Source organism: Canis lupus, chromosome 6 (genome assembly GCF_011100685.1).
Source record: "Canis lupus familiaris isolate Mischka breed German Shepherd chromosome 6, alternate assembly UU_Cfam_GSD_1.0, whole genome shotgun sequence".
In the NCBI taxonomy this organism is placed as follows: domain Eukaryota; kingdom Metazoa; phylum Chordata; class Mammalia; order Carnivora; family Canidae; genus Canis; species Canis lupus.
Window position 1 is genome coordinate 58,802,378 of NC_049227.1, and position 144,179 is coordinate 58,946,556.

General features: G+C 38.8%; 2 long non-coding RNA genes across 2 annotated transcripts; one reads left to right on the forward strand and one right to left on the reverse strand.

Annotated features, from left to right (window-relative positions):
- Nucleotides 1–33,752: 33,752 nt before the first annotated feature.
- On the reverse strand, nucleotides 33,753–68,617 carry LOC102156495. Its single transcript, XR_005361273.1, has 4 exons — nucleotides 68,363–68,617; nucleotides 51,746–51,873; nucleotides 35,187–35,392; nucleotides 33,753–34,081 (listed from the first exon to the last, which is right to left on the reverse strand). It is a non-coding gene; the product is annotated as an uncharacterized LOC102156495 (long non-coding RNA).
- An 18,562-nt stretch (nucleotides 68,618–87,179) lies between these two features.
- LOC106558968 lies at nucleotides 87,180–106,213 on the forward strand. The gene is made up of 4 exons (XR_005361274.1): nucleotides 87,180–87,622; nucleotides 92,423–92,630; nucleotides 94,499–94,655; nucleotides 105,323–106,213. It is a non-coding gene; the product is annotated as an uncharacterized LOC106558968 (long non-coding RNA).
- Nucleotides 106,214–144,179: the final 37,966 nt, after the last annotated feature.

A 144,179-nucleotide genomic window follows, 5' to 3' on the forward strand; every position in this document is an offset into this window, starting at 1 on the left:
ATAACTGGGGTAAATCCCACTTGCTTGTGATGTATAATTCTTTCTTATATGATTTACTAACATTTCTTGACTATTTTTGCATCTATGTTTATATATACTGATCTGATGTTTTCTTTTTTGTGTGATGTTTGTGTCTAGTTTCAGCATTAAGATAATGCTGGCCTCACAAACTGAGTTAGGATGTATTTCTCTGCCTTTCAAAACCAAAGGATATATCTTCTGGAAGAAATTATAGAGAATTGGTAGAGTATCTTCCTTAAATGTTTGGTAGAATTAATCAATGAACCTATGTAAACTTGGCACTTTCTGTTTTGGAAGGTTATTGATTTTTTATTAAATTTCCTTAATAGATACAGGTTTATTCAGATTGTCTATTTATTCTTATGTGAGTTTTGACAAGTTGTGTTTCATAGAATTGGTTCATTTCATCCAGCTTATGAAATTCTTGGGCATAGAGTTGTTCATAATTCTCCTTTATTATCCTTTTAATTTTCATGGGCTCTGTAGTGATGTCCACTCTTTCATTCCTGATATTAGTGATTTGTACCTTTTCTCTTGTTTTTCTTAGTTAACCTGGTAAATCAATCTTTTTCAAAAAGCCAACTTTTAATTTTTATTTTCTCTACTGACCTCCTGTTTTCAATTTCATTGATCTCTGCTCTAATTTCTATTGTTTCCTCTGCTTTCTTTGCATTTAATTTTCTCTTCTTTTTCTATTTTCCTAAAGTGGAAGCCTAGATTATTGATTGTAGATCTTTCTGCTTTTCTAGTGTTAGACATTCAATGCTATAAATTTCCCTCTATGCACTGCTTTCACTGCATCCCACAAAAAATTTGGTAAATTCTATTCTCATTTTCATTTAGTTCAAAATATTTTTAAACTTGAAGTTCCTTTTTTGACCTGTGCATTGTTTAATCCCCAAATATTTGGGGATTTCCTAGCTATCTTTTTTTTTGTTATTTATTTCTAGTTTAATCCCATTGTAGTCTTAGAGCAGACATAGTATGATTTCTGTTCTTTTAGATTTGTTAAGGTGTGTTTTACAGACCATGTGACCTGTCTTGGCGAATTTTCCATGAGAGCTTGAGAGGAATGTGTAATTGGCTATTGTTGAATGAAGTAGTCTACAGATGTCAATTACATCCAGTTGATTGATGTTACTGTTGAATTCATCTATATCCTTACTAATTTTCTGCTTGCTGGATCTGTCCAATTATAATGGAGGGATGTCAAATCTCCAACTGTAGTAGTTGATTCATCTATTTCTCCTTGCAATTCTATCAGTTTTTGCCTCATGTATTTTGATGTTCTATTGTTTGGTTCATACACATTAAAGATTGTTATGTCTTGGAGTATGTAGCCTTTCATCATTATATAATCACTCTTTTTATCCCTGATAACTTTCTTTGCTCTAGAGTCTATCCTAATTGACATTAATATAGCTAATTCCACTTTCTTTTGATTAAGGTTAGCATAATACATTTTTTCCCATTCTCTTACTTTTAATCTATGTGTCTTTATATTTAAAGTTGTCTTCTTGTAGGTAACATGTATTTGGGTCTTGTTTTTGATTTACTCTTGCAGTCTCTGTATTTGAATTGGTGTATTTAGATCATTGACATTAAAGATGTTTATTGATATACATGGATTAATATCTGCCATATTTTTTTATTGTTTTCTATTTGTTGCCCTTTTTCTTTGTTCCTATTTTTGTATTCTATACTTTTTCTGCCTTTTATGGTTCTAACTGAACATTTTATAGGATTCCATTTTCTTCCCTTTCTTAGTATATTGATTAAACCTTAAAAAAATGTTTCTTAGTGATGCCCTAGAGCAAAGCCATTCAGTAACCAAATGCTCTCTACTCTCCCTGTTGTGACATTAAGAGAAACAAAGAGAAGGCAGATTTTCAGAACATAGACATAGACATTGCCTTCCCTCCAACAGAGGAAATTGAGAAAAAAAGGGATAAAAGTCAAAACTAACAGTCTATACTCACCATCATTTAGGTGTAAGTTCATGCAATAAAAATGACTGCCTACATGGAATGGCCTTATTTAAAATGCTGACCATGGTATATACCTAATTGAAGTTCTCTTCGGAAGCCAGAACAGGGTACTTGGGGCACAAGGGAAGGTAGGGATATCTCCTAACCCTAAAGTACATGTCATACAAATTAAGCTATCATGGTCACAGAGCAATCATGTACCCAAATCAAAGTTAAAGGGAAGATATTTCAAGTAGAAGGATTGCTGAGTGGCTTTAAATAGAGATAGATCTTGATCCTGAGAATGCCATGCATTTGACCCAGGAAACTGGCATTTATAGGGCCCAGGCCACGAATTTATGAACATAAAGAGTTGGGGGCTAGAGGTATTTTCATTATAAATTCATGCAACTTTCATCTACCCAGTAGGGGTCAACTTTAGAAGTCTGAAATTAACTGATAAATTCAGATAAAGTTGTTAGTGAGAACTCTTTATGCCATGTAAAAAAAGCCCTTCAAAGGCTTGTTTCAGACTAGTGTTTCTCCTGATACTTAAATGTTTAATTAGATTGTAAACCAGTTCCATTCTGGGTATTGTCTTTTGAGCTCTTTTTTGCTAAGCAGACAAATAATGCAATGAAAGAAAATAATGTTTAGGAGTTTTCTGTACACCTGAACATAGTTAAAGTATTTTGGCAAGCATTAAGCAAGTTTAAATGAGAAATTATTAAACATTTTTTATTTGGATATATTTGACACACAATGTTACATTAGTTTCACATGTACAGCATGGTGATTGAACATCTATATTATGCTATTCTCACTACTAGTATAGCTACCATCTATCAGCATACAATGCTATTATAACACTATTGACTCTATCTCATGCGCTGTGTATAAAGGGATATTTTTAAAACATTGTATGCTACAGCAGTTATTATTAATTATTATTGTTATTATTGTGATGATGATACTTGTCAGATAATTTTTGTACTATTGTATTGTGGAGAATGGTTTATGAATATTTAGAAAAACTTGTCTTCAGGATTCATTTAAAAATATAAAATGAAGAAACTGCTTAGAACATTCCTCTGATAAGATTCTTCATACCATTTATTAATGGGATATTTAATTTCCTCATAGACTTCGGAAAGTATAAAAGGAGTAGTGTTACTGCTGGACTGATTTTTAACCAACTATCTCTAAAATCTTCTTGTAAGTAATAATTAGGATAATCTGGATATGGTTTATAAAGGTTTTAAAAGTTTGGAGACTGTTTCCAAGGCAGCAATTCATTAGAAAGGCTGAATTTGGTGCTAGGATGTTAAAATAGAATTATCTTGACATTAGAAACCACAGTTCAAATGTGACTTCTCCAGAATTGGGTCTTTTGTACTTAATGGTAACTGACCATTCTATCCAAATATTTCTCCAGGTGTGATCTACAGATCCCTAGTTATTTTAAATACTCCTTGAAAAAGGGATTATATGGTCAAACACATTTAAGAAATGCTGTGAACTATTGTCTCCTCTTACTGAGTTTCACTGTGTAAAATATATTAAGGGAGAGGTCTTGTATTAGAGAAACATGTTTAATTGTGTGTAGTTCAGTGGTTCCAAAATTAATTGTCCAAAGCAAATAATTTCATATCCCACAGCAGCAGCATTCCACAGAACAAATGTGTATATGTGAAAATTTATTATGTCTTATTGATTAACAAAAGCGAAGTTTTTTACTTTATGGCACACGAATTATATGACAAGAATGATGGTCATTATGTGACTTGCTTCTCCCCCCACCCCCAGGTTTTTTAGATAAAATTGCCATACAATAGGCTGCACTTATTTACGGTGTATAATCTGATAAGTTTTGACATGTTTATACACACCTGTGAAACCATACTGTCACTAGAATCAATGTAATATTTCTTTCACCCTTAAGAAGTTTCCTTGTGCTGCTTTTGCCATCTGTCCCTCCAACATAATGTTGAATACAAATGTTAAAGTAGACGACCTCATCTTGTTCCTGACTTTAGGAGGAAGGCATTTATTAATTATTTCACCATCAATTATGATGTTAACTACAGGATTTTTTGTAGGTGTTCCTTATCAGATTGAGGAGGTTCCTTTCTGTTCCCAGTGTACAAATTTTTTGTCAGAGTAAATGTTGGATTTTTGTCAAATATATTTTTCTTCATCTCTTGGGTTGATCTGTTAATATGGTAAATTCCATAGAACAATTTCCTAATGTTAGATGAACTGCCACTTGATCACGTTTTACCATTCATATGTGTATTATTGAATTCAATTTGCCAATATTTTGTTAAGACTGCTTGCATTTATAGTCATGTGGGTAATGTCTTTGTCTGATTTTGAGATCTGAGTAATGCTGACTTGGAATGAGTTGGGTTATACAACTTTTGATTTTTCTGGAAGAATTTGCATAGAATTGGTATTATTTCTTTCATAGTTGGTAGAATTCAATAGTAAGCATCTGAACTGTGTTTTCCTTGTGGGTTCATTTTTCACTATTAAGAGATAAAGGAATATTCTTCTTGGTACTTGGCACCTATTTGGTAGTTTATGTCTTTCAAGGAATTAGACCATTTTTTTTTTAAGTTGTAGAACATATTGGCAAAATGTTCATAATATTACTATTTCCTTATCTGTAGAATCTGTACTGGTGTCATCTCTCTTATTCTGCATACTGGTATCTGTATTGTTTCTCTTTTTTTCCCTGATCAGTCTGAATAGAAATGTATTACTTTTACTGGTCTTCTCAAAGAACAAACTTCTCGTTTTATTGTTATCTGTTTCTTATATCATTGATTTCTGCTCTGATATTTACCATTTTCTTTTGATTGCTTTAGGAATTAACTAAAATCTTTTTAGTCTCTTAAGGTGGAAGCTGAGATTATTTATTTAATACCTTCCTTATTTTCTACTATAGATGTTTTAGTGCTATAAATTTCACTTTAGATACTACTTTAGCTGCATCCCACAGATTTTAATATTGTTTTCATTCTCATGTAAATCAGAATACTTCCTAAGTTCCCTTTTGATTTCTTCTTGACTTATGAGTAATTTAGAACAGTGTTGTTTCATTTTCAAATATTTGGAAGATTTTCCAGGTGTTTTTAAATTATTGATTATTAACTTCATTTCAGTCAGAAATCATACTCTTTATTGCTTGAATTCCTTTGAATTTATCAAGACATTTTACAGCTCAGAATCTGGTCTATCCTGGTAAATGTTACATATGCACTTGAAAAAAAATATGTATTTAGTACATAAATATGTACTAAATTGTCCAGTGAAATGTGCTGTGAATGTCAAGTCAAATTAGTTTATAGCATTATTTAATCCTTTTGTATCATTGCTGATATTGTGTCTACTTGTTCTAATAATTATTGAAAGAAGGATGTTGAAACAGCTTGAATTGTGGATTTATCTATTTCTTCTTTCTGTTTTACCAGTTTTTCTTCTTTTTTTTAGGTGTATAAACATTTAAGATTTCATGAACTCCTCATTAACAGCTATTGCTGTTACACATTTTACTTTTCATATGTTATAAACCACAGAGTAGATTTTCATTATTTTTTATTTAAACAGTTGATTTTATTTTAAGGAGATTTAATAGTAAGACTTTATGCTTACCCACATTGTCCCTTTTCTGATGCTCATCATTCCTTTGTTTAGATAGAAATTTACATCTGGTGTCATTTTTGTTCTGCTTAAAGGATTTCTTTTAACAATTCTTGTAGTGCATGTCTACTGGTGATGAGTTTTTTTAGCTTTTACATGTCTTAAAAAGTTTTTCCACATTTTTTTCCTCTACCAAACTTTGTTTATTCATTATTCATCTCCATACAATTAAAATTCCCAGAAACACTAACAACTTTCACATTTGTATTTGAAAGATATTTTTAGTGAGTAAAGACTTTAAGGTTGAGGATTTTTTCTTTCATCACTTTAAAAATGTACCTGTGCTGTCTTCTATTTTGATTTCTGATGAGAAATGTTCTGTCATCATTATCTTTGTGTCTCCATACATAATGTCTTTTTTATTTGGTTGTTTTTAAGGTCTACGCTTTATCATTTGTTTTAAGCAATTTGATTATGATGTGCCTTTATGCTTCTCATACTTGGATTCACTGCGATTCTTGGAACTGTGAGTTTGAAGTTTTCATCAAATTTGGAACATTTTAGGCCATTTTGTCTTTTATTCTATCCCTCCTCTCCTCCCTTTTAGAAATTCAAATAAAATGCGGACCGTACCACAGTTCATTGATAATCCTGTTTATTTTAGTCTTTTTTCACATTTCAAAATGAATTGTGTTTCATTTTGGATACTTCCTATTGCTGTGTGTTCTAGTTTCTTAATCCTATGCAATATCTAATCCATAGTTAATTCCATCCACTGTACTTTTCATGTCAGACATGCTATTTTTTTCATTATTAAAAGTTTGATATGAGACTTTTCTGTAGCTTCCACATTTGAACTTATTATGTTCACATTCCTCTAGCTTCTTGAACATGTGGAATTGAGATACAGTCATTGTTTTAATCTCTTGTATACTGATATTTTTATTTGTGTCATTTCTGGATCATTTTCAGTTCACTACTTTTTTTTTGTTGTGTCTTCTTTTTTTGCTTTTTTCATGCCTGGTAATTTTTGATTGGGTGTCAGACATTGTGAATTTTATCTTGTTAGGTGCTATATATTTTGTATTCCTATAACATTCTTGAACTTTTTTAGGATATGGTTAAGTCACTTGCAGACAGTTTAATCTTATCTTACTAGAGGTAGAATCATTCTAGAGTTAATTTTCTTCTCTCCCACTAGTACAACACCACTCCCCTCCTGATGGTTCAGTCACATTCAAAATTATGGCTTTCCTTTCTGATTGCTGGCAACAGGCACTATTCCTGCATCTGTATGAACTACAGGCATTATTCCTTTTAATATTTTTGTGTGTGTTTTTTTTTTTAGTAGTTTCTTGGTAGTATTCATGACTACATGAATGGGTTATTACTCAGCTGAATGCTGAAGAAAGAGCCTCTAAAAATCTCTGGGGCTTGCTTTCTGCATAGTTCTCCTGCTACTCTGCCCTGCAAGCAGTAGCTGCCTTGGCCTCCCTGGACTCCTGACTTTGTATTTTCATCTCAAAAAAGATTATCAGGCTCTAGCTAGGATACCCCTCTTTCCCTGCTCTGCAGCCAGGAAACCCTTCCAAATTCTAATCTGGCCAATCATAGGGCTCACCTCGTTGAAGTATCACTCTGCTTCATTGTGTAATATCTTGTATCTTATTGTGTTATTTTTCTTGTTTTTATTTGTTTCAAGCAGGATTGTATACCCAGACTCTATTACTTCTCCGGCTGTTGAAGAATATATTACTGGTATGTCTGAGTCTCTTTATATGCAAGACACATGGTCACACACTGGGCACAGACTATCAATTAGATAAAAAAAAAATCCTTTAACCTATAGGTCTTGTTTTCATCATTTTATAGGGAAGTCATATAAGATGAATAATGCCTAGCCTTTCTTTTTATCCTATGAGCATTCAAGCCCACCCTGGTTTGATGCTGACTTATTTGCTTCTGACACATCAAAGTAAGTTTTAGCCCTGAAACCTGGGCAAAACTGACTTTCCTGAGCTGGGTAATGTTTTGCCTCTGCATTTCCTTGAATTTTCTAGGTCCTATTTTCCTGCTACACAGAACAGATCTCTGTAGGTAGCATAGAGTGAGGATTCTGAGTCTTTTGTTGTGCTAAGACATAGAAGCAGACACAAAAGAAATGTAATGGATTGGAGCAGATGCCTATGAGAAATGTAAAATAGCTTGGTTTCCTCCCACAAAGCCATATAAAGCCACAAGTTAAAAATCAATTTAAATTTGGGGAACTAGGGTGTTTGGCCAGTTTTAGGTTTAGCTATATTTAACTTTTGAGGATGCTGTTGGTTTTTAAATTTTTCTTTTTATTTAAATGAGTATACCTAAAGATTAGTCCAAACCATTCGGGGTGTTCTTTGCTCTCTCTTTTCAGTCTCCACCTCTGATTTGATTTCTGGATGAGCATATGCTTAGATCCCTCAAGCATAGTGATAATTTCTCTTGACCAGCAGAGCCAGTCATTATTTATTATACTTTGCTCTCACTCCTTCTCACTCTCCTAGTGGGAACATTGCAGTGGCTGCTGGCTAGAAAATTAGCCCAGGGAGCTCCTTCTGTTGGTCTCTTTCCTCATTATACTAGTAAAAAATTTAACAGTGACATTCTCAATCCCTTCGTGTGTGTGCACATGTGTGTATATATATTATATATACATATATGAAAATATATATATATAATCTCTATATAGGTTGGAAGCACACTGTAGGGGCTAATAGTGAGTAATTTAACTGTAGCTTTCTCACACATTTTACTTTCTTTCTTTCTCTAGAGTGACTGCAGAAGTACAGTGTGCTCATGTATTGTTGCTTCACATTATAAGCCGAGCTTGTGGGTTTATGTGTCATCTCACTGTTTCTGCTGGGTTGTTTTGTGCCTGGATGTGATATCGTTTCATCCATTGTCAGGGGGCTGCCCCAGATACCTGGGATGCTCAAGAGATACGACACTTACTTGCCATGTGATAGCAAAGGCTTCTGTTTATTTCTGTGGCTGCTCCTCCTGCAACCCTCTGCGGGATCCATGGATATCCAAGCTGATTGGGAAGCTGAAAACCACACAACCTCACTGAGGCTTTAAGGATTTTTGCTTATGGGTATCTTTAAGTAAACACAAGGCAGCCATGAACTACAATTTGCAGTGACTTCTTTCTTTCTTTTTTTCTTAAGTGTCTTATTATTTTAAGTCTCTTCTGGGTCACAGTTCCACAGTTCCATGAGCTTTTAACTAATAGGCCTGTTAGTATTGCACAGCTTAGCTTTGGAAGGGTGACTCGTAGTCACCCAACTAGACTGAAAGCAGGGGCCATGTGTCACATCTCCTGTGTATCCTCAGCATCTAGCTTGGTACAAGGCACTCTGAAAGTACTCACTGACTAAATGATTCATTTAGGACAAAATAGGCTATTTTCTTAGGATAGAGTTTTTGATCCAGACTGAAGACATGAGCCTTTGCCTTTTGTAATGGTTGACTTGCTTAACAGAATTAAGAGATTTTAGGTGGGGGTGATGAAAAAATGTTAATCCAAAATGGTCTGTCAATTTCTGCAAATGATACAATCTCACTGTTAGTTTCAATTAATAAGAGCTCCCTGTGTATGTGATGTTGGGTAAGAAAAAAGAAGAGAATGATAGAAGAAATGTATAAACTAATATTTTAATTTTCTAATTCATAGAGAAAACTATTCTCTATATGCCTTTGGTTCTGAAGAGGCACAAACTGGTTATTAGAAGCAGTGTTGTCAGTAGTGACCAAAGCATAAGAATGTGGGATTCATTCAGCTTTGGAGAGAAACAGATTACGTTTTCCATGTGCCTCAAAGCAATCCATTTAATTGACTATCTGACTCTTCAGCTTTCTATGGTTTTTATGTTGTTTTAACAAGCCTTTCTATAATTAGATACAAGTGGTATGAGACAGTAACTGGTAGAGAAGCTACAGTTATTTTATATTTGTATCTCATTAATGAGCCTTTAGATTACATCACCAATTCATTTACAGGGAGATGTCACTATGGCCCATAAAATCCTTGTTTTCCAGCTCTTCAAGCAAAGTATGTGTAACCCTTAACCTAAAGCAGTGTCTTCCATTGGAGGCATGTGTGAAAACTGGTCCTGTCTTTGGCTGGCCTTGTGCCTGTGAGTGGGAAGTAAACCTTTGTATGACCAGTTCCAGGCCATGTGATGGTAAACTTCTGGGAATGGGGAACATATAGCTGATCAAATGAGCATTTCTGATTGTATCTCCCCTATTCCAGCTACTCTGGAAGAAGTCATGTCACCCCATGATGTGTGATGCTGCTTCAAACTATTTGCAAGAAATAATCTAAATGTCAAATTGTGGGTATCATGGGGCACTGCACATGTTGAGACAAACCAGAGTGTCAGGAAGCTTAGAGTGACGCTGGTTTTGAAGGTTGTGCAAAAAAGAAACCCTAGTCATCAGGCACCAGGGAAATGCAAAGAGCTGGAAGAATCTTTGTTTCATATATTTCGCAACCCAGTCCATGAAGAGCAAAATCATTATTTTAGGTATTTATGTATTTGTTTAAAACAGTTCAGTACATTCATTCAACAAGCATTTTCTAAGTGTCTCCTATGTGCCAGACCCTGTTCTAGACATTAGGTATGTGGCAATGCACAAAACAAAGCTCCTACTTTAATGGGGGAATGAAGATCCTCTCAGGTGGTGATAGGTGCTATGAAGAAAAATAAAGCAGGGGAGAGGATCAAGAGTGCAAGAGGCAGTGTGCTATTTTATATAAGGGGTTAGGGAAGGTTTCTAAAAAGGTGACATTGAAGAATATGAGCTCCTTCAGGTCACAGTTCCCATTCATTCCCAAGCATCAGGTCACAGTTCCCATTCCTTCCCAAGCATAACAGCCTTCTTCTGAATTATCATCCTTGTTTTGCCTGTGTAGTCAAAGCTGTGGCAATTTGGACATTTATGTCAAACTCATAATTTACTACATGACCAAAGATCAGTTTCGCCAAAATTCTCATCAACAAAATGGGAAATTAAGTGGTGTTATGTCCTCTTCCTGTTCTCTCCAAGCAACAAAGCACAGGCTATAGTTGACTCAAATGACCTAGGAACCACGACAGAAAAGGAATTCTGACATCTTAGAGGGACATTATGGGAAGTAAGTTTTTGTGAAAGAAGACCCCTGGAAGGAACACAGGAGCCAGCCTTGGATTTTAATCTTGACTTCTCTCCTTACCAGCTGGGTGATTTTGAACAAACTTTTAAATTTCCCTATGCTTCAGTTTCCTCAGCTGCAGAGGATAATAGGGCTTACCTCAGTGGGATCTGCTAAGAATTAAATAGGATCTTTATGTAAAGTTCTTAGCATGGATTCTAGGAAGATATGCGCTCGGTGTTTAAAATGATTATCATTGTTGCTGTGGCTAGCACTGTCATTTATTGGCACAGTTATCTTCCTGTATAGCCAGTGCTCTATGAGTATATGTAAAGAATTTCTGGCCAGCATTATTCTTTACCTTGTTTCATTGATTCATTGAATCATTCATTTATTCAAGACATATATATTCTGTGGCTGGCATGTCGCTGAGCTCCCTGCTAGATCCTGTAGGGAGTAAAGGATATACATGCTTTTTGACTTGTAGAGAGGAGTGAAGCATCAAAGGGGACTTGTTCCAGATGACCTTTAAAGTCCCTTGCAAGTTGGATTTCCTGTGACTCTAAGGCACTTACTATCCAACAGACAGAGGAGTGGAAGCTCTGGTAGTGCTGAGATCTGTATAGAGCCCCAAGAACAGCACAAGCCAGGAAATGCATCTTGGGGGCTCAGCCAATAGAAGAAGTAGTAACTACTTTATGACAACCTCCATTCCCTTCCAGTTCCTCACATATTAAAAACATAATAAGAATCCTTTATGTTTGCACACTGATTTTTAGTTTGTCAGGCATTTTCACACATATCCTCTCAAATGATCCTTTTACTAAAACCAGATAGGACAAGTGCTGTTATCTTTTATCTTATGATGAGGACACTGAGGCTCAGAAGCTAAGTGAACCATCTCAGATCCCCTCGTGGCAGAGCCAGAATTCTTTTTTTTTTTTTTTTCAGAGCCAGAATTCTTACAAAGAACTAAGCTGGGTTAGGAGTTCCAGGATTATAAAGGACAAATGCTCCTGAACATCAGAGTGGTCCTCCTTGATTAGGAAAGTCCTTTTACAACAGTCCACCTCCTTGGGGAGGTGGTTACTGGCAGGACAAAGAAAGGGGCATGCATTTACCTGCCCAAAAACCAACCCTGGTGGGCCAGTATGAAGAGAGGCCTTCTATATGAGCTTTCATACTCTTGTCCCCACATACCTTGTTGACCATAGGAATATTGAATTTTCTTTTGGGGCCATCAGGTGCAGATGCCCCAGAAACTGTGCCACCCTCTCCCTTCTCCCTGCCCAGCTCATGGCCCGGAGTCTGTGTGAGTCGCTGGCAAGTAGGCTGTAACTGTGCGTGATCATCCAGCTAATAATGCGCACCTATCTTCCCAGATGTCAGATACTGCTGTTGCCCCAAGGGGAGGAGAGTAAACAGAGCCCTTGCCCTCCTCCATTTGGGGATGCCTCTCTGTTTGAATTGCAGTGGCAGCGCTCTGAGCTAGGAAAGGGGCTGGCTGGTTCCAGCAGCTCACAGAGGTGCTCCCCCACCTTCTGATGATCACTGGAATAATTCAAAGAGAAGGAGAGGAAACTTAGCCCAAGGTATGGAAAGTGAAAGAAGTCTATGTGTACGTTCCACAGTATGACAAACTTCCTGTCTCCACTACTTCACCGGTTTGCCTTCCCTGGCTCACGTGACACCAGAGGAGCCAGGCCCTCCTTCCAGAAGGGGCTTTGCCTGGGAACTCACACCGGAGCTTCTCTTATCATGTCACAAAATGGCACGCTGCAGTTTGTCCCACTATATCTTGCAAGAAGCCGATATTCCAATGATGTTATTAAAAAGTGGCACCTTTTGCCACACTGTGAGAAAATCTTTCTGGTGGGGGCAAGGAGATGGTGATACATTTTCCCCAAGGAGCTCACTTCAGCTACAGCATTTGATGTATGGTGACATCTCCCCCACACACTGATACACATATGCACACACGCACACACACACACACACACACAGAGAGACCCCACAAACACATTTCCTAGCTGAGATGGATAAGGAAGTTCAGGGACTTGTTCAAGGTCGCACAGAGGGACAAAGAGGTCAAGTCATTTACACAGGGGTACAAAGCATTCGGCCCAGTGTTTCTTGGCTCTTAGTCCTTGTCTCTGACCTCCGATCATCCACCACCTCACCTCCTTTTCAGCTGAACAAATGTGTAATGCACACTAGAAATGCCACTGCAATTCAGTATATCACTTATGAACAGTGGCTTTTAGCTAACAAGAATGCTGATAACTCTTACTCCCTATGGGCATTTCTCAATTCTGGATTGTGTGTTTTTATTTTTGCTTTCTTGGAACTCAAATCTGTGCTCAGCTCAGCATAATATCCAGGTTTGGTGTACTGAGGAAAGCCTTGAATGAGAAAGCATCAGGTCCTCATTCTAGTCTCATCTCCCTTTCGGACTGCCCCCAGGCCTTGAGGTCGTTGTTCAGCATCTCCAAGGCCCAGCTTCATGGGAAGTACATTGGAAATTGCGGTACCTTCCCTGCCAACCTCACAAGGATATTGTGAACACCAAATGAAGTTATAAGCTTGCAATGTTTTGAAATTAGCAGGAGGAAAAGGAACTTCTGTCCAGAGGGACCATGAAACTGAAGCTAGTGGGCAGGGAGTCAGGCGGTGCTAGGTTCAAATCCTGTTCCAGTTGTGTGCTCTTGGGAAAGTTATGCTCTCTGAGAGTGTGTAAAATAGTGAGGTAAACCCCACCTGGCAGAGTAATGGGGAGGGATTCAATGAGAGAGGATGTTGAAGGCTCCTAGCCAGAGCACCTGGCCCAAGGATGTTTCTTTCTTCCTCCTCCATGCCCCGTGCCCCATGCTTATGGAAAGAGACTCTGAGACTTGTAGGGCATTTCGTGTCCTTGAATACTCAGCCTCTGTAACTAAGTCTGCTGCATTACAGGAGCTCGACAAGTATCCAGGTGGCTATGAGTGAATGTATAGAGGAGGGATGGAACATTTCTTTAATTTCAAAAATTCATTGCAATGTTTGATACTGTCAGTGGACTTGTCTTCCCGATTGGGAACACGGCAGTGATTTTGTCAATTTGTTTTCAGACAAATTGACAATTAAGTGGCAATTTGTGCATTTAACTCCAAGATTGGCTTAGGATGATCCAAATCTAGCAGCAGTTTTCTTCACACAAAACAAATCTGACTTATTATCTGGCCCAAGTCAACAGTGCAACTAGTTTCACAGCAGGAATTCACATAGACAAGTAAACACTTGGGGAAAATTCCCCTGTGAAGTAACCACATGTCTAGGCAGAATTATCTCATAATTTAGGAGCCAATTTTTAAAATAACTGTCAAATTAAGCTGGCTAATTGCTCTAGTCTCCATCTCCTCCACCACAGGTGGAGGGGAAGGGACTGATCTCAAAGGCAAAAGGAAGATATGCATAAAAGAGACCCCACAATGCCCCGAATGAAAATAATATTTGGCAATGTGGCTGACAACATGTTTTTACCGAGTCCTCTTTCCTATCACTTTTCCTGGCATTTTTGGAAAGTGGTTATATTGGATTTATTTTTATTTGATTATACATGTATCACTCTTTTTAATATTACCCATAAAGTTGTCAAACATGATTCTTTCCATTAAATTTATCCCTAAACTAGCTTCAAATAATCTTGATTTAAAAATAAAAAAAAAGGAAACATTGTACCAGGCAAGACTGAAGCCAAAGAGTTGGGTATAGGATGTGGGAAAAAGCAAAGGGGGGGAAAATATCCTCAAGCTTTGAGAACTTAGGCTTGAATATTTTTTTTCTCCTGCTCCCTGAGAAATTAATGAACAGACAACCCTGAAACTTCAAAGCTATCACACCCTGCTTTGGGAATTATAGCCTCCATCTTGGTTGTTTAAAAATGAGCACACATGGAAATGATGTATCAGCATATCTTCTCAAGCTTGTTTTTTTTTTCTGTTGAAAATTAATCAACAACCCTCCAGTTATTTATGGCTTAGTAAATGTATACGGAAAAAAATTAGATCTAAAAAACCCTAAAACATGTTTAATCACAGTAGTGAAACATGGCCTTGTTAAAATTATAACTGGACAGATTAAGGTGAAAAGCCCACCCAGTACCCCTGCAACCCTTACCCAGTACTGCATTGCAAGGATTAAGAGTTTTTTTGTTTTTCCTTCCTGAAAATATGGTAAAATTTTATATATTTTTTACATATGTAAAAAATCCTATGTGTATATCCTTCCTATCCCCTTGTGATTAAGGGGTATATTCAAATGTGAGTGCTCAGGTCTGAGCTGCCCCTCTTCATCATTTTGTATATCAGACAGGATACGTGTGTGCTGGTAACATGACTGAGTAGCCGTTGAAGCCAGATGGCCCACGCCTATAAACTGTATGACCCCAGGTAAATTACCTAACTTAGTTATGTCACCTATAAGCAGAGTGACAATGCTGCCTACCCCATGTGCTCAGTTGGGACCATTCAGTGAGTGAATATAGCAGTGTCCAAACAGCACCCGGATCAGAGTAATTCCTCAGTAACGGTAGCTATGATCATAGCCAGACCTCTCTCCAGAGCTCCAAAGTATTGCCTTTATTCTGATCACATGTATTTTCAGTTTTATATTTCCTCCAACTTAACATACATATATATTTTAATGTGGCATAAGAAGTAGGGTTATACATTTCCTCCCTAGCTGCTCTTTCCTCTGAAGCACCGGTACTTCAAAGGCTGTAACCGCGCTCCTCGAAAGCTTTCCGAACTTGGAGTGAACTCAATCACTCTCTCACTTGGTATTGCTCACGTGCTCCAGATGTGTATGGCCTATTTCCAACAGATGAGCTTATATCTGAGTTGCGCTGCATTTTAGGAATCTTCCAGCACAAAAAGAAAGACTTGGCTTCAGAAGGGATCATGACTGGCCAGTTGATCTGTTAAATAATATGCCAAATACTGTGGAAATCACAAGGAGGAGAAAATTACATTCACACTTCTTTATTGGTGCCATTAACAGTGTTTTGTCATCCAGCTGATGAAGCGATGCCATCTCCCCAAAAGCATTGCACTGCAAGACTACCTGGAGCCTTGTCCAACCCTTCACCCTTGGTGTCCCAGCAGCTCCCGCAACTCCGGGGCTGGGGGAGGCTGTGTGAGGACGTGCTAGTTCAGAGGAAGCCAAAGGACCAAACCACTCTCCATAAGACTCTCCAAAAGTGTAAAAGCCATCTCTATATTGGTGTTATCAAAGCAGTGGTGAGCCCCCTCCTCCCCTCACCACTCTGAAGGTCAGGGAACCCCCTTTGAGCCAGGCTGTAGCTCAGCACAGTCTTCTGCCTCTCATTGTGCCTGCTGCTCCACTGCTGGAGACCTTAACAAGAACAGCAGCCCCCCCCCACCCTTCTGTCTTCTCCCCAGCTTATTAATACAAGTGCCTCTTTCTCATATCAGGCAGACTGGGGAGGAGGCCAGCTCTCTTCACCCATCTCTCACCTCTCTCCCAATTATCTTGACTAGTCTAAAGCTCATTTCTCTCTCCACCTCATCCCTACCCACCTCTGTCCATCCTTTCTCAGGATCTCTCTAGGATATCATTATGTTCCAACAACGGATAGTTGTCTTGGATGGAGATTATTTCCCTGGAATATTATAGGAAACTTCTATAAAGTATAAATTGAACCAAGTCACTCCCTAATTTAAAGTACATCCTAGGACTAAAATCCAAGTCTTACCAAGACTTTCAGAGCCTACTGATGTGGGCAGCCTTCAGCATCATTTCTTTTACTCTTTGGCTCACCACATTGGAGCCAGGTTTTCTTTCCATTAATAAAAATGACTATCATGAGCCAAGCATGCTCAGTCCCTACACATGAGAAAACCAAGGCACAGAGAGGTCAGTAATACATGGCTAGTCAGTAATACATGGCTCTAGTATAGACTTAGGATTGAAATCCAGGGTGCCTTCACTCTTGGCCAATACATGGTGCTGCCTCTCACCAACATTTCAAGCATGCCAAATTCTTCTCTGCCTTAGGACTTTTGCGCATGCTATTCCTCTGTTACTCTTCTCCCAGCCTTTCTACTGGATAGCTTCTCTTCATCCCTAGGGTTTGAGCTGAGGTGCTGCTTTCTCAGAGAAAAAGATGGCCCAGAGCGGCCAACACCACCACCATCAGTCTAAATCACCTCCATGGAGATGTTATTCTGATGTTATTCAAGCCCTCTCTTCCTGTCCCCAGAGTTTTTATTATCCTTAATTAACATTTTTACTTGTAATTTTCAATATACTTATTTTACTTGTCCAAAATTATTTGCTGTGCTTTCTACCAGCCCACCTCTGTTGGGGGGATTAAACTTCCCTACCCCATTGACCTCAAGTTTGGCCATGTGACTTGCTTGTGGGGAAAAAAAAAAAAAATTTCTCTGAGAAAAAAAAGGCTAAAGCTATTTTGTGTTTCTTTTCCTCTACCACAAGGGGGCATGTCTCAGAGAGGGATTGCTCCTTTAGCCTTGGTCCAAAATGAAGAGGACAGGAGGCAGAGCTACAGTGAACCTCATGTGAACAAGAAGAAAATCTTTGCTGAAATAAGTTACTAGGATATGGAAGTTATTTGTTACTGCAGCATTACTTAACCCAGGTTGACTGATACATGTGCTTATAAGACATTTTCTCCCCACTACGCTATCCGCTTCATGAACCAGGGACTGCATTTGTTTTATTTTATGCTCTTTACTCAGCATTTAGCAAAGGACTTGTCACATTTAAGGACTCAACAAATATCTGTTAAATGAATAAGGGAGCAATGCATTAATACAGGCATATGAAGGCTGCCTTTTGGTGCGTGTTGTTTATCATGCTGAGGAAGCAGTTTTGTTTTTTTGTTGTTGTTGTTGTTAACTAATCAACTCTCACTTTCTACCCCATTGTACACTACTCCTACACTACTTCTGCACCTCTTCCCTTATTCCATCTCCCAGCAGACAAATAATTTTGATACTGCTTTAAATACATATGCAGTTGCTATGTAAGGTTCCTGGGAAGAAAGTCCTAGGAAGAAATTCCCTTTATAACTATTTAGTTTCCACAGAAAAAAACAGAGAACTCTCTTAAAATGTCTTCTTTCCAATAAAGAACAGTTTGCCATCAAATGGACAAGGGACTTAAAAGACCTATCACAGCTTTGGGTCTGCTCTTCATCCAGGCAAGCTGATATAAAATACATATATTGCAGGAAGAGATTACTGAATTATATTTTGAAAATATAAGAAAATGCATGGGCCATCTCTGAAGCAGAAGATATTTTTCTGAGTTTAAACTTCTATAGGTGGGTTCATGAGCACTTTTTCCCCTACAGGGGACTGCTAAAGATTTTAAGTAGTAGAAGATATATGGCCTTTTCAGTTCCTCTGAAAATAGTCCAATCTGTCCATTTCACCATATACCGTGGAAGCCAGTTGTGTCAGCATCTTCCTGCCTGACCCCTGTCTTTGCAGATGAGAGTAGGGCTACATCTTATCTATGTTTGCATCTCTAGCACCTAGTCTAGTGCCTGGCACATAGTAGAGGTGTATAACAGAGGCTCAGTAAATGTTTGTTCGGAGCGTGAATGGTTTTGTTGAAAACAAGAGAAACTGGAAGTGTTAGGAAGACGTAGGCCCCTTCTCATTTACATCTTACGGAGAACTTGGAATCTAGTGGACAGGGTGGGTGGTGTACTGACATACAACCCATCCTTCTCCCTCAAAACTCTCGTGTCAGGGGGCACATGGGTGGCTAGTGGTTGAGCGTCGGCCTGTGGCTCAGGGTGTGATCCCAGGTCCGGGGATTGAGTCCCACATCAAGCTCCCTGCATGGAGCCTGCTTCTTCTCTGCCTGTATCTCTGCCTCTCTCTGTGTGTCTCTCATGAATAAATAAATAAAACCTTAAAAAAAAATCAAACACCTCTCGTGTCAGGACCTGGCTTCCAAACTCTAGTCAGTGTCACCGTCTCCAGTTATTTGGATCCTGTCAATCAGACAGTGCGGCTATCAGCCAACCAGTGGTGGGCTGAGAGATAGGAACTACATTCTAGTGCTTCTCTGCCGTGAACCTTCTGGGAGCCTGGGCCTCATTTGCAAAATGAGCCTGTTACTCAAATGATCCCTATAGTCTCTTCCAACCCTGACATTCTGTGCTCTTTCTGTGAAACACCCCAGACTTGGAAGGACTCTGTCTCTCACCACTGTTCCTTACCACCCAGTCCTCAGAGCTATATGTACACTAGACCAATTAGCTGGGTAATTGTTCCTGAGTACAAGCTTATTCCTAATTAGACACTGTCTGGGTTCACCCTACAGCAATTAACCCCCAAATGGAATAATAACTTTAGAATGAGCACAGCATAATTGTTTTGAAGCTCACCCCATTCTTCTTACTGATTCCCCTTGGGCTGCAACAGGAGAGGAACTGTTTGTGGTGGGTCGGCCACTTTGTCCTTGACCTCTGCATGGTTTTTGCTATGTGGTCCTTCGCGTATCTTCACCACTGGCTCCTAGCTGCCTGGGTGTTATCATAGCCTGCTGTCAGGCCACTCCCTGACCTATGACATTAAAGCTTCTGTGGATATAGTGACAATCCCCCTACTGTACCTACAACCATCCCATAGGCCACTCAGGGCCAAAACTCATGAATAAAAATGCCACTCAGAAACATGTAGAAAAGGGGACTGGGAAATTATGAGGTTTATTTTCAGTATTCACAAGATAGCAGCACGTGGGTTGCACAAAGTTAACTGCTTTTGCCTTTTTGCAGAACTTATGAATACATGGGTAAGAGAGAAAGCATTGCTAATATAACCCACAGCTACTCAGCCACAAGCTTCTCAAACAAGCTACATTTGATACAGCACAAATAGAGCAAGCAGTGAGAATGTTCTGTTACTAAATTTGTTAAAGTGATTCGTAGGTATTTAAACTTGAGTATGTTTTTACAGTTTGAGGTAATTGGCCTATTTTAAATAACTGGCAACACACATGCACTGTACTTTTATCCCCCTTCCTTTCGCCCTGCTAAATGTTTCCTGGCATGCTGACAGCTCCAACCACACTCAGGATCAGGGTATAAGACAATAGACCAGAGCTAACACGATGAGAGATTTGTCCTTCGCCGTAGAAAATCTGGTGTAGCAGCAAGAAAAGGGAACCACATCTGTGCTTGGCACCCAATTCGGGGATGAGTGAAAGATTTGTCAGCCAGCAAGCAAGGTAGGGAGAGTAGAGCCGAGTGTCTGACAGTTCCATGTCAGAGGTAGGGCCATTGCATGAAAACTCCTGCCCAGCCAGTAGCTAGAAGCTGTGTACCTAGTTCTATTAGCCTCAGTTTCTCGAGGTGTAAAATGGGGATATAACTATCCCACATTCTGTGAAACAACTGCAATAAAATGTGTAAAGCATTTCATATAGTCCCTGACACATGATAAGCATACAATAAATGCTGGCAATTATAAATAGTAAAATTAACAGCCTTGAATATGAATATGTTCAGTCCTGCCACCAGCTATACGTGCAAATTTGAAAAATGTGCTCATTTTTTTTTGAAAAATGTGCTCCTTAAAACAATTTACTTCTATAAAGAAAAAAAAAATCATGATAAACAGCAGTCAACCTTAGCGGCACCCCCTAGAGTTGGATAATACACAGGTGTACAATCCACCCACCTAGAAGCAGCAACCTCAAATAGACTTTTAGCAGTGGTTGGCCCTACGGTTTCATTATGTTATCCTGCACGACCCTCCTCTAGAAATGTTTAACAAGAATTGCTTCCTGCTATAGGGTGAATTCTTTCTCTTCCAAGCTTGTATGTTAAAGCCCTAGCCCTCAATGTGATGGTATTTGGAGATGGGGCCTTTGGGAGTTAGTTGGGGTTAGATGAGGTCATGAGGGTGGGGGCCTCATAATGGGATGAGTGCCCTTAAAAGAAGAGACCAGAGAGCTTTCTCTCTCTCTACATGAAAACATGGCAAGAAGGTAGCTGTCTGCAAGCTAGAAAAAGAGGCCTCACCAGGAGCCAAATCAGCCAGCACTTTGACTTGGACTTCCCAGCCTCCAAAACTCTGAGAAAGTTAATTTCTGTTGTTTAAGCCACCTGGTCTAAGGTATTTGTTGTAACAGCTGGAAAAAACTAAGACACTGCTCCTTCTGAAAGTTTACATAGTACTTCTGCTCCAACGTAGCAATAATTCCATTGAATTTGAATTGTGTGCTTATTACTGTTCTGTAGTGGACTGTGAGCCAATTAAGGGGCAAGGACTATATATTTTCACCCTATATACTTCCATATTTATCTAAGTAAATATTTTTCATAGACATTTGTTGAATGAAAAATGAGTCCTTCCCCTTCCAACCTAACACTAAACACTACTGGGTAAGGGGTCAAGTCTGTATTGCACAGCCCAGACTCAGACATCCATGCTCCTTGAGTCATTCTCAGGAACAGTGGATGATTCTTAGTGGCCCTGTAAAACACGAGGTCATTGAAATCACCTGTATATCCTACTAGGTAAGGCACAAGAAAGTGAATGAGTGGGAAAGGAAGAGTTTGATACTTAACAGAGTCTGGGTGATTCATAAGGGAATTGCTCTGTAGTTGATTTGAATGTTAAAGTAATTCCTAGTTCTCTGCTATAATAGAGAGCTGCTCTGTGGGGGAAGTGGAACAATACAAATATTATTTGGGGGCCAATATTCTGGTCTGTAAAAATAGATTCAGGAGAAAATACGATGTTGACACATTTGGTTATCTAACATCTATATAGTCCCAATTTGTAACAAGTTGGAATAATTGCTGTATTTTCAAAATATTTCACATGCATCATTTCAATTAACTTCAAAATTAGACTGGCAAATATAGGTGTGGTAAATATCAATTATATTGTCTGCTCTTTTGGGGGGAAAGTTTCTCTTATGTTAAAGAACACTCCTTGCACCTACTCTTAAGGTTCTAGGATGGTTTCTAAACTTAGAACCCTATACCCCTGGTCACAAAAGGGCACATGACCCAAGATAGGCCAATCAAAGCTCCTTTCCAGGACTGTTCCCATGGGAACTAAAGAAAGAGAGCAACTTTCTAAGTGGTGGTAGAGTTGGAGTAAGATAGGTAGGTAGGAGTTGCTTGTGACCATGGGTCTCATCCCACAGGGAACTCTACTTGAATGGAACAAGCCAACATATTGAGAGAAACAAAGGCAAATACATCTATTTTGGTTGGAAGTGACAGAAAGTTCAACTTGAAACAGCTGAGAAAAATAAGGCAATTCCCTGACATCAACTTGCTGGGCTGAAGTTTAACATAACAGTGTTATTTTAGTTTTGACCACACAAAATAATGATTCAGCAATTCTATACATTACTCATTGCTCAGCAATTAAGTGAGGCCACAGTCTGTCACCAAACAATGTTATTACAATATCATTAACTATATTCCCTATGCTTTACTTTTCATCTCCGTGACTCATTTTATAAGTGGCAGGGGTTTTTTTGATCTCTTGTTTCCTTGTTTGTTCAATTGTTTTGTCTTAGATTCTGTCTCTGTGTGAAATCATAAGGTATTTGTTTTTCTTTTATTTCACTTAGCATTATACTTTCTAGGTCCCTCATGTTATAACAAATGGCAAAATCTCATCCTTTCTTATGGATGAGTAATAGTCTATTGTGTATATATACATATATACACATATATATTTCACATCTTTTTAAGTTCCAGTGTATTTAATGTAATATTATATTAACAATAATTTCAGGTGTACAGTAGAGTGATTCAAATCCATATATCACCCAGTGTTCTTCATGACAGGTGCACTTCTTAATCCCCATCACCTATTTCATCCATTCTGGTAACCATCAGTGTGTTCTCTGTAGTTAACAGTCTGTTTCTCGGTTTGTCTCTCTCCTCCTTTTTTCTCTTTGCTGGTTTCTTTTGCTTCTTAGATTCCAGCTATGAGTGAAATCATATGGTATTTATCTTCCTCTCACTGACTTATTTTGCTTAGTTATAATACTCTAGCTCCATCTATGTCATTGAAAATGGCAAGATTTCATTCTTTTTTGTGGCTGAAAAATGTTCCATTGTGCATATATATCACATCTTCTTTATCCATTCATCTGTTAATGGACACTTGGGCTACTTCCATTAGTTGGCTAATGTACATAATGTTATTATAATGTAGGGGTGCATGTATCTCTTTTAATTAATGTTTTGCATTTTGGGGGTAAATACCCAGTAGTGTGATTACTGGGTTGTAGTGTAGTTCTATTTTTAACTTTTTGTGGAACCCTCATACTATTTTTCACAGTAGCTACAGTGGTTTGCATTCCCACCAATAGTACATAAGAGTTCCTTTTTCTTCACATCCTTGCCAGCACTCATTGTGTCTTGTGGTTTGGATTTTAGCCATTCTGACAGGTGTGAGGTGGTATCTTACTGTAGTTTTGATTTCCATTTTCCTGATGATGAATGATGTTGAACATCTTTTTATGTGTTTGTTGGCCATCTGGATGTCTTCTTTGGAGAAATGTCTGCTCATGTCTTCCACCCATTTTTAACTGGATTATTTGTATTTTGGGTGTTGAGTTGTATAAATTCTTTGTATATTGTGGATACTAACCTTATATCAGACACATAATTTGCAAATATCTTCTCCCATTCCATAAGGTTGCCTTTTAGTTTTGATCAAAATTTCTCTGGCTACTCACAATCCTTTGTGGTTTCATATAAATTTTAGGAGTTTTTGTTCTAGTTCTGTGAAAAATACTGTTGGTATTTTGATAGGGAATGCATTAAATGTGTAGACTTCTTTTGGTAGTATAGACATTTTAACAATATTTGTTCTTCCAATCCATGAACATGGAATATTTTTCCATTTCTTTGTGTTATCTTCAGTTTCTTGCAAGTACGTTTACTGTTTTCAGAGTATAAATCTTTCACCTCTTTGGTTTGGTTTATTCCTGGGTATCTTATTGGTTTCGGTGCCATTGTAAATGGATTTTTTTCTTAATTTCTCCTTCTGCTGCTTCATTATTAGTATACAGAAATGCAACACATTTCTATACATTGATTTTGTATTCTGCGACTTTACTGAATTCATTTATCAGTTCTAGTAGTTTTTTGATGAAGTCTTTAGGGTTTTCCAAATATGGTATCATGTCATTTGCAAATAGTGAAAGTTTTACTTCTTCCTTACCAATTTTCATGCCTTTATTTCTTTTTATTTTTTGATTGCTGTGCCTGGGACTTCTAGTACTATGTTAAATAAAAATAGTGAGAGTGGACATCCTTGTCTTGCTCTTGATCTTAGGTGGGAAGCTCTCAGTTTTTCACCATTGAGTTTGATGTTAGCAATGAGTTTTTCATATATGGCCTTTATTATGTTGAGGTATGTTCCCTTTAAACCTAATTTATTTAGAGTTCTTATGAATAGTTGTTGTATTTTGTGCTTTTTCTGCAACTATTGAGATGATTATATGGTTTTTATACTTTCTCTAATTGATGTATGTGTCGTGTTGAGTGACATGTGAATTTGAACCACATTTGCATTTCTGGAATAAATCCTCTGCTCATGGTGAATGATTTTTTTAATGTATAGTTGAAGTTGGTTCTACTTTAATATTACTAAATATTCAACTAAAATATTACCAAATATTTTGTTGAGGATTTTTACACCTATGTTCACCAGAGATATTGGCCTATAGTTTTCTCTCTTTTTTTTCTTTTGTAATGTCTTTGTCTGGTTTTGGTATTAGTGTAATGTTGGCTTCGTAGAATGGATTTGGAAGCATTCCTTCCTCTTCCATTTCTTGGAATAATTTGAGAAAACAGATATTAATTTATCTTTAAATGTTTGGTAGAATTCACCTTGAAGCCATCTGGTCCTGGGCTTTTATTCATTGGGAAGGTGGTGGTGGTTGTTTCGTTGTATCTTTGTTTTGTTTTGTTTTAATACTGATTCAATTCTATTGCTAGCAATTGATCAAATTTTCTATTTCTTTCTGATTCAGTTTTATGAATTCATATGTTTCTAAGAATTTATTTCTTCTAGATTATCTGGTTTGTTGGCATATAATTTTCCTAATATTCTCTTATAATCCTTTGTATTTCTGTGGGGAACATTGTTCCATTGTTAGTTCTCCTCCATGTTTCTGATTTTATTTATTTCAGTGCTCTCTTTTTTTCTTGATGAGTCTGGCTAAAGTTTATATCAGGTTTTTTATCCTTTCAAAGAACCAGCTCCTGGGGTCACCTGGGTGGCTCAATTAAATGTCTGCCTTTGACTCAGGTCATGATCTTGGGATCCTGGGAGTGATTCCTGCATCAGGCTCCCTGCTTGGCTGGGAGTCTGCTTCTCCCTCTGCCCCTCCACCTCACTTGTTCTCTCTCTCTGTGTCTTTCTCTCTCTCAAACAAATAAATAAAATCTTTTTTAAAAAGAAGAAGGAAAAAGAAGAAGAACCAGCTCCTGGTTTCATTGATCTTTCCTATTTTTTTAGTCTATCATTTGTTTCTGAGCTAATCTATATTATTTCCCTCTTCTACTGGCTTTGGGGTTTGTTCTTTTTCTAGCTCCTTTAGGTTTAAAATTAAGTTGTTTATTTTAGATGTTTCTTGAGGGTAGGCCTGTATTGCTATAACTTTCCTCTTACCTGCTTTCCCTGTGGCACAAAAATTTTGGACTGTTGTGTTTTCATTTTCATTTGTCTCCATGTTTTTTCTGTGGTGTTGGTTGTTATTTCTCTCTAATTTGCTATTTCATTTATTTGGATCCTTTCTCTTTTCTTTTTGATAAGTCTAGCTAGGGGGTTATAAATTTTTAAATTTTTTCAAAGAACTAGCTCCTGTTTTCATTGATCTGTTCTACTGGGTTTTTTTTCTATATCATTTATTTCTGCTCTAGTCTTTATTATTTCCTTCTCTTTCTGGCTTTAGGCTTCATTTGTTGTTCTTTTTCTAGCTCCTTTAGGTGTAAGTTTAGGTTGTATCTTTGAGACTTCCTTTATTTCTTGAGGTAGACCCCTACTGCAGTACACTTCCCTCTTGGGATCAGTTTTGCTGCATTCTAAAATATTCCATGTATTTTTTTTATTTCTTCTTTAATTTCTTTGTTGACCCACTCATTCTTTAGTAGGATGTTCTTTAACCTCCCTGTATTTGTGGTTTCCTTTCCAATTTTTTTTCAGTTTCATAGCATTGTGGTCTGAAAATATGCATGGTAGGATCTCATTCTTTCTGTACTTGTTGAGGGCTGAAATGTGACTCAGTATGTGATCTATTCTGGATAATGTTCCATGTGCACTTGAAAAGAATTTATGTTCTGTTTTATGGTAAAATGTTCTGTATGTATCTGTTAAGTCCATCTGGTCCAGTGTGTCCTTCAAAGACATTGTTTCTCTGTTGATTTTCTGCTTAGATGATCTATCGCTGTAAGTGGGGTGTTAAAGTCCCCTCTTATTATTATCAATGAGTTTCTTTATGTTTGTTATTAATTGATTTATACAGTTGGGGGTATGTTTACAATTGTTAGATCTTGTTGGATAGACCCCTTTGTTATGATACAGCGTCCTGCTTCATCTCTTGTTTCAGTCTTTGGTTTATGGTAGAGTTTGCCTGATATAAGTATTGCTACTCTGACTTTCCTTTGACAACCATTTGCATGGTAAGTGTTTTTTTTCGTTCCCCTCATTTTCAGTCTGCAGGTGTCTTTAGGTCTAAAGTGAGTCTCTTGTTGGCCACATGTAGATGGGTCTTTTTTTTAAATCCATTCCAATGATAATCTATATCTTTTGATTGGAGCATTTAGTTCATTTACAGTCAATGTAATTATTGATAGAATTTAGTGCCGTTTCATTACTTGTTTTTGTCATTATTTCTGGAGATTTTCTCTATTCTTTCTTTGTCTTTGTCTCTTTTGATCTTTTTCCCAAAGAGTTCCCTTTACTATTTCTTGAGTAGCTGGTTTAGTGGTCATGAACTCCTTTAGTTTTTGTTTGTCTGGGAAACTCTCTCTCCTTCTATTCTGAAAGATAGCCTTGTTGGATAGAGTATTCTTGGTTGCAGGTCTTTTTCTTTCAGCATTTTGCATATATCATGGCACTTCTTTGTCTACTGCTAACCTTATTTGTCTTCCCATGTAAGTTAGGGACTTCTTTTGTCTTGCTGCTTTTAGGGTTTTTCCTTATACTTTGCTAATTTAACCACACTGTGTAGTTGCTTTTGATGGGAGTTCTCTGTGCCTCCTGAATTTGGATGTCTGTTTCCTTCCCCAGATTAGGGAATTTTTCAGCTATAATTTCCTCAAGGAAACCTCTGCTCCCTTTTTTCTCTCTTCTTCTGGAATTCTTATAGTATGAATGTTGTTATATTTCATGGAGTCACTGGGTTCCCTAAGTCTACTTTTATAATCCAAGATTTTTCTTTCCTTCTTTCTATTGGGTTCATTATTTTCCATAATTCTATCTTTTGTATCACTTATTCATTCCTCTGCCTCTTCCATCGTCATGGTCATGACATCTAGTTGGTTTCAAATCTCAGCTACTGCATTTTTCATTTTGGCCTGATTTTAAGTTCTTTTATCTCTGTGGTAAGAGTATCCCTGGTGTCTTCTATGCTTTTCTCAAGCCCAACTAGTATCTTTATGATTGTTGCTTTAAATTCTGGATCAGGCATTTTACATCTGTTTTGATTAGATCCCTGGCCATGATCTTTTCTTTTTCTTTCTTTTGCGATAAATTCCTCTATCTTGGCATTTTGTCTAGGTATCTGTCTTCTGTGTGGTAGAAAAGCCTGTTATGGTTCCTACTCCTGAGAGTAATGACTTTATAAAGAAGAGGTCATATAATGTCCAGGGCCTGGCAAGAAGTGTCTCTGGTAGATGCTGTATGCACTGTGCTCCTATGTTATGGATGCTCTATCCCTCAGGTCAGTCCTCTGCAGAGTTTCTCCTTGCCTGCCTCAGGGAACATTTGGACCTTGGGCAGATTATGGTGAATTTTAACTAGGTGTGCTTCTTAAGAGAGACTTGATGCTATTTCCACAAGAGCTCATGTTTTGCAGTACTGTGGTCAGTAGATGTGGTGTGTGGACAGATTGAGGCTGGTCCTCTGAGGGAGGGGGGCCCCCTGGGCTTGTTCTGGGCCATACTTGCCTGAGAAAAGAATGCCAGCAGAGTGCAGGAGTGTAGGGCTTGGCATAAACAGATTAGGCAGCCAGTATTGACACTGCTATTTACTGAAGTTAGTTTATGCTGAGGGGTGGGGGGAGGAAAATGGTGCCAGCCATTTCCTTTGTCCCTGGAGAGGGGAGTTTGCACTTGTTGCTTTCAGGGAAGTCTTCTCAAAGAGTGAATAATTTCCCCTAGTGCATCCTAGGTGTTTTTCCGATTGCTGTTTTCACACTGTGTCTGGGTTGCTTGTCTTCCTGGAGCAATACAGTAAACTCAGCTCTATCCCAGCCAGGTGGGCTGATTTTTAAACTCCAAACTTTAGAGACCTGGTGTGGTAGGGACCTGTGTTGGTCTTCTGGGGGAGGATTTCATCACACGGGGATTGATACAGGTTTGACCTAGAAAAGCAGTTGCACCAGAGCACAGGAACATGGGTCTTGGTGCAAAGCACACTAAAGCGCCACTGTCCAGGTAGTCCTCAGTAGGCATCTCAGGCAACTATTCTGAGGGGCAGGAGAGGGAAATGGTGCCCAGCAGTTCCTTTGCCCCCAGAGAGGTAATGCTACCTCTCTCAGCACTCCAAGAAGGGGCAACCTCTCTCCCAGTGCATCTCAGGTGATCTTTAGAATGTGCTGTCTGCCCCTGGGTTACCTGTCTGCCTTCTCTACAGGAGTACTATAGTGCCCTCAAGGCTCTATTCCAGCCAGGCTGGAGACCTCTAAACTCTAGTTTTTGGGCCCACTAGTTGGAATAACTCAGGAAAATCAGCCCCTCTCGTTTTCTCAGACAATGCTTTGGGGAAGTGTTTTTCTTACGTGACTCCCTGTGCCCTCCTCTCTCACCTCTCTCCATGACCAGGACTCCCACAGCATCCATGATCCTTTTCTCCCCCAAACCATGTCTCTGCACATCCTACATTCCTCAATATGACCTCCTCTCTCCCTCTAGTTGTGTTTTTTTCTGTCAGCACTCCGATTTCTTGGGTATTCAGAATGATTTGATATAGATCCAAGCTGTGTTCTAGGGCCAGGGCAAGCCTAGGGTCCTTCTACTCTGCCATCTTAGCTCCCCCACACCTCCATGTATTTTTAAATTTCTTCTTTGATCTCTTGGTTCACTTGTTCATTGTGTAGTAGCATGTTGGTTAGCCTCCATGTATTTGTGTTCTTTCCAGATTTTTTCTTGTAATGGATTTCCAGTTTCATACCATTGTGGTTGAGAAGGATGCATGTTAGGATTCCAGTCTTCCTGAATAAGACTTGTTTTGTGGACTAACCTGTGATCTGTCCTAGAGAATATTTCACGTGCACTTGAAAAATGTATTCTGGCATTTATGGATGGAATATTCTATATATATCTGTTAGGTCCATATGGTCTAATGTGTCATTCAAAGAGGCTATTCCCCTTTTGATTTTCTGTCCAGACGATCAATCCATCGATGTAAGTGGGGTGTTAAAGTCCTATTCTTATTGTATTACTGTCAATTCCTCCCTTGATGTCTGTTAATATTTGGTGTATGTATTTAGGTGCTCCCATGTTGGGTGCATAGATATTTACAATTGTTTTATCTTCTTGGTGGATTGTTCCCTTTATCTTATATAACGCACTTCTTTGTCTCTTGCTACTGTCTGTTTTAAGGTCTATTTTGTCTGATGAGTATTGCTACCCCAGCTTTTTTTTTTTTTCTACTTGCATGGTTAATGTTTTTCCATCCCTCACTTTCAATCTGCATTTGGCATTAGGTCTGAAGTGAGTCTTTTGTAGACAGCAAATAAACAGGTCTTGCTTTTTTATTCATCCAATTACCCTTTGTCTTTTGATTATTTAGTCCATTTACATTCAAAATCATTATTGATAAGCATGTGCTTATTACCACTTTGTTAATTACTTATAGTTGTTTTTGTAGTTCTCTGTTCTTTCTACTCTTGCTCTCTTGTCCCTTGGTATTTGGTGGCTTTCTTTAGTAATATGCTTGAATTCCTTTCTCTTTTTTTGTGAGCGTATCTATTATAGGTTTCTGATTGGCATTGACTTATTTTACCAAACTGTGAAAAGAATTTTAGTATATTTGAATTCCAGAAATAACCCAAACTGTTAAGACTCAGATATAAGTACTGAGGCCCATAGAAGTTAGATGTGTCAGGCAAATTGGAAAAGAGGAAATAAAAATTAAATTTAAGGGACACGTGGGTGACTCAGTGGTTGAGTGCCTACCTTCGGCCCAGGGCGTGATCCTGGAGCCCTGGGATCAAGTCCCACATTGGGCTCCCTGCATGAAGCCTGCTCTTCTCTTTGCCTATGTCTCTGCCTCTCTGTGTCTCTCATGAATAAATAAAATCTTAAAAAAATTAAATTTAATGAAGTATATTGCCTGGCATATAGTAAGTACTCATATTTTATATACTTTCTCATAAGAAAGTATCATGTCTCCCATTTCACAGTTGAAAATGGAGGTTACAAAGCTAATATTGGTGATCTATCTTTATACTAAAAAGCCAGATATCCCAACCATTGGGCAAGTCCTCTTTCCAGTGCATGACCCTGCCTGTTCCCAAATCTTTGAGGAAATTTAAATAATAATTTTAAAAACATGATCCAAGGGTCCCCAAATAGTAAAACATGAAGAAAAAGTTTCTCTCCACAGAAGATACCTTAGAACCTTGAATCTATTCTCAGTACATCAACATGAAAAGTGAGAGATGGGGATTAAGATTTTTCCCCAAAGGAAATTCAGGGTACCACTATCAAAGCAAGGGGAAAACAGATGCTGGTGGCCAACAGTGATGCCATTCATTACACATTTGCAATAGTACCACATCTCTCTAGACAGATGCTTTTCTCTTTGAAATCACACTTTATTTATAAACATATACTAGTTCAGTCAAATAAGAATGGATAGGTTTTTTTTTTTTTAAGGTTTATTCTAGAGAGACAGTGTACAAGTGCAAGGAGGGGCAGAGAGAAAGAATCCTCAAGCTGACTTCCGGCTGAGCACAGAGCCTGACTGGGGCTCGATTCCAGGGCTCTGAGATCACAACCTGATGTGAAATCAAGAGTTGGCCACTTAATTGCTGAGCCACCCAGGTGCCTCTATAGCCAGACTATTTACCTCACAATAATATGAGGCTACTAAAGGTATTCAAAACTTTTTGATATTGTGAAACTATTTATAATTTGGTTCTGAGCAATTGATGAGATCCATAATTTTGTGATCTCTTTGTTACTCAAGGAAAGTAAAATCTTTGAAATGATTTTGGGGCATTATTTTATTCTTGAAGAGGAATAATTAAGTTATATGAATAAAACATATTTGATGCTTAAGATATTTGGCAGTTATAGTGTATATCTGACTCTGCAGGCAAAGAAGCTGAAAACTAAGTGTATGGTATATGGTAAAGCAGGAGGCCTGACTTAGATCACAGTCACATTGTTGATCACTTAAGCTATTGATTACTTACAGATTGTTGATTAGGTCCAACATATGCCTCCAGTACACAGGGGTAGCCATGCATGCTTCATGGGATCACATCTTACCCCTACCACTTACTAGCTATGTGGCCTAGAGCAAGTTATTCAACCTCTTCCTTATTTGTAACATGGGAATAATAGTAGGACTGCTTTACGTGGTAGGGTAAGATTTCAAGGATTAAATGAGTTAAAGTTTGTAACATGCTTAAAACAGTGCCTGGTACATAAGTGCTACATATGTATTTGCTCAAAGCATTTAAGAGTTTTTATAAGACCTTTCTGATTTCAGTTTACTTACCTTTGCAGGTAAGTAACAAATATAATAGTATCTGCAATTTCCCAGGATATTAAATAATTGTATGTAGAACTCCTAGCACAAAGCTTTGCATAAAGCACAATTCAGTAAATGTGGTTTTTCTTTCTCCCTTCTAAGACTGAAAGACTATCCAGGTTAATAAATATTGGAAGGGAACCTAATTCCACTCCTATCCAGTAATTTTCTCTTTCTGCATCTTTCAATATTTCTCTATAGCCCTTTCCAGCACACTCCCACTAGGCCATCAAGTTTACACTGCACACATACCCTGGCACACACTGATTGGCAAATAGAAGATGCTCAATAAATAGTTGCTAAATAAGTAACCCATTATTCAGCCATTCACTTCAGTGTACTTTGTCGACCCAGTGGTATCTTTAGATATTTTGAGATAGATTCAGCAAAATGAACAACTCATGATCCAGACGATTTTTTCTCTTTCCGTGTAAAAATTCCATTTATATAAAAATAACTGAGCAGGGCTGCAGCCAGCTGTCACTTCGTGTAGACATGTGCAAGCACACAGCCCTGTGTGACGAGCACAGTTCTTGAGTTGTGCCGTGTTACACTCTGTCAAATGGAATATGTTAGGAAAAGAAGTGTTAGCCCACAACTTTAAAGTTACAAGTAGGTATTTTGCAGATAGAAAAATAAGGGATGTGAAAGATATGTACTTAAAAAAAAAAAACCTTTTTGCTTTCAAAGTTTTAACAAGATAGGACTGATCTTAGTCTAAACCGTTGTACCAGAAGAAACTTTAGGATGTTTCTCATCTTCTCAATCCTCTTCCATTGTTTCTATTGTCCTGGGCAATAAATTTCAGTATTTGATCAAATAATGGCAGATTCCATGCTATCTCATTCAGGTATCCCCAGTTTATCTATAATGATTTTCCTCTTGTCAGCTCATTTCTTAAACCTTTGCTGAATCTGGTTTCAGTGGTACTATAAACAATCATCATTGCATTGTAAAACTGGAAACTCTCCACTAAAATAGTGTTTTGATCCAGGTTGCCATAGTAATAAGTGTATGCTCCCCTCTTTGGAGGCCTTGTTATATGAAGTATCTGTGATTTGCTCAGAATGGCCCCAGTTCATCTGTCAAAATGGGTTTTTCCTTTTTTAAAATAATGATCTAGAAAATCCCACAGCGGCCACAAATATTTTACAACCATAACGAGGAGCAATGGAGTAGTCAAGCTTTATAAATCTATGCCATTATTACATTAGAATAAATCATGTTTCTTAGGTATATTACATAGGCCTATGTAAGCCTAATTTCAGGTTTGCTATGCAACAAGGGTGCGGTTGTTTATAATGAAAAGAGAATTATTAAGTGTGACTTCAAAAATGCATCATATGTCAGTTCATGTAGAGAGACCCTGGAGCAAAAAAATGGAAATTACTTCTTATTTCTATCAAAATACTGCAAATAGCTATTCAGGTTCAAACTTAGTTACAATTAGAATGTGATGAGCAATGATTTTTTATAACAGCATGAAATTGTATATTCCCTTCACGTTTTGATTCAAATTATTCATTGGAAGGAGGGAGAAAAAAAATGAGAAATCCTGCAAATTTATCAGTGTCACCATGAAAAAAAAATATGATGGTACATTATTTGAAATAAAAAAGTTCCAGTCAGTTACAGTAATTTGATACAAGAACTATGGTATTTTTTTTTCCTGCAGGAATGAGAGTAAACAAACACTACATCAACAAACCAGCAATAGAATCCACAAAAAGGTGTAAGATCATTTTTCATCTAAGACAAATGGTTAAGTTGGTTACTTTCTGTAAGTCACTACCAGCTACAGGGTTATTTTATGCAATTCACTGCTGGCTACTGCCTCATAATATCTGATGTGGGAATATTAAAAACATCAGTGGGCGAAAGAACAGAAGAATCCATCTGTATTCAATGAATTCTAATTAAAAAGTAATTACAGCACAATGAGGTAGCTGCCAACTTTATTCCCTTTTCCTGACCACAAACCACACACATGGCGTATTAGTCTTCTGCTATTTGTATCCTGCTAAACAAGCAGAAAGCCAGCCAGGAACCAGACACACATTTCCTTGCATTTTTCAGGTGACTTAGTTTTAAACAACTGCAGCCCCAGAAGACGTTCAGGGGCAGAGGTGGTGCACATCTTCTGTTATAATTGACCTGGGCTTTGAGATTTCTCTGTCATGATGTATCCCAGAATGATGCATGATGGGAAGACCCTTGTTATTCCTCCACCAGCCGAGCCAAACGGACAAGATCAAGTAGGCCTGGGACTTGGGAAAAAAGGGAAGAAATATTGACAGATAAGTAACCACTCCAGGAAATGACAGGCAGCTGGAGCAGTGTCGGGACTCTCAGGATTCAGATGTAATCCTTTAACCTCATGCTCAAACTCTGTAATCTTTCAATGAGATGGAAGAGAGGAAGGAAAAAAGCAAATTGCTTAATCAAAGCCCTTAATATGTGACCAGGATTAGTAACTAAGTCAGAATGACAACCTGCAGATATAAAAAGGCTTCGTAAAATAGACTCAGGACTAATGAAGTTGTGTCTGTGGAGCTGAGAATAAGGAAAAGGTAACCTGGCATTTCAGTTGGCACAGATGCCTTTCTCTGTGAGAATCAGGCACTCAAAACTGTTTTCCTGACTACCACAATTTTCCTTTGGCTGCCAAGAGGAAGGGCTATAGCCCGCATTCCTTCTGGGTGGTGGAGCTCCCATTTCACCCATACTGTATAAAATCTTCTTTATCTAATAGACAACATAACAGGTGTCAGTAGGGTTTCCGTCTAAAGAAGAAGAATAGGCTTTGGCATAAGTCATTTGCTGCTGGGGGCACTAAAAGATGTCGAGGTTCTTCTTCAGAAAGGAAGTGCTAACAGGCTAAAGTGGCCCTTGTCAATTCACATTAAAAATGGAAAATAATAGCACGCTGGATTTATACAGCATCCTTGGAGGCAACCATCCATGTTATGAGTTTTTGTATTAACTTTCAGAAATGGTGGGAAGTGTACATCAATACCTCCGTTATATGACAGGGCATTTTTGTTATCACTATAATCATAGTTAAGTAGCAAGAGCATTTTTATTGAAAGCAATGTATTTCAGCCATTTTACCTTCTTCCTTCTCCCCAGTACATTAGCAATCTTCCATGAAGTAAGCAAACAAAAATGCCTTATATCACTCTGAAAGGCCGGTCCTGGATGACCTCCTAGAAGAATAGGATTTGGGGTTTACAATTGACCCCCCTACTGCCTCTCTTCTGGTTTTTTTATTAATTATCTATCACTGTATAATATATTTCCCCAAAATGTAAAAGCTTAAAATGAATTTATTATATTACAGTTCTGAATGTCAGGAATCTGAGACTGGCTTACCGGGATCATTTCTAAAACAGATCTCTCCTTCTGTCAGTCAGGGTTACATCACATGAAGGTTTCACTGGGGCTGGAAGATCTGCCTCCAAGAAGGAGGCTGGTGGTTCCAGCCTCTCATGGCTGGTGGTTCCATTCCTTAGTTCCTCAACCATACAACCTCTTTGTAAGGCTTAGGACATGGCAGCTGTTTTTTTTCTGGAGGTGATCTAAGAGAAAGAGAGTGGGGGGAGAGTGTCCTTTATAACCTAATCTTGGCAGAGCATATTATCACGTCCTCTGTATGTGCTTGCTCACACGGACTAACCCTGGCATAATGTGGCAGATGACTGCACAAAGGAGTGAACACTAGGGGACAAGACCCACTGGAGGCTGGAACAACAATGCATACTACTAAATAAGTATGAGGTCTTTGGTTATTTTGGCATAAGTTAGGAGGAATGATGTTGTTGGTATAGAAAAGTGTGTGTATATTTTGCTGAATTCAGAAAAAGCATTGTGATGTCTACTCTCAGTTCAGGCTCTATAGAGAGTCCATGGACCAAAGCAGAGAGGCCCTTCTCAAAGTGGACTTTGAATATGAACAGTGTTGATTCTGCATCCATATGATAAAGGGTTACTCAGAGGGGGAGAGACTTTGACTTCGCTTGCAACATGTGGCTGCAGTGCCTGCTGTGTCCACCAGGGGGTCAGGGAAGAGCGGTTCCCTCCAAGGATTGGGCCAGCCATGGTGAAGAGATGCATGTAGAGGCCTCTTCAAAAGGCCTCTACAGAGAGACCATGAGCAGTGGGATTCTCCTTAGATAATAAAAATATTTGGTAAGTCAAAATGCTGACATTATGTGGATGGATACTAATAAATTAGTGAAGTTCATCAACAGTTATGTGTTCTTGTTTGAACTTTCAACAGTGAAGTTAAAAACTATATAATTCTAGATCTGCAGTACATGCTCTGCATAGGCTAAGGTAACTCAAATGTCACAGACCTTGTCTCATCAGATTCCCAAGCCACACATGCAACAACTGAGCATACAATCTGAATTCTTTGTTGAACCAGCTTTCAACATATCCACCTCTTTTTTGTCTCTGATTTTCCCTTTTCTAATCCCTACAACATCTCTCTTTTCTTCTGCTCCATCCCAATAATGAGCAGACTTAATATTCTCCATCCAGATATAGCATCTCTTCAGACATCCCTGGAGCATTTTTCCTTGGAATCGCCTATTTGTGAGCTGCATGAATAGATCACTAATGGAGGAACCATATTACCTTTTTTTTTTTTTTTTAATTTCCAATACCTAGTATAGCATCTGGCATATGAAGGTCTTGACTCAGTGTTTAAATCCAAATGAATTATAGCTCTACTCCTGACTTGTTGTATACCTCCTTTAATGCCAAAGCAGTCTTAACTTTGAGGATATTCTTACTAACATCCTAATGTCATTTATTTTTCCATTTTTAGTTTGAATACTCAGTATATACGAGACTAGGTGCTGGCTTTGCAGTGATGGGCACACCTACAGGTTTGTTCCCTGGAAACCCATCTTAGTAGATGATATCATGGATATGTGATAGTTTTTTTATATATTTGAAGGTAACTATTTCATGAGAGAGATGCTAAACTGCTATCAAGAGGACAGAATTGGCTCTATGAGTGGCCATTACCAGGACATAGAGGACAATTTAGTATTGGGGTTGTTGAACACTGGGAAGGAATCACCTTGAGCTATAAAGTGCTTTCCAGCACTAAAAGTCTAGATGATCATTTATCAGGAATACTATATGAATACTAATAACAACAATAGTGGCTAACAATTATAAGGTTATTACTGTATACCAGGTGCTATACATACTATGAAGAGGGTACTAGTATCATTTTAGAGACAGCTGTAGTTCTTTAGGAGAGTTTCCATTCAAGATGGCAATGTAAGAGGACCCTGAACTCACCTCCTCCAGGGGCACACCTTCTGAAAGAACTGAGGGCTGACTAAATAGCTTCTAAGAGACATGGTGGAAGGGTCCTCCATCCTGATGCTGCAAACTGCAGTAGGGAGGTATAGTACTGAGAGACTAGGAGCAGATTTGCCTACCTGGGCATGGAAAAAAAGCCATGGCTTAAAAAGGCAACGAGAATTTAAAGGAACCAGCCCTAGAACTCCATGAAATGGCAGGGAAGTCACTGGAACTCTTTCCAGGTCAGAGAGTCTGGCAAGCACCATGGTTTATAATCCCCCTTTACCTCAAGTACAGATGGGAGCAGGGTCTGGATGCCATAGCTGGTGGGCAACCTCAGTGGTCCCCAGGCCCCTCCCACACCATCCCCAGAGGCCCTGAGGCACAGAAAAAAAGCCACAGTTTAAAAGAGCCAGCCCTAGAACTCTATCAAACAGGAAGCAGGTGGAGGGACTGCTGGAACTCTCTTTGCATAGGAGGGGCTGGGGACTGCTACAGTTTACATTCCTCCTCTACCTTGATGGCATGAACAGGAGCAGCTTCTGGGTGCCCTAGCCAACCTACCATGTTGGTAAGCTCCAACATAGCACACACTGAGCCACCCCAGTCAGCCCTAACTACAACTCCAGCTCTTGTACCAAGGTAACACAAGCACAAAGCACCCCCAGAACACTCCAGGCCTGTACCACTTTGCCTCAAGACAGCTTGCTCAGGTACTTCTGTCACAGAGTACTCTAGGACCTCCCAGCTCATACTTGCTTTAGCTTAAGTCACCCCACTAGGGTGCCCCGTGCATGGAGTACCCTGGGAACCCCTAACCCTTGCCCATCTTGGTTTAATCCATCCTATCATTGCACCTCCTATGCTTAGTATCTCAGCCTGAACCCCACTCAGCTGTCCTGCTATGACACCCTTTTTTCAGAGAGTCACTTTTTGTCCTGGACACTTCAGCTCCAGCCACTCTGCCGTGGCACATGCTAAGCAAACAGCCCAGGAACACCCCTGCTTAAATCCATTTCAGCTATCTTGCCAAAGTGCCCTCTGCATGTAGAGCCCTAAGACCCCCACAGCCTGCAAGCATACCCCCTCCTCAGAGAGCCCCAGACCGCCATAGACTATGCCCACTTCAGCTCCAGCTATACCACCAGGGCAGCCCCAGCACAGAGTGCCCCATGAATCTCTGTCCATACAAGCCACACCACTAACCACTAGCCAGTGAAAGTCACCAAGCACACAGTCTACATTGACAGCCACATCCAAGATCATCCCTGCAAGTTTAGGAGGAATAGCTGTTCTACCTAATTCATAGAAACACATACAGAAAGTCAAGGAAAGTGGAGAGCCTGAAGAATATACTCCAAAAGAAAGAATAAGACAAAACCTCAGAAAAAGAACTAAATGAAATGGAGATAAGCAGTATACCTGATAAAGAGTTGAGAGTAATGATCTTAAATGTGCTTGCTAGCTTGGGGAAAAGAGTGGAAAAACTCTGTGAAACCTTCAACAAAGACATAGAAAATATAAAAAAGAATCAATTAGAGTTGAATAATACAATAACCAAAATGAAAAATACATTAGAGGGAATCAACAGTAGATTAGTGGATGCAGAACAACAGATCTGTGATCTGGAAAATAGGATAATGGATAGCACCCAAACTGAACAGCAAAAAGAAAAAGAGATAATTTTAAAAAGTGAGGGTAAATTAAAGCATCTCTTGGACAACATTAAATTAACAAACAATTCACTATATAGATCCCAGAAGGAGAAGAGAGAGACAGGCAGAAAACTTCCCAACATCAGGAAGGAAATAGACATCCAGGTTCAGGAAGCACAGAATTCCAAACAAGATAAACTGAAGGAAGTCCATACGTGACACATAATTAAAATGTCAAAGGTAAAGACAAAGAGAGTATTTAAAAAGCTAGGAATAAAAAATAAAATGGTTACATACAAGGGAAACCCCATAAGGCTATCAGCTGATTTTTTAGCAGAAACTTTTCAAGCCAGAAGGGAGTGGCATGATGTTCTTGAAGTGCTGCAAGGAAAAAAACCTATAACAAACAATACCTAGCAAGTTTATTGTTCAGAATTTAAGGAGAAATGAAGAGCTTCCCAGGCAAATAAAAGTTAAGCACCACTAAACTAGGATATACTGTCCTTACTATACATAAAAAATGGAGGATGCAGTAAAGAATTTTAGAATATATTTGATCTTAAATGATCATCACTTAATATAGACCTCTATATACTTAGGATGTTATATATGAACTTTATGGTAACCACAAACCCAAAACCTGTAATAGATACACAGAAAAGAAAAAAAGCCAAACTTAACACTACAGAAAAGTCATCACAAAGAAAGTAAAAGAAGAAGAATGGAACAGAAGAACTACAAAAATAACCAGAAAACAATTAACAAAATGGTAAGAAGTATATGCCTATCAATAATTACTTTAAATGGAAACGGTCCAAACACTCCAACTGAAAGACACAGGGTAGGTAGCAGAATGTATTTAAAAACATGATCCAGCTACATTCTGCCAAAGGGGCCTCACCTTTTTAAAAAGATTTTATTTATAAATTTATTTTAGAGTGAGTATAAGCCAGGAGGAGAGACAAGTAGACTCCCCACTGAGCACAGAGCCTGAGGCAGGGCTCTCTCCCACTACTCTGAGATCATGACCTGAGCTGGAATCAAGAACTAGACACTCAACCAACGGAGCCACCTAGGTACCCCAAGGGACTCAATTTTATCTAAAGACACATATAGACTAAAAGTTAAGAACTGGAAAAGGATATTCCATGCTAATGGACATAGGGGGAAAAAAGCCAGGGGTGTTATGTTTATATCAGGCAAAGTAGATTTTAAAATAAAAACTGTAGCAAGAGTCAAAGAAGAGCATTATATAAAGATAAAGAAAGCACTCTAATAAGAGAACATAATAATTATAAATGTCTATGCATCCAACATGGGAGTACCTAAATACATATAGCAAATATTAACAGACACAAAGGGAGAAATTGACAGTAATACGATAATAGTAGGGGACTTTCACACCCCACTTACAGCAATGAATAGATCATCCAGACAGAAAATTAATAAGAAAACAGTGGCTTTGAACAACACATTAAACTAGATGGACTTAACACATATATAACAAAACATTCCATCAAAAAACAAAAAAAAAAAAACCCAGAATACACATTCTTTTCAAATGCACAAGGAACATTCTCCAGGATAGGTCACATGTTAGGCCACAAACCAAATATCAATAAATTTAAGATGATTGAAATTCTATTTTTTCAAACCAGAACAATATTAAATTAGAAATCAATTGCAAGGAAAAAACCACAAATATGTGGAGCGTAAACAACATGCTACTAAACAACTAATGGTTCAACCAAGAAGTCAAAGAAGAAATTAAAAAAAAAATACATAGAGACAAATAAAAATGAAAACACAACAGTCCGAAACCCTTGGGACATAGTGAAAGCAATTATAACAGGGAAATATATAGCAATATAGGCCTATTTTAAGAAACAAGAAAAAGTTAAAATAATCGAACCCTACATGTGAATGAACAAAACCCAAAGTAGAAGGAAGGAAATAATACCAGAGCAGATATAAATTGCATATGGTCTTAAAATAATAAAATCTGGAGCTGGCTCTTTGAAAATATAAACAAAATTGCTAAACTTTTAGCCAAATTCATCAAGAAAAGAGAAAGAGAACCTAAATAAATCATAAATGACAGAGGAGAAGTAACAACTGATACCAGAGAAATACAAAGGAATAGAAGAGAATTCCATGAAAAATCACACACCAACAAATTGGACAATGTAGAAGAAATGGATAAATTCACTGAAGCATACAACCTTGTAAAACAGATTCAAAAAGAAATAGAAAATCTAAACCAAGCAGTTATTAGTAATGAATTGAATTGTTAATCAAAAAAGCTACCAAAAAATAAGTAAATAGAAGTCCAGGACCAGGTGGCTTCATAGGTTAAATCTAACAACACATGAAAGAGAGTTGATATGTATTCTGCTCAAACTATCCCAAAATTGAAGAGGAAGGAAAGCTTTCAATTACATTCTACAAACCAATATTATCCTGATACCAAAATCAAACTAAGATATCACACACAAAAGAAAACTATTAGCAATTTGCATTAAACAATATTTTAAATGGATCCATTTACCACAATCAAGTGAGACATTCCACAGACACAAGGATGGTTCAATATTTACAAATCAACCAACATGATACACCGCATTAATGAAACAAAGGATAAAAATCATATGATCATCTCAGTAGATGCAGAAAAGGCTTGTGACAAAATCCAACATCCATTCATCATAAAACTTCTCAAAAAACAGGTTTAGAGGGAACATACCTCAACACAGTGAAGGCCATATATGAAAAACCCAATGCTAACATCATACTCAATGGTGCAAAACTGAGAGCTTATCCCATAAGATCAGGTACAAAACAAGGATGTCCTGTGTCACCCTTCTATTCAACATAATACTAGAAGTTCCAGCCATAGCAATCAGACAAGAAAAAGAAATAAAAGCCACCTAAATTGGTAAGGAAGAAGTAAAACTTCTACTATTTGCAGATGACATAATACTATATATAGGAAACCCTGAATGCTCCACCAAAAAAGCTATTAAAAGTAATAAAGTCAGTAACATTGCAAGATATAAAGTTAATACCCAGAAATTGGCTGTGTTTCAGTATACTAATAAAGTAACAGGAAGAGAAGTTCAGAAAACAATTTCATCAAAGAACAAAACACCTGGGAATAAACTTAAGCAAAGAAGTAAAAGACCTTCTGTACTCTGAAAACTATAACCAATTAATAATATATATTTCATGCTTGTGGATTGGGAGAACTAGTATTATTAAATTTCCCAAAGCAATCTACATATTTAGTGCAATCCCTAGCAAAATAACATTCTTCACAGCATTTGAACAAATAATCTAAAAAATGTGTATGGAACCACAAAAGACCCCAAATAGGTAAAGCAGTCTTGAAAAAGAACAAAGCTGAAGGCCTCACAATCCCAAATTTGAAGATATACTACAAAGCTACAATAATTGAAACAGCATGGTACTGGCACAGAAATAGACACATAGACCAATAGAACAGAATAGAGAATGCAAGAAATAAACATATGGTTTTATGATCAATTAATCCATCACAAAGAAGGCAAGAATATACAGTGAGAAAAAGGCAGTTTCCTCAATACATGGGTGTTGGGAAAACTGGAAAGCCACATACAAAAGAATGAAACTGGACCATTTTCTTACCACCACACACAAAAATGAACTCAAAATGGATTAAAGACCTATATGTGAGACCTGAAACTGTAAAACTCCTAGAATAAAACACAGTCAGTAATTTCTTTCTACAGCTGCTGCCAAACGCTTTTCTAGATATGTCTCCTAAGACAACTGAAACAAAAGCAAAAAGAAACTGTTGGAACTATACCAAAATATAATTATAACTTTTGCACAGTGAAGGAAGCTGTAGCCAAACAACAAGACAACCTTATGAATGGGAGAAGATATTTGCAAATGATATATCTGATAAGGGGTTAATATCTAAAACACATAAAGAACTTATAAAATTCAGCACCAGAATAATAGAAATAACAATAATCTGATCAAAATAATGGGCAGGGATGCCTGGGTGGCTCAGTGGTTGAGTGTCTGCCTCTGGCTTAGCATGTGATCCTGGGGTCCTGGGTTCGAGTCCCGTGTCATGGCCACCATGGAGAGCCTGCTTCTCCCTCTGCCTATGTCTCTGCCTCTCTCTGTCTCTCATGAATAAATAAAATCTTTTAAAAAAATAATGGGCAAAGGACCTGAATAATCATTTTTTTCAAAGACCTACAGATGACCAACAGACACATGAAAAGAGGCCCAATATCACTAATCATCAGGCAAATGAAAATCAAAAACATTGCATCTTATATCTATCAGAATGGCTAAAATTATAAAAATAAGAAATAACAAGTGTTGGCAAGGATGTAGAGAAAATGCAACCCTTGTGCTTTATTGGTGGAATGTAAATAGATGTGACCACTGTGGAAAAAGTATGGAGGTTCTTCCGAAAATTAGAAATACCATATCCAGTAATTCCACTCCTGAGTATTTACCTGAAGAAAATGAAAACACCAATTCTAAGGATACTTGCTCCCCGATGTTTATTGCAGCATTATTTACAATAGCCAAGGTATAGAAGCAACCCAAGTATTATGATGAATAGATAAGGAAAATGTGGTATATGTATATACACAATGGAATATTAGTCATTAAAGAAGAATGAGATCTTGTCATTTGCAGCAACATGGATGAATCTAGAGAGTATAATGCTAAGTGAAATAAGTCAGACAAATATCACATGATTTCACTTATATGTGGCATCTAAGGAACAGAGCAAATGATTCAACAAAGAGAAAGCAAAATGAGACCTACAGAGAACAAACTGAAGGTGGGGTGGGGGTGGGGGTAGAGATGAGCAAAATGGGTGAAGGAAGGTGGGAAAACATGCTTACAGTTATGGAATGAATGAGTCATGGAAATAAAAGACACAGCACAGGGATTATAGTCAGTGCTATTGTAATAGCATTGTCCAGTGACAGATGGTAGCTACACTTGTGAGCGTAGCATAGCATACAGAGGTGTTGAATCACTAAGTTGCACACCTGAAATTAATGTAACATTGTGTGTTACCTATAGTCACATAAAAGAAAAGCAACCAAAAATGTACTTTAAAATATTGAAAAACACAAAAAATCATCTATAATCCCGCCACTTAAAGACTAATCAAAGAAAGAAGAAGAAGGACTCAGCCCCTCCAATTCTGCCCTCCATTGTTCATAGCTAGGTTAAATTCATGAAAAGATAAAGGCAATTGATAATATTAATGAGAGTTAATAATGAAAAGAAATAGGTGACATGGTGTTGGTTGACATATTTGCGTGTATTTTTTCTTTCATAAATACACACACAAAAATACATATATAATTTTACAGTTGACTGATTAAAATCTTGACTTGAACTGCATCTTACCCAACATTAAGAATGGAAACTGTCTTTTAAAATAAAACCTCAGGGGAGGGAGGAGGGGTAAGATGGCCGAAGAGTAGGGTCCCCAAATCACCTGTCCCCACCAAATTACCTAGATAACCTTTTCAACCTAATAACCTAATTTCAATTATCCTGAAAATCTACGAATTTGGCCTGAGATTTAAAGAGAGAACACCTGGAATGCTACAGTGATAAGATTTCGTGCTTCTATCAAGATAGGAAGATGGGGAAAAAAGAAATAAAGAAACAAAAGGCATCCAAGGGGGAGGGGCCCCGCAAGGAGCCGGGCTAAGGCCGGGGCGAGTGTCCCCAGGACAGGGAAGCCCCGTCCCGTCCCGGAGAAGCAGGAGCTGCACCAACCTTCCCGGGCGGAAAGGCCTCACAGGGAGTTGGAGCAGGACCCAGGAGGGCGGGGATGCCCTCAGGCTCCCTGGGACACTAACAGACACCTGCCCGCCCAGGAGAGTGTGCAGAGCTCCCTAAGGGCTGCAGCGCGCACAGCGGGACCTGGAGCAGCTCGGGGGGGCTCAGGCGGCGGCTCTGTGGAGGGGGCTGCCCGGCAGGGAGCACGAATCCAACAGCGCAGGCCCCGGAGCACTGGGCGCCAGGACACAGCCCAGGATCTGGCCTCCTCCCCGGGACAGGCAGAGGCCGGGAGGCCCCAGGACCGCAAGGACGCTCGTGTCCAGAGCTGAGCAGATCAGCGGTCCCGCCCCAGAGCCTCCAGGCCCTGCAGACGGAGAGCTCTGCAGTTACTGCAGGAGCTGACTCCAGGGCTCCAGAGCTGGCCGCCGCCACTGCTGCTGTTCCCCCTGGGGCCTCACGGGGTAAACAACCCCCACTGAGCCCTGCAACAGGCAGGGGGCAGAGCAGCTCCCCCAAGTGCTAACACCTGAAAATCAGCACGACAGGCCCCTCCCCCAGAAGACCAGCTAGACGGACAAGTTCCAGGGGAAGTCAAGGGACTTAAAGTATACAGAATCAGAAGATACTCCCCCGATGGGGTTTTTTTTTTCTTTTTGATTTCTTTGCTTCCCCCACCCCCCCTTTTTTTTCCTTTTTCTTTCTCTTTTTCTTCTCTTTTTTTTTCTTCCTTTTTTCTTTTTTCTTTTTCTCTTTTCTTTCATTCTTTCTCTCCTTTTCCCAATACAACTTGCTTTTGGCCACTCTGCACTGAGCAAAATGACTAGAAGGAAAACCTCACCTCAAAAGAAAGAATCAGAAACAGTCCTCTCTCCCACAGAGTTACAAAATCTGGATTACAATTCAATGTCAGAAAGCCAATTCAGAAGCACTATTATACAGCTACTGGTGGCGCTAGAAAAAAGCATAAAGGACTCAAGAGACTTCATGACTGCAGAATTTAGATCCAATCAGGCAGAAATTAAAAATCAATTGAATGAGATGCAATCCAAACTAGAAGTCCTAATGATGAGGGTTAAGGAGGTGGAAGAACGAGTGAGTGACATAGAAGACAAGTTGATGGCAAAGAGGGAAACTGAGGAAAAAAGAGACAAACAATTAAAAGACCATGAAGATAGATTAAGGGAAATAAATGACAAGCCTGAGGAAGAAAAACCTACGTTTAATTGGGGTTCCTGAGGGCGCCGAAAGGGACAGAGGGCCAGAATATGTATTTGAACAAATCATAGCTGAAAACTTTCCTAATCTGGGAAGGGAAACAGGCATTCAGATCCAGGAAATAGAGAGATCCCCCCCTAAAATCAATAAAAACCGTTCAACACCTCAACATTTAATAGTGAAGCTTGCAAATTCCAAAGATAAAGAGAAGATCCTTAAAGCAGCAAGAGATAAGAAATCCCTGACTTTTATGGGGAGGAGTATTAGGGTAACAGCAGACCTCTCCACAGAGACCTGGCAGGCCAGAAAGGGCTGGCAGGATATATTCAGGGTCCTAAATGAGAAGAACATGCAACCAAGAATACTTTATCCAGCAAGGCTCTCATTCAAAATGGAAGGAGAGATAAAGAGCTTCCAAGACAGGCAGGAACTGAAAGAATATGTGACCTCCAAACCAGCTCTGCAAGAAGTTTTAAGGGGGACTCTTAAAATTCCCCTTTAAGAAGAAGTTCAGTGGAACAATCCACAAAAACAAGGACTGAATAGATATCATGATGACACTAAACTCATACCTTGCAATAGTAACTCTGAATGTGAATGGGCTTAATGACCCCATCAAAAGGCGCAGGGTTTCAGACTGGATAAAAAAGCAGGACCCATCTATTTGCTGTCTACAAGAGACTCATTTTAGACAGAAGGACACCTACAGCCTGAAAATAAAAGGCTGGAGAACCATTTACCATTCGAATGGTCCTCAAAAGAAAGCAGGGGTAGCCATCCTTATATCAGATAAACTAAAATTTACCCCGAACACTGTAGTGAGAGATGAAGAGGGACACTATATCATACTTAAAGGATCTATCCAACAAGAGGACTTAACAATCCTCAATATATATGCCCCGAATTTGGGAGCTGCCAAATATATCAATCAATTAATAGCCAAAGTGAAGAAATACTTAGATAATAATACACTTATACTTGGTGACTTCAATCTAGCTCTTTCTATACTCGATAGGTCTTCTAAGCACAACATCTCCAAAGAAACGAGAGCTTTATTTTTTTATTTTTATTTTTTTTAATTTTTATTTATTTATGATAGTCACAGAGAGAGAGAGAGAGGCAGAGACATAGGCAGAGGGAGAAGCAGGCTCCATGCACCGGGAGCCCGACGTGGGATTCGATCCTGGGTCTCCAGGATCGTGCCCTGGGCCAAAGGCAGGCGCCAAAGCGCTGCACCACCCAGGGATCCCAAAACGAGAGCTTTAAATGATACACTGGACCAGATGGATTTCACAGATATCTACAGAACTTTACATCCAAACTCAACTGAATACACATTCTTCTCAAGTGCACATGGAACTTTCTCCAGAATAGACCACATACTGGGTCACAAATCGGGTCTGAACCGATACCAAAAGATTGGGATCGTCCCTGCATATTCTCAGACCATAATGCCTTGAAATTAGAACTAAATCACAACAAGAAGTTTGGAAGGACCTCAAACACGTGGAGGTTAAGGACCATCCTGCTAAAAGATGAAAGGGTCAACCAGGAAATTAAGAAAGAATTAAAAAGATTCATGGAAACTAATGAGAATGAAGATACAACCATTCAAAATCTTTGGGATGCAGCAAAAGCAGTCCTAAGGGGGAAATACATCGCAATACAAGCATCCATTCAAAAACTGGAAAGAACTCAAATATAAAAGCTAACCTTACACATAAAGGAGCTAGAGAAAAAACAGCAGATGGACCCTACACCCAGCAGAAGAAGAGAGTTAATAAAGATTCGAGCAGAACTCAACGAAATCGAGACCAGAAGAACTGTGGAACAGAACCACAGAACCAGGAGTTGGTTCTTTGAAAGAATTAATAAGATAGATAAACCATTAGCCAGCCTTATTAAAAAGAAGAGAGAGAAGACTCAAATTAATAAAATCATGAATGAGAAAGGAGAGATCACTACCAACACCAAGGAAATACAAACGATTTTAAAAACATATTATGAACAGCTATACGCCAATAAATTAGGCAATTTAGAAGAAATGGACGCATTCCTGGAAAGCCACAAACTACCAAAACTGGGACAGGAAGAAATAGAAACCCTGAACAGGCCAATAACCAGGGAGGAAATTGAAGCAGTCATCAAAAACCTCCCAAGACACAAGAGTCCAGGGGCAGATGGTTTCCCAGGGGAATTCTATCAAACGTTTGAAGAAGAAACCATACCTATTCTACTAAAGCTGTTTGGAAAGATAGAAAGAGATGGAGTACTTCCAAATTCGTTCTATGAGGCCAGCATCACTTTAATTCCAAAACCAAAGACCCCACCAAAAAGGAGAATTACAGACCAATATCCCTGATGAACATGGATGCAAAAATTCTCAACAAGATACTAGCCAATAGGATCCAACAGTACGTTAAGAAAAGTATTCACCATGACCAAATAGGATTTATCCCCGGGACACAAGGCTGGTTCAACACCCGTAAAACAATCAATGTGTTTCATCATATCAGCAAGAGAAAAACCAAGAACCAAAACCAAGATCCAAGATCCTCTCATTAGATGCAGAGAAAGCATTTGACAAAATACAGCATCCATTCCTGATCAAAACTCTTCAGAGTGTAGGGATAGAGGGAACATTCCTCAACATCTTAAAAGCCATCTACGAAAAGCCCACAGCAAATATCATTCTCAATGGGGAAGCACTGGGAGCCTTTCCCCTAAGATCAGGAACAAGACAGGGATGTCCACTCTCACCACTGCTATTCAACATAGTACTGCAAGTCCTAGCCTCAGCAATCAGACAACAAAAAGACATTAAAGGCATTCAAATTGGCAAAGAAGAAGTCAAACTCTCCCTCTTCGCCGATGACATGATACTCTACATAGAAAACCCAAAAGCCTCCACCCCAAGATTGCTAGAACTCATACAGCAATTTGGTAGCATGGCAGGATACAAAATCAATGCCCAGAAATCAGTGGCATTTCTATACACTAACAATGAGACTGAAGAAAGAGAAATTAAGGAATCAGTCCCATTAATAATTATACCCAAAAGCATAAGATACCTAGGAATAAGCCTAACCAAAGAGGTAAAGGATCTATACCCTAAACACTACAGAACACTTCTGAAAGAAATTGAGGAAGACACAAAGAGATGGAAAAATATTCCATGCTCATGGATTGGCAGAATTAATATTGTGAAAATGTCAATGTGACTGTGACCCAGGGCAATTTACACATTTAATGCAATCCCTATCAAAATACCATGGACTTTCTTCAGAGAGTTAGAACAAATTTTTAAGATTTGTGTGGAATCAGAAAAGACCCCAAATAGCCAGGGGAATTTTTAAAAAGAAAACCATATCTGGGGGCATCACAATGCCAGAGTTCAGGTTGTACTACAAAGCTGTGGTCATCAAGACAGTGTGGTACTGGCACAAAAACAGACACATAGATCGATGGAACAGAATAGAGAACCCAGAAGTGGACCCTGAACTTTATGGTCAACTAATATTTGATAAAGGAGGAAAGACTATCCACTGGAAGAAAGACAGTCTCTTCAATAAATGGTTCTGGGAAAATTGGACATCCACATGCAGAACAATGAAACTAGACCACTCTCTTTCACCATACACAAAGATAAACTCAAAATGGATGAAAAATCTAAATGTGAGACAAGATTCTATCAAAATCCTAGAGGAGAACACAGGCAACACCCTTTTTGAACTCGGCCACAGTAACTTCTTGCAAGATACATCCACGAAGGCAAAAGAAACAAAAGCAAAAATGAACTATTGGGATTTCATCAAGATAAGAAGCTTTTGCACAGCAAAGGATACAATCAACAAGATTAAAAGACAACCTACAGGATGGGAGAAGATATTTGCAAATGACATATCAGATAAAGGGCTAGTTTCCAAGATCTATAAAGAACTTCTTAAACTCAACACCAAAGAAACAAACAATCCAATCATGAAATGGGCAAAAGACATGAACAGAAATCTCACAGAGGAAGATATAGACATGGCCAACATGCACATGAGAAAATGCTCTGCATCACTTGCCATCAGGGAAATACAAATCAAAACCACAAAGAGATACCACCTCACACCAGTGAGAATGGGGAAAATTAACAAGGCAGGAAACCACAAATGTTGGAGAGGATGTGGAGAAAAGGGAGCCCTCTTACACTGTTGGTGGGAATGTGAACTGGTGCAGCCACTCTGGAAAATTGTGGAGGTTCCTCAAAGAGTTAAAAATAGACCTGCCCTACGACCCAGCATTTGCACTGTTGGGATTTACCCCAAAGATACAGATGCAATGAAATGCCGGGACACCTGCACCCCAATGTTTCTAGCAGCAATGGCCACAATAGCCAAACTGTGGAAGGAGCCTCAGTGTCCATCGAAAGATGAATGGATAAAGAAGATGTGGTTTATGTATACAATGGAATATTACTCAACCATTAGAAATGACAAGTACCCACCATTTGCTTCAATGTGGATGGAACTGGAGGGTATTATGCTGAGTGAAGTAAGTCAATCGGAGAAGGACAAACATTATATGGTCTCATTCATTTGGGGAATATAAATAATAGTAAAAGGGAATATAAGGGAAGGGAGAAGAAATGTGTGGGAAATATCAGAAAGGGAGACAGAACATAAAGACTCCTAACTCTGGGAAACGAACTAGGGGTGGTGGAAGGGGAGGAGGGCGGGGGTGACTGGGTGACGGGCACTGAGGGGGGCACTTGACGGGATGAGCACTGGGTGTTATTCTGTATGTTGGTAAATTGAACACCAATAAAAAATAAATTTATTAAAAAAAATAAAAATAAAACCTCAGGGATGCCTGGGTGGCTCAGGGGTTGAGTGTATGCCTTTGGCTCAGGGAGTGATCCTGGGGTCCTAGGATCGAGTCCCTCATCGGGCTCCTTGCATGGAGCCTGATTCTCCCTCTGCCTGTGTCTCTGCCTCTCTCTCTCTCTCTGTATTTCATGAATAAGTAAATAAAATCTTTTTTTTAATCCTTAATTGTATGAATCTTTTCTTCAATTTCTCCTTTCACCTAAAGGCTAAATACAGGTGAGGGTTTTCAAATTTGGGGAGTGTCTTCTATTCATCTTGGCTTCAAGGTAGAGCAAGGCAGAGTGGGCCTGGAAGTGAGTACATACTCATGGAGAGGTGGCAATAGTGAGTTCCCCCCCAGGAAGCATGAATAATCTACAAGAGTGCTCTCAGAGCAGTTACTTGCTATTTCTTCTGTAAAGCCATTCCTCCTCCTGTCTCCCTCATCTCCGGAAATGGCACCTTCCATGCCGCTCCACAGGCCAAGTACATAGGAGTCCTCCTTGATTTCTCCCTTTTCCCATATTCTCCACATCCAGCCCATCCGCAAGTCCTCACGATGCTGCCTCCAGACAGATCCCAGAACCGACCACGTCCCTCCACCGTCTAGGCAACCAGCATCTCCTGCCAAGGATATTGCAATCGTTTCCCTGCTTCCTCTTATTATCTATAATCCTTTTGCACATAGCACTCAGAGTGGCTTACTTATTAAATATAAATCCAGTATTGTCATTCTCTGCTTAAAACCTTCTAGTGGCTTCCCATCACATTTAGCAAATACTCCAACCTTCTTACTTTGGCTACAAAGCCCCCACTGACCTGACCCTGACTGCCTCTTCTATACCTTTCTTGAACTCTCCCAGCCACCCTGGGCTTTGGTCTGGTCCTCACAGGTACCCTGCTGGTGCCCACCTGGGAGCTTCTGCATTAATGGTAGCCTCTGCCTCAGTGTCCCTCACACTCAATGCATGTCTCTGTCCTCCTTTTGATTCAGGGCTTAGCTTATATTTCCCCCCACAGAGAGACCTCCCTTGACTGCCTTGTCTGAAGTCATTATTCCACAACCACTCACCTTATTTTAATTCTCTGTGTAGCTCTTATATGCTGATTTATTCCTTTCTGTGTTTCCTCTCTTGCTTTCTTATCTGTCTCTCCCACCAGAATGAAAGATCCCTTTGTCAACCCGTGAATCTTCAGCTCCTAGAACAAAGCCTGTATATAGTCAATGTCCGATAAATATTTGTTGAAGAAATGAGAATGTGAATGATTAGTGGCACCAGATACTGAACATCCACTCCACTGATTTTTGCTTCTACCCAAGCTCTCCTGGTCCTGACTGGATAATGTCAGGCTTTGCATGTCGTGGTAATGAGCCCAGCTCTGAGATCTTGGAGCCACTGAATAAAAAGCCTAACTCTCGGGGCAGATTTGTGAACATGTGTGAAATCAAGCATGAAAAAGAAAGCAAGACTTTCTTACATGGGTCTAATTTGTGAAGATAACTGCTAAGAAACTAGAATAGGTTGGAAGGAAACATCAAGATCAGGCAATTCCCCATTTGCTCTCAACACCATTAGCTCTCGTCTGTTAAAATGCCCTCACTGAAAGAAGGAGCCAGAGCCAGAAAGCTTAAGCTCAACTTCTATAAATTAACACTGTGAGTGCCCTGTGTTCTTATGGTGGTGATGAATTGTATCAATGTTGGCCAAAATGAGAGGGATGAATGAACCTTTTATTATCAAAGTCACTGTCCTGAACAAAACTCCAAAATGATTCCTATTGAATCAAGTACCTATCATATTGCAACCATTTTCCTATGTATTTTTTTTCCAAAATATCATTTAATTCTCACTCTATCAGTTTATCCATTCTATAGATGGATTGACTTTGTCCCAGAGAAGTCAGATCACTTCTCAAGGCCACACAACAAGGCGTAGATGGAGTTGGAACCTTGACTTCTTAGCTATTTAATGCTCATTTCCCTTGCAGGCCTCAACCTTCTGGTTGTAATTTGGCACGTCGTTTAGACCTGCCAACAGGATTGCAATTCTTTTTTTTTTTTTTTAAGATTTTATTTATTCATTCATGAGAGAGAGAGAGAGAATGGCAGAGACACGGGCAGAGGGAGAATCAGGCTCCATGCAGGGAGACTGATGCGGGACTCAGTCCTGGGACCCCAGGATCACACCCTGAGCTGAAGGCAGATGCTCAACCACTGAGTCACCCAGACATCCCAGGATTTCAATTCTTGATGTAAACTACTTATTTTGCATTCCCCCATGGAGAGCAACTTCTAGAGCATCCAGCCATCAGGGAGCAGCCCCAAGAAACCAATTACCCCTAGGGACCATAATGCTTCAGAATTTTTGGACACACAAACCTAATGACCAGACCTCATGACCACCCCGCAAGCCAGTCCCAGGTGCCTGGTTCTAGTGGCCTCCTAGACTCCTGAGGTGACATTATTTCCACACCTGTACCACAGGTCAGGTTTCATTGCTAGTCTGCCCACACCACCTCCTTCCCTGGGGCAGTCAGTGAATCTCTGCTCATGCTCTGCTTCATTCATCTTTCCTACCTCAATCAGTCTCACAGTTTAAAAAAAAAAAAAGATATCTGAGGGAGTTTAATGAGTGGTTTAAAAAATAATGCTTTCAAAATGTTATTTTTTAATCTCTCTTTTGAGACTAACCTGTGTAACATCAGGCACTACTTCAGTGGCAGAGAAGGCGCAGAGTGAGCCCTTGGCTTAGGCAGCTGGCCCTGTCATAGGGACACCAGACAAGGACCTGAGTACTCATCAGACTCTACCTACCTTGGGCCCACCACACCCACAGACTCTCCCAGAGAGCTCCAGAAGAAAAAGAAGATTTGAGTGGTAAGCCTTTTTAAAGCTATTAATTTTACACTGTATCAACTCCTGTTCCACTTGGCCCTTTGGCAATTGGCAAAACTGCATTTTAAAAAGTATACTTTTCCCACAACTGCAGAAGAAAACCTCCGAGCACCCATCAGCTTACAAACTGCAGAGAAAACAATCTTCTGTTCACAATTGCGGGAAAATTATCTCAAAGGCAGTCTTAGAGTTCAAACACTGATAATAAATCATACTTTTAAAAAATAGAAACCATGTAGAGGGGATTTTAGTGATAGAAAATACCATTAAGCGAGAAGATTTTAGTTGAGCAATGCAAAACTGATTAAAATTTCTACGAGTCACCAAGTACTATATTCACTAAACTATTTTAATAGCAAAAAGTCATGTCTTTCACTCCTTTGCTAAAATTTTGATCTTTCATTCACCTAAAATGAAATGGAGGCATTCCATATAGAATTGTTTTTAAAAGGTAATTCAGTCAAATAAAAGTATATTATAGTTACTTGTGAGGCACTTAGATATGATATTTGATAATAATAGCATTTTTTTAAGTCAAGAATTTAACTGGCTCCATTTTCTCTTTTTAAGAATAGTTTTGGAGTAAAAATCAAGCCTGTGGATTCATGTGGCCCCAGAAAGGGGGCAAACTTAACTGTCAGTAGATAGAGCGCAGATACAGCACACTGAGCTCACCAACATTTCCCTCCAAAAACAAAATATTCATGTGAACTATATTTGTGAATGGAATCACTGTATTTTTAAATGGACTTGCTTACTGACTACCACAAAACCTATTTGCTGACCCCTCGTATTTCCTAGAGCATGTAGGGAACACCAAGACAGGACACAGGAAATTACCAAAGGCCTTGCTCCATCCTAGTTGGGGTCCAAGGTTGGGCTCCTTTTGGTGTTCCCCAAGCCAATTACAAAATCAAAGAATTATTTAAAATGAAGCAATGCAGAAAGAAATAATAAGCAAGTTACTGATTGAGTGGAGTGGAAATTAACAATACAAAATGGTTTCTAAACCGAGAGTAGGGGGGACACCTGGGTGGCTCAGTGGTTAAGTGTCTGCCTTCGGCCCAGGGCATGATCCTGGAGTCCTGGGATTGAGTCCCACATTGGGCTCTCTGCATGGCGCCTGCTTCTCCCTCTGCCTGGGCCTCTGACTCTCTCTTGATCTCTCTGTGTCTCTCATGAATAAATAAATTAAAATCTTAAAAAAAAAAATGAGAGTGGGAATAAGCTTCAAACAGGGTGTTTCTGTTGCAGACAAACTTGCTTAAGTGTTAGCATTTAAATGCTCACACCTTGGCTTTGAACTTAACACTCCATTAGGGGGCTGAGGGAGCTCACACCTCTGTCTGTGGTGCCTTTCACTCTTGTTGCAGCCCAAGGAAGAGACCGGGAGGAGAGGAAGAAGAGGCGGGGCACCCACAAAGGGAGCACTGGAAAAGGTGATGATCCTGGTTATGCCTGCTGTCCTGGTGCAGTTATTAACAGCATCTGCTTTCACTCCCCAAAGTGTCCTGATTTGGATAATAAATTGTATGGTCACCCAAATAGGGTATAGAATGTCCAAAACCAGAGTGGCAAGGCAAAAGTCTTTCATATTTGTCATAAAAACGGAAATCGCAGCGTTTGTTCCTTGGGTGGTATGCTTTGGTTCAAATATTTCTAATGTCATTTTTGCAAGCTTAGGCTAAGTGTTCCTGAATACATGAGTAGCATCAAAGAATTAAAGAATCCTGCAAAGGGATTCTAGAAGCTATGTGGTTGTCATTTCACAAACGAGAAACTGGGGCTTAAAAAGATTGACTTGCCTAAGGCCACACTGCTAGTTAATGGAGACGCTGGGAATAGGATTTCAGTCTCCTAACTGTAAATTATACATTTTCAGTGCATTAAATATTTTTAGGAATGTAAATAGTGTTCTCAAATGGAGGGATAAAATTGTGATAAATTATATAGACTCCCTTTTCTACTAGGTCCAAGGGTGCAAAGATCAGTAGGAGGGGTTGGGGGACATAGAAGACAAGCACTGGCTTGGGGGTAGGGGTAGTTTCTGATGTTCACTGTGATTTCAGCTGAGAAGCAAATGCAGCAAACCTTGAATGAGCAAAAGCCAGGGATCACTTTGGTTTCTGGTTTAGCAGTTTAATAGCTGATTGATCCTGGTCAAAGATATGGAATGTCTTTAAAATTCCCTTATCTTTATCTATAAAATGGATATAAAATCAACATTCATCTCAGATGACTCTTGTGAAGGTTAAATAAGACGGTATGTGTGTAGGGGTAGGCCAATGCCTGGCACATAGTTATATATTTAGAAATGTTCGCTATTGGCTTCCTCCATCCTCTCTGTCTTAATCATCAGTGCCAGCAGTAGCAGCAGCAGCAGCAGCAGCAGCAGCAGCAGCAGCAGCAGCATTTTCCCTCCTCCACCTAGCCTGGCCTGCTTTGAATTGTCTGCTGATTTCAGAATTCAACTCACCTCCTTTTCTCTTACGGAAAGTTCTATTTAGTTTCACCTCATTTAGTTTCATCGAGATAGATATTGTTCCTTTTTAACAGATCAGGCAATAGGCTAAGATTAAATCATTTGTTCACGACTACACAACCATTAAGGAGTGGAAGCAGAACTCAAACCTAACTTATCTTTTCAATCTGTCTGTCTCTGGTAAGAAACTATAGGGTGGAATGCTGAGATGAAAGAGTGAGGAGGAGGAAAGGCAGCTGCGATTTGGCTCTGCCTAAAGGGTATGTATTTGTCAGGCAGACTACTCTTTTCTCTGCCGTTTCACCCACACACACAATCAAGATTTTTTTTCCCTCTAGATAATCAAAGGATATGAGCTTAAAATCTGGAGAAACAGAAGAGATGCCATTTGTCTCAACAGAAAACCCTCTAATAAGACCCAGAAAAGAAAGTCAAGGTGAGACAGGAGCACCAGTGCCCCTGAGATGAGCCCCTACACCGAGCCATGACCCATCTAAGCAAGGAGACGTGGGTACTAAGAAGGTACTGGGCACTCTGCATGTTTCAGACCCTTTGCTTAGGAGGAAACCAGTGCAGGAACTCAACTTCTCTGTGGTTCATGCTTTCTTGTCTGTTCTTGGGATATTCAGCACTAATTTGGTCACCATTAGGACCCTTCCTGTGAAATGATCCTTTGTATCATCACAATTAGTTGATTTGGAGTGATTTCTAATCACACAATTAGGACTTCCAGTGAGGAACAGAGAAATTCTACTTATAAAAGCTAATTAGTAAAACACAAGCCAAACAGAGGCCAAATAGAGATCCTTCTCTATTCACACACCTCAGAACATGCACAATGAAGAGACCAAGGGTCCTCACATTCCCTGGGACTTCCCAGGGGTTCTCTGGTTCTATCGCCACATGACTAGACAATAACTTCCAATAGTTCAGCAATTATAACTGCATGTTTTGAAGTCAGACAAACTTGAGTTGGAATTTTGTCCCTACTCCTTCCACTAGGGGGGTGACAGGTGATTTCAACTCTCTAAGCCATCGTTTCCTTACATGTAAAGTGGTGGTGAGAACACTTAACTCATAATGTATACAATGTACTTAGCTCTATCCTGGCACATAATAAATGCCCAGGAAATACCTGGAAGCCATCCTCTTCTGCTTACATCCTTGCTGAGAAGTGTTTTATCTGTGGCAAAAGAACACACCTCTCCATGACTCTCCTACCCCCTTTAGTCACCTCCCTCTTTGGAGTATATCTATTGGATTAGCCTTTGGCCCTCTTGCAGCTTTAGGATTAGGTAAACGCGTAAGGTAACATTCTCTTCCTACTACCTTAAAGGTCCTTTCTTTGGCTATACCCTTATTATTAATTATATCATTTAACTCATTGAACTGTTCATCAAATCTGCAAATTACACTAAGCCAGGAGAAATGGCAAACACATTTAAAGAAAGAATTTGAACCAGAAAATCTCAATAGGTTTTCAGAATGAATAGAATCTAAAATGATAGAACATGATCAAGACAAGTAAGAGGTCCTTCATTTGAGTCCAAACAAATCCCAGATGCATGAAGATCAATGGAGGAAGAAAAGCAAACAAACAGGCTTTTTTTGAAACTAAATTTAGTTCATACTATAATATTTCTACCAAAAGAATGGACATAAATTTGCCCAACATAAAGACCCATGGCTTGTCCCAGAATGAGGGCCATGGTCCACCAGATATGGCACAAGTCAATAGATCTTAGCCTTTTATCCTCATTTCAAGTATAAAGAGTTCGTAAATTCTGTTACACTAGAGTAGTTCAAGTGCCAGATAAATGAAGACATGATTGAGGCATTCATTGCTAAGGAAATTTAAGTATCAGATGGATATTTGGACTAAATGCCATTAAGATCCTTTTCAACCAGAAAGCATCCTTCCGGTAATTTGCTGTCCCTTAAGGCCAAGAATCTTCTTATCAGAGCACACATTTGATCCCTTTATAACTACTTCAGGAAGTGAGCAAATAGATAAAAGAATCCAAGGTCACAGATGGAGGTTTCTTTGTTATTTTGAGTAACAAGCTTCCCTGGGTCTGACTATTCTCATTACCCCCAAGTTTGGGTCTTTCTCAAAGAAAATTGTTTTCCAAAAGGAGGTATGACCTGCTTTCTCCAGACCCTGCAGACATCTTAGTCATTTCCTCCCCTGGGCTTGTGTTTAGCTGCCCCTGCCCTTTTGAATGCCCCAACATCCTCTTGCTACTAGTCTACCACCTCTTTCAAAATCTGGCTTCATGCTGGCCTCCTCTAAGACAACTTCCTGGTTTCTTATATTCTTCTAAGCTTCTCAAGGGCTCTCTGTAGTACGCCCACACTTGCTTACATATCGCCTATGAATCACTCTTCAGTTGTTTTATGTTTCTGTGACTCTCCAACTGAACTCTTAACTCCTAAAGGGCAGTGAACCTCTGTTGATGGAGATAAAAAGGAGAAGAGCTCTGGATTTTCCTAATGATCACAAAACATTGGGCACAAAGCAACCACTGGGGGCCTAAGACCCATCAAACAGCAGTGAAATTCCACTAGGATTAAGGTTAGATGGGGGCAATTCAAGTTTTGAAAGATCAGAGACATGCACATTCTGTTCTGAGTAGTTCAACAGTCCTTCCAAATCACCAGGACTGCAGACATAAAAGTTTCATCTAGCCACTAGCTCCAGCTGAACATATCACAGGTTACTTAAAGTGCAATTTATTTTTAATAGAAAAATTGATTCTGGAATGAAACATGAAGTAGTACTTTTTTTTTTTTTTTTTTTTTTTTTTTTTTTTTTTTTTAGTAGTAGTACTAGTAGACTAACCTTTTAAAGAATAGCATTCTTGCCCTAGAGAGGGGCATAAAAGTTTAAAAGGTTATTTTCTACATTACACATAACCCATATGCTCACCTTTTCCTATTTCTTTGCTGGATCTGCGCTCAGGGTGCCTGTGGTGCTAACTCCCTGAAAATATTGGCTCCATTAATGCATGATTTACTTTTCTTTACTTGGCAAAGCACAGAGCCTATCTTTCAAAGGAAATTCAAGCTTTTGTAATTCATCACCTACTTCATGAAACATGATGACATGGAGTTTTCCCTTCAAAATGAGAATGAGCAAAGCAAGTGCTGTGCTGAAGACAGGTCTCTCCCGACCTACCCAGAGGAGTTGGTTGCTCCCTGATGGGGAGTTCCTATGGCATTTTTAACTTACTGCTCTCCTTAAACTTATCATGGCTGATCACAGTTATTTGTTTACAGGTCTGTTTCACCTATACCAACCATAAATTCTTAAGAGAACAAAAATTCTGTCCTATCCATCTATTTGTAACCTCTTGTGGGTGCCGTGGTGTGCCATCCAGATCCCACTCAGGACAAGGCTCCAGGTTCCCTGGCTTCTGGGATTGCTACCTGCTGTGAGCTCACAGCTGAGCCTCTTTTCTGGAATTGTACACAGCTGAACAAAGCTGCCTGCCCAAGCATTTGACCTCATCCAACAACTGGTCATTGTGGATGCCCAGCCTCACTACCTCAGTTTAGGATAACTCTGAAGTCTTTACTTGCCCCCAGTCTCTATGCTATCAGCCAAGTCCTCATTTGCAACTGCATCACCGCTCAAATTCTATCCAGCTCTCCTGCCTACCTCTGCTTTTGCTATTCCCTCATAGATAATACTGGAAATCCTCCCCGCAAATTTCAGGCACACAAGTCTCTATCTCAAAGTCTATTTCCCAGAGAACCAAACTTAAAGACACTCAGACCCTAGCCCAGTGTTTAGTGCACAGTGGGTATTCCATTAATACTTGATAAAAGAATGAGTGAATGAAGTACACAGAAAATTAACAAATAACAGTTATGCATTACAATATTCTACTCCCACTGCTGTCTCTGCCCCATCCTCTGTAAGACTGTGATCCTTAACAGTTAACGTAGACAGTATTAGCTGAGCTTCTATGTGCTAAGCGCTAGTGAGGCAGAGACAACTCAGGCTCTCCTTGACTATTAGCACCAGCATCCATGGATATTGCCCTACATGCAGCACAGCCAGGTTTTGTGTTCCTTGCAGATGAGGACACTGTAGTAGTGATTCCATTTACTTCTGTGATGTAGAATTACATCCCTAAGCATTTTATGTTTACTCCTAGCTTTTCCTAGGTAGCATCACATGGAGACTTTGAGAATGGAATGACTATGATTCCTTCACCTTCAAGATGGGTCATTGATTCTTAGTTTCCTTTTTAGAAGATGTTAACAAGGGGAGAGACCAGCAGAGTACCCTAAGAATGAAGACTGTATTTGGCATATAGAAGGGTAGAGTAAGCTATTCAAGAATTTCTGGGGATAACATAGCCTTATTAGAATTAAGATCTAGAAAAATCCAAAAATCCAAATGTTATAGTCAAGAATCCCTATATGCAGAGAACAGAATATTTTTGAGTCAAAGCAGGCTGTGCAGGTTCTAAAACTCTAACCAAGGCAACACTCAGCATGAAAGAAAGTAATAGCCCAGTCAGTGGTTTTAACGTATGTGAAACAAAAATATGGAAATAGGAGGGGGAAAGTCTGTGTTGAGACTAGAAAATCGGGAGCCATAAAAGAGGGATCAATGAAGGCCTACTGAGAAGCCAGAATTCTCACCCCACCTGGCAGAATTAAGAAGACCCTCCCCTGCCATAGGTGTTAATGGAGGCCAAATAAGAAGCCTGGACTTCCACCCCTACCTAGTAATAATGAGCTTCCCATGGTTCCATGAAGCCAACTTTTAAATTTGAATTACTTTCAGCACCTTAGACTTCTTTTAGTCTGTCAGAGTGGTATTAGGAGGAGACTAAAACAGTTTTAAGTAAGATCCACAATCTCATAACGATAATAGAAACACCTAGGCTTCATTTAGAAATCTCATATTAAGAACCAGAAAGACATGAAACTGAATGAAAAAGACAATTAATGGATGCCAACATCAGGTTGAAAGAGATGTTAGAATTACCAGACAAAGATTTTAAAGCACACATAATAAAAATCTTCAATAAACAATTATGAACACACTTGAAACAAATGAAAAAGTCTCAGCAAAAAAATAGAATGTTTCAGTAAAGAAATATAATATATATGAAGAAATCTAACACTCAATAATGGGCTTAACAGCAAGATAGAGGAGAAAGAGAAAAGAGTCCATGAACTGGAAGATAGAAAAATAGAGATTATTCAATCTCTACAACAGAGAGAAAATAGATGGAAAATAAATGAAGAGAGTCTCAAGGACATGTGAAACAATAACAGATAATCTAACATTTGTGTCATTAGAATTGCAGAAGCAGAAAAGAAAGCAGGGCTGAAAAAGTAATTAAACAATGACTGAAAACTTCCCAAATTTGTCAAAAGGCATAAACCTACAGATTCAAGAAGCTAAATAATTCCCAAACAAGATAAACCCAAAGAAATCTATAAGACACATCATAATCAACTTTCTGAAAACTAAAAACAAAGAAAACTCCGGGCACCTGGATGGCTCAGACCATTAACCATCTGCCTTTGGCTCAGGGCCTGATCCCATGATCCTGGGATGGAGCCCCACATCAGGCTCCCTCTCAGCAGAGAGCCTCCTTCTCCCTCTCCCAGTGCCCTTCCCGCCTCATGCTCTGTCTCTCTTGAGCACTCTTTCTCTCTCAAATAAATAAAATCTTTAAGAAAGACAAAACTCTTAAGGGTTTAGAAATGAATGCTTTGTGAGAGAATAGCAATGTGATAGCATATTCTCATTTGAACCAATGGAGGCCAGAAGGAAGTGGTGTGACATTTTTCAAATGTCTAAAGAAAAGAAACTAGAATCCTATACTCAGTAAAATATCCTTCAGGAATTAAAGGGAAATCAAGATATTCTCACAGAAAGGAAAATTAAGAGAATCTTTCTCTAGCAGATCTATCTTAAAAGAATGACTAAAGAAAGTTCTCTAAACAGAAAGAAAATGATAAAAGAAGGAATTTTGGACATCAGGAAGGAAGGAAGTCCACAATAAGCAAAAATAGGGGTAAATGCCTTTCCTTCCCCTCCTGAATTTTCTAAATCAGGTTATTGACTGAAGCAAAAATTACACTACTGTCCAATGCAGTTCTAAATGAACATAGAGGAAATATTTAAGATACTTATGTTATAAATAGGGACATAGTGTAGTTGAACAATTTTGGCATTTAATATTTGCACATGACATGATTTTCTTCATAGAAATCTCAAGGGAACTACAAAAAATAAATAAAAATTAAAAAACAAAAAAACAAAAAAAACAAGAGCTAACCAGTTCATCAGTTTCAGGATACAAAATAAGCCTTTGAAAATTAGTTGTGCTTCTTTGTACTAGCAAAGAACATGTGGACACAAAATTAAATATACAATACCATTTACAATCAGTCAAAAAATGCAATACTTAGGTATAAATTAAGCATTTAAAGGATTTGTATGCTGAAAACTACAGAATCTGGTGAAGAAAAATGAAGTATCTAAATAACTGGAGGGCTATATAATTTTCAGAATTAAAAGAAAACATAGTAAAGATGTCAATTCTTTCCAAATGAAAGACAAGTTTAACTCAATTCAGCCAAACTCCCAGCAAGGTTTTTACCATAGGTAAGATTATTCTAATGCATTTAGCAAGACAAACTAGAAGAATATCTAAAACAGTTTTGAAAAAGAACAAAGTGTAAGGAATTGGTCTACTGGATTACAAGACTTATATAGCTATAATAATCAGCTTTATGGTTTTGATATATATAGAGAGACACAGATTGAGGGAGCAGAAAAGGGAACTTAAAATAGACCAACCCAGAAAAATATGTGGTGAGGGTGAAAAAGTAATCCCGCGGAGGAGCACTCTGCTGAAGCACTCATCAGAAAATTGTCCTGGACAAAATAACAGCAACAACAACAAAAACACTTCAACCTGGATCTCATGTTATACAAAAATTAACTCAAAATGGATCATAGACTTTAATGTAAAATTTTAAACTCCAATACTTTTAGAAAAAAATGAAGAAAATTTTTAGGATCTAGATTTAGGCAAAGAATTCTTATATTTGACACCAAGAGCATGATCCATAAAAGGAAATGATAAATTTGACTTCATCAAAATTAAAAACATTTACTCTGTGGAAGATCCTATTAAAAGAATGAAAAGACAAACTACACACAAGGAGAAAATATTTGCAAACCACATATCCAACAGAAGACTAATATCTAGTATATATGAAATATAGATGGTCAACAGACACATGGAGAGATGCTCAACATCACAGTTCATCATTAGTGGGAATGTAAAATGGTACAGCCCTCTGGAAAATAGTTTGGCAGTTTCTAAAAAGCTAAACATGCAACTAGTATATGACTTAACAATCATATTCCTGGCATTTAACCCAGAAAAATAAAAATGTACGTTCACAAAAACCTATAGCCATATTGATAATTATATCACCCATTGTTATCATAGCCAAAAACTGGAAATAACTCAGATGTCTGTCAGTAGGTGAATGGTTCAACAAATCCTAGCACATCCATACTGTGGAATACTATTCAGCAGTAAAAGGGAGCAAACTAATTATACATAAGATAACCTGGATAGATGTTCAGAGAATTTTGCTGAGTGAAAAAAGCCAATCCCAAAAGTTATACACTATATGATTCCATGTATATAATATTCTTAAAAGGATAAAATCACTGAAATGGAGAACCAATTAGTGGTTGTCAAGAATTAAGAAGAAGTGGGAGACAGTGGAGGAAATGGATGTAGCTATAAAAGGACACCTGGGGAGATCTTTGTGGTGATGAAAATGTACTATATTTTTATTATAGCAATGTTAATATCCTGGTTCTGTGTTGTTCTAGAGTTTTGCCATGTGTTATCATTGAGGAAAAACACTAGATTTCTCTGTACTATAAGAAATTGGTCACAACTACTTGTGACCCTACAGTTATCTCAGAGTAAAATGTCCAGTTAATAAAGGGGAACAACCTTGGATTTATCAGTGATTGCTTGGATATGACACCAAAGGCAAAGGCAACAAAAGAATAGACAAAATAGACTTAATGAAAAATTTTAAATGTTGTTCATTAAAAGACACTGTCAAAAGAGTAAAAAGGCAACCCAAAAAATGGGAAAAGATAATACAAATCATATATCTGAAAGGGGAGGATTAATATCTAGAAAAATAGAGAACAAAATTTAACAAAAAACAGTAACTTAATTCAAAAATGGGCAAAAAGTTTGAACATTCTTTCAAAGAAGATATACAGATGGCCAACAAACACATGAAAAACTGTTTGATATCACTAGTCATTAGAGAAATACAAACCAAAACTATAAAAAAAAATCAAAACTATAATGAGACACTACCTCACATCCATTAGGATGAGTACTATCAAAACAAAACAAAACAAAAGAACAAAGATACGGAGTAATCAGGACCTAGATGCATTGTTGGTAGGAAATGTACAATAGTGTAGCTACTATGAAAAACAGTATGGTAGTTCCTCAAAAAATTGAAAATTATGGTCTAGCAATCCCACTTCTGGGTATGTACCCAAAAGAATTGAAAGGAATCTCAAAAAGGTATTTGTACACCCATGTTCATTGCAGCATTATTCAAAACAACCAAAAGGTGGAAGCAACCCGAGTGTCCATTAATAAATGAATGGATGAATAAAACGTGGAATATTTATAATACAATGGAATATTATTTAGCTCAAAAAAGGAAGGAAATTCTACATATGCTACAAAACACGGATAACTTGAGGACACTATGCTAAGTGAAATAAGCCCATCAAGAAAAGACAAATATTGAATGACTCCACTGATATGAAGTATCTAGAACAGTCAAATTCAGAGTGACAGAGGTAGAATGGTGATTTCCAGGAACTGGGAGTTGGGAGGAGAATGGTGTGTTATTATTTAATAAGAAAAGTGTTCTAGTTTTGCAAAGAGTTCTGAAGATAGATGTGGTGATGGTTGCACAATAAAATTATCCATAACACTACTTAACCATTCACTTACAAATAGTTAAAATGGTGAGGCGCCTGGGTGGCTCAGCGGTTGGGCACCTGCCTTTGGCTCAGGTCGTGATCCTGGGTCTGGGGATCAAGTCCCACATTGGGCTCCCTGCAAGGAGCCTGCTTCTCCCTCTGCTTATGTCTCTGCCTCTCTCTCAGTCTGTGTCTCTCATGAATAAATAATAATAAATCTTTTTTTAAAAAACCCAAATAGTTAAAATGGTAAGTTTTGCGTGTTTCTACCACAATCAAAAATTAAAAAATAAAAGGGGGAAATCACAGACCTTTTTAGTGTTTATTCATAGCCTTCTAGACATGGAGGAAAAGGTATACTTGAATGCACTTGGCTAAAACTGGGATACTTTAATAGGCTTTTCCAGAGGTGGGACGTCCTGCCCCTCCATACCATCCCATTCCCTTCTCCCAAACTATGCTCACCGCACAATTTTTTCCTCTCTACTCCTCCTTTATCTTTTTAAATTAAAATGGTATATTCTTCAAGTGTCCAACATGATTTACCATACATATATATTGTGAAATTATTACTATAAAGCTAATTAACATATCATCTCCTCACATAGTTACGATTTTTTGTATGTGATGAGAGCACCTGAAATTCTCATAGCAAATATTCAGTATTCAATATGGCATTATTAACTGTAGTTATCATGCTGTACCTTAGATTTGTAGACTTATTCATCCTAAATAACTGCAACTTTGTACCCTTTGACCAAAATCTCACCATTTCTCTATTTCCCCACCCCTAATAATTGCACTCCTCTTTTCTGTTCTATGTATTTGACTTTTTTAGATTCCACATATAATTGAGATCAGTATTTTTGTGTGTCTGGCTTACTTCATTTAACATAATGTCCTCCAGGTTCATCCATGTTGTCACAAGTGGTGGGATCTTCTTGTTTCCTAAAGCTGAGTAATATTCTACTATATCTAGAGATATTTCTTACAATTTCTTTGTCCATTCATCCATCAATGTACACTTGGGTTGTTTCCATACCATGGTATTGTGAATGATGCTGCAGTGCACATGAGGGTGCAGATATCTCTTTGACATCCTGATTTCATGTCCTTTGGTTGTATACTCAGAAGAGGGATTGCTGGATCATATGGTAGTTTGTTGTATTTTAGTTTTTTAAGAAAACAGTAGATGTTTTTGCTTTTGAGTTGTGTGTTCATATATATTTTAGATACTTATCAGGTATATGGTTTGCAAATATTTTCTCCCAATCACCAGGTTGCCTTTTCATTTTGCTAATAGTCTCCTTTGCTGTGCAGCAGCTTTTCCATTGCTGTAGTCCCACCTGTTTACTTTTACCACGCAGCTTTCTGATTTGAGTGGCTCCACAGATGAGCTTTCCACAGGGAGGACACTCTGCCTGTAGATCTAAGTGGCCCAGGCCCCATGGCAGTTATGAGTCTCACTGTAAATGAACATACTGACACATTCTGCACATATGCCGCAGCCTCTAGAGAGTAGAGCCTGAACCCCCACTGTGTCCACTCACTTCTGGGTGCCCCGAAGAGCCGGGGTCTGGACCTACCAGCTGAAGGCCACCACTCAGACTGCAGTGTCATCAGCCCAGTGCTGCTGCCCCTGCATTCTCCCTGTGGAGCCAGCTACCCTTACTCCCTGCCTTTCTGTCCTGGATTTTTTTTTTTACTTTAACTGATACAATAGTGTAGAATGTTGGCTTTGAGGGAGCACTGCAGCCTACATCTTTTATCTTAAAATCAGAGAAATCTGCCTTTGAGATGGTAACTCACAGCCTATGGCTTGCTTATTCACGATTGATTTGTGAATTCTTGGCTATAGTTATAATTCTTTTCTATTCTGGGTTACCTGGCAGCCAACATTATGTCTCACATAGACACATGCATCTATCATATAAAATATATTTCCTTGTTTCTATATCTTTTCCTTTTTCACCTATGTCCTAACACATAGAGACGCAAGAGTCTGCTAATGCTCAACACTGACCAATTAAGTAATTTGGCAATAATTCTTATTTTTCCAGGTCTACATATGTTATATTAAGTTCAAACCTGGCAACTCTCCTCCTTGATGCCTACTGATGTGTAAGTAATTCACAAAGAAACCAGAAAGAGAGGTGACACAGGCATTTAAACCTACCCTGCCCAGTAGCATGTGCTAAGCAGGCACTCCAATGTCTGGGGACTGACTCACAGACTGAGGCCTACTGGGGCTTCAGATTTTTCTTACTCAGAAAGCAGGATCAACACCACCGCCACCATGAATTATTCAACACCTGCCTGGGCTACTCCTTGGTGAACAACAAAATAATGGAAACTGACAAAATTGATTTGTGGTGAATTTTTAGTGAAGCCAAGTTCATGGCAAGTGAGCAAGGGCAAGCAGGGCTCGGAGGAACTTGACCACAAGAACAGTCAGCCCACAATTCCCCTGGAACATCACTACCTGACCAATAGCACAGCCAGGCCAGAGAACTTGAACAAGGCTCCTTTTCCTCTGAGGGTCTGAAAAAGATGAACGCTGTCTCCCACTGAAAAAGTACAGTCACTTGGGCTCACCAAACCAACTCCTCAGCCAGAAGGATGGGCAAGACTCGTAATGAATTTCAAGAAGCATTTGAATTACTAGGTAATTAGAAACTCAATAACCAAATCTCTAAACATAATTTCAGTTGCTTCTCAGAGTGCTAAGAAAGAAAGGCTTCAATTCAGCATATTTTGAATTTTGCATTAGGGCTTCACTAATTAAAGGGGGGGAAAAAGTATTGGCACTATGTCTAATCCTTCCATTAATCTTCCTCAACATATATTCTGCTGCCTGGTTATTATGTAATCATTAAATGTAAAATATTAAACTGGACATTTGACTTTATTGATCACTTTATGAGCTAAGGATACAGCAAGTAATTATCTGCCAAGACAGATTCATTGATTGGGCTGTCATTGAAAGAGCTGAAATTGACACATAGTTGATTATTCTAGTATACTGTTTTCATCAATTATTATGTCTCATTCTCTTTTTTATCAAGAGTTGTGTATTTATAGTTTGTTTCTATTTAAAAATTCAAAAAGCAGACTTTTTACCCTGAAACCAGATGGGTGGTCTTCTGTGTAAATCAGAAACTGCAATTTAAGTGTATAGACTTAGTTTTGTAGACTTGCACATTTTATCTATTTTAATACCAAGCAACTTTGGACTAGTATTTTATCTCTCTACATCTCAGTTTTTCTACTTGAGAAATAAGCTTACCTCTTCTGGATGTTTTTTCTTCCTTACTCTGCTTATTCCTTCCACATTTAAATTCAGTACAATTTTCTAAAGAGGTGTGGGGGCTTTTCCAATGTTCCAGGCACTTTATAAGATGCTGAGAATACCAAGACAGGTAAAACAGAGTCCCTACCCTCAGGGGAGCTTATAGCCTAGTGAAAGAGATTGGCCTGTACTCAAATAAAGGGCATGGAAGAGTCTACAAAGATGGAGGCTGAGTGTGAGAAATAATCGGAACTAAGCAGCCTTCTGGGTCATTGTGATGCAGGGTAAGATGTTCTTAAGCCCTGTGCTGGCAAGGCAACAGGGTCAAAGTCACCTACCATGTTCTGGGTGTAGAGAATGGGCAAGAAGTAGGGATTATTTTTAAATGCCCTTGTGGGACATGCAAAAAGGCTGTTCTTAGGGCTTACCTGTTTCAGAACTTAGCAGCTGACTTCATGGATAATCTCTAACATAGCTCAGAGTTTCAAGGAATTTCTTTCTTGAACTCATTTGTAGAGAAGTCCTAATGTAATGTTTTGCAGAACTCCCATTTGTTTAGGTCATGGATATACAGTTGAGCAATATAGCTTCTGACATATAGTTCTTTCCATTGTTAATTTCATACTCCATGTGGGCAGGCACCATGACTTCAATTTTTTTAACTCTTTCTTCCCACTTTTTTGTGTTTCTTCATTCAGTAGGTAGCCAATAAAAGATAATAAAGCTTCTTGTGGGGTAGAAGATTGTGGCCCACTTGAATAACCCAGCTTCCATGAAGCAGAGTTCTAAATTTCAGTTAGAACAGTTTCAGCACATGGTAGACATACTATTAAACTTCTCTCAGTTTACCTGGGACAAAGTATCTCAGGTCACCTTCAATAATGGGGGCTCGATGGCTGATGACAGGAATGAATGAAACTGAAATTAGTTTCTCTGAAGCATCTTTCCAGTGTTGACATGGAACACAGCATAGTGTCATGGAAACAGTATTGAACACAAGTTAGGTCTCAGTGGGCTTTGGTCTCAAGTGCCCTAGGAAGTAACCCATCTCTTTTCAATGAAGTGGTTGGACCAGATACCCAGAAAAGGCACTTCTCACTCTGGAATTATACCACTCTGTTTTGCCTTGAGTTAGGTAGACCAGTAGTTAGCATTCACAAGGGCAATTAAAAGATAAGGCAATGGAGTCCAATTGTATTTTTCAAGATTGCAATTTCAGGAATTCACAAACTACACAAGGGCTTAAATCTCTGTTCCTAGCCAGCCCTATTCAACAGACTTGGTGGCTTCTCACTTCATGTATTTGGCGAAGGAAAGAAAATGATTTGCTATTGATTTGTCATGTCTTTCGCTTTGGAAAGTACTTGTAAGTAGGAAACAATTCTTTTTTTCAATTTTCAAGTAAATAGGTAGTATGTTTTTCTGTATCATTACAGAAAATATGGAGAGGAATTTTTTTGGACTAAGACTCCAGTGTTTTTAAAGTAGAGGGTCTCAATCATTTTTTTCTTTTTTTTTTTAAGTCTACTTGAAATTGTTAACTATTTCCTAGAATAATGATGGACCTCAAAAACACAACATTTTGCCTATAATTTCAGGTTAGTGAGAGGGGTATAAGAGGCTGTTTCCAGGTTAGGAATCTCCTGCTAGGCCTATTGTAGGACCAGGTTTTGCTCAAATATGAATACTTCTATGCCACCTGCCAGTTGTGTCATGACAAACATGTTGCTTAATCTTTGTGACCCCCTTCAGAAATGAATAATAACATCTACTTGCAATTGGTTAAGAGCATTAGCATAATTGGCTAATGTAAGCAAACCACCTCGCACTATGCTTGTTTCCTCACCACATGTTTTCTTCCCCTTTCTCATTTCTTTCCTTAATCTCTGTCAAACTCACATAAATATGCTTACCTTTTGCACTTTGGAGTCCTAACCCTTTTTTGTATTTTCCATGCTCCTCTTTACTACCACTCTCAACTTTCTACTTTTACTATTTGTATTGTTCAATCTTATATAATACACTGGATTTCTTCCTTTTTGTTTTAAAAATTTCTACTATTTAGAAACAGCACCATTGTGCTTCTTTTGCCAAAACGGGGTTCATTTTTAATTCTCCAGATTTGCTACTTCTGAGGTAAAGCCTTAGTCACATTAGCATGGCCTGGAATTTCCCATTTTAAATCTTTCCTGGGGCTGAAAATTAATCTTTCCTTAGGCAGTACCTAAAGGGTATGCGTATTGAGTGATCTAACGATCAATTAAATACTAGCTGAGCTTCAGTAAAGAAACTATTTCTCTACACAAAAAGAGGCAATGGTGATACAGGTAGAATCAGAAATGTTGTGTTAAGTTGCCTAAGCTCCATAAAGAATGCTGGGATAACAAGTTGCTGGGAACTAAACTGAGTGGGTGACCTTGGTTCTCCAGAGTACAAGAGATAGAATGGAAAACTAACACTTACTGAGCAACAATTATGTGCCTGGTAGAAGCCAGAGGTTGCAGTATGAAGTCCTACAGCCCACAAATGTGCAATTTTCTCTGTGTTTTAATAAATCATAGATCTATATGTAAAAGCAGGAACATTGTATGAATATATCACACACACACAAGAATCTTGTGACCTCTGAAAAAATTAGAATATTTGGCAACACGGGCTCAAATTCTTACATGGCAACAAGTTAGAAGAAACTGGGAGGCACTGTCATTAAAGAGGTACAAGCTCTCAATAAACAATTCTTACCAATCTCTTAAGGTATGCGTGTGTACATTTTGCACCTGGTCCTCCTGCTTCCCATTTACTTACCTTTTGGTAAACCATTGAAAATCTGACTCTCTCTCTCTCTTCCTCTATATATTTTTGTGTGTGTGTATATATATATATATGTGTGTGTGTGTATAGTATGTGATATATATATGTATATGTGTGTATATATGTATGTAATAAGTAAGCCACTATATATATTTTTTGTTTTAATTTCTTTGATGCAGATGGTATTTGCTCCATTACAAATAAGCAAATGTGAAGATCCTCAACTGACTTAGGGCACAACTGAGAGGAAACAGTAAAGAGTGTTACACAGAACTACTCCTGAACCATGGACAATTTTGGTCTCCAGAGGATATTTGCCAATATGTGGAGACATTTTTGGTTATCCCACATGAAGCCATCTAGTACATGGAGGCCAAAGATGATGCTAAACATCTTACAATGTATAGATGTATAGAAAAGCCCACTCACTATAGCAAAGATCTATTTGTCCAACATGTAAAATCATCAGTAGTGCCAAAGCTGAGAAACCTGGCCCTAGAGTGTTTTGGTCAAACTTATAAAAGCATCTCCTTCAAGGGCCCTGTCACTGTCTTGGGAAAACAAAGGGGATCCTGTAACCATCTGTAGCAGTAAAGAAGTTTTGAGCTGTCAAAATTTCCTTTCATTGAGTCCCTCTCTTCCACCCCAGAGAATCCAATTAACATTTTAGGAGATGGGAGACAAACCAAAAGAATGTACTACAAACAGATCCTCACTTTAGGAATTCTCAAAGACTCCTGGAAGTTCTTTGGGAAGAAGGAAAGGGATTCCAAAAGGAAATTCTGAAAGACCAGAAGAATTGGTAGGGACATTATAAAGGTGAACAATACATAAAACAGTAACGATGATGTCCAATTTAGAGAGTTAAAGAAATAAGTTTGAACTAAATTTCTAGACAACAGTAGCATATAAATGGGGCATGAAAGTAGAATGTAAAAATTCTAATAACCTTACATTGTTTGAGATAAAGATAAAGCTACTGACTGAAATTATAAATTTAAGATGTATAAGCATACTAAAATTTTAGGTTAATAACAAAAAGAATAAAAATAAAATACATAACTTGCAAATTAAAGAAGAGAAAAATTCAATGGGGAGGAGATCTCAATCTGAAAGAATGGGAGGAAAAGGAAAATTTAAAACAATTAGAGCAAGACAAAACAAATCACAATACAAGGTGCTAAAATAAATCCAAATATATGAGTAATCATGATATATGTAAATAGACTGGAGTTGTAAGCTTAAAGTTAAATTATCAGACTAAATAAAACATACAAATCCAAACTGTATATAAGCTATATACAAGTAACATAAGGAAACAATTAGAAAATTTTTTTAAGTGAATAAAGATATAATATGCAGAAGAAAGTTAATGTAGCTATATTAATATCAGACAAAATAGACTTTAAGGTAGTAAGCATAGTATAGATAAGGATGATCACTATATATTGTTTAGATTTACCAGGAAGACACAACAATTCTAATTTTGTGTACCTGGCAAAGGTAGCTTCAAAATATTTAAAGAAAAAATTGATAGAGCAATAAAGAGAAACTGAAAAATCTATCATCTTGTTGCGATTTTGTCACTATTGATAACTCTGCCAAGAAATCAGTAATAATAGAGTATTTGAACAACATAAGCAACAAGTTTAATCATACATATAAAACACTGCTCCTAACAGGTGAACAATACATAGTCTTTTTGAGTACACAAGGAATATTTTAAAAGGTGGCCAGATCTAATGTGAGTCTCAACAAGTTAAAATAAAAACTGATATCAACTGGTATTACATAGCCTACAATAGAATTAGATCAGATATTGTTATAGCAATAATACAAATTCCTGAAAATTAAAAAATACACTGCTATTTACCTCATGAGTAAAAGAAGAAACTAAATGGAAATAACTGATACTTAACAGTTTTTAAAACGCTATATTTCAAAAGTAGTACAAGGCAGCTAACATGATATTTGGAGTAAACTTGTATCTTGAATGCTTATATTATGGTTTTGAAAATGGTCGAAAAAAATAAGCCATGAACATAAATGTTTGGAGAAAAAAAGCCAAAGTAAAATATTAAAAAGGCAATAATAAAGGTAAAAGCAGAGATTAGTAGAAGACAAAACAATAATTAAGAATATGAATTAAATCAAAAGTTGTTTCTCTAAAAGGAATAATAAACTATCAAGACTTAAGAAAAAAGACACAAAATAACACTAGGAAAGAAACAGGGCATAAGTACAGAGGCTGCAGAGATTTAAAAGGTAGCAAGGAATATTATGAACAAATTCAATAACACATTTGGTAAAATGTGCAAATTCCTGAAAAAATACAAACTACTGTAACTGTTTAAAAATTAAAGAGGAACTCCAAATTGTCTTATAAAAAAAAAATTGAATCAGTACCATTTTAGAGAGGTGGGAGGGGCTAAGGGAAAGAATCCTAAGCAGGCTCCACACCCAGCATGGAGCCCAATGCAGGGCTGGATCTCACAACCCTATGATCATGACCCGAGCCAAAATCAAGAGTTAGACACCCAATCAACTGTGTCAGCCCGGCACCACCCCCTAAACATTTTTCCTACCATAAAACCTCTAAGCTCAAGAGGTTTCCAGGTGAGTTCTAACAAATGTTCAAGGAACAGATGATTTCAATCTTATATGAATTATTCAGCAAATTGAAAAAGGAACCATTCCCAACTCATTTTATGAGGTGAATATGTGAGTGGGTCTGTGTGTGTGTGTTTCTCTATTTTCTTCTAAAAAATGCAAGGTTACAGTCTGATTATGTCCTTACTTTACCTGCAACGAATGACTTATGTATGTACAGACATGTGTATATATTTTATGTATTATACGAATACATTGTCTTAGCACCAATTTTTGAATATATGTGCACACACATATATAAGTTTACATGCATGTGTGTGCACACACGTGCATTTATGAGGTGCTGTGAATCCAGAGATAAAGAGTAGTAAGTCCTTTCACTGAGGGGCATCCAGTCTAGGGGGAATGCAAACAATAACAGCAATAACAGAAGAATGACACATAATCTCCCTGGGAAGGCTAGAGGAGGTAGCCTTCAACAAAGAGAAGATGATTCTTTAAGGACGAAAAGGAGTTTGTCAAATGAAAAAATGGAAGAAGGAATAAAAAATAGAGGAAACCTCTATTTATAGAGTACCTAATTGGAAAGATGTATCTCAAGAAAATGTTGCTAGGAAAAAAGTGATGGAGACCTTCATGTGAATTAGGTTTGCACTGTCTCTTTTTTCTGGGTCTTGGAAATGACTCATTGACTTAGCATTGAGAACAAGGGCAAGAATACTCCTTATGGTCAATGGGAGGCTCTTCCATAGACATGTGGAAATATTCCAAAGGTACTGGTAACCTACTTTGGCATGGATCATATTCATTTACTCTGTGTATCAGCCCATTTCACGCTGTCACCAATGTGTGTGCTTGCCTTTGGGGGTGGGGGGGGGAGGTGACTATCAGGTTTAAAGTTCTTAATTCCACCACCTGAGAGAAACAGTCCTATTTCTGAATGAGATTTTCTGTTTGGGCATCTCATTCGTAGAAAATAGGCACTTGTGAATTTAAAATCCTTTGATTTGCTAATTTTAGTCAAATTACAGCTTTTTTATGAGACTTCTTTATGAAATTCAAACCCTTGCTATCATTTACTGACAGGCTCGAATGACTTGTCAGAAGACAAAATGGTTTCTTGGTAAAACAGATTTGATAATGAAAGAATTTTTTAAGGTGCCAAATTAATTATTAATTTATTGATTATTCCAAGCTACGGAAAGCAGGAAACTCTATCTATAACCAAGAAATGTTTCTCTACCCAGATTGTATTTGCCATGATACATCAAATGGTCAATATAAACTGAGCATTTTAACATATTTCTATTGTCACTCATGTATTTGTTGCACATCAAAAATAAATGCTTGACGAGATAAGACATATTGTAAAGAGTCACTGTTTACAACTGACCACAGGTGTTAAATTTTTCTTTAACTGATGATTTTTTTTTCTTGTTAAAACATTTAGGAATCCAAGGAAGCGTCAATACTTCCTACATTCCTAACCCCAAATTCACAAGTACATTGCTAGTATTAGACTAGAGCTTGCATTTGTAGTATTTTGAAAAGGATTTGCTAAGTTGTTTTATAGTATAAATAGATAATTAGGCTGTAAATTAGTATGTTTTTAGAAAATCAATATAGATTATATGGAACTAATAATATTTAGACCAACAAATAATATGCTTGTTATATATATATGTCTCATCAATTTATGAATACAGAAGCAGAATTTAAATCCTTTCATTCATTCATTGAGGCACTCATTTTTTCATTCATTTATCAAAAGTGGATCAGAAACTTGACCAGGCACAAATTGACAAATTTGTACCAAATTTTCACTGTTACCTTAGACTATAGCAAATATTTTTCTCTTAAGTATTCTCGTGGCATCTTGCCCAAACATTAGGTCAAGATCAGTGTTTCCACAGTGGCTGTGGACCTCCTACAACAGAATTATTTGAGGTCTCTGTTAAAATGCAGATACCTGGGCCACCTCCTCTCTCTATTAAGAGAGCTTTATTAGCGGTCCATAGGAATTTAGTTTAATGGGTTCTCCAGATGATTCTTAAAGATCTCAAGTTTAAGACAATTTCTGGGAAAGATGGCAGAGTAGGAGGATCTTAGGATCACCATGTCCTACAGCAGTGTAGACAACCCAGAAAATGATGTGAGGACTGACAGAACAGACCCTCCACAGCTGAATGTAAAGAGGGCAGGAAGGGCAGAGATGCAGTCAGGAGCCAACCTGACCCATGGGACTGTCAGTGGAAAGGAAGCACGCCATGGATGCAGATAGGAGAGGAGCAGACTTCATACCAGGTACACCAGGTACAGGGCTTAACTTATCAACTACTTATAATCAGTGGAGTCTAACAGCTGGAGCTTTAAAAATCAGTGGGCTCAGCTCTGGGAAAGCCAGGGTAAAAGGAAACTGAGCCCCTGCCCTTGAAGACACAGCACGAAAAACAGCCTTACTGAGATACAGCACAGAAGCAGCAGTTTGAAAAATGCCTGGAGTATACAGGAAGGATGTATTTACTAATCTCAGCACTTGCTGGAGGGGCAGGAATCTTTGGGAGACTTCTCCAAGAACAAAAGAGCTGGAGGGTACCACTTCCTTCCCCACCCCCTAGCCTAGATACATGAACACTTTCAGTAACCAGTACAGCAAGAGCACTTTCCACCTAGCTTGCTAATCGCACCCCCACTCTAAGTGTTTCCCTGTGGACTACCCCCTCAAGCCTGACCCCGGCAGCTCTCCAGAGCAGCCCCAGGTCCCCTCCCACAGCAATCCAGTGCAAACTTTTCTAACACCATGCACCCCACCCCCATGTTCTCCTGCGGACCCCTGACCCTTACAACAGCTCTTGGTAGGAGTCCATCTAAGGTAGTGCCACAGCATGGCAGTGTGCAAGCAGCCACAACAGGGGGCAGCACCATCTCAAAGTGACTCCTATCCTGGGGCAAGAGGAGAAAGATCACATATATCAGTATGAGAATCCTAATAGTGGGCTAGAGACAGACATCTGGTCTGACTGCAGGCCCCGGCCACCAGTGAAAGCCTCTTAGGGGACAACACAGGGAGAGCACCCTGCAGTTCAGTGCTACCACAACTCTGACAAATAGCTGGTCTAACCCAACTCAAACCCAAGATGACTTAGACTATCCCACTAACAGCACAGGGACCAAACCCTGCCCACAACAGGCAAAGAGAGCCATTGCAGACCACTGGACTGAAGGCAAATGCCACTTAGCTGTAACTGTAGGTCCCATACATTGCACATAGGAGACACTCCTGAAGTGCCAGTTCCTGGCGAACAAGGGACATTGCATAGCAGAGCACTACAGACCTCTGCTTCATAAGAGAATGTACTTGAAGAAATAATAGCTGAAAACTTCCCAAATATGGGGAGGAAATAGAAATCCAGATCCAGGAGGCACAGAGAGCCCTCAACAAAATCAACCAAAAGAGGTCCACACCAAGACACATATGAATTATAATGGCAAAAAGTAGTGGTAAAGAGAGAATTTTAAAATAAACAAGAGAAAATAGTTACATACAGGAGAAAGTCCATAAAACGATCAGCTGATTTTTCAGCAGAAACTTTTCAGGCCAGAAGGGAGTACTATGATATATTCAAGTAATGAAAGAAAAACAACAACAACAAAAAACAACTTGTAACCAAGAATACTCTATCTAGCAAGGCTATAATTCAGAATATAGGAGAGATAGTTTCCTAGACAAACAAAAGTTAAAGAAATTAATCACCATAAACCCACCTTATAAGAGATGTTAAAGGAGACTGTGTGAGTGGAAAGGAATGACGATAAGCAAAAATAAGAAAAGTGGAAATAGAACAACAGTAAAATTAAGTATATAAAAATCAGTCAAGGGATTCACAAAATAAAAGGATATAAAGTAGAACACCATATATCTAAAATATTGGAGGGGAGAAGTAAAAATTGAAAGTGAAAGAATGGAAAAGCATTTATCAGGCAAATGAATGTCAGAGGAAAGTCGAGATGGCTATACATATATTGGACAAATGGACTTTAAAATAGACTGTAACAAGAGACAAAGAAGGCACGATATAATCATAAAGGGGAAAATCCAGCAAGAAAATATAACAAATGTAAATATTTATGTACCCAGCATGGTAGCACCTAATACATTAAACAGCCAATAACAAACATAAGAGAAATTATTGATAGTAATACAATAATAGTAAGAGACTGAACACCCATTTACATCCTTGAATAGATCATCCAAATAGAAAATTAACAAAGAAACAATGGCTTCCAATGACACATTGGACCAGAAGGATCTAACAGATATATTCAGAGTATTCCTTTCTAAAACAGCAGAATACACATTATTTCAAGTATACACAAAACATTTTCCAGGATAGATCACATGTTAGGTCACAAAACAAATCTCAACATATTCAAAAAAGCTGAATGCATCTTTTCCAATGCTATGAAACTAGAAATCAAACAGAAGAAACTCTGGAAAGAATACAAATACATGGAGGTTAAATAACACACAACTAAACAATGAATGGGTCAACCAAGAAATCAAAGAGGAAATACATGGAGACAAATGAAAATGAAAACACAACAGTTCAAGATCTTTGGGATGCAGCAAAAGCTGTTCTAAGATGGAAGTTCATAGCACTACAGGCTTACCTCGAGAAGCAAGGAAAATCTCAATAAACAACCTAATCTTACACATAAAGTAGCTAGAAAGAGAAGAACAAACAAAATAAAAAACCAGTAGAAGGAAGGAAATAATAAAAATTAGAGCAGAAATAAATGAAATAGAAACAAACAAACAAACAAAAACCCTCCACAATAGAACAGATCAATGAAACCAGGAGATGGTTTTTTGAAAATATCAACAAAATTGATAAACCTCTAGCCAGGCACATCAAAAGAGAGAGAGAGGACTCAAAATCAGAAATGAAAGAGGAGAAATAACATCTGACACCACAGAAATATAAAGGATTGTAAGAGAATATTGTGAAAAATTATATGCCAACGAATTAGACAAACTAGAAGAAATGGATAAATTCCTAGAAACATATAACCTCCAAAAACTAAATCAGGAAGAAATAGAATCTGAACAGAATGAAAACAAACAATGAAATTGAATCAGTAATCAAAAAATGTCCAACAAACAAAAGTCCAGGACCAGACAGCTTCACAGGCGAATTCTAACAAACACATGAAGGTGAGTTAGTACCTATTTTCCTCAAACTATTCCAAAAATAAGAAGAGAAAGGAAAACTTCCAAATCCATTCTTTGAGGCCAACATGACCCTGATATCAAAACCACTACAAAAAAAAAAAGAGTACAGGCCAATATCTCTAATGAACATAGACACAAAAATCCTCAAAAGAATATTAGCAATCCAAATCCAACAATACAATAAAAAATCATTCACCACATTAAGTGGAATTTATTCTTGGAATTTATTCAAAGATGGTTCAATATTCACAAATCAATGTGATACAACAATAAGAGAAAGGATAAAAAAAATGCATGATCATTTCAAGAGATGCAGAAAATGCATTTGACAAAGTATATACAACACTCATCCATGATATTAGCATTGTTGGCTTAGAGGGAACATTTCTCAGAATAATAATGGCCACATATGAAAAACCCATAGCTAACAATCATACTCAATGGTAAACAATCTGAGTTTTTCTCCTAAGGTCAGAAATAAGACAAGGATATCCAGTCTTGCCACTTTCCTTCAACGTAGTACTGAAAGTCCTAGCCACAGCAATCAGACAAGAGAAAGGAATAAAAGGCATCCAAATTGGTAAGGAAAAAGTAAAATTTTCACTATTTGCAGATGAGTAGAAATCCTAAAGACTCCACTAAAAAAACTACTGGAACTAGGAAATGAATTCAGTAAGGTTGCAGGATACAAAATCAATATACAAAAATCTATTTGAATAGATAACTGCACTTCTCCAAAGATATTTGGTTTGCAAATGGGCACATGGAAGAAGGTCAATATCATTAGTCACTAGAGAAATGTAGCTTAAAATCAGAAGATAACACTATACATCTCTTAGGATGACTAAAAAGACTGACCATACCAAGTCCTGGTGAGGAATGTGGAGGAACTAGAACCTTCACACACTGCTAATGGGAATATAAAATAGTACAATCATTTTGGAAAACAGTTTAGCAGTTTCTTAAAAAATTACATAGGCCTACCTTATGACTTATCCATTATGCTTCCAGATATGTACTCAAGAGATATAAAATATGTCCACAAAAAAGGATATACACAAATGTACATAACAGCTTCATTTGTAACAGTTAAAAAACTGGATACAAACCAAATTTCTATCAAAAGGTGAATGGACAAATGGTATTATATTCATATAATAACCACTACCTAGCTGTAAAAAGGAACGAACTACTGATATACACAACATGTATGAGTTTCCACACAATTATACTGAGTGAAAGAAGCCAGGGGAAAAAAAAAAGAATGCATTCTGTATGATTCCATTTATAGAAAATTCTAGAAAATACAACCTAATCCAAAGTGACAGAAAGCAGGTCAGTTGTTGCTTGAGGGACAAGAGCAGGGTGACGAGGAGCAGGAGGGAGGAAATACATGGGAAATAAGTAAACATTTGGAAGTGATGAACGTGTTCATTATCTTGATTCTGGTGATGGTTTTACAGGTATATACATATGTCAAAACATCAAATTACGCACTTTAAATATGTGAGGTTGTATGTCAATTATAACTCAGTAAAGCTGTTAAAATAATTTAAATGGTGGGAAGAGAGTAGTGATAAATCAGGCTAAGTGATTACTATTAATAACCCTGGAACCTGAAACAAAAGCTTAGAAGCGAACCATTTTGTTGCTAATGCCAAGTGGTGCTGTTTCATTTTTTTTAATAGTAATATTTTAAAAAATAGTAATATTTTTAAAAATAGTAATAAAGAGCTGAGGCTAAAATATGTTTATCCTCAGATTGTACTGCTCTCTGAACATTGGACATCTAGTACTTTGTAACAGTCAAAAGTGGTAAACCCTCTTTTTGTTGTGCGGATCAAATAAATAATCTAGAGGCCTTCCACCTCTTCTCTCTCAGGCTGGGTGTCTTCTGGCCACGTACGATAGGAGACTGCCCTTACGTGGGACGCTCAAGGAAAGCTATAATGTTCTCAAACATCTTCAGAGTCTTTAGTTAAGCTCTGAAAATAACCGAGGTCGTATGGAGCATTAAAACAAGCTATTTTACATACGATGACACCCATATGGATGGTTCTTGACTTCTAACCTCATGCACATACTCTACATGGGAGCAAGAGGTTTCTCTTAGTATGGCCTTCCACTCTTTGTGGCTCTTTCTGCCTTTAAACATATTCAGAAGGTTGGTTTGCCATCGAGCAATCCACCATGTCCCCAAAGTCCAGGGACACAGAACAAGCTCTCCAAGTGGCCTTCAACACTCTGGCATTCCGACTTTCTTCAGACAGACGTTTTCTCCTCATTTCTTCCACTTCAGACCTTTTATATTGTCAAGGTGTCAGTGAGCTAAGGTTTGTGAAGCTAGTGTTCTGGGAGGCTGCAGGCAATGCTCTAGCCCCTTGCTCTGATGTGACGACATTCTTGGCACCTATTGCTTTGTACTCAGCCTCCATCCCTGGGTCTTCAGCTGAAGCTGCATCAGACGGCATTCTTACGGACATTCTCTTAGAGAATTACAGATTGTTGACATTTTATAGCAGGGAAGAACCAAGAAGGTCATGTAATTCAGGTGGAAAACAGGTTTTATCTCTCATTCTAAATTCAGATGGTTGGTAATGACTGCCTGGAATGAGAATGAGTAATGAGGCTCAGGATACAGTCAAAAAACCCTGTCTGAGAACCTTGGCTGAGGTTGGCCAAGGCTGAGGGACAGAGCAACGATAGCTGTAAGCTGGCTGGCTGCCACATTCCAGTCGTTTTCAGGATGAGGAATGAATACATATGAGAGGACAATTAGAGGTTTCTGCTACACATTCTATGGCTTGTGATTACTTGCAAAATAAGGCTTATGCTTTTGAAAGATCAAGACTTATGAAATTTGGCTCCAGTATGTATGTCCAACTTATCTTGGACCTTGTGGTAAATGTGACCGTTACACTTCACCTCCTCCCCATTGCACCCCACTCTACACACTATGCCAGAAGCTCTTTGAAGAAGTCAATTCCAACAAGCATTTGCAAACCTGAAAATCTACAACAACCAAGCAGGTAGCATTAACGTGTGAATGGTTTGGGCCTGGGAAGGACCATGGAGCAGTGAACTTCATGACAAATGGAAATCTTTACAAACAAAATACAATATTCGGGTTGATGTTTTTTTAGTTGTTCAGTGAAGTAATAGCTTGTCTGGAAAGACTTGTTTTTTTTCTTGATACGATACTTTCTTCTTTGAACATCTGCAACACTATATTTTAATAGTATTTTAACCTCTCCCTACCGTTTACTATGTTGGCTTAAAAGCTCACCTCACACTCTTAATCTATTTTTTCAACTCCATGAAGTCAGGGGTCACTTTTTATAGATCTTTGTGGGGTGCCTCAGGTGTGGTTGGCATTGCTAGATTACTTCTGCACTGACAGAGGTAAGGGATGACTCAAAACACATGCTCAAGAAATGACTTCAAATCCATATTCATTTTCAGCCTCACCCTAAGTCAGAGCTGATCACTATTGGTGGTACTACCAAGTGTGTGTGGACAGTCATGTTGGGATACAGATGCTGCAGTTTGCCAGGCTGAGACATAGGGCTGACAGGGGTTAGCTCACTCAGGAGGGGCTTTGGTGCCAGCTCCATCCCGCAGAAACCCTGCTTGTTTCTTTAAGTTACTAAACAAAGTAAAAACCCACCTGCTCAGCCTGAGCAACTGTTTTCAATCAATAATTAAGTAACTTTAAGGTCCCGATCTATACAAACTTATCAATATTTTCACTGAAAAGGGATCAATATAGACAGAGGGAGGCATCCAAATAAACCCTTTTAATGGCCATGTTTGGGCTGTGAGAAGTAAATGAATTGATTGAGTGAGTGCCAGTATTGGCCTGCCAATGCAATTCTTTCTTCACTTTTATAAACATTCCTATTTAACGCTCATGTTGGTGTCATGTTACTTTTTTGAAGTTCTGTTCCAAATGTTCTACTCAAGAGGGGGCATTTGCTTATATTAAATGTAAGAGAGTTTCTGAGTTAATAATTATTGATAACTACGGTGCTGTGTTAGTGCTTTACACAAATCATTTAATACTGACAGAGCCCTATGAGGACCATATTAGCATCATTTTATAGATGATAGGACATAGGCTTTAGAAAAATGAAATACAGTTGACCCCCATGCAACATAGGTTTAAACACCACTGGTCCACTTACCTGTGGCTTCTTTTGAAAAAATATAGTACAGTACTGTAAATGTATTTTCCAATGTTTTTAAATAACATTTTGTTTTCTCTAGCTTTATTGTAAGAATACAGTATATAACATAGAAAATAAGTGTTCATCAACTGTTTATGTTATAGGTAAGGCCTCCCCAGTCAACACTGGGCTCTCTAGTGAAGTCTTTGGAGGTCAAAACTTACATGCAGATTTTTTGACTGCACTGGAAGTCAGTGACCCTAACCCCCAAGTTGTTCAAGGATCAATTGTAAATACTTGTCCCCAAATCATAATAGCTAGTAAGAGAGTCATTGCTTTCACCTTGTTCAAGTATCCCCTGTCCTCCTCAGCCCCTTGTCCCACCACATCAAGTACTACCACTATCTACCTTTCTCGCCACTGCCAGCCCTACTCATGGTCAACTCTGACACAAAGTGTAATGATGGGGTTTGGGCTCTTGGGAGGTCTGGCCATAATGTGAAACAAGTAACCCCTTTAGACTCCATTCACAACTTCCCAGTTGGGCCAACTGTTCCTTCAGAACGGTTCTAGAGATTTGTCCTCAGAGTCCCCAGTAGCCACCAGCTCTGTAAACTCAGTGAGTTCATGTTAAAATCCCAGCAACGTGACTCACCAGTTGTATAATCTTGGGCAAGTGATTTACTCTGAGCCTTAGTTTATGTGTTCTCACATTGAGGGTGTGTTGTAAGGATTAAATGAGATTATTCACACAGGGCATGGTGTGGTACATACTACTATTCACCTTTTCAGAGTAAATTCTACTCTACAAGGTACTTAGAAATAAATCTGATGAAGAAAAGAGGATGATCCAGTTTAGGGTGGAGCCATCCTGCCTCGCCTGCTGGCTATGAAGATTCTGGAGTCTCCAGACATCCTAAAGCATTGCCACAAACTCAGCATAAGTTTGCAGCCTCCCAGGATGACCATTTCAAAGGCAAATACACATTTGAATAATTAATGCAAGGGAGGTTTTTTTTTTTAAAAAATCACATCTTATAAGCAATAAAACAGGTGCATCTCATACACAAAGTTTAGAGTGAAAAAGCCAGAAAAATATGAATATATGAATACTACCCCATGGTGACAGAAATCAGGATAGTGGTTACTTCTGGGGAAGTAGTATTGAGTGAGAAAGGGTATGGGGGGAACTTTTGGGGTGCCTAAAATATTCTAGATCTTGAATTAGGTGGGGGTCATGAGCAGGTACACTTATGTGAAATTGCATTGAGCTGGACACTTAAGATTAGGCATTTCACTGTATTTACGCCATGACTTAAATTTTTTTTTAAGTCATACTTTGTGTTTTTCATCCCACTAAGTGGCTATGTGTGTCTCTCTCTCCACTCCCACTGCACTCCTGACATTGAGCCAGACTCCTCCCAGAACAACAGGGGAAGAAGCCCATGGAAGCCATGGAAAATACTGTTGAGACAAAACACTGAGTATGGGCCCTGCAATTGAGGCTGTTCACCTAGTTCACTAGTTTCTAAAACAGTGCCAACTTTCGCATTCAGAACTTTTTTGTAGATTAGATTTTGTGTTTGCAAAAAAGAAGTGAAGATTCTTTGTCAAGCCCCAATTTCAAGATCTTTAAGGGCATGTGTGTGTGTGCATCCATGTGTACCTGTGGCCACACAAACTGGCCTTCCTTTTGTACTCTGGAAGCTTTTCCTAGACGCATATGTTGTCAGCATTTACTAATTAGATCACATGTATGAAAGGATGGGTCTGCACCTTTATCACTTAACTAACCAAAAATCTGAGACCCCAGCATTGGAAGGGCCCTCAGCAGTGCAGGTCATTCAGCGCATCTTCCCACCCTGTCAGAAATCCATTCAGAGGCATCCTGGACTGAGGGCTGTCTTACTACCATGAAGCTTGACGAAGACACCCAGAGAGTTTCTGTCCTGTTGGCCATGGGTCATTTGAGGATGTGGGAGGCTGAAGGGTGGGCCTGGCCGAGAAAAGAGAAGAGCTAGCAAACAGCTTTTATGTGTAATCAATATAGAACAATTCAACAGCAATAAGCATTGCTACATCTCCCCTTGGGCTCTCCACCCTTGTCTTCGAAAGCAAGCCACATTAAGTTTAGAGCAATTCAGTGCTTGGATTGTTGGAAATAGGCATGTCAAAGAAATGCAAAAGTTGCACTGGCATTTTAGGTCCGCTCTGCCCTTCAGCGGCAATGGAGATCTTGCCTCCCATTACATCCGCCCCGTAGCTGCCCTCAGCTGTTGGGAGTCGCTGCCCATGCTTGCTTTCTTTGTAAATAGTTTTTTCAAAGGTTTACTTTTTTGAAAGAATAAATACACATCCTCATCCATAAAGGTTGAAACTCCCCCTTTCCATCTCTCTCTGCCCTTCTTGGAAATGCCTCTCCCCTACGGAGCGCAGCTGAGAAGTGCTCACTTAGGCTCTGCAGAAAAGGATTTCCATGTGACAGAATGGAAAATCTCCAACTACAAAAGTGACCTGAAAATTGCACAAAGCACTTACTAGCTGCTGATGGGTCCCAGGCATGAATAATTATTGATCTGAGGAGCCTGAAAGTTGGGTAATTAATGCTGAGAAGGGAGCAAAAGACACATTTTTCGAAGAAAGTAGATTATTTCTGTGTCTCCAATCTCTTCCGTCACATTTTAAGTACTTGCCACCGTACATTTCTTTTCAAGAGAAAACAACCTAGTTAATATTTATATAGCAAAAGGTAACAACCGATAATGTGCATCAGTTTTAAGCAAATCTCATACTTTGTCCTTGTTACAAAGCCAGCTAGAGGAGTCATTAGAAAATAAAAAGCTAACTAAATCTCTACAGAGAGCTGTCAGAGTTGAAGTATATGTTTAAGTAGAGAAGTCCCTTCCCCCCAAATTATATGTGAAGTATTTGCCCGGAACGCTTCATCACCCTGAAAATATTTAGTGCAATATTCAGTGTCCAAAAGCACCGACAATGTTATCAGTTATTGCTTCTGTATCTGGTGATGAATATAATAAAAAAAAATCCAAGCAATCATATGACACAAGACAAAGAGAAAAAACCAGCACTTCCCAGGTACCTACCTTGAGGGAGGAATCATGCCAGGATTAGAGGAATATCAACCTCTTAAGACATTGTAAGGATTAAATTAAATAAAGAGCACAAAGAGCACAACACCTAGCACTTAGAAGAAATTTAATAAATTGTAGCTCTTTATATCAGGTTGTACATATATATAGAGACACACACACACACACACACACACACTCATCCACAAATGTGTGTATGTATCTGTGTACATATTTTTTTCTTTTTTAAGGCTATAACATCCCTGCTATTTAAGGGTTCTCAGGACAATATAATAATTAGTATTCAAATGTTACAGGAAAATAGAAGGGAAAAAGCAAAATTCTCCCAAGGCCAGCTACCATGAATATTTGTGGAAAATTTGTCCACACTTTTCTCTTCCTATACACATGCGTACATGCATGTGCACACACATTTATATACGTGGCCTCATACTGCTTATGCATTTTGCAATCTGCCTCTTGAATTCAAGAACATATCCTGATGCCTGCAAGGAAGATATTAGTATTTCATTTCAGGGAGAGTTGAAAAATTCAAGGCTCAGAGAACTGGTACACTGTCCCAAGGTCAGTCATTTTGCTACTAAGGGAGCAGAGCTAAAACCTGAAACTTCATTTATCTAATCCAAACCCATGCTCTTCCCACACAAAGAAGAAACATACAGTTATGCCTCATAATTGCAAATTTCCCTTAAGAAAAATTCAATTGTACACAAATTTACTTCTATAAACCTTTTTAGCGACTTGGTTCCAGTAGACATGAATGGCAAGCCAGTCCTGTTGGGAGTAATTTTAAAAAGAGAGAGCTGGGGTTTGGGAATAGAAGGGGAGGTAAAGCAGATGGCAAAGAAAAAGGAGGAGATTTTGCACTGCAGCCTTGGGAAAGATAAGGGGAGATGAAGGGAAATCAGTCCAGCCTTAGAAGTGTACCTCTCTCTGAGGAGGGAGGAGGAAGGCCGGGCAGCAGCAGCCGAGCCTGGGAAAGAAGTGAGCATGTGCAGACATAAACCCTCTAGTCCCAGGGCCATCCTGGTAGGAAAGAGGGCTGAACACCTCCTCAGCAGAGCACCTTGAGGCTCTTCAATCCCTTTCTATTTCCCCAGCCGAGTTCCTCTGACTCCATTGCACAGACAGGAGGGGACGTCAGAAGAGAGCTCCCAGCCACAAAGTGAGAAAGGCGTGGAACACTTGGGTAGAGGATGAGAAGGACGCATACATTTGCTCACAGGCGCACACACATTACCTTTAACGAAGCAAGACAAATCGACAACCGTCCTAGTGAAATGGTGGCGAAGAAAGATCCTGCAAAGTTGCAGTCAAGCTAAATATGGTAAAGGGAAATGCATGTGCCATGAGTTGTTACTAATTTCGGGGGAGATCATTAATTGAGTCTATTTAGTATTTATTTTGATGCTTTCAGTTTCTTAATATAAAAACATCTATAAGAGCTTTTATATGGATATTTCTGATCTTTATCTTCATAATTCTGTTAAGGTCTTCAGTTCCTCAAAAGTGAATTCCCTCACCACAGAAGCTTTCCAAATCTGAAGCCCCACGGCTAAGGCGGTTCTCCTAAGCAGGAAAATATTTGTCCACACTACTCATTTGGAATTCAAAATAAGCGCATGAGTGTTTTGAAATTTACTTTTGTACTAACCAAACAATGAAGAAAATGTAAATGAACTTGTATTATAAATAAGCCTGGAGAAGGCACAAATCTGTTCCATCAAAGGCAGTCAATACATATTTATTGAATGAACCTTGTTGCTTAAACTATATTATCCTTAGAGTCTTTGGCAATGACTACTGCTAATTTCAAATGAGCTTCTGCTGTATATTAGAATGAGATGGATCATTCTCATGATCTCTAACTGGTGACTGCCCCCCCCCCCATTAGTTTGCAGAGCTGGCTTCATAGGTGGGCAATCCTGTGCAGCTGCACTGCACTTGGTCTACTTCACTACTGTTACTGTACTGAAATTCCTAATGATTTTATCTTAGGTCTTGTGTTTTGTAAGCCCAGTCCAGTGACACTACAAAGCAGGAGCGTGAGTAGAGGTGCGATGCCCTTCCATGAACCAAGGTGGTTCTCCCTTCCATGTCACTCCCAAACGATGCCCCATGAGCGCAGAATTCCAGTGGACACATGATGTGTGAGAGTTCAGTGAGATTCAAAGTGAGTAAGTGTTAAATCCATAGACCAGGTTAAACCAGAACTTGTTTCAAATGCAGAAAGAAGGCAACGGCATTTTAAGAGCACCCATGACCAACAAACTCTATCATATCCTTTCTTACTTCCTTGAATTAGCCAAATACTTGTGCTGAAAGTGGTGGCATAGAAGGAAAGGGAAGGCTGGCAACCCATAATTCCCTTTCTTTCAATCTTTTCTTACTCACCAGTAAGCCAAAGGTAGAAAATATGAGTAGAATGTACTCACATCACGAAGTGAAAAAAAAAGTGAATTTTGTGCAGGGTTCCCACTGTTCCAATATGAGCAAAATACATATGCATGTCTGAGCTGCAAAACACAAATTGAGTAATTTAGTTATTCTGCAAATATGTTAAGTGGTCTTATGTTTGTCTTTAAAATGGGCACTGCACAATATAATGAATAGTAAAATTCATATTCTTTTAATTTTTAATTTTTTCTTTACGTAGAATGACATTAAATAGCAAGTGAAAAAGGACCATGACAACAAACTGAGACAGATTGCACAAAAAAGAAAAAAGGCTTTATGTTTTAGTATCTTTAACGGTGTTTTTTATCCTGCATCTTGAACTGAGCCCCACAGCTTATGTAACCAACTCTTTCTATATTTATCTGACAGTAAAAACATTGTCTTATTACTTCTCACTGGCTCACTGTTCCATTCATTTGACCAGTATTTAGCATTCACTATGTATGAGGAATGTGCCAGGGGTGGGACCATGGTAATGAACAAAATAGGAGGTTCTCTACTCCATTGGACTTCAGTCTATTTTTCTTGCTGTGAATATCTCTGTGCTTTATGCTTTAGTGTTCTCTAATTCAGATGACATTTTTCCTGCTGGGTCTAAATTAGTGAAGTTTAGTTTCCTGTTAATTGCAGTGAGGAAGCTTTCTTATTAATATGTCTGAACTTCTGTGTGAGCAATTTTATCAACTCAGGGTGACTCAGCGGCCACACAGAGTATGGGATCTGGGATGTGAATCCAGTGAGACAGAACAGGCTGGGAGTCCAGGTGCCTGGGTTTCAACATAATCTACCTTTAGGTAGATGTGTGCCTTATTTGCAACCTGTTCTGATGTCTCCATCTGAGAAGTGAGAATGTGCTGATCCCACACTTATTGAGTGTACAGTGACATTGTAACCATTAAGGAGCTGCCTTCTTAGTGGGAAGAGTCCCTGTGTGCTTTCCCAGGGTCCACATTGGCTGTGTCTCACAAAGATGCCGAGAGGCGATGTGGCATCCAAAGGGAGAGCAGTGTGGCTTCCTGACCTTAAGATGTGTGGAGTGGTGCAGGAAGGCAGAGAAGCCTGGAGAGGGAAGGTATGCAGCACCACTGGGGAAATGGCTCTCTGGGGCCAGGCTCTGGCCATTTTTCCACAGCTCAGGGCTTCCCTGGAGAGGATGCAGGCTGGTCCTAACAGTAGTGCCAGCAGCCACCTCTCCAGTCTAAACTGTACTACGTGTGTGCAAAGTCCGATCACATACAGTGATAACTAGGGTTATCCAAGGCCTGTCTGGTCACTGGTCACAGTCCTCCCAAGCTTGGCCTCCCAAGCTTTCCTTTATGTAGGTAGCACTCAGGAAGGGATGAATATGCCACTTGGGGGAGGGCTGTAAATGCAGGGCACTCATCCTCACTCACAGGGAGAATGGGGCTGCAGGAAATAGCGCTCTACTTTGAAATGAGAAGCCAAAGTTCAGGGGTACGGACATAGATTTCCCCCTAATTAGCCTGTGTGTCCTCAGCAAGTCACTGAACTTTCTAGGCCTTGGCTTCCCCATCCCTTACATGAGAATTGAATAGCAGATTGCATCTATCAGCTAAATCTCAAACAGGATGTTTTGCTTTATCTTTTGTCTACCATCTTCTCCAGTCCATTCTTTCGAAAACCATACCCCGGCTCAGAGGTTACAGACCTCATCTCCTTTGTCCTTGATCCCCATTGCCTGGTGTGCTCATGGCACACAGTAGGTTACTCGAGAAATGTCTCCTGGATGAGTGCTTCTTTAAGTGATCTCTGTGAATGAATGTTGCTTCCTATTATCTGTTCCCAGAGAAAAGAGGCAGAAATCTATGGTAACATAATAAGAGGGGGAAAGCATTCTAATAGTTGATGACACAGAATACATTAAAGCAATGCTCAGTCACCATACATTAAGTCTTTTTAATGTAGCTTTTAAACAGCTTTTCTTATTAGCCAAATGAAATACAGTAATCCTTTAACTCTCCTGTGTCAGATTATCAGCTATTTCAAGTAAGTGTTAACATTTCTGTCACTGGCAAAAGTGAATTATGTTTTCCTTCCCAAGCTTGCATCAACATGCCCAACAAGCGGGCTGCACACGCCTCTCTAATGGGACAGTGTGAGGTGCCACTGCTTGGTGATTATGAAGTAGCTCGACATCAGGGGGAGGGGGTACGTCAGCCCCACCCGGCAGCCCAAGCAGGGCCAGGCAGCCTTTGCAAGGAGTGAATGAATGAATTGGGATGTCATCCTGGGTGAATAACGGGGCTCTTCAAACCTCTCTGGCTTTGTTCTGTAAATAGCCTGCACAGAAAATTCTAGATGCTGTTATCTCTTGTGTATTTCTGTGTCAGCGACTCTAACAATACAGGGGAGACCGGTTACTTTATGAGCAAACTCCCGATCTTTAGAAATGTGGAAAATATCCCTCCACCAGGAAAATTTACTTGGGTGACACAAGAGTTCTCATTTTGCAAACCAATTGATCACGGTATATCAGAGAGAGATTAAATTAAGAGAAAAACCGCAATATAAATTCAAATTTCTTAGCAGGTGTTAAATACAAGACAACAAGCCTCAAATGGAATTGTTTATACTAAGCCCTACATCTCTAAATCGAGACTTAATTACAGTTTCGGCTCTACCAGAAATGGAATCTTAAACCAGCAGATCAGGAATCGCCTGATCAGCATTACTTCTGTAAGCTGCTTGATAGGCCCCTGCCATCACCTGGGGGGAAAGCAACCTTGCAAAACCCAACCTGCTTTTTTGCCTGGTACACCTTGCTCCTGCTCCCTTCTCCTGAGAAAAGTCTTTGATTTTGTACAGCTCCTCGGAGCTCCTTCCTGTCTGCTAGACGATGCCATCTGATCTATGATCTATGAACCATTGTAGAGAGCCAGTAAGATCTTTAGAATTTACTTTGTTGAACTTTTTTTTTTTCTTTGTTTTTTAAACATGGGTAAATGTGATCTGGCCCTGGAGCACGTTTCTTGTCTCTCCTCCCACTGAGTCACCCTGGCCCACCTCCCCTAGCCCACCCAGGGAGCTGCAATACACCTGGTCCTTTGCTTCTCATCCTTCTGTTTGGAGAGACCTCCCTCATCTCATCTACCCGGAGGGCTCCCACTTGTCCCCAGAAGCAGCTGAAATGCAACCTCTTCTGTCCTCCCTAGCACTTGGTACCTACCTCTACTAGCACTTCCAAACCTCAATCTATTTGTGTATAATCTTGGGTCCTCCATCAGCTACTGGACTTCTTCAGCTCAGAATTCATACATTATGTTTTAAATTCCAAGTCCTCTGGCATATATTGGAAACCCAATAAAAGTTTGTAGAATCAATTATAACAAGACTAGTCATAGTACCTCCATTATTTACACCTCAACATTGGAAAGTGGGTATCACTACTTTGATTTTAAAAATAGGATACAGGAGAAGAGATTTCAAATAACTTGCCACAGTAATTACCTTGTCATAAAACACCTTCAATTCAAAACCAAACTAAGCATCTGTGACTCCCAAGTCTAAGCTCCTTCCCTGTACAATGCTCTGTCTTCTAACGCTAAGATTTTCTAACAGCTACGTCACTGTAGAAAGTCTTTTCACATGCAAATTCTCACTGAATCCTAGCAACCACATTCTGAAAAGCTGTCTTACCTTCATTTTATAGGGAAACTAAAGCTCAGAGAAGGAACTTTCCTAAAGTCCACAGGAGTATCACATCTACACTCAGGTCCCCTGACTTCCAAATCTGGATTATTACAAAGAAATCCCAGGATGGAATTGTGAAGGGATGTGTCTGCAGCCGGTGAGGAAGCCCAGGCACACAGAATCCTGCAGACCTCCCCAGCCCCTCCGCATCCACAGAGAGCACTCAGGTGAGTGATGAAGCCCCAGTCCCTGCCACACTGAATGGAGACTGCATGGCAGGGCCATTTTCTACCTCTCTCCTGGCCCAGGGCTCCTTCTAGCCTTCCAGGGCACTTCCAGCTCAGCAGATGTCGACATGCACCCCTGCCTCCTCATCGTCCAACTAATTAGTGATGTGGCTCTTTCTACAGCCAAAATAATCAAGCTTAAAGCCAAAAACCTTAGCTTTGTTTCTCTTCCTTCCTCCCTCCTTTTCCTTCCCTTCTCCTTCTCCCTTCTTTCCTCCTTCCTTCCTTTCCTCCCTCCCTCCTTCCCTCCCTCCAACCCTATAGAATGTACTGCTATGTGCCTGGCACTGCTATGTGTTCTCAGGACTCAGAGTTCCCTGCCTCCCTGGAATAGCATAATCCAAAGACTATATGGCCCTATTCTCAGATAAGACATTGAAACTTCTCCCCAGCCCTGAGGATTCTTTCTCACAGCAGCAGGGGTGTGTGTTTCTTCTGCAAAATATTACTTACTGAATGGGTCAGAACTGATACAGGAGCCCAGAAACTAATGTCAATGGTTCTAGAATCCTGAGTTTGGCCCTCCATAATGACGACGAAGAGCAGGAAGGAAACTGAAGCAGGTGATACACAAACGCCACCTCAGATCCACACAGAGATGGCCCTGAGCAGTGGCTGTGCAGGTGAAACTACGTGAAGCCATAAATCCCTGGTTTGCTTTTACTATGGCCCTAAAAATTCTCCAGGTTATAGGCTCAGTTCATACCACTTACTTAAATAATTCAAGTAATTTTATCCTTCATTCATTGAACTAAAGTCTTCTCTAGACTCTACCCTGAATTGGACCTATCCCTTCCCTAGGTTGAATCTAAAGAGTCCCTGTGTTTCTCCACCCTTAATTTCTGTTTATGTACTTATAAAAGCTTTGTTGTGACTATGATTCGCTACCACTCCGTGTATCTGGGTCAGGCAAGCTCCATCTTGGATAACAGCTCTGCCCTTGACTCACCTCAAATGTGTGGTCCCAACGCTGTAATGCACTCCTGTCTCCTCCTCAGTGCCTTTCTGTTACACCCACTACCTTCCAAGAATTCACAAAGTTAGCATCTCATATTCCTATGAACTAAATGAATGTATTTCCCTCCTCCAACCAAAGGAACTTACCACTGATCAACCTTAAAGAACACTACTAGTCAATACTATTAGTATTTTTAATACTATTAGTATTACTAATAAAATCATCATTTATGATATCCTCACTATGGGCCAGGCTTTGCAGTAAGTACCTTATGTATATTATCTACTCAGAATAATCCTGGTTGGTAGGCATTATTTTTATTATTTGTATTCCATAAATGAGCCTCAGTAGGGTTGAGTAACTTATCCAAAGTTATGCCAGTTATAATTATGACTGTCTTCACATCTAAGTCCTTGCAGCTCACAGCACATGCTGTTTGCTGCTTCCTTCTAGCTTAACCTCCAATTTACTATCCTGGAGCACTGGATAGTAGTCAAAATACAATGCTTATTAGTAGCAAGCATCAGTCATTAGCTCCAATTTTATGGAAGTTGCCACCTTCCAGATTCTAAGTCTTTGTAACTTTGCAGCATACCTTCCTAAGAAAGGGAAAGATCAGTGTTCAGAATTTTTGCTCTAATCAAGTAAAACCATGCTTGTGTTTTTCAAAACTTAAAAGAAAAATCATTATCTGTATTAGATGAAAAAAATCCAGCTGCATTGAAGGTGCATTTTGCCTTAGAAAGAGAGGGATACCACAGAAAGAGAGAAGATGTGGGTCCATTTCCCCACTCACCACCAAGAAGTCCTGTGATCTTGATCTTTCTGACCTCAATTTCCTCTCGTTTAGGAAAGGGAAATGATCACCCATCTTCCAGAATACTCTTGAGGGCTGAGTAAGACCATGCTTGGGAAGGCACTGGGCACAGGCCTGGAGTGTAGCAGATGCTCATATTGGTCGTGTCGAAATCTGAACTTCCTGAATTCCCTGGGATATATGCGTACAGGTGAGATCTGAAATCAGATCCTCCTCTCTTTACACAACCTGTATATAGCCTCTTGAGGTAACAGAACTTCACATTCATCGGGCTTTTTTCATCACCGTGTACGTGTGCATCGCAGGGTGTGTGGTGAAGAAATTCTCTTTCCCATCCTTATCCTTTGGGTCATCTCCTTCCATTAACCTCCATTTGAAAATACTGGAAGCTAAATGTGAATGGAAAATACAAAGTTCGCCAAACTAGAAGTCGGGTCAGTGTTTGGGAACCAAAATCTTGCTTTATTGATACCTACAGAAAATTCCTGGGATATTCACAGCAGTTCTCCAGTGCTTGCTACATCACACAAATGCCTGTGACCCTCTGACCTTTTGATCAATTGCTCGTCTATCATCTAACATCTTCTGCTAAGCGAAGAGCAGGGTATCCCTAAGAGTAGTTATTAATTATTAAGATGTATTAATAATACATTGCATTACCCTTTCACTGGAGTGCTGGCTTTTGGATATAGTCAAGTTTTATAAATTGTTGTCAGTTTGAATAGAGTGATTTGAATAGGCATGGCATTTCTCAATAAATCATTGCAATCTGGATCAGTTTATCCCATCAGTTTATCATATAGCCTCTGGTCAACTGCCTAGGGAAGAGAAATGCCCATGGTGGAGATGTGGTATTTTTGTTTATTCTAATTCTATTCTATATTTGTTTCTGGAAACAGCACCCATATCTTGCTGGCAGAGCTACCTGAGCTCAGCCTAAGTGGATCAATTAAGTAAGCTGATTCTTCTTGGGGGGAGGGGGCATGTGATCAAGGCCTAGCTAATCAGAGTGTGGCCTCCCCACCCCCTTCAGGTATGGGCATGTGACCCAATTTGAGCCGATCAAAACTACTGACCCCAAGACTTTTCCTCCTGGGATCCTGCCCTCATCTGAATGTGTGGGGTGGGGGTTTGGGAGTAAGAGGGATAATATTAGGTGGAACACAGTTTATGTGGATCCAGGTTAGCAGGGTCAGCAGGGAGGCACATTTGCCTTATTAGGAACAAGACCCTTGGTCCTTAAACACATGAAGAATTATTTCTGTAAAGATCTTTGTTCCATTTATGAAGGATGTTAATTTGTACTAGGCACTGTGCTAAGCCCTTCGTATGATCATCTCACTCAATTCTCACAATAACTCCAGGAGGTAAACTGTAATATTATCCACATTTTGCACATTGAGCAACTTGCCCAAAGTCATACAGATAAGAAGTGGGTCAGGATTTGAACTTTGTTATGTCCTCCTCTAGCTCCCAGCTCCTACCTTCCACAAATTGGTTATTCATCAATCTGATGGACAATTTACAAAGGATTCCTAAATTTCCCATGATGCAGATTTATTAAATCAAGTTTATGTTAGATAAGAAGGGAAAAAATAAGTTGCATTTTTCTCCTGATAATTGAAATATTTTGATTGTTGTGCTTTCACAATAGGTGTTGTGAAGAGAAAGATATACAGATTAAGGCCTGTACTCTTTCTACCACAATGCTTCCATGCTTATGTGGGACGTAAGCTGTGAAGACTACTACATCGTCAAAGGAAAACTAGTGTTATGGTTGCACTTTCCTTCATTGATTAAGAACAAAACAAAACAACAACAACGAAAACAAAACCCTTCAGAATTAGAAAGGTCATTAGAAATTACATTGAGATGTGCCTTTGAATTTAGAGAAATAGAATTGTAAAAAAAAAAAAAGTAATGGATAATGTCTCATGACATGAGTGGACCTATAAAATATGCATTTCTCTTCTCTCCATCCTGCCTCAACTCATTTGGTATTTCAGTTTGTATAATAGTTAAAACTCCTGGCAGAACAGAGGCAGTAATTGCAAACAGCTGTAAAGTATTACTCATCTTGCTGATCAAAATGACTTCCTGCTAAATAAACCATGAAAAAAGCTTTTCCTCCCACAGAGAAGTGAAGTGTAAATGATATATAGACTCCACCATGAAGAGATCAACAGATTGCATTTTCCTATAACTATGGTTTTATATAGCTACAGTCACTTTCAAAAATGGCTTAGAAACTCAGCTGTGTTCAGGAAAAAGAAATTGGGTAATAGTATTAGCATGGCAGTAAGAATCCTGAGAAGCACTCGAAGCTTCCAAACCTTTAGGAAAGCTGGCTTGCTTCTTTTAGGCTTTCTAACTTGATGAAAGCAACGTGCAACGTGGTTCTACATATGCTTATTTTGGACAAAGACATCCCACTTTGTCTATCTTTTCCTTCTGAGACATTGCATCTAAGGAAAATTAGCTGGACGTCCATGTCTTGGTCTTCTTATCATGGTTTTGAGGAACCATGGCGATAGCATTGGTGATGTTGTTACTACTATAAGAGCCTCCCAAGCAGTGTGAAAACTGCATGTGATGTGAAAACAGTCTGGTGTTGGAGTCACCGAGCTGACCTCTGATGTCACTCCAGCTGTTGGCCCAAACTACACTGCATGCTCTTTGTGGTTCTCTCAAATGAGGGGATTTGCTAGGCTCTAGTCACTCAATTATAAGCTAAAACTGTCTCCTCCACGCTCAGACATATCTGTCCCCCACCTATCTTCTTTGCCCAAATCAACACTCATATAAAATTGCTTCTAAACCTGTTTCCAGTTGGACTCTTCAAACCTACCCAGGTCTGCGCTCTTAAACACATCTCACACCCATCCTCACTGATTCAACTCCATCCTGAGAGTGTTTGCTCTACACTCTGTTCTCCGCAGTTGTTAGCTCCACCCCATTTGACTCAGTACTCTAGCCTCAGGCCTTTCTATACTATGACCTATTGGGGGCACTGAATTTTTATTCAGCCTTGATACTTTTTTGGGCAATTTGTGAAGTGGTTTGCATATGGAATGTTTTACCATTGTGCTGCCTCAGAGTTAGGAAACCCAACATAATACCATTCATGCCCAAATCTGCTCCTCCTTTCAAATGCACTGTCTGACATGACACCACTGTCTCCCCAGTAGCATAGGGAGAAGATGGGCACAATAACCGTATAGGTGTTGAATAAGTATTTGTTGAATAAGTGAATAATGCATTTTCAAACAGTACCCCCTTGCAACTGGGCTGACCATTACACAGGTGTAAGTTTCAATCTCTAAAAAGAGAGTGACTAAGATTTTATCCCCAGATTGTAAACATCCCTCAAGGCAGACTCAGGATATTTATTACAGAATTACTGAACTTGTGGACTCGGCATATATAATATTGGGAATATCGGATGCCTTGTGTGTAAGACTTCAGCCAGCAGGAATGTGACACCTCATCAACTCTGAAGGGCTGCGGATAATAATGCAATGGATAATACTGTCTCTATTTTACTGATAAGAAACTGGAGCTCCAAGAACTTCAGGCCATACTGTAGGCTGTGGCAGAGCTGGAACTGAAACCCAGCTGTGTTCGTGGGGCTTCAAGCTCGGTGTCCGTTCTCCTGGAAACAATGGCTCAGCTCAGAGATGACTTCTGTCAAGCCCAGAGCTAGGGTGACAGAGAACCACAGCAATGCCAATGCCTCCACAACAAGAAGTAGAAGAGGCCAAATGTCACCATTTGCTCAAAGCCTCTAGGGAGTTGTAAGAGAACAAACACTCCTGTTGCCCTGAAGACTTCTGTCTCCTGAGTGTCTGAGTTCTTCCCCATGCAGAACAATGCTCTAACACAAGTGTCCCATGACCTAATTCAGTTCTGACACCATCTACCTGGAGTTCCAGTCAGACCCTGCAGGTTAAGGGCTCACTCCCACAAGACGGCCTCACTTCAGATGCTATTTGCAAGTCCCAGGATGCCACCTGTGCCTCTGAGCAACTGGCTGTAGACCAAGGTTTCCAACATCAGCAATTAAAGGGGTACCCATGGACAGCTCCACAGCCTTTCCCAGATGGTTAAGAAAATTAGGACAAAAGAACATGAAGAAAAAGAAAGAAGGGGCTGCCCACAGAGCTCTTCATAACTTCTTCCTTCTGACTATTCTTTGCTACTTCTTTTGAAAGGTTTTAAAGATGAAATTTCCTGTTTTGAAACTGCTTTTTTTTTCTTTTGGACTTCCTTCCAAATAATAAGTTTTGACAGAGAATAAAGCATTTTCTCTTTCCCAAGCACCTGCACACCGATCCTGCAGAGAGTAGACAGTGATGGACACTTTTGTTTTAAGCCTCTGTCCTATGTGTATTTTACAGACCTTTAAAAGCCTTACTGACCTACCTAGTCTTTTTATTTTGACCAACTTCACATTCAAAAGGATGGAAAGTGGCTTGTAATAAATTCAGAGATATCAGATATTCTATTAACATGGAAAAAAGACACATGTAGTAAAGAGAGCCAGTAACTCAGAAACTACTACTACTACTACTACTACTACTACTCAGCTACTTTTCTATTTGCTCCATACTCTAGAGAAATTCTTATATATGTTTACAAAGGGACGTGACTACACCCTGGAGAAATGCTTACACATGTGTACAAAAGAACATGTAAAAAGATCTTCATAATGCCATTGTTTGGGGGAAAATCAGAAATATCTAAATGTTGCTTATTGAGAAAAAAAATAAAATATGGTAAATTCATATGAAGGATTACTACATGGCATCTGAAAGGAATGAACTAGATAAATAGGCATCAATGTGAGTAGGTCTCAAAAATATTACATGCAAAAAGCATAACTATGTACAGCATATCCTTTATATGAGAGTTTAAACCACACAAAAATACATTATAAATGCATACACTTGTGCGCAAAAGAATAGACAATAAACTCCAAAATACACAACAAATTCGTCTTAGTGTTTGGTCCTGGGGGACACTGAAGGAGGGTGGGCCTGAGGTGCTGAGAGGGGATAATGCTTTGTTTCTTTAAAAGGAATTACCCAAAACAAAGACCATAAAATACTTACAGGTGTTAATTGTGAGAATTGAGGATATAGGTGCTTATACTCTTCTCTGCATGTTTATTTTGTAAAGGAAAAGCAGAGATACATTTGTCAAAATCTAAAGATGTGATCAGTTGAGAAGAAGGAAACCTCCTTCTGAGCATCTGTGCCTCCCAGCAGCCAAACAATGGATGGAGGAAATGCAAGGGGTTAAACAGCTCCCAGTGCCCACCATGTCACCAGAGGGACAGACTTTCCCATGTGGGGAAACATTTGCCACAAGGATCTTAAATGACATATGTACCAGGTCTTTGCCAGCAACACTACGTAAAGTGCAAAGGTGTTCTCCTTGTGCTATAGGTATCTTGAATTAGCTCTCAGCATGTAAGCTGGACACACTGTAAAATTCTAATTCTGTACAGACAATTCAACCTAAGGGGTTAGAGTGATGTCATACAAACAGGTGGCTTTTTTCTGCTCTGGCTTAATATCAATCTGGAAGAATCTGGAGGAGCAAATGCCTCATATATCCTCAGTTCTCAGCCACTTGCCTTCACATGTAGATGGCACTGCATGTGGGACAGCCTCCCAAAGGAAAACTCTGAATTACACACAGTTCCCACACCAGAAAGCACATCCTAATTAGTCCCAGCGAGTGAGGATAGTCTCAGAAAGTCAATCACACGCACATACGTAGTTGTACGGGTATAAATCATTCACAAGCAATAATTCAAATGTTAGTAATATTAAACTATTTGTGACATTCCTTTCCTCTGATTGTGACAAAAAAAATTTTTTTTTGATGCCATGGTTGAAACACCTGTCTTCAGACCAAGCTCTTCACTGTCTGTTGCTATCAGCAAGCTTTTGAGGGGGCTTCATGTGGGCAATCCTAGAGCATGGGTAGGGCAAAAGGTTGCTATCACCCTCCCTTCCTCTGTCAAAGGAGGAAAAACATGCCTGAGAAAAGACACCACAGCTGCCATGCCCAGCTATGAGGCTGGCCTTGCTCCCATGCTCGGGAGGTGGTTTTAAGATGGTGATGGTCAAGGAGAAAGAATGCCCAGCTAGTGGTGAAGAGAGCTGGCCCCAGCTGCAGCCCACCTCTGACTTTCTGGATAATTCCAGACCAGTCACCCTAGTGACCACTGTGTCCAACCTTTTTTTAAGATTTTTTTAAAATTTATTGATTCTAGAGAGAGAGAGCCCTCAAGCAGAGAGAGTGGCAGGCAGAGGGAGAGGGGAAGCAGACCCTTGCTAAGCAGGAGCCCAACGCGGAGCTCTATCTCAGGACCCTGGGATCATGACCTGAACCAAAGGCAGACACTTAACTGACTGAGCCACCCAGACACCCTGTGTCCTTCTTTGTAAACTGTGAGGATCAAACCAGACAGCAGCCTCCAGAGTTCCTCCTAGCTCTCCTGCCCCACATGCCAGGAAACCTGGGATGGACCCCAATTTGTGGGTCCCAGTGCAAAATGAAAACGGGAGGCTCCTTGTTCCAAAGTCATTAAGAATTTTGAGGCACGACAGCCCTTGCAGGACCCTTCTGTTGTCAGGGTGCTCTGTGACTACACTGGTCCCAAGTCCACGAGGCCAGCCCAGGGGGCAGCTTCCCATCATGGAACTGATCTGTTGCTCAGGGAAAAGAGATGAAGCTGGCGGCAGCCTGAGACAAGACGGAGGGCAAGAAATAGGAGCCCCACATGCTGTGCTGTGAAGGAGAGGACAGGCCTGCAGAGGGGCTCAGCACAACGACGCTCCTCTCTGGGGTCCCCCTCTGCAGTTCTTGGCCCTGGAAGAACTGGCCCAGATTTCAGATCCTCCTAAACCTTGCCCTGAAACCCAGGCAAAGTCCCAGAGTGTCAGGCTGCACAAAAGCTTGTTTGGGGAAAGGCAGAAGGCAACCCTGCTGGAGAGGGTCCAGAAGCCCGGAGGTGCCTGTGGCTCCCCACTGGGGACCCCACGGCCACTAGGGGTCAGCATGACAGATCTCCACTCAGGCCCCATCTGCCACCAAGAGCGCTCCCATCACAAGCATCCGCCTGGGTAACTTTGCCATACGTGGCCGGATGTTGTCAGCAGCCTAGTCAAACCCACACTCAGTGTTTTCTCCTAATGAGGCCTTTGGTGTCAGATGACATCGAGGAACGAGCGTGGTGAAGAAATACCTCTGGTGAACCACTTTCCAATTATGGAGAATGCAGCTCTCAGATCACTTCCATTACAAGGCTTCAGGAGATGAGGGTGGCTTTGAGGGAGGGGGGTACAGGGCTGAAAGCTGGAGGACCACTGTGTGGCACAGTAAGTCATTTGTCCTGCCGTGTTTCTGTGTCCCCACTGAAAAATGGCAATCAAACACCTGAGATGCCATGGCCATTAACAGTGAGATAATGGATAAAACAGACATTTAAAAAGAAAACCAATATATAACCTGGGTTTCTTAAGACACCAGAAGTTTCATGGAGACAATAGAGTAGGTCATGATGAATACTGATAATAATCTTTGGAGTTTGCCACCAAGGGAGAAACTGCTAAAATTCCAAACCTCCCCTCCCCAACAAGTCCCTTGTGAGGTTCTACCTTAATCTGTAGAATCTAGAAAGGGAAATGCACACAAATTAGCCAAGTCACATCAAAATTTGGAGAAGAAAAAAAAAAGAAAAGAGGTTTAAGAGATTTACCCCACCAATGTCTTAGTAATTTTCGTGCTCATTATCAGTAAGCTGTGTTTTTCTTGTGAAAGAACTACTTGGGCGTGCAGTGACTTGAGATAATTAAGAATGCATTTACATTTTATGGAGCCACTAATGCCCTCAGCATTCAAGGATTTTGCATTAGTTGCTCATGGTACTTTCCCCCAATCAGTGAATATTAAAATATTTAACCTGTGGTCCAACAGCAACCTCTGAAGACACTAGGACTTGATTCAGCAATGTTAAGTCAAAAGGGGGTTTGTCAACAGAGAGAAATCATAGCTACCCTCCAAATACCACTTCCATGAGAGGTCTTTTTCTTTTCTTTTTTTTTCTTTTCTTTTTTTTCTCACAGTTTTAATTGCTTGAAGGATCTCATTAAAATTTCCCAGTTAGGACTGGAATTGGAAGGGCCACAGAGTTATTTAGGAAAAGATGGTTTTCAACACACTTTCCAAATGACAACCCAAAGAAAAGGAGATTGAAAACGGCTCTCTGAAAAATGAGGATAAGACAGTGGGAATTTGACCAGCTGATTTGCCAAAGTGCCTCGTAATTCTGACCTTTATATAATGTCAAAGCTTAGAATATGTGATTGCTCAGTTTCCTGGTCCTCCGAAGTCACCTGGAGAACAGAGACTCAGACTCCATTTAGCGTCATGGAGTTGCACCCAGAGCTCACCTGGAAAGAGAAGAGTCCTGCCACAGGTAGCTCCTAAATGTTGTGTCTTCCAATGGCAGCAGATGGATCCCCCTTTGCAAATCTAGCCAGCCATCCTGCAAACTGACATATGACCTGGGGAATGAGATGGGCTGAATTGTAAGCATGTGTTGCATTACTATCCCCTCTTATTTGGGCAAGTGCACATAAATAATTGAGCAAAATAAATTGCAGCCCAAAGCAGTCCACACATCAGGCAGTCAAAACCATCTGGGACTAGATCTGTGAAGAAGGGAGTATAAAAACAGGGTATTTAGGAGTCTGATCTGTCTGAGGTTCTAATTTTCAAAGTCAGAAGAGACGAGTCCCCTAGGAGACTGGACCCTGCTTAGAAAGACATCTGAACTAGGCAATAAAATAATATGAAAATACCAAAAAATAAAAATAAGGAAGAGAAATAGATATGTAACTTCATCACGGGACTCCTGTGGTATCTCGCAACACCATGCTTCATGAACCCCAAAGAAAGCAAAAAATCCAGCTAGTGTTATAAATCCCGGTCAGCTGAATTATTTCACATGTTGCAGCCTGACTTAAGTTATTCATCGCAGAGGCTAGCAGCTCCCCGATGCATCCTTCCATGTCACTGGACAGGGTAAAAATAATAAATTGGCCATTGTGAGACACTCTGAGTTTCGTGGGGTTGAGCAGAGCATATTTTATATTCTTCTCTTGGAACTGCCTCTTGTTGGTAGTAAATGGTTGCTAGCGCTGCTGTTTCTCAATAGACAAGTCCAAGAAGTAAAGATAATTCAATTTTCATTCACTCTTAGGTCTCCTGCTACCCATGTTCTTCCTTGACACTGACAAGGCTGTACCTGTCTTCCCAGCCTGAGGCCTGAAGTAGCACTTGTATGTTTGCCCCTTGCCAGAAAATTCCATGAGCCACTCTGAAGAGTCTCTTACCCAGTGCATCTAGTGAGCACAAACTGTCTAGTGGTCTTTTTAGTTGGTTCTTCGTCCTTAGCTCATTTCCTCCCAAGAACAAAGATATTAAGGTGTTGATTCAGCAGCAGTTTCATTTGTCTTGAAAAACAATCTAGTTTGGTTTCAATCTCTAAAGGTTTCCATTACAATGGGAAATATAACAATGGTCACCCCCACTGTTAGATCACTACTCTCAGACCATCAGACTGTCAGGGTGGCAAGCGCAATTCCTATAACCTCTTTGGAAGAGCAAGAGAACAAGGATCACTAAGATGTCCCTACCTTTTTGAACCAATAACAACATCTATTCATTCTTCTAGAAATATTCAACAGTAAAAAGCATGTGGGGTACAGATGCATGTTTCTTCCCATGGAAACAATAAAATGAAATTGATTAAACAAATTTTGGTATAGCTGGCTATGTAGAAACATGAAACAATGTGCCCCCTATGATGTTAAAAGGTAAAAGCTTAGCGAATATATTCTGTGACTGTACCTGTGAGTGAAAACATAGATCTATGTAGGGACAAAGATGATAAATGTGCAAAAAATGGGTGTTAGGGCAATGGGATTATGCATAGTTTTCCTGCATTCAAACTTGTCCTCAATATGGCTTTTATATTCCTCCTCCCTAAAAAATATCTTAAAGATACCCAATATGCCTCTACTGATGTTTGACATTTCTCCTGAAACTGGGTCTGGATGACATAATCTGCTCCAATTTTTGGAATAAGGTGGGTGAGGAAAGCTACCTTTTTCATTGTCTTTAAATGGTGAGGCATTTAATTGCACGGTTGGCTTCTTTGTTGTGAAGGTATTGCATTCAAGCATTTTCACAATCCTTCACGTGATTTACAGAAGCTGAGAGGTGTGCTTTGGTATTTCCATGGTCTTACTCCTCCACCATCATGGGATTCTTAAGTAAGTAAGTTTTTTAAAGAGACGTCATTCTCCCTTTTCAAAGGTAGATTGCAGAGGCAAGAGCTGGGGCTGTGGCAAACTGCCAGTCAAGAATTCAAGCCACAACATACTACAAACCATTCAGATAAGATTCCACCTATCAAGGGCTGTCATTGGACAACATAAAATGTAAACCACATGCCCCAAAATAGCAAATATTGTGGGTGGCCGTGGCACCGGTAGTCAGAAAGATGAATAAATGCAATTAAGAAACTAGGCAAAGAAGTAAACATGCCATGTAGCTTACAAAAGGCCAGCCACATTGTGTTTATTTTAATATTGTTTAACAGTAACACCTAATAAAGAGAGCATCATGATTGTGTGAACTAAATTTTCAGTCATAATGAATGCTACAAACTTAACCTCCCAAGTTTAAATAGGCTACAACGTCTTGGGAAAAATGCAAGAAAAATTATTTGATAAAGGTGACGGTTTTTCACACCTGAAAATAATGTTTTTCTTCCAGCCTATCTTGATCAACAGTCGGCAGCAACACATTGCAGATATAATCTCAAGACCTTGTGGCATGTACTTGTCACTACATGCATAACTTACTATGGACAGAGGATCACGGAGATTTTGAACATAATTTCCCACACGACAGGAGATTAAATAGACCACATTGGAAGAAGGCAAGAAGAAGCTAGGTCTCTGGAGTACCAAAAAGTAAACTTCAGCCAGTTCTGGAAGCATATAAACAGCAGGAAATATACTTGCCGATGGGCTACTTTCTCAAGAGTTCCTGCTTTCTAGAACTCTGGGGAAAGAATGAGTTAGTGGGTAAGAATGTAAGAGGAAAAAGGACCTTCCCTGGAAAGATTTGGAGTGGAAGAAAATCCGTGTCTCCTCATTTATGTATGACTTTCTCCTCTCCCTTTGTGATGCCCCTTTCTTGAAGAATCCGCTCCCCCAGGTTCACTCCATCAGAACCTACTCCTGAGACTGCATTCCTGGCACCTATAGTGAGGTGTTAAGTCAATGCCCTACCTTTCAGTATGTATGTAAATATCAAGCTTTCTTTCTATGTTTTTTTTTTTTTTCCAGTGAAGAATTACTGGCTATCAACAAATAAATAAGAGAAGGCATTAGGGTCCAAAAGCACTTTTTAGGTCTCCCAGAAACCATTCTACCCAGCATCCTACAGTACCATCTTGGACCTGCTGTGCCTAGTTTCCTTACTTGTGAAAACAAAAGAACAGTAGAACCTAACTCACGTGACTCTTGCAAAGATGATAGGAGTTCACCCTTAGAAAGCCTGACACGTTGTAAGTGCTTGGTATGTATTTATTATTATTACCATTATTAGTATATGACATAAAAGCCTTTCTGAAACAAATAAATCACATGAAATCATCAACAGTCATCATCATGAATGAAAGCATGTATGGAGCTGGTTTACGATGCGGTGTGGCATCGTGGTTAAGAACACAGGTTTTCAAAGTCGACCACCTGTGCCCAAAACCTGGTGTTGCCACATGGCCTTATATGACATGGGCCTCAGATTTCTAAGCTGAAAAGGGGGAAACAATGTCTATTACACAGAATTGCTGTGAAGATTAAACCACCTAAGAACTGTAAGACACTGAACAGTGCCTGATATAAAATAAACACCCAATAAATGAGAGCGGGGGGAAAAAGAGTGCTCTTCAACCGAGATTTATCTTCAGAAATTGTTTTGTTCAGAAACTGACTGACTGTTTGGAAATATTACTGTTGGAGCTGGAAGGCTACAAATAACCCCTGAGATGTGAGCCAGTGAAGAAATAGGTATCAGAGTCATCCGGTCATAGCTGTGGGAGTCGAATGGACTTCCCAACACCACAACCTTGAATGAGGCACACTCGCCCTACAGTCCTTGGCCAAGCAGTACTGCAGGCCACCTCAAAGATGGGAATGAAAACCAAAACTGGCTGAGTTTCACCAGCTCCACTACTTCTTCCAAACACAGTCTTCAGATAAGTCTCTCCTCTTCCCAAGGGGAAGGAAGACTGGGTGAATTTGTGGTATAAGGCTGGAAACTTTTCTTCCTTATTTTTTCTTCATGAAGTGAGGAGTAGAAATGCCGTGCCCTCTATGGGCACTTGCAGATTATAAAAGCTTCCCCCAACATTTGGCCTTAACTAATACATTCATATGTTTCTAGAGCCACATGGTCTATATGGAGAAACTAAGTGAGGCTGCCCTCCAGAGTACACTGATAAACATCACTGCTAAGTATAAATATTTTATTTTTTTGTGACAGTTTGTCTTCAAGACGACCAGCTACAATTCCTCCTCTCTCCCATATATGCCATTCCTCCATCTAGAGTTGGAGCTTTTTCCTCCACCCTACTGAATCTGGGCTAGCGTGTGACTGCTTTGATGGGTAGGATACATCAGAAGCAGTGCTGCTTGGACTCCCAGGCTAGGGTGTAAGATACCTTGCAACTTCTGCCTGGTTCTCTGGGAATGCTTGTTCTGGAAGAAGCCAGCTTTCATGAAAGTAAGAATCAAATTGCCCTGAAACCTCTGGGCTATGAGGAAATCCAAGGTAGCCATGTGGAGAGGGAGATGCCCAGCCAGCCCCTAGATGTTCCAATCATCCCACCTGACACGTGGGAATGAAGAATCCATCTATTCAGCCAGTTCTTTTTTTTTTATTTTTATTTTTTTTTATTTTTTATTCAGCCAGTTCTTCAGATGATCCATCCCCAGCTATAAACATTAGGGAAATTTCAAGTGAAAACCACCCAGCCAAGCCCATTCAACTCACAGAACTATGGGAGATCATGAGTAGTATTTGGTGATTTCAAGAAACTAAGTTTTAGGGTGTTCGTCATACAGCAATTGATCACCAAATACTCCCTTTAACAGACTATACCAAATTTCTCACTGAACCTGTTTTTTGTTTGTTTATTTATTTTATTTATTTATTTATTTTTTTGGATCTCACTCAAATGGCACTTGAACAACCGAGACTAATTTTTTATTTATTCAGGAGACTTTAACATTAAAGATAGGCAATGCTTGGCATTTGTTGGTGTTATCTGAACAAAATAGCAAAATTTTCCTCTGCAATCTTCACAAAAGATTGGTCCTTAATCCTCAATTAAAATCCTTTAGAAAAATAAATGAAATTGGGTTCCTTCTACAAGGCTAAATGTCACATCTCTAATGCAAATAATAGATTTGAGAACAAAGAAAACGAATATTTACCATATTTACCATGAAACTAATTTTCTATCATTTGATGCCAATTAAGATTATAATTGCTTCCTCAGTATCACCAGATCATTCACAGTTTCAGGAAGTAGGAGTATGTTTGGTTACATTTATCTAACTTGTGTAAACTCTGTGATTTGTTATTTTGGAAGAAAATGGAATTTGAAACCAGAAACATTTTTGATACAATTTTCTATAGATGTAGACTTTAAAATCAGGTAAGTTAGTTAAGCTAGCCATACAAATGAGTCTCTACGCACAAGCTTGATGTTCACAAGAGGTTGGAAAGATAACCAAAAATATAACCAGGTAGTAATTTATTCACTTTTCCTTGCTTCTGAAAACCCCTTTATAGGTTTAATGGATTTTTTTTGTGAAATGCATTCTCTTAATAAATGGCTATGATGTGGATTTATATAGAGAAGGACGAAAAAAAAAAAAAAGGACATCACATGTTTTCCTGCTAGGGTCATTTTTCTAAAGTTTGAAGATATTCTGTCTACAAGTTCTGTACTTATTTCCCTGGCCTAGGAAAACAAGGTACCCGGGACTTGCAATCTTTCAACCTCTTTGCTCAGGGTTAGCCTCTTTATGTCTCTGAGCTTCTGTTTACCCTCTTAGGCAAAAAAAAAAAAAAAAAAGGGAAGGAAAGAAGAAAGGAAGGAAGGGAGGGGGGAGGGAGAGAGAGAGATAGAGAGAGAGAGAGAGGGAAAGGAAGAAAAACAGAAAAGAAAAAAGGATGTGGGATTTAGGAATTAGGCACATGAACTCATGCATGTAAAATTGACCAACTTAAACTCTGACTTTAATAGGAAATGATACATATATAAGAACACACAAAGAGAAGAACTCTTCAATTCCCAAAAGCCTAGACCACTTGGTTTAGCACTTCAAATACCACTGGAAGCAGCTTATGTTAACTCTTTCAGACAACAAGTAAATTGTCGTATTGGTATAACTTCTACTGGAGAATCTTGCCAGGATCAGATCTGTCTTCAGAGCTCTGTGTTCAGAGCTGAGATCTCAACCTATCTCTCTTCCAGAATGCATTTCCTTTGTTTTAAACAGTTCTGTCCTCAGTCTCATTCCAGACCATCTCAACTCACTATCCAACCAAACACAGAAGGTAGAGCTGCCCTGTCTTAATCACAGCAGCAGATAAAGTGACTAGGACAAGTGTATGAGAGCTTCCTCACTTTGGACCTTTTATTATAAATGGAAAATGTGTGCTTTAAAATTTTTATTTATTTACCTATCTATCTATTTTTGCGTTCACTCTGAGCATGTTATTGAGTTTTGAGATAAACGATATTGAGCACTGATGGAGCAACTGACATATCAGACTTTGGTGAGGATCCATGAGTCACTGTCATTGGTCCTGAAGGACTGTAGTTGATTGGTTTTCCTAGCTCTGAAACATTCAGGACTGCTGTCAGACCTCTCCCAAGAATTCAGAATCATAGGAAGATTAGGTGATGAGGCAGGGAGACAGGAAGCATATAGAGGAGGAAGTGTAGACTGGAATGTCGAAGAGGTCATCCCTAAGAGATTGATCTCCAAAGATATCAAAAGAAAGGTTTTTCTTTTGACGTATGTTTAAATTATCACTGTTACCAAAAATAGTACCTAATCATAGCCTGAGAGAATTGAATTTGAATTTTAAAAATCAGTATTCTGAGCAAGTCTAAATCCAACAAATATTGACATGAACGTGTAAGTTCCTACAGGAAAGTAAACATGACCCAAGCCAGGTAGACATGATATGGATGGTGGGAGCAGCCCAAAGTGATCATAGTTTTCTTTGCTTTTATTCTCTACATTGATGGAAAATTGGTGATTTTTTTTAGTCCAATAACGAAATCAATAGAACTGTTACTTAAATCTCACAATTTAAATGGCCAATTTATATTCTTCAGAAAATACAATCATATTTTCATACAGTTATATTTTTTTCGTTATGGAAAGTTGCAAGGGGACATATCTCAACCTTTCTCCAGTGCTCTGTGAATGTTGTTGTCTCTAATGATTTTTCTCTAATTTCTCTGAAGAGCCCTTATAACATCTAGGCTTTATCTTATATTGACTTTGAGCAAATGGAATTCAGAAGGCAAAACAAAATATAGAGTCATCAGAAATTAGAAATCTTATAAAAGCCTGTGGTGGATAATTAAAATGGAAGCTATTTTGACTGTCACTGAAAATAACAGTTGAGTCCCACACTGACATGGGTAGTACAAAAAGCCCTTGGCGATTGTGGATTTAACATTCATGGCTTTGAGTGTTCTTAAATGATCCTGAAAGCCCATAACACGTAGTAATTTGTAACTTTGCTGGGGCATGAATCTGAACTGCCCACACTGGAAAGCAGGCGTGAGTCATTGAACTAGATATCATGACTTTATCATCTACTTGTTTTCTTCTAAGAGTTTTATGGTTTGGAAGGTTTGCAAAGGTCTCAGGGACTTCTTTACCAACATTTTCATATCTAAGGTAATGTTTAAAAAAAATAGTAAAGGGGTAAAGGGGACAAATACATAGACACTGTTGAAGTAATAGAATTCCAGTATATAACACCAAAATGTTGTGAAATCTCAATGAATACTTATTTTATTGATTTCTTAGTAACTGGAATAATGTATGTTAAGCATCTGACACATGGTGGAGTGTTCTTTACGTGTCCCTTTCTTTGCTTCATGTGTGTCACTGAAACATTTATATAGTAGCTTCTACTTATGGAGAACTTTTAAATTAGATAAAGGAAAAAAAATATCAGAGGCTATCAGTGTTGTGGGGTTTTTTTTTTTTTCCAGGATCTGAACAATGTTTAGTACAAAATCTGCTTAAGCTAAGGAGTCTCTGTTATAAAGCCCACACTTCAGTTAGCAGTCTATATTTATGTGCAGCGACAGAGGCATTGTTTATACATTCTCTTAATCTGCAGCCTCACAGTGTGACAGGATTAGGAATCTGGGCCCATATGCAGATGTTAGGGTGTGTGGCAAAATTGAGACACTTCAATAAATTTGCTTTTGAAGATTAGAAATGGGGGCTTGATACACCCATTTGGCTTTTCTCGGTGTCTGAACACAGAACCTCAGTAATCCTTCTGATGGAAATCTCATTAACGTGTGTTTCAGATCACATTATATTTATACACGTATCATGTCTGCTTAAAAATCACATAAGGCTTGTTTTTCATTAAGATGGTCTTTTTTAAATGAGTGAATATTTCAACAGATGACACCAAAATAACTTCTCTCGGATTCGGTGATTTACATATTTTACAGATATTCAAATGAAAGATGATCCAAAATGCAGCCATCATTGTTCCAAAGCTCAGAAAGCTGAGTGTCATTTGATGCATTCTTGGAACAGATTGTTATAATGAGAGGAACCTAAGATTTTATCTTTCTGTTTAAATATTTTGTGGGGGGAGAGAGTATATGTCATAACATCTTCCCCCCCATCTGGGTTTCTCAAGTACTGCACTCTCATAGGAGTGACAAACAACAGAAATCAACCAATTGTTTGGTCATCAAAAACATGAATATGGTAATTCACGCCAACAGGAATACTGAGCTACCTTCCCTTCAATCAAAATAATGAGAAAGCAGCTATAGATTTGCATGAGAATAGAAATTTAGAGGGGCATTACAGTTTTCCAATTGTGATCTGCTCTTCCACCACGACCTGCCCCCCCCCCTTAACTGCCCTAAGGTTTGCAAACTGCTTCAGCAACCATCAGCCAAGAAATGTACATGTCATCTGCAAATCACAGATCTTGACTCGAGTGATTGCACAGGGAGAAGTGCTGAAGGGTTCATAGTGGCCAGGACAAGACTTAAAAGTGATGCGAAATAGGGAGCAAAGAGGGCTGCAATTGCCTTGGAGCCTCAAACAGACTGAGCTTCAATGCCATAGAAAAAATCACCAGCTTCTCCATCATTTCTTTAAAGGTCAAAATTTTTGTAGGTGGACTGGGAGAGCAGCGGATTGCAGATGCGTTTAACAGCAGGATATTTTCCGCTGTCATGACCAGTTAAGGAAGATTTTCAAAAACACATCTGCTGGTAAACAGTTTGGCCCTACTCTGGGTCATCTGCCTTTTCTGGTCTCCCTGCTGCATGGATTCTTACCTGGGTAGAGTCCCAAACCTCACATCAGTCAAAGCTAGGCTTTCAGTACAGTCCATTACGTTTTTTAGAGAGGTACCTCAGTGGCTTTCAGGGAGGTTTTATGATGTGGGGCTGCCTCTTCCCAAATGCATGAAGCACACACATGAGGCATACAGGCACAGAGCATGGACTCGCACCATTTCCTCTTCATGCTGCTGCTCGGCAGACGGGCACCAGTGCCTGCCCCTCACTGCCAACCATCCGGTGTGAGCCAACCAAACTCAGTCGCTCTATCCATGGAGTTCCTCAAAAGAACCTGAGGTGGCCGGCTGTTTGGGTGTCACTTAGCAAGGTCACCCAATGCTCTACCATGTTACACTCAACTGTTGGCTACTATCAACAAAGAAGCCATTTGGCCAACTCAGATTGAGTGGTGGGAAATCTTTCATCTCTGCTTATATTTGCACCCTGGTCTCCTGGGGTACATTTCAACAATGATAAAGGCCCAGGAGCTCCTTCGACTAATGACAACCATCTCACAAGTTCCCAGTGGAGAACACATCTCCAGGTGGGAATGTAGGAAGATAAGGACCCAGTATAACTGAATTCTCCAAGTTTTTCCTTTGAGCCCAAAACATGCTGGAAACCACACACTTGCTCCATCCCAAATATCTTGGGTTAGAACGAGATCCCAGAGCCAGATTACACCTTATTTGACCCTCCTGCCTGCAGCAACTGGTGACCCATCAGCACATGTGGATAAATATGGCCATAAGTGGTACCCTGGGAAGAAGGTATGTGGTGAAAGCCTATCATTTAAATCTTTTAAATAGAAGTATTGGGAACTGTTGTAGGGTGGACATCTTATGCCCCTTCCAAGGTGGTGGTGGTGGTGGTGGTGGTGTGGAATTAGGACCGTTAGCCTCCCTGGCCTGATAGCATTTGTTTGGAACATGTGAGACCCTGAGCATCTCCAGGGAGCTCTGTGCCCAGACAGGTTACACTAAATACTCTGTCAGGCCAACCTGAATGCATTGCTACATGAATATTATAAACAATATCTTTAAGACGATTGTTAGTGGAAGGCCAAGAAATAATAGAAATTAACATTAATCCCTTTTATAGGTTCCTATGTGATCCTTTCCAAAGTTCCCCTAAGGAGAAGAATAGTGGCTAAGAAGGGTACACATGTGGTTGTATAACCTTAGTCAAGTTACTTCAGCTATCTGCACCTTGGTCCCTCATCTCCAAAGAAGGTATAATAGCATGTCCCCACAGGGATGCTGTGGGAATTAAATGAAGGTATATGAAAAGTGCTTAGAACAGTGCCTGGCACAGAGTAAGTTTCAGTAAAGAGTTCAATTTAGGGGTGCCTGGGTGGCTCAATCCATTAAGGGTCTAAGATGCTTTGGCTCAGGTCATGATCTCAGGGTCCTGGGATCAAGCCTTGCATAGGGATTCCCTCCCTACTCAGCGAGTAGTCTGCTTCTCCCTCCCCCTGCTCATGCTCTGTCTCTCTCTCAAATAAGTACATAAAATCTTAAAAAAAAAAAAAGTTCAATTTAAAAGATTGCTATTGTTGTCATTGTTATTTTACCTTTTCAACATTTTATCTGCCATCCCTCCCTGTAGCCTGGCATGAGTAAAGATCACAGCCAGGAGTAGAGGGGGAATAGCAGGAGACCCCATGTTTTTCACTGGGGCCAGATCAACAAAGAATCACATGGGTTTCATTCATGTGCGAGGGTTGCTGTACTTTCTGCTCTAGTTTTTCAGCACTCATAAGCCACCTTCTCTCTTCACATGCATCCAGATCTTTCTCAGGAACCAAAAAAAAAAAAAAAAAAAAAAAAATCCTTTCTAGAGTTTTCAGATGTCAGTGTAGACATGAGAATGAGTAAAGCCAGAGCATATTGACATAAGAACTAGCGTGGGCCAGGGAAGACAAGGTGGCAAGGTAGTGTTCAGGGTCCCAGGACTTCAGCTCACACCAGGAACTGTGATCTTGTGAATGAGAACACAATAAAGGGGAGGGAGGAATTCAGTTTGGAATCACTAATCCATTCATGCCACTTTCTTAGCCCTTAATCATTAAGGGATCCAAGCAAAAATGCTTTCATCCATCCTGTGAGATGCAGAGTGGCCCGCTGGTTTTGCCAGGCCTACCTCTGCCTGCTGCTTTAAAAATGCCCAGAGCCCAAATCTGGGAGGAAAGCAAGTAGTAGTTTATGCTAAAATGCTAAAGCCATTTGAAAGCAAATGCATGTAATAGAAAGAATTTAAGCAGCTGGTGGATGTCATTACATTCACTTCTCAAGGAGGCCTGTCTTCTGGTGACACCAATCAAAGAACTGGGTCATCTCTCAACAGTAATTTTCTTGGAGGCCATGAAATTCTTGCATTGATTTTATCCCCCTTTGGCTGAACATGCTCTGAGAACAGCCAAGCTGGTGAGGACTCAGGCAGCCCATGGGGCTGTCATCAACTCCATCTGAAGGGTTTATATCCTTAATGGGATCAGAGGTCTTATCGGTGATTCTTCGTAAGTGCAACAGAGAAACTATCTTTCTCTCACCACTGATTCCACACCTGACAATTCTCCTATTTATCAGTTAACAATTATTGTCTGAAAGCAAGCCAATTACAAAGAGGAGTTTAAGAAGTTCTTAGCAACTAAGAGGAAGCCTGATGGAATCTATCCATACTGTTCAGAAAATGGAAATGTGAACTGTCTGAAGACTGACTTCACATATATTAGCACCACATCATAGTACAAATCATTAGGATATTAATTCTTGTGTTCCTGTGTGTACCCACCAAGTTACAACTATGTATAGGAGGAAACAAAAGCATACAGCTACTGTAAAAGATGGCATGAATCGTGCCCCCCCCCCTCCCGCCCGTCCTCTCCTCTGTGCGTCCCCAGGAAGAGTTGGCAATGCTCTCCTCACTCTCCTCAAACCTGTGATAGGGCTCAGAATTTATTTTGGTTACTTTTGGTTTATTTTGGTTACTCTTTACTATGGCTCCTGCCTTTCAGCCATGGAAATGAGGGAACTATTTTAATAATCCTTTGTGAGAAATGTCTGATGTCCTGTATCTGTCCCTCATTCTGGACACTGCACAACCGGGCAGAGCCTAACAGCATCCTGCCTCTGAGGCTACACTGTTTCTGTCCTGGATTTCCTTGCCACCAGAGATGAGGGCAGTGGCTGGAAACCGCTCAGATTCCAGGACATGCTGGAGAAGTCAATAATCCCTGGGGGCAACTCTTGACCAATGGTGTGTGAGGGCCAATGAATAACTCAGCTCACTAACAATTTTCAGGCCCACACATGAGGTTTCCTAGGCTGTCTCAGAGAGGAAGGAGCCCCAGTCTCTCAGAGTGGTAGTCAGCTCATTAGCACACCCTGGACTGGTCTTCCCTATTTCACTTTTCTCCATCCCTTACTTTATCTCTGGCACTACTGCTCTAAAACAAAAACACCTGCATACATGCCTCGGTCACAGGATCTGCTCTTTGGGGAAACACAGGCAGGATCCAAGCCATGATGTAACTAAACCATCCATCACACCTATTGAAACGAGCACTTTCACTAGCTTTAGGATTGATCATCATGAGAAACAGAATGATGTAATGCTTTAGTCTATACCCTCATAAAATACAGGGAATAAAAGATTCCATAATTAAGTGTATAAAATGAACCATTCCACAAAACTTTAACTGTCCTTTAGTAATTCATATTTTAAATTATAGGACTGGATTGCCACAAAAATCAGGCCAATGAAACATGTTTTCCTAAGTACTTACCAATAAAAGTGAATGGATAGCTATTTCCCAAGAAGGAACAGACTCAAATTGTTACCTTATCCCATGGGACAGAAATAGCCTCATCCAGCCTAAAGTAAAAGCCACACTGACTTTGTCTAGGTTTTTCTATCCATCTAGCTCCCCTTTAATGATATTCATCACATTTGAGATTATTTGCTTAATTCCTGTCTATTCCACTAGACTGGAACTCCGTGATGGTGAGAGCTGTCTGTTTCATTTAAAAACATATCTTTAGCCCATCGCTTTCCATCTGGCACACAGTGGGTCCTCAGGGAGTGTTTATTGGATTTAACTGTACAGAATATAAAATGCCTGAGAAAATCCATGCCACTCACGTGATGACTCAGAGATCAGCACATACAGTATCAGTCATTTGTATTCATGTTACTTAAGGAAACCTCTGGCTGAATCTGTCCACAAGCCCCTTCTACAGTGGTGACAGCAAACGTTCGGAGTCGTCAGGAGAGAACAAGAACAAAGGAAACTGATTTTCCTTACATCTAACAGGACCTCTTTCTGGCAGACACTCAGTCTCTCTTTACCGCTAGAAAAATTAAAATAATATTAGGTCTTGGGTTCCTGAAGTCAAAGAGCAAAGTTGGTCAAGCAGCCAATGGACCTAAGTAGATCTTACAACTCAGAGTTTGTTGTCAACTTGGGTTTCAAAAACCTTAAGACAAAGATATTTGTCAATAATCTATAATGGAGTTTAAAATACTACCCAAAAGTTGTTTGTGTTCAAATAAAATTTTTCCTGCTAAATTGTCTGAGGAGTCAGTCTACCCTTCATGGAAAAAGAGAAAAAGTGGAAACTCCTTATAGAAACTCTTTGTCTCCTTTTCTTTCTTCTCTGGATTAACTCCCTTCATCTTGAAAACTCATGTAACACATATCCTTCCTTGATGGTGTGACCACACTGGGCTCCTTTAGCTCTTTTCATGTTCATTGCATCTTCTTCTCTTTCTCTTGCTGGGAAATCACCTCTAAAACCACGGCTTTAGTAACACTACTGATAAGTAAACTGGATCATTAGTCTCAGAGTTGAACATGGTAGAGGAAGTGACACATATCCAAAGACTCCAGCTTTTGTCTTTGCTCTCTTATTAACTGGCTCCATGGCCTTGAGCAGGTAATACACATTTTGAGCTTAGCTTTGCTCTACAGCAAAATAGAAGGAAAGGGGATTGATTTCTAGCATGCTTTGCAGCTTTAACATCTGTGAATATTTTCAGAGGAATCTTGGTAGATGTTTTGTTTTGTAAATCGTACTGTGTCTGTCAGGTATTAATTGGTATGCTTAGTTTGTCTGGTGACACTAGTGACTGTCTTTATCATCAATGATCAGTATTTTGCAAGTCAAGGTACTTCCAGCAAGTTGATGACTTTACCCCTTCAATTTCAAATAGCAGGTGTTCTGAATTGGTGTTGGTCTGTCTGAAAAGAAAATCTAGATGAAGTCTGAAACTTGCAAGGCTCTAGGATCACCTCTTGCAGAGGTGGCTTGCAGAAGGTTCAGTTCATAGCTTGTACTTGCCTTTCCTCTTAACCCTTTCCCCTGGGCAGGGAATAGAAACAAAAATCTTATCTTTGTCTCTATACTAGAACTGCACTGTAGACATTTAGTAATGCTTGTAAAAGTTACTAACAAGATAAAGGCAGAGGGATGCTGGTGCCATCGTCTGTGAGTCATGGAATATATTTTGAAGTATCAGAGAAGAGGTAAAAGTTAGAATAAGGCGGATAAAATAAATCCTCCAAATCATGATGACATGTCACTAAATCCCAGTATGCATCTTAGAAATGATCACAATATCGTGGCCTGCGATTTAAGAATATGTGTCATATTGTAAGTGGACCATGCCAAATCACATAATGACCTCACTTTTTTCCCTAAATAATGACCATAACATAGGAAGGCATCTATATTGTGATTCTGCAAATTGTCCAGAAGATGGAGATACTGAGGCCACAATATTTCAGTCTCAGGAATTCAGAAAGAAGTTAATTAGATATTTGGGGGCACTTCCTCTCATGAGAGAACCATGATTTGCCTTTTATTAAAATATTCATTTTAAAGAAATTCAAAGCTGTTCATCATAAACCAGGATTTTTAAAATATTCACTTGATAGTTATAAAAGAATAATAATTTGAATAATCTTTCCTCCTTAAAGACATACAGTTGATCCTTTAGGGTACACATGTGTGTCTGTGTGTTGCCAACTTAAGCTCCAAGGCATTACGTCCTGACCTAAGTACCATTAATAATAGTATTTACTCAATTAATCAATTAACTTTATTATTAATGTATATCAATTATTAATGTGTTATTAATTACATTGTTAATATATCAATTAATAATGTGCTGTCTAAGAAGTGAAAAACCTCACAAATGACTCAAAAACCAAGCAGATCAAAAGGGAAACGTTTTCTAGATTCGCCTTCAAGACTATAAAAATGGTTGTCTTTGAGTTTTGTTGACTGTATCCTTTGCTGTGCAAAAGCTTCTTATCTTGATGAAGTCCCAATAGTTCATTTTTGCTTTTGTTTCTTTTGCCTTTGTGGATATAAATAATAGTGAAAGGGAAAATAAGGGAAGGGAGAAGAAATGTGTGGGAAATATCAGAAAGGGAGACAGAACGTAAAGACTGCTAACTCTGGGAAACGAACTAGGGGTGGTAGAAGGGGAGGAGGGCGGGGGGTGGGAGTGAATGGGTGACGGGCACTGGGTGTTATTCTGTATGTTAGTAAATTGAACACCAATAAAAAAAAAATAAAGTATAAAAAAAAAAAAAAAAAAAAAAAAAAAAAAAAAAAAAAAAAAAAGACTATAAAAATGGTTCATTTCAGGAATGCATTGTCCATCTGATGGGTGATCACATCAATCCATTTTTACATTACAGCAATTCTAAATCTTCTGAGCCATAAATCCCTATGCCATTAATTAAGTTATTCTGGTATGTTTCACTAAACCTTATCTGTTCTTTTCCACTATCGATGATAAATACTCTTTAACGGTTATTTTTATAGCATATGTCAGACACAGATGATATAAAGGAAATATAATAAATTCTTCAGTACTTGCCACTAGGCTTAAAAAATAACACATCACAAGTCCAATTGAAAAAACTCTGTGTACCCTTCCTCATTCCATTCCCTTCCTTCTTCATACCGTCAAACACTCTTCCTGTTCATATTTATACACCCTTACTACCTGTGAATGTATCTCTAAAATATATACTGCTGGTTTATGTGTTCCAAAACTTTATACAAATGGCATCACACTCGTATGCATCACCAACTTACTTTTATTAGTTTAAAATTGTGTGTTTGAGATTTATCCATATTGATATGTCATTTTTGTTTATTCATTTAAGCTGCCAGATCGTATAAATTTACCTCAATCTATTTACTCTTTCTGTGAATATTAGGATTTGTTCTAATTTTCACTCTTACAAGCAATACTACAGTGAATATTCCTATTTTTGTGACTTTTGTAAGTTTCCTAGGGTATGCAGCTAGGAAAAGAAAATCTAGAACACTGAGTTGATATATTCAACTATATTAGTATTACCAAATTGCCCTCTGAAGTGTGAATTACCTTGATTTATACTCCCACCAGCAGTATATAGTCCCCACTGCCCCACCTTCTCTCATCACTTGGTAGGTCCAACATTTTCATATTTGCCACTCTCATAAATGTGAAGTGACATTTTACTGGTTATTAATTTGCATCTATCTCTTTAGCTCTTATCTTTATGAGAATACAGATTCAAGCATAAGATATTCTAGAAATTTGTCTCCACCATCCCACTCCTTCCTTTCATTCTGTTGGGAAACTCTGAGAACTTATCAGGGGACACTTCTGATGTTTCCTTCCATGTGGAGGTATGACAGTTATGACCTCTCCTCCTCAGTATTAAGTCAGAAACTGTGAAGGGTCTGAGATTTTACCCTACTTGGAAGCTAACAAGTTAGAATGCCATAGTTTTATATACATAAACTGACAGAAGACACAAGACCCCTGGGTCAGAGAAACAGACCATTTATTACTCACAGCACGACTCCTGTCTAACAGAATTACTCGGTAAGTCACATACACTAGACTGTACACTAAGCTGCCCACCATCGCCTCCTGTTCCTTCATACTTAGGATAAATTTCAACCTTATTACTAGTACTACAATCTTTATTTGCTTTCTGAGACAATTGGGAGAAATACACTATGGTGAATTTGTCCCTTTTTATTTCTGAGAGCCATGCATACTATGCCAAAAAATTTCTGTTGGTATTTATAGTCACTTGTTTTTAGTTTAGCCAATTACATGCTCACCATTATGGCAGGTTCTGGCCAAACACAGTTTGGTTTACTTTGGAATACCAATTCCATCACTTTATATCTGGGTGGCTTTCAGCAAGTTTCTTAATATCTCTGAGATTCAATGACTCCCTCTGTAAAATAGTAGTAATAGTGCTTGTATCAAAGAGTTGACAGGCTTAGATGAGTTAGAGCAAGTAAAACACCTGATACATAATACACACCTTGGTGTTAACAGCTATTGTTATTCTAAAAGTCAACATCCTTTGGTAGAAAGTCATTCCTTTCCCTGAATTTAGCAACAATCTTTGTTCTGGTGTCATTCCATAATTATTGCTCCCAGAGATATTTCAGATTAGGCAGATAATAGCCATTGCCATTATTGAGTATCTATATAGTAGTTTTTTTTTTTTTAAGGTAGAAATTATGCTACCCATTTTACAGATGAGGATTATAGGAAACTTGCCTACAGTCATATCAGCCAGTAAATGTCAGATCCAGTATTTGAACCCATGTCTGTTTACCTCCTGTTTATCTCCTAAACCTGGGCTCTGGTTCATTTATCAACAACAAGTAGGATGTATACATTCTAACAAAGGATCCAGATACTAGAGTTCTTGACTCATTTTGCTTAGCCATGAATATGAATGTAACAGGAAATACATATCCCAGGTTTGGGGTAGAAATTGTGCCCAATTCTCTTGTGGTCTTCATTACCAAAGACATCTATGTCTACCAAACACACACAAAATGTTCAAACTCCTTACATAGGTTGGTAATTAGCAAGGCCTCTCAAGAAAACGAAATATCCAAAAATCAGTTATGTTTCTCAGATATTTCCTTTTATCTCACTTAGCTGAAAGTATTTTGGAAACCTAGCAACAATTATAAAGAAGATTTTCTGCCACAGGCCAGAGACACTGGAACTTGGGCAATTTACAACCAACTTACTTTTTATACTTTTCATTTGTTGTGATCCTTCTGCTAAGCTGTAAAATGAGTCAGAGCTATACGGAAGTATCAGAAGTTTTAGTGTTTTCAGAATCAAATGGAAGGTTTTATCTGATCTGAGCAATTCTTTAACTACGTTAAAATGGAAATACAGCATCAATGGTGGTGGCTTAGATATAAAGAAGCATACTTATGAATGAATGGCATGTTTAACTTCTGTCTTTTTATAATCTAAAGACTTATCTGAAGTTATACAATAAGAAAAATCAATGTTTAAACTCTAAAGGACTATTATGTTCAAAAATCTTCCCCCCCAAAGTCCTTCATTTTCCCCTGGGTCACTATTTTAATATGTGATTAAAGCACTATAATGCCATAAGTGATGATGTGAGATTTCCTGTGAGATTAGACACCGACAGTTAGCTTCCTGTCCTTTGCTTCTAGGTTGAACAGAACCTTGCAGTATCACCCTATCTCTGTCGGTCTGCTCCTATTGATATTTAGAGTTCCTTTCAAAATAAATAATTTTAAGAACCTATCTGGGTCATCACCCATTCTTTACTTTTTCTTTTTTCAAAAATCATCTTTCTCTTTGCTGCTCAGATTATTTTGCCAGGAAATTCCAAACAAATGCTTAGAAATAGAAGAACCCTGAGAACAGCATACTTAGTCAAAAACCAACCTGGAATACCTATGAATCCATTAGGAGGTAACCCATCTCCCTAGCTATTTCAGGTATGAATGAAGACTGAAGTAATTTTTTTTCACTTTAGGCAGATTCTTAGATTTAACTTTTAATTATTACCTGCTAGGAATGACTACCCCTATCCAATTCACTTAAGCAGATGTAGCTATAACCGCAAAAACACTGTCGACTGGTGTCCTCCAGAGACCTGTTCATTACCTGTCATTAAATGTTTTAAAAGTTTGCATAATTGATCCAGCCAATAAGTCATCATTGATTTATGGGGTTCTGTGCTGAAGAGTTGCTCTTTAAAAATTCATAACACTGGTATGTGTCTTTACAATCCATTAGCTGTTTACGTACCCACAGTCTTAGCATTGATTGACCTTGGACTGAGATTCTCATGGACTTCTTTTTCTTGCAAGTCCTCAGTATAGAAAAGCAATACTTCAGCCTTCTCCCTTGGCAGCTATACTTTGATTTTTTCCCCCCATCAAAATAGAAACTTTACTTGAAATGATGAATAAATAAAGCATATTCCATAAACAGCTCTACACTATTATTTAAGCTTATGGGTTGCATTGTGTGAATCTCCTTTCCCCACCATCAGATTCAAGTGTGTAAATGTTCTAAAAGGCTTTGAAAGTTTTATGATGATTTCAGGGGATGGAGGAGTAATAGCTGAAGAGTGAAGCTATTAGTTTTAATATTTATATTGAGTGCTCTGAAACATTAATGTGACAAGATGTAAGATCAGTGCAGTGGGATATATTTACTTCACAACCACGGCCACGTGACAAAAAAAAGTATGTGTGTGTGTGTGTGTGTGTGTTTATGGTGTGCATGGGTGTTTATTTTCTAAAATTATAGGACAAGGTTCAAATGTTGTCTGCAGGTTATTATTTTTTCCCTTCCACAACATTTAAAGTTCCAATTGACAAACACATTAGCTTTCTTGAACTTAAGCTATTTTTAAGAAGCAGGAATGGACTGCCAGACTAAAGTTGACACATGAATCTGTTAATCTGTGTGGGTCTGTGTTCAAATAGTACTCCAACCCTGTCATGGTGAATACCATCCACCAGATGGTTAACAGTTTGTCCTGCCTTCACTCCCAACTGTGTCTTGGAGAAATACAAAGAATGATGATTATTAATCTGGATTGAGAATATCTTTATATGAGAGCTGTTCTTAGTGACTTCATTCGGAGAAGAAATGTGGCAAGAATTTCTGAGCTCTGGACTCATTCTGGTTCGGTCTCACCTTCACCCCGAAAGGATAAGCTGTGTGATAAGCTGTGTGACCTTGTGCATGTGCCTTTACATTTTTAAGTTTGGTTATTGATTTTTAAAATGAGCATGATACTTGTAAAAATTCACATACTTCTTGTAATATTTAATACAATAATCCCTATAAAGACCTGGCACAGTAAGTATTCTCTATTATTATTACCACAATCAAATGAACAAATATTTTTAAAAGGCCTGTAGTATGCAAGGCACTGAATTTGCACCAATTACTGGATTTTTAAAGTATAGTATATGGTTATCATTCTCAAGGTATTTACAATCTATTGAGAAAACAAAAACATCTGCCCAGTTAAATCCAAACAAGGGCAAAGGTGTTGTTTCAGAAGTGGAGAAGACTAAAAGACCTATAAGTTCCAGCTCTGCCATGAGCTGCCTGACAACATTAAGCTTGTGACTTAATCTCTTCAGGGCTCAATTTCCCCACATGCAAATTAGGGATAGTAATACTTTACCTCACATAGTTGCTATGAAGATTACAGAAAATAATGTTAATAATGCTTGTAGTGACAAACAACCCAGTTAAAAAATGGGCAGAAGACATGAACAGACATATGTCTCCAAAGAAGACATACAGATAGCCAATAGACACGTGAAAAGATGTTCAACATCACTCATCAGCAGGGAAATGCAAATCAAAACTACAATGAAATATCACCTTACACCTCTCAGAAGGGCTAAAATCAAAATTACAAGAAACAACAAGTGTTGGCAAGGATGTGGAGAAAAAGGAACCCTCATGCAATGGTGGTGGGAATGCAAACCTGTGCTGCCACTGCAGGAAACAGTATGGAGGGTCCTCAAAAAATGAAAAATAGAAAAAATAATTAAAATGAAATTACCATGTGATCCAGTAATTCCACTACTGGGTATTTCTCAAAGAATATGAAAACACTAATTTGAAAAGATATATGCACCCCTATATTCATTCCAGCATTATTTACAATAGCTAAATTACAAAAACAGCCCAGTGTCCAATAAAAGATCACACACACACACACACACACACACAATGGAATATTATTCAGCCATAAAATAGAATGAAACCTTGCCATTTGCAGCAACATGGTTGGGTCTAGAGAGTAAAATGGTAAGTGAAATAAGTCAGAGAAAGACAAATACCATATGATTTTGCTCATATGTGGAATTTAAGAAACCAAATCAATAAGAGAGAGAGAGAGAGAGAGAGACTAGCCAAAAAATAGACTTAAATATAGAGAACAGGTGGTTAGCAGAGGGGAGGTAGGTGGAGGGATGGGTACAATAGAGGAAGGAGATTAAGAGTACACTTGTGATGAGCACTGAATAATGTAGAGAACTGTTGAATCACTATACTATATACCTGAAACTAACATAACACTGGGATTACATCCACTGGAATTAAAACTAAAAATTAAATTTAAACACTTAAGTACTAAAAATGTGCTATGTTCAGATAATCCCAGGTTAGGAGAATTTAACAAATCTGAACAAACACATGAGTTACTAGCTACTGTTGGATGTCCACAGCAAGGAAGACGTTCATTATGCAATAAGTAAGACAGGGAATAAGTAATGGTAAGGATTAGTGGTGGCTCACCTTGCTTTCTGCTAGGTGATCATGGCAGGGTGGGACTGGACAGGACATTTAAAGATAATTTCAACATTAGCTGGCAATGAAGAGTACTAAAACATGAAGGTATTCAAAGTGGGATGAGAAATATGAACAAAAAGCACAAGAAAGAGAGCCATGGAGCATGGGGAGGGTGGAAGTGTGGTGTGGGCATGGCCTGAATGCCAAACTGTGAGAGACGTAGAAAGGTGAGCTGGAGAAGGTGGGAGGACCTTTCTTGGGTGCTCAGCTGAAGACTTCTTGTCATCTGATTCTGCAGCCAGTTGTTTCTTTCCTCTTTTTTTTTTTTTTTGAAGCAGTATAACATTTTATTACAATTAACTTTCATTTTTTAATCTAAGTAAAATATGTCCATAGTTTAAGGCAGCAGTTCTTAACCTTGGGTATGTGTCTGTACCACTTGAGAGCTTTTAAAACTCCAACACCAGGTCTCACCCCAGACTGACCAAATCAGAATCTCTGGGGATGCCACTCAGACGCCAGCACTGTTAAAGCTCCCAGGTGATTCTGGTGCACTGATTTGGGAGCTACCGGTTTAAAGTATCCGTTTTCAGGTGCTTGGGTGGCTCAGTCAGTTGAGTGTTGGACTCTTGGCTTCAGCTCAGGTCATAACCTCAGGGTCATGGGATTGAGCCCCATATTAGGCTCCAAACTCACTATTGAGATCTCTCTTTCCTCTCCCTCTACCCCTCCCCTCACTCCCACGTGCATACTCTCTCTCCAATAAATAATTTTTTAAAAAAGTAAAGTACACATTTTTACTAAATAAAAAAGGGCTATTCCTCTGCTTTACCTCATGAATCCCCTTAGCCTGGTACAGATTTCCTTGACTTCTGATGGGGTTATGATAAGCCAATCACATGTTGATAATATCATAAATCAAAAATGCATTTAATATACCTAATCTATCTTAAATGTGCTCAAGACATTTATTTTTTTTTTAATTTTTATTTATTTATGATAGTCACAGAGAGAGAGAGAGGCAGGCAGAGGGACATAGGCATAGGCAGAGGGAGAAGCAGGCTCCATGCACCGGGAGCCCGATGTGGGATTCGATCCCGGGTCTCCAGAATCGCGCCCTGGGCCAAAGGCAGGCGCCAAACCGCTGTGCCACCCAGGGATCCCTGCTCAGGACATTTAAAGTAGCCTATAGTTGGGCAAAATCATTTCCTATAAAGCCCATTTTATACTAAAGTGCTGAATATCTCATATAATTTATTAAATACTGTATTGAAAATGAAAAACCAGAATGGTTGTGTGGGTACAGAATGGTTGTCAGTGTATTGGTTGTGTGCCCTCATGGTCACATGGCTGACTGGGAGCTGTGGGTCCTGCCCCTGCCCAGCAACACAAGAGAGGATTGTATGTCTATCACTGGCCCAGGGAAAAATCAACATTCACAGTGTGAATTATGGTTTCTACTGAATACATATAATCATATTCACACCATTGCCAAGTTGAAAACTTCTAAGTAGAAACATTGTAAGTCTGGGACTATATTCTAAAGGCCATAACTTCTATCTTCTGTTTTCCATATATTAGTATATTTCTTTTATATTGGAGGCTTTCCTCAGAGGTGTGGGAATCTTTGACCCTCTGTTCATGTTTAAGAATGAGGTAGTGAAAAGATTATGGAAAATTGCTTTGCATGGATTTTGCATGGATTATGGAAAATTCCTTTGCATCTGTTGAGCTTTGCTGTAGGTAAGTGAATGGTGAGGTGAATTTTTAGTTGAAAATTTCCTCAAATGTCAACATCCATAGGCCTTTTCTCTAGGATTTTTCAGTCTTAAGAGAAGACTCCTCTGGACTCCTGCCTGGGTACTGTATGTGACTGAGTTCATCTATTCTCTGAGCTGGGCAGGGAAAGGATGCCAAAGTCCCTAGTAGTCAACATGCAAATTATCATTTAATATCCCTGGTTTTTGTCTCTGCCTCTTATCCTTTGCCCTCTGCATGCCCACATTCCCTAAACCTGAGCCTCCCTGAAAAACTGGTTCCGTTTTCTCAGAGATTAAATTTCTGCTCTCTGTGGTGAATATGGGGTAGGGAGAGTGAACTGTGGGAGGTAGGAGAGAATGGAGACAAGTAGACTCCTGGCTTCTGGATTGGATAGTGGGCCTGGAGTCCAAATGTTCCATATCCTAACTTTCCTCCAATACCCTGATTTCCTCATCACATAATATGGTACCCAATTTTTTTGGTGGGATGTTGTTGGGTGAATCTGTTCATATTTTATTGGTACTATCCTCTGCAAGTGCTTATATTTTAACTTCCTCTGCTGAATCATTTGCCACTCTCCACCTACTCTCTATCTTCTGAAAAACGTCTTAGCTTTTTTTGCTATTTTCTCCTTTCCTGCCTCTTTGTTCCTGTGGGCTCATATAATTTGGGTTTTGTTCTTTGAGTGCTATCATAATAGAAAATTCAAGTGTGAGAGGAGAGAAATATATGTGTCCAATCTACCAAGTCCAAACAGAACGGGGAGCAAGGGGCCAGGCTGGGGTGAAAGGGAGTAGTAGTAGTTGTGGTGGTGGTGGTGGTGTTCACAAATACTATGCAAAATTATGGAAAAACAGTTAAAAGTGGAATCATTCCATACAAATGAAGGGTAAAAGAGTCCCCTTCCCTTCTTTTCCCTTTTCTTCAAAACCTAGGCAAATTCAGAGAGCACAGACAGAAGAAAGACTTGGTGCAAACAGAATGGTTGAAGGTGAAGACTGATCTCCAATTTTTGCTATTCTAGGTCCTTCTGCCAAAATGTGGAGTGACCAAGGAGCCGTGAGGGAATTGTCTTGTTTCTTACTATAATTTGGTATGTTTCTTTTGCAAATTCTGTAATGCAACAAAGGTTCCTTATGAACTTTCTTCCTAAAGATGCTTAAGATTGGGGATCCCTGGGTGGCTCAGCAGTTTAGCACCTGCCTTTGGCCCAGGGCACAATCCTGGAGTCCCGGGATGGAGTCCCGCATTGAGCTCCCAGTGTGGAGCCTGCTCCTCCCTCTGCCTGTGTCTCTGCCTCTCTCTCTCTCTCTCTGGATCTATCATAAATAAATAAATAAATAAATAAATAAATAAATAAATAAATAAATAAATCTTTAAAACAAACAAACAAAAAAAGATGCTTAAGATGGGGGGGGTGCTACAAGGATCAGCAACATAGTCTCTGTGCTCAAGTAATTGATAGACTAGTGGGAAAACTGGAAGGAGCATAACTTTCACTGCACATGCCCTTTCATGGGCTTCATAGATGAGAGGGCCTCCTATCATTCCCACATCTTATCACTTCAATGTCAAAACCACCTACCTCATGGAGGTTCAGAGAAGACATAACTAAAATAATGAACAGGTAGGTTTTGTCCCTACAATCTAACCATGCTCCAATTCCAACGTCCCTCCTCAACTCCCCAGCCTCAGCAGAGATCTTGATGAATTCTCATATTCATTCAATATTACTATCTCAATAGCAATTCATATTCTCATATTTAATAAATGTTGCCCAAGTTCCAAATTCAAAGTGGGAAATATGTGTTAGCAGATGGAAGTCTTGATGTGCACATTCCCATTTTTAACTTATTTTCTTTCCTTTCTTTTTTCTCCTACCTTCTTGCTTGTCCTTTCCTCATTTAAAGGGTTCACTCTGAGCACCATCCCAAATCCTCCCAGGGAGGCAAATAAATATGCTTTGTTTGTCCCTAGCTATGAGTCCTTTAATGTAAAGGTTACATGGTAAATATTTTCTATCTCAAATGTCAAAACAACCATGGACTTCCCCGAGGGGACTGTTTTTCAAAAATTCTGTGAAATCAGGTTGGCAGGCCAGGAAAGACACAATGCTGTCGTCACACATATCCCTTGAAAAACCACAGGAATGGCATACTCAAAAAAAAAAAAAAAAAAAAAAGGAATGGCATACTCACGGTCCTCACAGTAACATTTGGGAACACCCCAAAACAGGGTTCCTGGAGGTCTCTAAGGCATCACAGGTGGCAGGTACAACCACCTGCCCACTCAGGTTAGGAAGTTCACACCATTTCCTCATTTTTTCTGACCAAGAAAATCTCCAGATATGTTCATACCCCACTCAAAAGGAAAAGTTAGGCTTAAAAAAACTTTCTGTGGAGAAATCTCCCACACCTTTGTGGGCTTATTCTCAAGTTCCATCATGCAAATATGGAAACAGCAGCTTTCCTACAAATGCTCTTCCCTTTGCAGAATTCCACAGTGCTGCACCGACCACAGGGCAGATTTGGTGAAGTAATTCAGATTGGTGGGCAGGTTCTGGAATCCTTTTCATATATTCCTGTCTCTTCTTAGGAAGCAAAAGGAAGAACACAGTAAGGAGAAGAGAAAATATGAGAAGCTTACTAACTTGTCCACAGCTTTCCGCTCCTGCTCTCTGACTCAGAGATTTTTGGTCTTGCCTGTTCTCCATTCCCTGGTGTTCTGACAAAGGAAGGCTAAAAGTCATACTGGAAGATTCTACAGAGAAAATCAATAACAATAAAAGAAAAATTGTGTGCCCCAAGGGGCCATGTGAGAGGAGGGACATGTGGCATGCTGGGAAGTAATGTATAGAAGAGGGAACCTGGAAGAGCAGGGACTTAAAGACAGATGAATGCAAGGACAGGAGCTCAGTACTCTTCCACACTAGGAGAGTGAAAAATCCCTGCAAGTGTCCTTAAGCAAAACAATGGAAGACAATGGTTGACACTAACATACTTTACCTCAGTTTACATACTTGAACCTCTGTGATTGAGATACACACAAAAGGAAATTTGAATTTTTATTGATGCTATGATTCTTTAATTATGACATATTGTAGAAGTTTTCTGAGCCTGTCCATGGAGTAGCTCCATACATATTTGAGCTATCTACTCATCTCTTCCGTGACCTCCAGTGATATTCTGCTCCATTTGGCTACCTCCTGTGAATTGTCCTTGTATGCTATCTTTCTCTTCTTCTCTTCCTCAGAAAAGTCATCTTGACCTTGAATAATTTCTATACAGAGTACTAATCAAATGGAGACTTGGCTAGTGAATGGAAAAAAATATTTGAACCAATGAAAAGTTAAAGACTCTTTGATATACTTACTGTCTTTTGTCTACCCTTCCAGATTTACCTTTCCCCACCCTGATCAAGGACCCTGGGGCTGATTTGTATGGCCTGACTAAGGATAAGTGTGGGGCTGATTATTTATTACCCAAACTTGTTTCCTGCTATCCAGGAGTGACCCTCAACCAAAGGCAGCCCTCAATCAGAAGATACCTTCCACATAGCTCTCCTGCCCAGATTCTGGTGACCACTCTTTCCCATAGTCATTCAGGCTTGGGGTTCATTAGCTCTGGAGTTTGGTGCTATCCCTTGTGGGTTTTTGCTCCTCACCCATATCCTTGCAAACAGTTTATTAGACTTTCCTTGAATTACCCAATTAGAGTCTACCATCTGTCTCCTGCTGGGACCCTGACTGACACAGTTGGCAGAATGAAATTTAGCCTACCCAGAAGGTGCAAATAAAATAATGTGCTTTTATTAAGCTGTCATAAAAATAAACGTGGGCTGAGAAAAAAACCTTGTTTGACTTAAGATATGTAAGAAAGCATAAAATCGTAACAAATAAACCATTATCAGTAATACAGGTTTCCTATACATAGAAAGCCTATACATCTGATCACTGGGAGTATTGCAAGAAAGCTTGTTAAAAACCTTGTATGATTATCTTTCTTTTTAAACTTCTAAACCTCAAACACTGCTTTCAGCAAAGAAGTTGAGAAGGGTATAAATTATAACCCTAATAGACTGAGATGAAAAGGATCTGGCTGGGATAAGTACAGATTATAAAGAAACATAAATGAAATAAAAGAATTAAAATCTGCATTAGAAGCAGTAAAAAGCAGAATTGTCACTGAATAAAATCAAGTCAGTGGGTGTAAAAAATTCATTTGAGGAGCTGTATCATAACACAGAGGAAATATATGCAGAGCATCCGCTGAAAATCAGCTGAGATCTAAGTGAAGTTACTAAACAGGCCACAGATAAATATTCAATAGGCAAAGCTTTCCAATATATCAGAATATTTAGAAATTATAATAAGAAAAGTTTCCATTCATGTTAAAAACACATCATATTTAATTATATTTGTTATTTATTTGTTTATATTAATAAATTAATTTATGGGGTTGTAAAAAGAAACTAGCAGAGCTTTAGTTATAACAAATAAAGGGAATGATGTTATTTTATTGGATAGGAAAATTAACTATTGTAAAAATATAAATTATTCACAAATTAACATGGAAGTTTAAATGCAATAATAATCAAAATCCTGAGGGCACTTTTGTTTGGTATGGAATAAAAAAGGCAAGGACTTGACAAAGGGTTCCAAATTTATATCAGAAGAAGTGCCAAAAAAAGAAAATGAAAATTTTGAAAAACGAGTTCAAAGAAAAAAGACTTACCCATTAAATTATACTATAAAGTTATAATAATTAAAACATCATATTGCTTTCACAGTACTGAAAAAAATCACAAAACATGAAACAAAACAGATGTTCTAAAATCTATAATCTCTATAGGTATATAATGAGATGGAACCAGCAAGCCATGGAGAAAAGAGATATTATTTAGTAATTGGTACTGAAAAAGGTGGATTAACTTTTTGAAAAAATATGTTCAATTTTACTTCGTGTTACACCAAAACCAATTCCAAGTGGATTAAATAATTATACTTTAAAAATTATACTATAAAAAGATAGAATAATTAATAAATAGCCATAAGATCTTGGATTAAGAAAGAATTTTCTACATAAAAGTTATGAGAAAAGTCCTAAAAAAATAATTTATTAGTTTAAAAACTTAACCTCTGGATGACAAAAGTCATTGGAGTAAGGGTAGATTGCTGTAACAAAGAGTCAACAACTTTGACTTTACGAGTAACTTTGCTTAAAGAACAAAGTATTTTATGGGCTGTCACTGAAGAGTCCAATGTCTGCCATTCAAGATCACCCAGGTTTTTTCCAGTCCTTTGCTCTGCCATCTTCCAGGGCACTGTTGTTGCCTGCATGGTTACAGCTGGGCCTGTGCCACATCTGGGTTTCTAGCCAGTCAGCAGGGGGTAGGTAGTGAAGGAAGCACTCCCACGGTCTTAAAGGTATCATCAGACAATGGGAAACATCACTTCTGCTCACATCTCATTGGCAAAGAGTTAGCCACATGGTTCTGTTTAACTGCAAAGAAGGTTGTAACATGTATGTACTCCCTAGCAAGGGAGCCACATGCCTAGCTATACTAAACTATGGAAAAAGGAGAGAACAAATTTAGGTGCAAAACAGAAATTTCTACGATACCACTATAAAGACAACTGAAAGAGAGCAGATCAAAGAAAAATATGTGCAGCAAATATAAAAAATAATTGTCATCATTATAAAGAATTCAGTAACAAAAATCAAAAAGAAAAACACTAATGTGCCAATAAAAAATGGGCAAAGGACATACACAAACAGCATAAATGAAATGTCCAATAAACATGAAAATTAGATAGTATTGCTTATAGTAGAAAACATTTGAATTAGGACAATTAAATGCCATTGTTCATTAATCTCTTTGTAAAATCTTTCTTAATGGTCATTCTCAATGCTGGCACAATATGATAGGACCACTTTGGTGGATAAATCAGAGCATTCAAGCCTTTGTGAAATGCACTTGGTTATTATATACCAGGAGCTTTAACCATGCTCTTCTTCTGGAACCCTGAGTCCACATGAGAAATCTACCCTAAGGAAGAAACCCAAAGAGGATACAGATGTGCTCATGGTATATAACCTAAATGCCTGACAATAAGAGAATGGTTGAATGAATTAAGTGTAGGAAGTAATGCTACTACTATCTCTATGGTCCCATCTTGCTTTATGGATGACTTCTGTCTACCTCCCCATGTGGGAAGTGCTAGCAAGGATTATACAGGAATTTCTTCACTCCTTTCTTATTCCTTTCCCAGAGAGAAAGAGCTGAATTGTTTTCAGAGAACATCATATCTATTGGATCACATTCCATATAGTTAGAGATGGCAGGAAACATGCTGTATCTTCTCTCACACTCAGGATTCTTCGGAAAGGTCAGGCTTCCACCACTGCTTCTTCAGGAGTGGCATGATCTGTATCAGAATCAAGACATGCACTCTCCTGGATTCTCCATTCTGCCTCAGTTGGGCTTTCGAGGCAGATCTAAAACTTCCATGCAGGTGGCTAATTAAGTATCTTGGAATTCACTTTATTATCTCAATTATTCAGACAGAGCACCTAAGGTACTGCACTTTGGTTATGGGGAGTGGGAGAGGCTCAGATCCTAGTTTCTTTCTACAAGCTAAATTCTCTAGGTACTTCTGACCTCTGGGAATTCTGGGGTCCTGACTGACAGGGGTTCTTCATTCCCTACATGATTCCCTGTGCTCATTTTCTACTTGTCAGAACATGCAGAGGGTAGCACCCTAAACCTCCAATTCTGGGGGACATCTGTAAGTAAAAGAATATCTATTTTGTTTGAGAATTATGTTTATTTTTTATAGGAAAATGCTATTAGGAAAAGGCTGTATGATAGCTAATGGGAAGGCAAGTAACAGGCTTTTCATTGCAACAATAGAGAAAGCCAAAAAAAATCTTTCCAGAAGACGACATATAAAAAGGCTGGATAATTTTTAAAATATGTTCAAGCTATAGATGAACTGGAATGAAAATAAGTGAAGTTCTCACAGGTCAGGTCCTATTGGACAGAAGAGGTAAGCACCTCATAAAGCTGGTGGCTTTGGCTTTAATAGCCTATCTGGGATTAAAGGCGGAAAACCTTAGGCTACTTGCAAAGCAGAGGTTGTAACAGAGACCCTCCAACATATAAATGAGACCACAGAAGGCAAGTCTTTTGATGGGTAAACATGAAAATTCCCTGTCACCACTCATAAGGAGATGATTAAGAAAAATTTCCAGTCAGACTTGGCCTGTAGGTGAGCAGAATATAACCACGATCCAGTGTTCACATGGGTTTGGGGCTGGAATTCACGAGATAGTATAGCCCCAAATACCTAAGCCACTAATTTGGTTTAGAGTATTCCCAAGTATCTGGGAGAATCACACGCAAATCCTCTCTGGGGAATCATACCACAGATAAAAGGTAGAAGGATCATGAGCTCTCTCCCTTTCAGGCATGTGCAGGCCAACACACGTATGCACACACACATGCATGTACACACACACATTTGAGAACTTAAGCCACCATGAACAATTATTCATAGAAACAAAAATCAGGCAATTTGATCCACAAAGATGGGCAGATATTCAAATAACTAGATTCAGAATATGAAATAAGTATATGTTTAACACTTTTAAATAAAAGCAATGGATAAAAGCATGACTAAGGAATAAGAGGCTATGAAAAATGAGCAGTCAGGCAGGTTAGCAAGAGAGGAATAGAACTTCTAGAGTTAAAAGCACAGTGAATACAATTAGAAATGTAACAAATGGGTTAAAAAAGATTAGACATTTAGCAATTCCAATCTCAGGAATGTATCATAATAAAACAAATTAACAAGCAAAAAACCCTATCACTGACATGCTCATTGTGACAATTTTTACAAAGAAAAACATGGGAATGATCTGTGTGGTCAATAATGTTTTCATTAAAGAAGCATTAAACTTTTTTAAAAAGGAGATTAGATGTAGTTGAAGGAAGAACTAGTCAATTAGTCAATTAACTTGTGTTAATATTATCTAATAACATCTACAAGTATATGTAGGTTTTTATATTATGATTTAGTATTTTATATCTATATAATTTGACTTTGATTTCAATTTACAAAGGACATTTACTTATAAATTCACATTATCCTGATGGTAATCCCATGGGATTTTCAGGGTAGATATTAATTCCCCAAATAGACTGTAAAGTCTTTGAAAGCAGACACTAAAATGTATTTTTGGTCTTCCACAAAATGATTACATGCAATCTGTTGAGTAAATATAGTTAAATCTATTCAATGCTTCTCCAATTTGTAATGTATTTGAACAAAATATCTACTCTTTAGATACCTTTCTCCAGTTTAAAAGTAGCTTTTTTTTTCACAAGTGGTTTTGAAATTCTGAAACTGAAGTTTCTAGAAAGGAACTATGTATAAAGAACACTTTTTTGTTGCCTAGAGTTCCAGATGTGCCCTAACACAGTATTTGTTTTGGGGCAAAGGAAGGGGTATACTTGAATTAGGTAAATATTGATTGAGTGTCTACCAAGTGCCAGACATTGATTTGGTAATTTACATATGTTATAATCTCATTAGTCTTGTGAGGAAATGCCCCAAGTGTTTTTTGTGTGTATGACACAATGGGTAAAAGAATCATTTATTAAGTGCTGTGTTTTGTGTCAGGCACTGTGCAAGTTACCTTACATATTTTTTTTTCTTCAAATAGCTAACCAGCTTCCCAGAATTTATATGGATTATTCTCACAGAAATTTCTCCTGCAGGAGGTAGAGTGCCATTAGAATAACACCTGAAGTCTGCTCAGACCCAATAACTTCTCCAAGATTCATGGTGACAAGAGAGGCCATAATGAAGGGAAAGTCCAGCCACCCTTCCTCACAGCCTATGTTATATGGGAATAGGAGGTCAATAGACTACTCCTCAAAATAAAAGTTACTAGGAGCAGTTCAGTGGGGGCTTCCAGGCAGTACCTTGGAAGGGAGGCAGAAACTATAGACCAAGGTCACTATTGTAAGAACCTATAATAGATCTGTAGTCTTTTGTTTATCTCTTGTTTTAACTTCATTAGTGGAAATTATGTATTGGGGCCTACCAGAATGTCCTACAAAAATTCAAAGAAGTCATTCAAGAAAATAAAACCTAATAGTTTGGGGTGACCAAGCACAATTTGGAACCAAAGCTAGGATCATGGCAGGACTCTAGCACCGAAGCTGGCCTAACCTGGGTTGTAGAGTATACAGAACAATGAAGTCTGAGTGGGGACAGCCTTTCCTTCCCCATAAATCTAGATGACAGCTTTAAAAATATTAATAAATCACAACAAACATCTGTGTGGTACTTACTTTATTCCAAGCACTGTTCTAAGTGACATATGTACATACATCAAATCCTTTTTTGGTGAGTACCACCATTCATCTTATTTTTAAATGAGGACACATCTGCTAAGATTATGGGTACTTTATGACACAGCCAGGTTTAAATACAGGCAGTCTGGCTCATCAGCACTATCTCTACCTCCTCTCACACACCAATAAGACGCTCTTATTACAAGGATGTACAAAGGATTTTGGTGACTAAAACGTAATATATAACATAGGTGTTCCATATTAGTTGTACAGGGTGCTCATAGAGTGAGGTCTCCTAAGAGAGTGAAGTCTGAGAGCCTTAATTACCTTACTTGCACAGCTAACTTGGACAATTGTGATTTGCAGTCATTAGAGCTCAGTTTCTGTTTATGCCCGAGCAACCCTGCACTCATTCATTCATATATCTTTACAAAAGAGCCAGGGCAATGTCCACAATAGCTAGAATATGAAGATTCCAGATGTCCATCAGCTGATGAATGAATAAAGATGATGTAGGGTATGTGTGTGTGGGTGTACCATCAAACTGAATATTACTCAGCCATCAAAAAGAATGACATCTTACCATTTGCAACAGCATGATGGAAATAGAGTGTATTATACTAAACAAAATAAGTCAATCAGAGAAAGAAATACCATATGATTTCACTCATATGTGGAATTTAGGAAACAAAACTGATGAACATAGGGGAAGGGAAGGAAAAATAAAATAAGATAAAAACAGAAAGGGAGGCAAACCGTAGGAGATTCTTAATTACAGGACACAAACTGAGTGGCTAATTGGAAGAAGGGCATTAAGGAGGGCACTTGATATAATGAGAACTGGGTGTTATATGCAACTGAAGAATCATTAAATTCTATCCCTGAAACTAATAATACACTATATGTTAACTAACTTGAATTTAAACAAAATCTAAAAAAAGAAAAACAAGAGCCAGTGCTCCTGTGCAAACCTCTCCCATGATCACACTGTGTGATCTGTGCCTGTGGTTCCCTTCCCCTAACCTTGGATCAAGCATCAAAAGCTGATTATCTGACTTTTCCTTAACCCATGGTTTCAAATAAGGAACCCTTTCCAGATCTGCAGGAGTGGTAGATCATTTACTTTGTTTCCCTAGAACTCTACCTCTCTTCTGTAAAATCCTCTCCCTCTAGCCCCACTGCCCTTTGTCCTTTAAATCCCTCTAGAGTATGCACCTCTATTATAGTCATGTTACATCCATAATTTCCAGAAACAAGTAGTAGGAGAACCCTTACAATATAGGGAATATGTGAACTTTTCTCTGATGACACCGGAGCAAGTAGAGCAGCTGGGGAGAATGGCCAATGAGCATGTGGAGGTAAGTGTGAATATAGGCAACCAGAGGTGTGATTTGGGGAAGAAGGCATGCAATAGTTACACAGTGGGCAATAGAAGTAACCAAAGAAGAGTAGATCAGGAGAGTTCCCAGACTTTACTGAAAAATGATTTGGGCCTGGGAAGTGACCTGGAGGCCAAGAACCCCGATAATCTCTTTGGGAGATCATAGATCTTTCCTTTCTCCAACCGCATTTCTTCCATCTCTTCTGCCTCTAAAACCTCTATTTTGATAATCAGAGTAGGAATTTAAGACCAGATGCTCATTACCAAGAAGTATATTGACTCTGTCCTCGTGTTCTTTTTAGTACTCAGAACTCTCATCTTACCATAAAGTTTGAGCATTAAAATATAGTTCCTTCTTATATAAATAGAAAAATCTGTTTGGAAACAGACATATAGACTGTTCATCAAGCTATTGCCCAATTCAAACCTACTCATTTAAATGATTATGAACTTCATTTTCCAGACACTTCTCAGTTTGGAATCAATGAGAAGTGTGTCTCACCATGCAAACTCTTCTGGTGGTGGAGTTGAAGACATTGAGTGTCATGTCAGAGAAATTAAGTTCCATCCTCACACTGCCTTTCTGCCTTTCCACAGAGAACAATGCTATAAATCCCAAGTAATGTCTGATATATTTTACCCACTCCTTCCAGTCGTGGTCATGATTGATTTTGAACTAAGTGCTAGTGACTGCCTCATTACATTGGCCTCAGAGAATTGTCAAGTTTGTTTTCAGAGAAAACTTTTCAAACTATGTAATAGGCCCCAATAACAACAACAACAACAACAAAAAACCCCAAAACAAAAACAAACAAACAAAAAACGAAGAATATTGATAGCCAGAAAGAGAAGCAAGGTGCATTACTATGGCATTGGCATCCTTCTTTAGAGATCAAGAGAAATATGACAAGCGTGACTCCTATTATTGTTGTAGCATATTGCATTCAGCTATGATGAAGCGGCCTGTGGAAGTGTATCCTGAGGTATTTCCACTTCATGCATTTGGCATTGTTATTAGTTATTGCACTTAAGATACATTGGTCTGTTTACTCCTCATGTTTCCTCACAGAGAAAATGTTAACCATGGAAAAAGAATATTTGATGTTACAAATTATCTAGCTTGCTAGACCCATTTCCCTTTTAGTATGCAATTATTTGTTTAGCTTCCCTTAGCAAATGAAATTTCAAGGGCATTTCAAGGAATATAAATAATATAAAAGAGCCCCAAAGAAGGCTTCTTTCCTTTCCTTTTCTTTCTTTCTTTCTTTCTTTTTTTTTTTTTTTTTTTGTATTCAGGAGCAGCATTGAATCATGCATATGTATGAATCAACAAAATCAGGTTAGCTAAGAAATTGGAAATTGCACTCCACTAGAACATTTGTCTTGCTCTAGAGATCTTTGTTACGGATTTGAAGGACTAATAAAAAATCACCAGCATGACTGGAACAGATGTTTTTTATGGACTTGGGTTGTTAATAGTCTTTTTAGCTTCTCCTAAGGACTTAAGCAGATTCTTCACTTGTCCTCAATACCTGAAATTATGTTAACATTGTCCAAAATGTACACTAACAAGGTATATTTAAAATGCCATAAATTGGAATGGGGATCCTGGAGACTTTGACAAAGCAGAATAAAATTTAAAAGCAGCAAAGAGAGATAGGTGTTGGGTAGACAAATAGATCAATGAATAAATAGAAGATATGGGAATATAAATAAAGATAGATTTCAGATGGATCAATAATAGCATGAAATAGACAAAACAAAAAAATAATTAGCTAATCATCATTTTCTTCTTATGGCACAATTACCAGGATCACAGGAAGCATGGACTAGAAAATAAACTCAAAATGCTGCTCCTATACTTACCTTGATGGTGTGCCTGAAGTGCTTTCCCTAAGAATTCATATGCAACACTCTTTCTAAGCCCTTACAAGTCACTCCCAGTGGAGGCCAAAATTGATCAATTTTGCAGAGACCAAAATAGGTAAGAAACAGCAGCTAACAAGTTTCCTGGTGTCACAGGGATGACTATTTGTTGCCATCTTTTAAACTGCATGAGTAGGTGCAAATGGGGCACCTGCCCCCAGCCTTGCCCTCTCTGCCCATCTCAGTTGGAACACACTCCTGCTGAGCATGCCCAGTCCCATTCAGCTTAAGGCCATTTTGCCATCTGCTTCCTCAATTCCTGGTGTTGCCCACAATTTATTTCCTCTCATTAATGAGCAATGGTACAGGATGGGGGCAAAATAAAGCCTACTAGCATAGGACAATGCTGTGCATTTTCTCCTTTCATTAATTACAAAGAGATGGTTCTGATGCTGGTTTCAAAGCCAGCTCGCCACCAGCAAACTATGTGTAGCTCTGAGCCTCAGTTTAACTCCTCTGTAAAATCAGGGTATGTATTTTCTCTCTCAAGATTGTTGTGAGGTAGGAATGAGTAATTCACATGGAAGTGCCTAAAATTGTAGTAGCACATGGTGAGCAGTCAATAAATGGGTATTACTACCACTCATTTATTCATCAATTCTACAAACATACTTTGAACTTTCCCCAACTATGTTAACTTATATGAAGTTATAAGGACAGAGAAAAATAAAGACATTGACCTTTCAAAAAGCTCCTATTCTAAGAGAAGAAGCAAACATGTAGACAAATATCTATTCTCCATAATACATAATTAAATGTGCCAAGAAAGGCATACCTGCAATTAGAGTTTGAAAATAAGGGGGAAGGGGCAAAATCCACTTTTTAAAAATATTTTATTTATTTATTCATAAGAGACACACACACAGAGAGAGAGAGAGAGAGAGAGAGAGAGGCAGAGACACAGGCAGAGGGAGAAGCAGGCTCCATGCAGGGAGCCGGACGTGGGACTCGACCCCAGGTCTCCAGGATCACACCCCGGGCTGCAGGCGACGCTAAAACGCTGCACCACCAGGGCTGCCCCAAAATCTACTTTTAAAATTTTTAAAAATGATGGCTGCCTTTCTTGCAAGTTTGATGAAAATCATCAGCCCATGGATTTAAGAACCTCAACCAAACGCAAGCAGGAAAGTAAAAAGATAAGAAAAACAGAAAATTATGCCATAACACATTGTAGTCAAATTGCAAGAAATAGAAAAAAAAAAAAAGAAAGAAAATGTTTTAAGTATTCAGAGGAAAAAAGACACATTATAGGAGATCAACAATGATTTCTGACTTCTAATCAGAAATAATCCAAGCCAGAGGACAATGAATCATATCAGTAAATTGCTGAGAGAAAATTAAATCTCTTAGTTAAGAATTCTATATCTGATGAAAATATATTTCAAAATTGAAGATGAGGGGCCCCCTAGATGGCTCAGTTGGTTGAGGGTCTGACTCTTGGTTTTGGCTCAGGTCATGACCTCAGAGTCAGAGATCAAGCCCCTCATCAGGTAGCACTGAGTCCACTTGAGAGATTCTCCTTCTCCCTCTGCCCCAGTCATGCTCTCACACATGCATGCTCTCGCTCTCTCTCTCAAATAAATAAATAAATAAATAAATAAATAAATAAATAAATATCTTTAAAAATGGAAGATGAAATAAAATAGGTTCAAATAAACAAAAGTGGAGAGAATTCATAGCCAGCAAATCCACCCTACGAGAAAAATTAAAATTCTTCAGGATGAAGGAAAATAATGTCAGATGGAGAGATAGATCTATAGAAAGAAGTGAAGAATACAGAAAATGGTAAAAACTGTGGGGAAATTAAGATTATTTTCTTTCTTTAACTTCTTTAAAAGATAAAAATAAGGTAACTGTGGGGTTAATAATATATTAATAAGATATCACATATTGGGGTGCCTGGCTGACTCGGTGAGAAGAGCATGTGACTCTTCATCTCAGGATCATGAGTTTGAGCCCCACATTGGGTGTAGATATAATATAATAATAATAAAAAACTTTTAAAAAGACATACATGTTGCATTTTAACAACAGTTATACAAAGAAGGGAGGGAAATAAGTAGACATATACTGTCCTAAGGCTCTCATATTAAACATGAAGTAGTATAACAACTTAAGATAGACTGTGACATGTTAAGGAGACAAACTGTAATTCCTGAGCAACTACTAAAAAATAAATATAACAAAGCCTACTTTAGCTAAAAGTTAATAGTGGGGACAAAATGTAATAAGAAATATATTGATTCATCCAAAAGAAGTAAAAACAGAAGGAAAAAAAATGAGGGGACAACCAGAAAATATATATCAGAATGGCAGCAATAGGAGTCATTGCCTTAAATGTAAGTGGATACACACAACAATTTAAAGTCAGAGATTGTCAAACTGGATGAAGGGAAAACATAGTTACAACTATGAGAAACACAGTCGAAATATAAAGATACAGATTTAAAGGGTGGAAGAAGATGTACCATGCAAATATAATCATGCAAAAGCTGGTGTGATTGTATTTATATCAAATAAAATGGAATTCAAAACAAGGGATGTTACTGGAAATAAAAGAATTCATTTGGTAATGATAAATGGCATCAATTCATTAAAAGACATAACAATATTCAATGAGTATGTATCTAACAGAGCTTTAAAATACATGGAGCAAAACCTGCACTAAAAGGAGAAATAGATAAACACATGATTACAGTTGGAAATTTCAGTGCTCTTCTCTCAATAATTGATAGAACAAGTAGAGAGAAAAGTAATACGGCTAGGGGAATACATATTACATTTCATCAAAACGAACCATATGAACCAAATCAAGTCTCCGTACTTTTGTTTTGAAGAAACAGGACTATACAGAGTGTGCTTTCTAATCATAGTGAAATATAAAGTAGGACAACACCACAGCTTTTTCTTTGAAAAGATTAATAAAATTGATAAGCCCCTAGAAATATATTTTTAAAAAAGAAAGCAATGAGCTATCAAGCTACAAAAAGACACAGAGGAAACATAATGTATATTACTTAGCGGAAGAAACCAATCTGAAAAGGCTACACACTGTACATTCCAACTACATGACATTCTGGAAAAGGTAAAACTATAAAGACAGTAGAAAGGTCAGTGGTTGCCAGGGGTTTGGAGGGAGGGTGTGATGAATAGGTAGAGCAAAGGATTCTTAGGGCAGTGAAACTACTCTTTATGATACTGTAAGGGTGGATACATGTTATTACTCATTAGTCAAACCCCACAGAATTTGCAAAAATAGAGTGAAGCGTAATGTAAACTATAGGCTTTTAAAGTCAATGATAATACATCAATATTGGCTCATTCTTTTAACAAATGAATGATATTAACACAAGATGTTAATAATAGGGGAGGAACTGGGGAGAGGGGTATATAGGAACTCTGTACTTACTACTCTATTTTTCAGTAAATCTAATATTGCTCAAAAAGTTGATAGTTATATTTCTTAAAAGGAGAGATAAAACTCAAATAGCCAGTATCCTAAAAAAAGAAGAGACATTATAGGTTTTATATATACTTAAAAGATACTAAAGGGATATTGTGAAAACTTTTGCCACTACATTTGACAGCATACATAAAATGGCCAGGTTTCTTAATAGATAAAGCTTGCTGAATCTGAAACAAGAAGAAACAGAAAATATAAATAGCCCTATATCTGCTAAAGAGCTAGGATCCATAATTTAAAACACTTTCAAATGGCTTTACTTGTATATTCTATCAAACGTTTTTAAAATAAACATGATCAATCTTACAGAAAACTTTTTAGAAAATAGAACACGAAGGAACACTTCTCAGCTTGTTTTACTGAAAAAGACATTACGAGGAAAAAATTACAGGCCAATAATTCTCATGAAATATTACTAAATGAAATCTAGTAGTATTTGAAAAGAGTAATACCACATGGTCAAGTGGGATTTATGCCAGGAATGTAAATTTGGTTTAACACGCTCAAAGATGAATCAACTCAATTCATCATACTAAGAGAATAAAGGAGAAAAGACAAATGATCACCTCAATAGATACAAAAAACTTAAGTTGACATAATTCAAATCAATAAACAGTAATAGGAGATTCCCCAAGCTGATAGAGGACATCTGTAAAAAACATACAGCTATTGAATGGTGAAAAACTTAATCCTTTCCCCCAAAAGGTCAGCAACTAGACAAGAATGTCTCTTCTCACCACTACTATTCCACCTTGTACAAGAGATCCTCTCAAGTTTGGCAAGGCAAGAAAAAGAAATAAACCATTCAGACTGTAAACAAAAATATAATTTTTTTATTCATAAACAGCATGTAGAAAATCCTAAGGAATCTACATACCAAAAAGGCTACAAGAATAAGTGAGTTTAGTGTCAGTTTATAAGATCAACATACAAAAATTTGATTTCTATATACTAGCAATTAAGAAATAAATTTTTTAAATGCTACTAATAATAGCATCTGAAATATTAAATGCAAACATTTACATATAAATTTACCACTGTATGTGCAAGACCTACACTGAGAACTACAAAACAACAAAATTAAAGATAAATAAATGGAAAGAAACGACATGTTCAAGGACTAAAAGTTTTAATATTGTCAAGATGTTATGTTCGTATATTGAAATCTGAACACCATGGACCTCAGAATGTGACTGTATTTAAAGATAGAGCATTTAGAGAGGTAATGAAGACAAATGAAATCATAGGGTGGGCCATAATCTAATATGAGTGGTGTACTTATAATAAAAAAATTAGGACACAGACACACACAAACCCAGAGGCAATCATTTGAAGACATAATGAGGAGGCAGCCATCTGCAAGCCAACAAGAGAGGCTTCAGAAGAAAACAAACTTGTGGACACTTCGATCTTGGGCTCCCGACCTTCAGAACTGTGAGAAAATTAACTT